This window comes from Neofelis nebulosa, chromosome X (assembly GCF_028018385.1).
Source record: "Neofelis nebulosa isolate mNeoNeb1 chromosome X, mNeoNeb1.pri, whole genome shotgun sequence".
In the NCBI taxonomy this organism is placed as follows: domain Eukaryota; kingdom Metazoa; phylum Chordata; class Mammalia; order Carnivora; family Felidae; genus Neofelis; species Neofelis nebulosa.
Genome location: NC_080800.1, coordinates 47,102,487 through 47,246,665, shown reverse-complemented (window position 1 = coordinate 47,246,665; position 144,179 = coordinate 47,102,487). Strand labels below are relative to the sequence as shown.

Here is a 144,179-nt window from a genome sequence, read left to right as displayed (position 1 = left end):
CTGTGCTGACATCTCAGAGCCTGGAGCCTGCTTGGGATTCTCTGTCTCCCTCTCTCTCTGCCCCTCCCTACGCGCGCTCTCTCTCTCTCGCTTTCAAAATAAATAAATAAACATTAAAAATGTTTTAAAAACAAAAAAAGACCTGTACCCAGTGGTGGTAAGCACATCTAAATGATTGCAAGTTGTTTATCTTTTTCACATAATTCCTTTTCATCTCCTGGTAAGAGTGGGTGTTTTGCAGAGGGATGTTCTCACTCCTCACCATGGATTGTTCTTCTGATTCAGGAGTGAGGGATTGACCCCACATCTGAAAAGGTGACTGTCCAAATGTATAGTCACAAAGAGGAAAAGAGACGGGTGAGAGACATGACAGTTTATGACAGTGGACCCACAGTGAAATATGAATTGCTCAGATGTTCTCCAGGGCAAAAAATCACTTGTACTTTTACCATGTTGCTTTCCTGGGGGAAGCTGGTGTTGGGGCTGTCCCAAGGATCTCCACCCCTTTCAGCTGGGCCAATAACCTAGTGGGCTTCACTTGCAGAAGCTTGGGCCATTAATTTAGGATTAGAAACAAATGTTTCCTTTTGATAAAAACCGGTTCTTCTTTGGGGGCCTATACTGGGCAGGATGTTTAAATTTGGAGATTTGTCAGAGATGCAGCTTGTGTGGCAGGCAATGTGTCTCAGGTGGCAGCAGTAATGGGGCAGAGGTTTCTGTTGTAGTAGGGAATAGGGGTTGGTAAAAAGTCATTGGGACCGACAGGAAAAGTGAGCATAGCCAATAGGTGACATTAGCTTCATAAGGCTGAGCAAGAAAATGATGGATATTTAGGGCATTGTGAAAGGGCACAGGAGAAAGGGGGCAAGAAAGGGAAGAAGGACTAGAAACAATAGAGGGAGGATAGAAGATGGTGAGGATAGGGTAACAAAGTTTCTTAACTACAGACCCAGTGAAATGAGCACTTCTATCACTATGAAGGTAAGTAGGGATTCCTTGGGTAGGAAAGACAGATTCCAACTTTCCTTTCTTTCCTTTCTTCCTTCCTTCCCTTCTTCCTTTCTCTCTTTCTTTCTTTCTTTCTTTCTCTTTTTCTCTCTTTCTTTTTCTTTTTGAAGTCACAGTAAAAACTGTTGCTTTTGAGCAAGGAAAAGCTTCTAAGCATGCAATGAAGAGGGCAGAAATGGTATATATATATTTATTCATTGTTATGCAAGAGGTTGTATAAAGTCCATCTGTAAATCTTCAAAGGTCTCTTGAAGCTGTGGTTCCTATCCATGTCCCACTTTACAGTGTTTTTAGGGTTATAAAGTGTTGCAAGTGGAACATAACCCAGTGACATCCTCTGCTATTCAATTAAAAATGCCCCACTAGGGGCACCTGAGTGGCTCAGTTGGTTAAGCATGGACTCTTGATTTTGGCTCAAGTCAGGATCTCACAGTTCCTGTGTTAGAGACCCATGTTGGGCTCTGCACTGGCAGCATGGAACCTGCTTGGGATCCTCTCCCTCTTCCTCTCTCTCTGCCTGTCCCCTGCTTGTACTCTCTGTCTTTCACAAAATAAATAAACTTAAAAAAAATTTTCCCACCAGTACTTACCTAGCAGAGGAGATACCATTATCATGAAAGTTTTCCAGGAGGAGGCTTATTACCCATTGTAGTCTGCATGTGCTGATCCCAGCGATTCTCTGCCCCCACTCCCCCCAATTCTCACCAATGTTGTCTGAGAATAGTTTTCAAGTTGTTTTTTGTTTTTTGTTTTTTTTTACCGTGATGAGTCACAGCCTGCAAATTTTTCATCAAACTCCATTTCAGAGACTGGAGAGACCAACAGCAAGCAGTCTTGGTGTCTCTACAACCCATCTGATTGAATGGGACACTCATATTTCTTCCATTTTTTTTATTGTGGCCAAACATACATGACACATTTAGCATTTTAACCATTTTAAAGTATAGAGTTTGTGGGTATTAAGTACATTCACATTATTGTACAACCATTACGACCATCCATCTCCAGAACTTTTTTTTTCAGATTTTATTTTTTATTTTATTATTTTTTAATAATTTATTGTCAAGTTAGCTAACATACAGTGTATACGGTGTAGTCTTGGCTTCAGGAGCAGATTCCCGTGATTCATTGCTTACATACAACACACAGTGCTCATCCCAACAAGTGCCCTCCTTAATGCCTATCACCCATTTTCCTGGCCCCCCCAACCCCCCACTCCCATCAACCCTCAGTTCTCTGTATTTAAGAGTCTCTTATGGTTTGCCTCCCTCTCTGTTTGTAACTTTTAAGTAATCTCTACATCCAACGCGGGTCTCAAACTCATAACCCGAGATCAATAGTCCACCAACTGAACCAGCCAGGCACCTCCAAAACTCTTTTTATCTTGCAAAACTAAAACTCTACCAGCTAAATAAAAACTCCCCCATTTCTCCCTCCCTCCAGCCCCTGGCACCCACCATCCTACTTTCTGTCTCTATGAACTGGACTACTTTAGTTATCTCATGTTAAGTAGGATCATACTGTATTTGTCCATTTGTGACTGGCTTATTTCACTTAGCATAACATCTGTAAAATTCATCCATGCCGTAGCATGTGTCAGAATTTCCTTTCTTCTTAAGGCTGAATAATATTCCATTGTCTATACATACTACATTTTATCCGTTCGTCCATCTATGGACACCTGGGTTCCTTCCATCTTCACCTAGCTATTATGAATCGTGCTACTCTGAATATAGGAGCACAATACCTATTCAACTCCCTGCTGTCAATTCTTCTGGATATGTACCTAGAAGTGGAATGGCTGGATCATATAGTAATTTGATGTTTAATCATTTTTTGAGGAATCGCCATAGCCCTAATATCTTTTTAACAGAATCTCATGCTTATGACTGTGGTTGTCTGAAGTTTTGATAGAAACGATCTGGAGTAACCAGACCATTTTTTTTAATGTTTATTTATTTTGAGGGAGAGAGAGCATGAACCTGCGCATGAGCTGTGGTGGGGCAGAGAGAGAGGGAGAGAGAGAGAGAATCCCAAGCAGGCGCCATGCTGTCAGCACAGAGCCTGATGCAGGGCTCGAACTCACGAATCATGAGATTATGACCTGAGCTGAAATCAAGAGTCAGATGCTTAACCAACTGAGCCACCCAGGTGCCCCCAGACCATGTTTAATTTGATGAACCTGGATGAGAGCCAACTGTTTAGCATACTGGTCAGCCAAGGAATTTCCTTTTGTCTCATGGGTTTATTCCCTAGTATGAGCTTCAACTAGGATTACAGCCAATTCCTATGGGAGGAGGGAGGCTTCTAGCAAAGCTTGACCTTGCTCACCATGCTTAATGTGAATACCAATAGCACTTAGGGAACCCCATTGTTTCCACAGCATTCTGAAATCATAAAGCACACCAAAGGTACATACGTTGTCTATCTGTGTTGTCTTTGTGGAGGGCCTTTTGTTTCCTTCCAGTCGTTGAAGTTGTGGTTTCTTAAGTGTGTGTCTGTAGTTTTCTTTTTATCAAACTATTCACAAAATGCTGCGCTTATTATAACTCATGGATGGCAAGGTTTGCCAGCCTATTTTCTGCTACTGAGCAGCAGCTGATATTTCAGGAGTAAGGCCATTAGCAAAAAAAGGGAGTCACCTCTTGTGATGGTACTAGCATTAATGCCCAACCCCCAGCATTCCTGAAAGTGATCTCTAATCAATCTCTATAGTTTAGATGGATTCATCCCACCATCAACAGGATTGGATTGTTCCCCAGGAAATACTGGGGGATGGGGAGGGAGCTTCAAGGATCCTATTTAGAAGACATTCTCTTTTCTCTAGGGCTATAGCAAGTGCAGAGGGGGTGTAATTTCTATCAGGATTAGTTCAGTTCTCCTTTATGGTTACCCAAGTGGCTTTGTCAAAGAAGGCTCTGGCACCTCCTGGTCCTACTAAAAGTTGTACTGGGGGTGTCTGGGTGGCTCAGTTGGTTGAGGAACCAACTTCAGTTCAGGTCATGATCTCACCATTCAAGCCCTGCATTGGGCTTGCTGCTGTCAGCTCAGAGTCTGCTTCTGATCCTCTGTCTGCCCCCGCCCCCCACGCCCGTCCCCCACTTGTATGCACTCTCTCTCTCAAAAATAAATAAACCTTTATAAAAACTTCAAAAAAAAATAAAAGTTGTGCTGAGATGGATCAGAGAGTCATTTCAGTCAGCCTTCTAGTAAGTGGGAAATCTCAGATGGTGCCACATAGTTAGGGGTTAAATCCTAACTCTCTGTAGTTACTCTGAATGTTCATTTGTTTTGCATCTTCAAGGCATTTTAGTGGGGAGTTTACTAGTCAGGTGACTGGACTCATAACGAGGAGTGGGGATGAATAATTAACAGGACAGGTGGATTAGGAAGGACTTTTTCCAGCCTTGTACCAAAGGGTACAGCTATGCATGAAAGATGGATGGAGTTAGCTACATAAAAATAAAATTATCTGTGCATCTGAAAACCACAAACAATTAAAAAGCAAAATCCAAGAAAAGTATTTGCACTGGATGTGTCAAAATGTGGGCCAAGATCTTCTCATATAATTGTTAAAATCAAAAAGTTAATTAAAAAAAAAACATGATTACATACCAGTGAGAGCATGAAAAACCAAGATTTCTCACAGAATGTTGGTGGCAACACAAATGGGGATTCTTTTCGTGCAAGGTACACTGAGTGTGTTAAAAACATTGACGTCTTTTCATTTCAATAAACCTACTATTGGAAAATGATTTTAAAAATCAGAGATGGTGCAAGTATGCATGTACAAGAATATTCTTTTCGTCTTATGTAAGTGTAATCTTTGAGGAATGTATCACTGTGTTCCTTCTTTGCATTTACTTGACTGAATTTCCCAAAAAAATTATGAGTGTGCTGTAAATAAATTTAGAGGACATTTTATCACACTCTTGTGGCTTGAAGATCTGTACCTACTACACATTATAGAGAATATTAGAGATAATACAACAATAATAACGTGATCTCTATAAGTGCCAGGCTCAAGCTAAGAACCTGTTGGGTTATTGGGACACCTGGATGGCTCAGTCTGTTGAGCTTCCGACTTCGACTTAGGTCATGATCTTGAGCCTCACGTCGGGCTCTTTGCTGACAGCTTGGAGCATGGAGGCTGCTTCGGATTCTGTGTCTTCATCTCTCTCTGACCCTCCCCCCGTTCATGCTCTATCTCAAAAATAAATAAACATTAAGAACCTGTTGGATTATTTATGCAGGCCACCACTCCATAAACCAGATGCTATTACTTCCCTCATTTTATACCTACAGAAATTGTGGCATACAGAGAAGAAGTCAATTTTCAAGAGTCTCAAGCCTCCTCAGACAGGGCCCCAACAATCAGGCCTGAGGTCTGTCAGAATTACATTGCACATTGGTTTGCAGGATGTGTTCTTGCCCCCATTACAAGAATGAAACAAAAGACTCACTGGGGAAGAGGGTAAAACAGCCAGCAAAACTTAAAAAAAATGTAATAACATAGTTATTGCCCACAATAAAGTGCTTAATGAAAGGGGGGAGGGGAAGCAATTTTGAAACTGTTCATACAGTACCATTTCAGTATCATAAAAAAATATATTTACCAAAAAAAAAAAAAGCCTCAAAAGGAAATGAGGCATGTGTTCCAATTTTTCAACAAATATATACTGAAAATGCACTGCTAGGCACCATTTTGTTGGTGTGCTGAAAATACACTGGTTGGCAAAAACAGCAAAACAAACAACCCCTACCTTACAAAGGTTCGTTCCATTATGATAATCGCCTTTGAGATGGGAGTCACAAGTTATTTCTGCTTTCCATCTCAGATGCTGGGTGATGTGACTGTGGATACAATTAGCTTCCTAATAACTTCGCCTTCCAAATTTTTTATACTGAGGTTGAGTGGCTTCGATAGTGAAAGAATTTATTTTACCATATGGAAGACCAAGGTCCAGAAAACTCAGGACACGGTGGGTAAAGACCACAAAAAGAAACCTCAAAAACCGAGAAAACACGTTGCTGAGAAACCTAAGCAGCCCGAGATAACCCAACGGAAAAGGCAAAAAGGTGTGCTCTTCAGCCAGGTGTTTCAGAAACGATTTCCTCGAACAAAGAAAATCCAGTTCCAACCAGCCATACCCACCCTGGACTGCAAAAAGCCACCACTTTACCAAAAAAAAAAAAAAAAAGAAAAAAAAAAAAAAAAGAAACAGCTTTTTCAAGCACAAACGGTGGGGGAAAGAAAGAGGGGAGAACGGCGACACGGCGCAACACCGCCACCTACTGGCCAAAGAAACTGAACGCCACACATCCCAAAAGAAAATACATCTTTTTCGCTGCCCTACCTTGCAGAGCTATGGAGATTATGGCTAAGGGAGTCAAGTGTAATGCCTCTGAGGGGGGCAGAAAAAGAAGAACGCCCGAAATCACCCTGCCGAACCATCCTTGGCACAAAAATTTATGCCGCCCCGCCCCGGAACTGTGCCACCGCGGTACGAAGTTCCGCCCCCGGAAGTCCAAAACCCAGAAGGGAGAACGCGCCGGAGTCGGGACTGCACTGCGATTGGAGGGTTCTCGGCGGCGCGAGGGCCTGAGTGAAGTCGGTGCCAGTCTGTGTGCCCCGGTCTTGGTAGGCTTCCGGATCCGTTCTAGGGTGATATCTGGGTCTTGTCTCCGGATTCCCGGGCGTCCTCGGTGTCCTGCAGGCGTCGCGTGTAAGAATCCCCTGGTCATTGTCCTTCTGCCCACCCCAACCTGTGAACATGCTTGTCCGCTTTTCCCTCGCTGTCCTCAGCCCTCCGTCCTCTGCTGCCTCCCAGTCATCTCAAGGTTCAGGAAGGGACCCTGCCGCCCCGGGCTTATCCGTCCTCAGTGACGAGGTTTTTCGGGTGATGGTGGGGGGGTTCGTTGGGTCCGGAGACCAATGACCAAGAAAAGAATTTTCGAAGACGCTTTTGGTGCAAATAGATGATTTTATTAATTCACGGGGACAGGACGGGGCCGTGAGGAAAGACAGATTATATATTAGGGAGTTGGAAGAGGTAAAGTCCAGGGGAAGGTTCCAGTGAGATTTTCATATACTGAAGAAGATCACAGGATTTGGGAGGCCTAGCTATTGTCAAGCTAAGGTTGTTTTTCCCTCTAGCAAAGCATTAGCATTAAGACAGTAGGGAGTTGCTGGAGAAATGTTTGGCTATGCCAGCCTCAAGTAATTGTCAACAGGCTGCAGGTTATAAGGAAATTTAATCCTATGCCCCATTTCCTGCCTTTGTTTCACATATCTCTTATAGATGTCCTCCTACCCAATGCCCTGGGCATCAGGAAACCCCGCTCCACTCCCTAGGGTTGCTGTGGAGCATTCCTCTCTCTCATCACCCCAGACACAATGCCCTTGTTCTCCCCTTCCCTCTAATGCCTCTACATCCGCAACATTCAGCCCTTTGGGGGCCTCCATCCAGGGGCCCCACACTCCCTTCGTTCCATCAGGACCCTCCTTCCCCAGTTTACCCGGGACTATAAATTCTCCCCCACAACAACACTGGTCTTTTTCGCCTTCCTTCCTCCTCCCTCCTTTCTTGGTACACCCAAATAAGGAACAAGCTTTGGGCGCCTGGGTGTCTCAGTAGGTGGAGCGTCCTACTCTTGATTTCTCTCAGGTCTTGGTGCCATAGTCCTAAGATTGAACTCCACCTCTGCCTGTCAGCATAGAGCCTGCAAGGATTCTATCCCTCTTTCTGTCCCTCCTTTGTTCACCCACTTGTGCTCTCTCTTTCAAAAACAAAAAAAACTAACTGCACGTTCCACAACTGTATCTTCTGTACCTGCACTAGCTTTCCAGAACTCCAGCACCCATGCTTCTCAAGATGTTCATTGCTAATACATTAAGAGAGAAAAAGAGAGAGCAGCTATCAAACAGGAACTCTCACCACTTCCAGCAACATGGGATCTGCACCTATATCTCTTCTGCCTCTGTGGAATAAGGGACCTGATCTCACTTGAGGCCAGGCCCATCACCTGGATCCTGTGCCCATCTTCTGGAGGAGAGGTAAGCCTTTGCAATGATCCCCAATTGTCACCTGTCCATTTGTATCTCGATCATCTGTTATCTGTGAGCATCCTCCTATTTGTCAACCCTATTATACGATGAACTAAAGCATAAAGCCATCCCTTATCCCATATCTTTCTGAGACACTGCCTGCCACATTTCCCTTGCTGCAAACAGCAAGTCCCCCTTGTTCTGTAACCATTTTCCTTGCCACCCACCTCAATCCTATTTTGTCAGCCTGACTCCCAAAAGAAAATATTGGTCAAGGCCAGTGATCTTCATATCGCTAAACTCTATGATAATGTCCTCTCCTCAAATAAGTGTATCTCTCACATACCTTTGGTACATGTCATAATTGCCTCGTTTTTTATCTATCCCTCCCTCCCTTCAATTTTTTATTTTTGTGTATTTGACAATTTACTATCTTGGCGTTGCTTCTCCAACCCCATTGGCCACTGTGCTCCTTGTCAGTGTTTATTGCTCACTCCCTATTCCACAGGGCTTTTAACAGGGCCCTTCCCATCTACACTCTCTCTGTGGGTTGTTTCATCCTTGGTCCAGCACAGAGCATGGACACAATCAGACCTCCCACATTCGTACCTCATGCATCAACCTGTCCCCTGAGATTCACATTTGTCTGTGTCTTTGCTGGATGACCAGAAGGGAGCAGACACGTAACATGTCCCAAGCACGCCTCTTCATGTGACGTGTTCCTTTGGTCTCCACTGCAACCCAGCACCACGTCCTCTGGATTCGATCTTCTGAAAACATCCTGTATCCATCCCGTTCTGTGCTCATCTACTGCTACTGTTTTCGTATCCAAATAATCTGCTCATCTCTTGTCTTCACGGCAGTAACTCTGGCCTACTCCTGTTCCTTGCACACGCTTCTTTCCCTCCTTAGGACATTGGTGATCACAGTTGTCTCTGCCTGGAAGAGTCTCTCCCTGGATCCTTACATGGTGGGTTCCTTCTAACCTTCTGGTTTCTGCTCCATTATTGCCTCCTCAGAGAGGCTCTCCCTGACCCCCTTGTGTAAAGTAGGTTGTTCCTGGCCTAGGACCTGGGTTATTTTCTTCCTAACACTTAGCTCACTAACTTCTTTGTTCATTGGTTGGTTGGTTGGTATTCTCTCACTCCCCAGATAAGTGCTACGTGACCAGCTTGTACAAGAGCACCACACACCTATTAAGAGAGGCTCTCATTAATGTTATGGAATGCCTAATAAAAGGTCACCTGACACCTGTTGTTGCTTTGTTGTGGGTTACTGAAAGGGTATCACTGGAGTGGGGGAGGGTTCCTGGATAATCTCCCTTTAAACCCACAGGAACACGTGTGTGCCCCCATGGTAGCTCCTGCAGGTTTTGAGGAGTTTGTGTTAAAGACAAGGTATACCTTCCTTTAAAGTGGCTAAATTAGTTCACTGCTAGGTAAAATGACATGTGCATGATAAATGAGAGGGAAAACGAGAAGATGTTAGCTCATGGTAAGGTCACGTAGGGTGGGCAGCAGTGCTATCTGGACTTCATCTAGTAAGTTCTCTGGCTGCATGGCAACAGAAATGTTCCTTAGTCTCTGTGTGACTTGGTTTCTCCCATCTGCACTAAGGGCAGTGAAGGCATGTGCCCATACTGTGACTGAGACTGTCTATTCTCAGAAAAGGGCTGGCACCAGGAGCTCTCAAAAGGAGTTTGACGCATCATTGCTGTGCCTGTGTGAGCGACTGCCTGTGGGAGAATCAGGAGCCTGAGAAGAGCTGCTGGAGGCCAGAGTGCTCCCACCTGTATTGTCTTGTTGGAACCCACAGCCATGAACTAGCTAGGGAGAAACTGCCCTGGTTAGGACTGAGTCAGGAACCTGTACTGTAACTTCAGCAGGAAGGCTCCTGAAGGCATTTTGCCCAGAATGGGAAATTCTCAAGGAAACATTTTCATTACGGGGATTTTATGATGAGGACTGGTATGGTTTCATTCTGTTTTCCAGTCATGTAGACTGTGCTCCCCCCGTAATGAGAGAAGGTATTTCCTTTGAAAGATTAAAGTATTGAGCCAATCACAGGACTGATCTTTTCATTGATTATGTGGTAAATATGAGACTAGACAAAAGGTTGCCTATCCCAAGATATTCCAGCACTAGTCAGAAACAGGCAACTCAGCTTGCCCCCGAACTCCTGGAAGACATCACAAGCTTTGAGTAAGTTCATCTCTGCTTCCTGAGTATCCTTCACAGTTACCAGGCACTGGTGGGTGCAGAGGACTTGGGAGAGAAGCTCTCTGGGCTCCGACATTACAATTGCTGACAAACATCTCCTAGGAACCTTAAAACATGTTGTCTGTGGCACTTGTTGGGTAGAACACTGGGCGTTTTAGGAAACCGATTTGACAATAAATTATATTATACTAAAAAAAATAAATAAATAAAACATGGTGTCTGTCTTTGAACTATGAGTTTACTTTTAGAGATTTTCTCTGCTGATATTGGCACAAGGGTTCATGATTGGTAAGCCAGTATCTTTAAAAAAAAAAAAATCCTAAAGCTTTCCCTTTGGGATCTGGATATACTATATAGGAGTCTTGTCAGCATGAAGGTCAAGCAAAGATGAATGTTGTCTCCCAGTATTGGAGGAGTACGTGACACAAAGAGGTGGCAGATGGAGGTAAGGCTCTCAGGTCAGACTCCCCTGATTGGGAGGGGACAAGCGAGATGTATCAGACAAGTGGAGGAAAGGATTTTGCACCTATTTGCGTTTGGGACTCAGAGGAGTTCACTTTGCAGGCTGACCCAGCAGTCTCTTTGGGCAGAGGGATGGCTGAAGTTTAGGAACTTAGCTTACTGGAGCTGATCCTGGCTCCCGCTGTGCTGTCTCACCTCAGGGGCTGCATTCCCAGTAGAGGAAATGTGGAAAGTGACTGAGACCACATGAAAGGGTCCATGAAGGAGGTCTAAATAGGCAAAGGACTAGACCCTGCAGCTGAGGCTGTGAAGCAAAGGCCCTGTCAAGGGTGGTGATGGAGGTTGAGACCAAGAATCCGAGAGGTCTACAGATGCCGGTACAGGTGAGCTGAGGCTAAGTGAGCCAGGGGGCATCCTGTGCCCATCAAAAGGAAGACAGGGACATGTAAGTTTCACTAGTGAAATGCACAGATGGTGCAGGTAACTTCACCAGGTGGACCAGGGAGACAAGAATCCTCCTTCCCTAGAAACCACCCAGAACACTGTGAGCAACTTAAGAATTTCAAAAACCCCCCTTCCAACATCACCCAGGAGACTTGTAAACCACAATACACCTTCCCCACCTTGGAGGCAAGTAGGGAGGCTTGGTGGAAATCTGAGAGAGTGAGCATCCTCAACTAGACCAGTCACATGATTGATATCGAACACGCTTACCAGCTGAGCAATGAAATCTGTGTGCTTTTTGTTCCTTTTCTATGCAGTCCTAAGAGAGGACAGTCACGATAAAGATCACATCAGCCAGAGAGAATAAATTAACCACAGTGCCCTTGTGGTCCAAGAAGCACTAGTGAATATGTGATCCCAGCTCACCATCCCAACAGGTCCTGTCTGTCCACCCTCCAATCAGTCCATGTTAGGGGAGAATGGGGCATCCTTGCCTTTTCCTCTCACTTAACTAGGACAACGTTTCACGTCCATAAATGGATCCCAACAGTGGGGCACAGAAGGAAGAGCAGACCAGACAGACACACAGAGCGGAGTAACTCATGAGAGCTGTCACTGAGCTGAGCAGGTCCGACTCGACTCTGGTATTGTTCTCTCCACGAGCAATGCCAGGTTCCATTTTCCTTTAACAACACAGGCCCTGTTGTCCAGGGCCTGAGCGGTAGAGCTTGTCCTCAGAAAATGGTGTAGCCTCCTGTAGAGCTGGAGAAAATCATAAAAACACATTGGAGCCACTCTGCTTTCATAGCCTCCTGAGACCTCAGTGCTTTCTAGGATGGTTTCTTTGGGGCTGTGGTTCCTCCCCCAGTCCCTTCTGAGGGCATCCCAAGTTTACACCTCTCTCTTTGAATCCTCTACTGTACATCTATCCCTTCCCATCTAGCCCAAGCACATTTCCATTCTCACAGGAGATCTAGCAGGCTGGGAGAGGGAGGGAAAAGGGCCTGTATGCTGGAAGGGAGTGAAGGATTCTTTTGTCTTGGCAACATTCTTCTGCTCAACCTCAGGCATCAGCCCCTCTGAAGGTCCGGTCAGATGAGAAAGCACTTGTCTCCATCCCCCTCTCTTTCTGTGATCAGACATTGAGATGATTAACAAAAACCAAAACCAAAAACAAAACCAGGGTAACTGAAGCTTCATCAATCTGAAGAAAAAAAAACCCAAACCAGAAAAAGAAGTAGAAAGGAAACCATAGGATGTATTGTCTGAGGCCGCCCCCAGACACCGGGTCCTGACTCCAATAAATGCGCTTGTTCCAAGTGTCCTGTGCACCGACAGACATGTGCGCATGTGGATACAGAGGAGCACTGCTTCCAGCCCAGTGCAGCACAGTGACTGAGACAAAAGGTACCTACAGGGGATGAGACAATGAGGAGGGAATGCAGGCCGACCCAGATCAAGCAAGATCAAGCAAGGGGTAATGTACCTTTTCAGTAGTTATCTACAGGTTCTTTCACGGCTTATTTGAAATCTGCATTTCATTTCCACCCATTTGTGCAACTACTTATTTAGACCTAAGTCTATGATTATCACCTTCACCTGAAAGATGTTTTTTCTCGCTTTTGTGGTGGCAAAATATCCGTCACAAAATTTACCATGTTAAGCATGTTTAAATGAACATCGATCGTTTCCACCAGGAAGTTCACGCTGTTGTGTAACTTTGATATCGCCAGTATCATCCATCTTCAGAGTTTTCATCACCCGACCTATATTTTTGTACCCTTTAAATAAAACCCCCCAGTACCGCTTCCCCTGGGTCCCTGTAATCACTACGTGGGAGGAGGGGGCGGGGGGGGGGGTGGTGAGGCAAAAGCCAGACGACTTAGAGTCGCAGATCCAAGTTGGCGAGGAACCTAGGCAGCAATTTAAGAAAGGCAACTTGAAAGGTAAAAAGATATCCCAGTGCTGCGCATTTTCTGTGGGTCCCTAACACCTACAAGGAAGCAATTTTAGCAAGGGTAGCCAAACGCGCGCATGCGTAAAGGAAAGGCCTTCCCCCCCCCCCCCCAAAGGAAATCATTCCGCGTTTTTTCAAACTCGAAGGGCGGGGGTGGAGGCAGTACTAACGCGTACAACGTGCAACACTGCCACCTACTGGTTAGAGAAACAGAGTGACACACATGGCGAAGGAAAATCGATCTTTTCCGTTGTTCGACTGTAAAGAGCCCTGCAGATCGGAGCCTAGGGAACGAGGAGGAATGCAGCTGAGGGGCAGAGAAAGCTGTAGCACGGTCGATGTGGCTAGGCCTAAGCGTCTTTGGCACAATAGCTTTCCGTGGTTCCGCCCCGGAATTAAGGCAACAGAAGCAGGAAGTCCCGCCTCCGGAAATTCCGGAGTCCGGTAAGGGAAAGGCCGGTCTCAGGGGTTCCTTCCATTTGTAGGGTTTGAGCAGGCTTGTGGTGGCTGAGTGAGGTGTCCAGCAGTCTGTGTGTTGAGTACTGAGGACTCCTTCCATACTGGTCCAAAGCCCCGAACACCTGTTATGCGGGTGCTATTCGTCGATTCCCGGGAGCTCCGACTGTCCCTTGGGCGACCGAGTCCGGATTCCCTGGTCATTGTTCTGTCCACTCCGGCCTGCGTACACGTTCTTCCCGTGGCACAGTTGCTGTAGTCCTGTCAGCCTCCAGGAGACAAACCGGCCACCCCGGTCATCTCCGTCTTTAGTGTAGTTCTTCCCAACCCGGGCATCCCGCTGTCCTCGGACCTCCCCTGTGCCCTGGACTTCTGGAGACCCTGCTCCCCTTGCTGGTGTGACTATCTAGCATTCTCCTCTCTCATCACCACAAACAGGATGCCCTGTTCTCCAGCTCCCTCCCTGGGATGCCTGTACATCCACAGCTGTCAGCCCTTTTGAGAGCCACCAGTTTGAGGGCCACAGGGTTACTTCAGTGTAGATTGTCCTCCCCTCATCCCCACGTAATGAGAAAAGTTTTGTTTTTGAAAGATTAAAGTATTGAGCCAATCTCAAGTGCTTTTAAAAAAATGTTTATTTATTTTTGAGAGAGAGAGCGCCAGCAGGGGAGGAGCAGAGAGAGGGAGAAAAGGATTCCGAAGCAGTCTCCAGGCTCTGAGCTGTCAGCACAGAGCCCTAAAGCCCCATGCAGGACTCAAACACACAAACCTGAGATCATGACCTCAGCCAAAGTCAGAAGCTTAACTAAATGAGCCACCTAGGCGCCCCAAGTGCTGCTCTTTTAATTGATTATGTGGTAAATAGGAGACTGGAAAAAAGGTTGCCAAACCTCCAAGAAACTCCTGGACTGGTCACCTAGGAAGACACACCCAGATTTGCCCCAGAACTCCTGGAAGACATCACAAGCTTTGGGTAAGTTCATCTCTGCTGCCCGAGTATCCGTAATAGTTACCAGGCGCTGGTGGGAGCAGAAGACTTAGGATTGAAGCTTTCTGGGTACGGACGTTACAATTGCTGACAAGCAATTGTTTAAACAATTGTTTAAACACTATGTTTAAAACATAGTGTCTGTCTTCGAACTCTGAGTTTATTTTTATGGATCATCCCTGCTGACGAGGCACAAGGGTTCATGATTGGTAATCTTCTCTTTTATGTTTCTTTCTCAGCTAGCCAATCTCTTTTTGCTTAATAAAAAAAAAAAAAAAAGCAAATCCTAAAGCTTTCCCTTTGGGATCTGGATATACTATGGGAGTCTTGTCAGCATGAAGGTCAAGCAAAGATGAATGTTGTCTCCCAGTATTGGAGGAGTACGTGACACAAAGAGGTGGCAGATGGAGGTAAGGCTCTCAGGTCAGACTCCCCTGATTGGGAGGGGACAAGCGAGATGTATCAGACAAGTGGAGGAAAGGATTTTGCACCTATTTGCGTTTGGGACTCAGAGGAGTTCACTTTGCAGGCTGACCCAGCAGTCTCTTTGGGCAGAGGGATGGCTGAAGTTTAGGAACTTAGCTTACTGGAGCTGATCTTGGCTCCTGCTGTGCTGTGACACCCCAGAGGCTGCATCCCTGGATAAGGAAATGTGGAAAGTGAGTGACTCCCCATCAGGGGTGAATGATGGGGATCATCAGCAGCATGCAGCAGACTAGGTGACCCTGCAGCCGAGGCTGTGGAGCAACAGCCCTTCCCACAGAAGTGATGGACGTTGAGACCAAGAATCCAAGAGGTCTCCACATGCCAACACAGGTGAGCTGAGGCTGGGTCAGCCAGGAAGCAGCAGGTACTGGCCAAGAGGAGAGAGAGGAAAAAGCTGGTTTCACCAGCCACATGCAAGGTGGTGTAGGTCACTTCACCAGGTGGACCAGGGACACAAGAGTCCTCCTTCCCTCAGAAACCACCCAGGAGACTGTGAGCAACATAAGGATTTCATACACCCCATTCCAGCACTACCCGGGGAGACTTGTAAAGCACACATACACCTTCCCCACTTGGAGGCAAGAAGGAAGGTGTGGTGGAAATCTGAGAGACAGAGCACTTCCTCAGCTAGACCAGTCACATGATTGATATCAACGATGCTTGGCAGATCATCAATGAATTCAGTGGGGTTTTTGCTCCTTTTCTGTGTAGTCCTGAGAGTGAATAATCATGAAGATCACATCAGCCAGAGAGAATCAATTACCCACCGTGCCCTTGTGGTCTGAGGAGCACCGGTGAATCTGTGATCCCAGCTCACCATCCCCACAGGCCCCTGCTCTGTCCACCCTCCAATCAGTCCATGTTAGAGGAGGATGGGGCATCCTTGCCTTATCCTCTCCTTTAACTAGGACAACGTTTCATGTCCCATAAATGGACCCCCCAAAGCAGAGCACAGAAGGAAGAGCAGACCAGACAGACACAGCGGAGTAACTCATGAGAGCTGTCACTGAGGTGAGCAGGTCCTTCTCAAGTCTGTCATGCCCTCCACGAGTGATGCCAGGCTCCATTCTCCTCTAACAACACAGGCCCCTTTTCCCAGGGCCTGAGCCATGCATAAAATGCTGTAGCATCCTTTAGGGCTGGAGAAAATCACAAACACATTAGAGCTACTCTGCTTTCATTGCCTCCGTAGCCTTCTGCGACCTCATTGTTGTGCAGGATGGTTTTTTGGGGGGTTGTGGTTCCTCCCCCAGTTCCTTCTGAAGGCATCTCAGGATCATACCTCTCTCCTTCCATCCTCTACGATACACCTATCCCTTCAGTCCTAGCCAAAGCACATTCCCATTCTGAAGTGAGATCTATCAGGCAGTGAGAGGGAGGGAGAAAGGGCTGTGTGCTGGAAGGGGGTGAGCCATTCTGTTGTCATGGCAACATTCTTCTGCAGCTCCTCACTGGGTCACTCAGTCTCAGGCATCAGCTTGCCTGAAGGTCCAGGATAGATGGGAAAGCACTTGTCTCCCTCTCCTTGTCTTTTTGTGATGAGACGTTGAGATGATGTAAAAAGAGAAAAATGGTTACCAGGGTACCTGAAGCTTCACCCATCTGACTCAAGAGGAAAAAAACCCAAGCCACAAAAGGGAGTAGAAACTAAACCACAGGATGTATTATGGGAGGCCACCCATAGAGAAAGGGTCCTGACTGTCAATAAATGTGCTTGTTACACACGCACACGTAGATACAGAGGAGCACTGCTTCCAGCCCAGAGCAGCACACTGACTGAGGCAATAGGTACCAAGGGGGAGACCTGATGAGACAATGAGGAGGGAATGCAGGCCAACCCAGATCAAGCAAGGCAAGAGGGGCAATGTACCTTTTCAGTAGTTATCTACCGGTTCTTTCACGGCTTATTTGAAATCTGCATTTCATTTCCACCTATTTGTGTAACTACTTATTTAGGACAAACTCTATCCTATGTCACCTGTGTTTTCTCCCTTTTTTGGTACTAAAACCGATCACATAAAATGTACCATGTTAAGCATGTTTAAATGAACATCGATTGGTTCCATCAGGAAGTTCACACTGTTGTGCAACTATCGCCAGTATCATCCATTTCCAAAATTTTCATCATCCGACCTGTATCTTTGTACTCTTTAATTAAGAACCCCCCCCCCCCCCAGTACCGCTTCGCCTCCGCGCCTGGTAATCACTACGTGTGGGGAAAAGCCAAAAAGCAGGCGACTTAGAGACGCAGACATCCAAGTTGGTGAAGAACCTAGGCAGCAGTTCAAGAAAGGCAAGTTGAAAGGTAGAAAGATTTTATCCCAGGGCTGCGTGTTTTATTGGGTCCCTAACACGTAGAAAAAACCTATTTCCAGCCAGGGCAGCCAAAAGCGCGCATGCGTAAAAAGAAGGTCCTGTTGTTGTTGTTGTTGTTGTTGTTGTTGTTGTTGTTGTTTTTAAAAGACGGCAGCTCTGAGTTTTTTCAAACTCGGAAGGCGGGGGAAGAGGTGGTCCGAGCTGGTACAGTGCGCAACACTGCCACCTACTGGCCAGAGAAACGGAACGACACGCATCACAAAGGAAAATCCATCGTTTCCTCTGTTCGCCTGTAAAGAGCCCTGCAGATCATAGCTGAGGTGGCAAAGAGGAATGCTGCTGAGGGGGAGCGAAGGCTGTGGTACAATCGAACTGGCCCGGCCGAACGGTCTTTGGCACAATAGCCTTCTATGGTCCTGCCCCGGAACTAAGCCAACAGAAGCAGGAAGGCCCGCGTCCGGAAGTTCCGGCGCCCGGTAGAGGAAAAGTCAGGGCTTCGGGATGCGTTCCAGTTGTGAGGTTCTGAGCCTGGTTCCGGCGACTGTGGCAAGGAGTGAGGTCCTTGCCAGTCTGTGTGCCCAGTTCTGAAGACGGTTTCCATACTCGTCCAAGGCCCCAAACCCCTGTTATCCGGCTGCTATTCCTCGATCCCCGGACTCTCAGACCGTCCTTTGGGCGACGCGTGTCCGAATCCCCTGGTCATTGTTCTGCCCACTCTAGCCTGTGAACGCTGGTCCCAAGGCACAGTTGCTATCCTCCTCTCAGCCTTCCCTCCCCTGCTGCCTGCAGGTCTATCAAGGCCCTAGAAGACAAACCGGCCACGCCCGGTCCTCTCCGTCCTCAGGGTTGTTCTCCCCAACACGAATATCCAGCTGCCCATGGACCTGCCTTGGACCCCGGACATCAGGAACCCCGCTCCCCTCCCTGGAGTCGCTGTCTAGCATTCCTCTCTCTCATCACCCCCAAAAGGCCTGTTCTCCAGCCCCCTCCCTCTACTGCGTCTACAGCCTAGGCATTAAGCCCTTTAGGGAGCCCCCGGTTCTGTGGCCACTTAGGTCATGTCACATCCTACTAGGCCAGCTTAAGGGGCTATAAATTGTCCCGCGCAAAACAGGTCTTTGCTCCTTCCTCTCTCCTCTCCTGGTACACCCTAATAAAGACGAAATCCTGCAACCTCCTGACCTGTATCTTTTCTCTATCTGCAGTAACCTTCTAGTGCTCCATGACCCACGCTTCTCAAGAAGTTCAATGGTAATACATTAAGAAGAAGAAGAAGAAGAAGAAGAAGAAGAAGAAGAAGAAGAAGAAGAAGAAGAAGAAGAAGAAAAGAAAAAAGAGCAGTTATCAGACAGGAACTCTCACCACTTCACAGCAACACCTGATCTGCACCTGTATCTCTGCTATCCCTGTGGAATAAGGGACCTTATCCTACCTGAGGCCAGGCCCTTCACCTGGATCCCATGCCCATCTTCTGGAGGAGGAGTAGGACTTTGCAATGATTCCAATTATCACCTATCCATTTATTTTTTTCTCCATCATTCTGTTATCTATGATACAAGAAGCAGTAAAACGTAAAGCCATCCCTTATCCCATATCTTTCTGAGACACTGCCACATTTCGCTTGCTGTAAACAGCAAGTCTTCCCTTGTTCTGTAACCATTTTTTTTTTTTTGCTAACTTCTCCAGTCCAGCTTCTATCAGCCTGCCCCCCCAGATGAAAACAGCTGTCAAGGGCACCAGTGAATCCCTTTGATGATGTCCTCTCCTCAACCTACTGTACCTGTCAGATAGCTCTGGTACACTTAACAATTGCCTGGTTCTTGAAAATGTCCCTCCCTCCCTTTCTTCTAATTTGTATTTTGGCCTCTTTGAAAATTTACTCTTTGGGTGATGTTCTCCCAACCCCAGTGGCCACTGTGCTCCTTGTTAGTGTTTATTGCTAACTCCCTATTCCACAGGGCTTTTAACAGGGCCCTTCCCATCTACACTCTCTCTGTGGGTTGTTTCATCCTTGGTGCCAGCACAGAGCATGGACACGATGGGACCTCCCACGTTCGTACCTCATGCATCAACCTGTCCCCTGAGATCCACATTTGTCTGTGTCTTTGCTGGATGACCAGAAGGGAGCAGACACTTAACATGTCCCAAGCACGCCTCTTCATGTGACGTGTTCCTTTGGTCTCCACTGCAACCCAGCACCACGTCCTCTGGATTCGATCTTCTGAAAACATCCTGTATCCATCCCGTTCTGTGCTCATCTACTGCTACTGTTTTCGTATCCAAATAATCTGCTCATCTCTTGTCTTCACGGCAGTAACTCTGGCCTACTCCTGTTCCTTGCACACGCTTCTTCCCTCCTTAGGACATTGGTGATCACAGTTGTCTCTGCCTGGGAGAGTCTCTCCCTGGATCCTTACATGGTGGGTTCCTTCTAACCTTCTGGTTTCTGCTCCATTATTGCCTCCTCAGAGAGGCTCTCCCTGACCCCCTTGTGTAAAGTAGGTTGTTCCTGGCCTAGGACCTGGGTTATTTTCTTCCTAACACTTAGCCCACTAATTTGCTTATTCCTTGGTTGGTTGGTTGGTTGGTATTCTCTCACTCCCCAGATAAGTGCTACGTGACCAGCTTGTACAAGAGCACCACACACCTATTAAGAGAGGCTCTCATTAATGTTATGGAATGCCAAATAAAAGGTCACCTGACACCTGTTGTTGCTTTGTTGTGGGTTACTGAAAGGGTATCACTGGGGTGGGGGAGGGTTCCTGGATAATCTCCCTTTAAACCCACAGGAACACGTGTGCCCCATGGTAACTCCTGCAGGTTTTGAGATGTTTGTACTAATGACACACAAAAAAACTTTCTTCTCAGTCGTTAAATTACTTCACTTGCTGCTTAAAATGAGATACCCATGATGAATGAGAGAAAGAAAGAGAAGAGGTTGGCCCATCATAAGGACACCTAGGGTGGGCAGCAGTGCTCTCAAGACTTCATCTAGTGAACTCTCAGGCTGCATAGCAGCAGGCGCATTCCTCAGTGTCCCTGTGACTTGGTTTCTCCATCTGCACTTAGGACAGTCAGGGCATGTGCCCGTAAGGTGAATGAAACTATTTTCAGAACAAAGCTGGCACCAGGAGTTCTCAAGATGTTTGATAAATCATTGCTTCGCATTGTGAGTGACTGCCTGTGGGAGAATCAGGAGCCTGAGAAGAGCTGCTGGAGGCCAGAGTGTTCCCACGTGTACTGTCTGTATGGGACCCACACCCATGGAACTAGCTAGGGAGAAACTGTCCTGGTTAGGACCGAGCCAGGAACCTGTATTGTAACTCCAGCAGGAAGGCCACTAAAGGCATTGTGCCCAGAATGGGAAGTTCTCAAGCAAACACTTTCATTTTGGGGATTTTACCTTTAGGGCAGTTGTTCTTTAATTCTGTTTTCCAGTCATGTAGACTGTGCTTCCCCCGGTAATGAGAAAAGTAGTTACTTTGAACGATTAAACTATGGAGCCAGTCTCCGTGCTGCTGTTTTAATTCATTATGTGGTAAATAGGAGACTGGAAAAAAGGTTGCCAAACCTCCAAATACTCCTGGACTAGTCACCTAGGAAGACACACCCAGATTTGCCCCAGAACTCCTGGAAAACATCACAAGCTTTGGGTAAGTTCATCTCTGCTGCCGAGTATCCAGGTGCTGGTGGGAGCAGAGGACTTAGGATTGAAGCTCTCTGGGTACTGATGTTACAATTGCTGACAAGCATCTCCTAGGACCCTTTTAAAACATGGTGTCTGTCTTTGAACTCTGAGTTTACTTTTATAGATCGTCCCTACTGACAATGGCACAAGGGTTCATGACTGACTGGTAATCCTCTCTCTTTTATGTTTCTTTCTCAGCTAGCCAGTCTCTTTTTGCTTAATAATAATAATAATAATAAAAAGCAAATCCTAAAGCTTTCCCTTTGGGATCTGGATATACTATGGGAGTCTTGTCAGCATGAAGGTCAAGCAAAGATGAATGTTGTCTCCCAGTATTGGAGGAGTACGTGACACAAAGAGGTGGCAGATGGAGGTAAGGCTCTCAGGTCAGACTCCCCTGATTGGGAGGGGACAAGCGAGATGTATCAGACAAGTGGAGGAAAGGATTTTGCACCTATTTGTGTTTGGGACTCAGAGGAGTTCACTTTGCAGGCTGACCCAGCAGTCTCTTTGGGCAGAGGGATGGCTGAAGTTTAGGAACTTAGCTTACTGGAGCTGATCCTGGCTCCCGCTGTGCTGTCTCACCTCAGGGGCTGCATTCCCAGTAGAGGAAATGTGGAAAGTGACTGAGACCACATGAAAGGGTCCATGAAGGAGGTCTAAATAGGCAAAGGACTAGACCCTGCAGCTGAGGCTGTGAAGCAAAGGCCCTGTCAAGGGTGGTGATGGAGGTTGAGACCAAGAATCCGAGAGGTCTACAGATGCCGGTACAGGTGAGCTGAGGCTAAGTGAGCCAGGGGGCATCCTGTGCCCATCAAAAGGAAGACAGGGACATGTAAGTTTCACTAGTGAAATGCACAGATGGTGCAGGTAACTTCACCAGGTGGACCAGGGAGACAAGAATCCTCCTTCCCTAGAAACCACCCAGAACACTGTGAGCAACTTAAGAATTTCAAAAACCCCCCTTCCAACATCACCCAGGAGACTTGTAAACCACAATACACCTTCCCCACCTTGGAGGCAAGTAGGGAGGCTTGGTGGAAATCTGAGAGAGTGAGCATCCTCAACTAGACCAGTCACATGATTGATATCGAACACGCTTACCAGCTGAGCAATGAAATCTGTGTGCTTTTTGTTCCTTTTCTATGCAGTCCTAAGAGAGGACAGTCACGATAAAGATCACATCAGCCAGAGAGAATAAATTAACCACAGTGCCCTTGTGGTCCAAGAAGCACTAGTGAATATGTGATCCCAGCTCACCATCCCAACAGGTCCTGTCTGTCCACCCTCCAATCAGTCCATGTTAGGGGAGAATGGGGCATCCTTGCCTTTTCCTCTCACTTAACTAGGACAACGTTTCACGTCCATAAATGGATCCCAACAGTGGGGCACAGAAGGAAGAGCAGACCAGACAGACACACAGAGCGGAGTAACTCATGAGAGCTGTCACTGAGCTGAGCAGGTCCGACTCGACTCTGGTATTGTTCTCTCCACGAGCAATGCCAGGTTCCATTTTCCTTTAACAACACAGGCCCTGTTGTCCAGGGCCTGAGCGGTAGAGCTTGTCCTCAGAAAATGGTGTAGCCTCCTGTAGAGCTGGAGAAAATCATAAAAACACATTGGAGCCACTCTGCTTTCATAGCCTCCTGAGACCTCAGTGCTTTCTAGGATGGTTTCTTTGGGGCTGTGGTTCCTCCCCCAGTCCCTTCTGAGGGCATCCCAAGTTTACACCTCTCTCTTTGAATCCTCTACTGTACATCTATCCCTTCCCATCTAGCCCAAGCACATTTCCATTCTCACAGGAGATCTAGCAGGCTGGGAGAGGGAGGGAAAAGGGCCTGTATGCTGGAAGGGAGTGAAGGATTCTTTTGTCTTGGCAACATTCTTCTGCTCAACCTCAGGCATCAGCCCCTCTGAAGGTCCGGTCAGATGAGAAAGCACTTGTCTCCATCCCCCTCTCTTTCTGTGATCAGACATTGAGATGATTAACAAAAACCAAAACCAAAAACAAAACCAGGGTAACTGAAGCTTCATCAATCTGAAGAAAAAAAAACCCAAACCAGAAAAAGAAGTAGAAAGGAAACCATAGGATGTATTGTCTGAGGCCGCCCCCAGACACCGGGTCCTGACTCCAATAAATGCGCTTGTTCCAAGTGTCCTGTGCACCGACAGACATGTGCGCATGTGGATACAGAGGAGCACTGCTTCCAGCCCAGTGCAGCACAGTGACTGAGACAAAAGGTACCTACAGGGGATGAGACAATGAGGAGGGAATGCAGGCCGACCCAGATCAAGCAAGATCAAGCAAGGGGTAATGTACCTTTTCAGTAGTTATCTACAGGTTCTTTCACGGCTTATTTGAAATCTGCATTTCATTTCCACCCATTTGTGCAACTACTTATTTAGACCTAAGTCTATGATTATCACCTTCACCTGAAAGATGTTTTTTCTCGCTTTTGTGGTGGCAAAATATCCGTCACAAAATTTACCATGTTAAGCATGTTTAAATGAACATCGATCGTTTCCACCAGGAAGTTCACGCTGTTGTGTAACTTTGATATCGCCAGTATCATCCATCTTCAGAGTTTTCATCACCCGACCTATATTTTTGTACCCTTTAAATAAAACCCCCCAGTACCGCTTCCCCTGGGTCCCTGTAATCACTACGTGGGAGGAGGGGGCGGGGGGGGGGGTGGTGAGGCAAAAGCCAGACGACTTAGAGTCGCAGATCCAAGTTGGCGAGGAACCTAGGCAGCAATTTAAGAAAGGCAACTTGAAAGGTAAAAAGATATCCCAGTGCTGCGCATTTTCTGTGGGTCCCTAACACCTACAAGGAAGCAATTTTAGCAAGGGTAGCCAAACGCGCGCATGCGTAAAGGAAAGGCCTTCCCCCCCCCCCCCCCCAAAGGAAATCATTCCGCGTTTTTTCAAACTCGAAGGGCGGGGGTGGAGGCAGTACTAACGCGTACAACGTGCAACACTGCCACCTACTGGTTAGAGAAACAGAGTGACACACATGGCGAAGGAAAATCGATCTTTTCCGTTGTTCGACTGTAAAGAGCCCTGCAGATCGGAGCCTAGGGAACGAGGAGGAATGCAGCTGAGGGGCAGAGAAAGCTGTAGCACGGTCGATGTGGCTAGGCCTAAGCGTCTTTGGCACAATAGCTTTCCGTGGTTCCGCCCCGGAATTAAGGCAACAGAAGCAGGAAGTCCCGCCTCCGGAAATTCCGGAGTCCGGTAAGGGAAAGGCCGGTCTCAGGGGTTCCTTCCATTTGTAGGGTTTGAGCAGGCTTGTGGTGGCTGAGTGAGGTGTCCAGCAGTCTGTGTGTTGAGTACTGAGGACTCCTTCCATACTGGTCCAAAGCCCCGAACACCTGTTATGCGGGTGCTATTCGTCGATTCCCGGGAGCTCCGACTGTCCCTTGGGCGACCGAGTCCGGATTCCCTGGTCATTGTTCTGTCCACTCCGGCCTGCGTACACGTTCTTCCCGTGGCACAGTTGCTGTAGTCCTGTCAGCCTCCAGGAGACAAACCGGCCACCCCGGTCATCTCCGTCTTTAGTGTAGTTCTTCCCAACCCGGGCATCCCGCTGTCCTCGGACCTCCCCTGTGCCCTGGACTTCTGGAGACCCTGCTCCCCTTGCTGGTGTGACTATCTAGCATTCTCCTCTCTCATCACCACAAACAGGATGCCCTGTTCTCCAGCTCCCTCCCTGGGATGCCTGTACATCCACAGCTGTCAGCCCTTTTGAGAGCCACCAGTTTGAGGGCCACAGGGTTACTTCAGTGTAGATTGTCCTCCCCTCATCCCCACGTAATGAGAAAAGTTTTGTTTTTGAAAGATTAAAGTATTGAGCCAATCTCAAGTGCTTTTAAAAAAATGTTTATTTATTTTTGAGAGAGAGAGCGCCAGCAGGGGAGGAGCAGAGAGAGGGAGAAAAGGATTCCGAAGCAGTCTCCAGGCTCTGAGCTGTCAGCACAGAGCCCTAAAGCCCCATGCAGGACTCAAACACACAAACCTGAGATCATGACCTCAGCCAAAGTCAGAAGCTTAACTAAATGAGCCACCTAGGCGCCCCAAGTGCTGCTCTTTTAATTGATTATGTGGTAAATAGGAGACTGGAAAAAAGGTTGCCAAACCTCCAAGAAACTCCTGGACTGGTCACCTAGGAAGACACACCCAGATTTGCCCCAGAACTCCTGGAAGACATCACAAGCTTTGGGTAAGTTCATCTCTGCTGCCCGAGTATCCGTAATAGTTACCAGGCGCTGGTGGGAGCAGAAGACTTAGGATTGAAGCTTTCTGGGTACGGACGTTACAATTGCTGACAAGCAATTGTTTAAACAATTGTTTAAACACTATGTTTAAAACATAGTGTCTGTCTTCGAACTCTGAGTTTATTTTTATGGATCATCCCTGCTGACGAGGCACAAGGGTTCATGATTGGTAATCTTCTCTTTTATGTTTCTTTCTCAGCTAGCCAATCTCTTTTTGCTTAATAAAAAAAAAAAAAAAAGCAAATCCTAAAGCTTTCCCTTTGGGATCTGGATATACTATGGGAGTCTTGTCAGCATGAAGGTCAAGCAAAGATGAATGTTGTCTCCCAGTATTGGAGGAGTACGTGACACAAAGAGGTGGCAGATGGAGGTAAGGCTCTCAGGTCAGACTCCCCTGATTGGGAGGGGACAAGCGAGATGTATCAGACAAGTGGAGGAAAGGATTTTGCACCTATTTGCGTTTGGGACTCAGAGGAGTTCACTTTGCAGGCTGACCCAGCAGTCTCTTTGGGCAGAGGGATGGCTGAAGTTTAGGAACTTAGCTTACTGGAGCTGATCTTGGCTCCTGCTGTGCTGTGACACCCCAGAGGCTGCATCCCTGGATAAGGAAATGTGGAAAGTGAGTGACTCCCCATCAGGGGTGAATGATGGGGATCATCAGCAGCATGCAGCAGACTAGGTGACCCTGCAGCCGAGGCTGTGGAGCAACAGCCCTTCCCACAGAAGTGATGGACGTTGAGACCAAGAATCCAAGAGGTCTCCACATGCCAACACAGGTGAGCTGAGGCTGGGTCAGCCAGGAAGCAGCAGGTACTGGCCAAGAGGAGAGAGAGGAAAAAGCTGGTTTCACCAGCCACATGCAAGGTGGTGTAGGTCACTTCACCAGGTGGACCAGGGACACAAGAGTCCTCCTTCCCTCAGAAACCACCCAGGAGACTGTGAGCAACATAAGGATTTCATACACCCCATTCCAGCACTACCCGGGGAGACTTGTAAAGCACACATACACCTTCCCCACTTGGAGGCAAGAAGGAAGGTGTGGTGGAAATCTGAGAGACAGAGCACTTCCTCAGCTAGACCAGTCACATGATTGATATCAACGATGCTTGGCAGATCATCAATGAATTCAGTGGGGTTTTTGCTCCTTTTCTGTGTAGTCCTGAGAGTGAATAATCATGAAGATCACATCAGCCAGAGAGAATCAATTACCCACCGTGCCCTTGTGGTCTGAGGAGCACCGGTGAATCTGTGATCCCAGCTCACCATCCCCACAGGCCCCTGCTCTGTCCACCCTCCAATCAGTCCATGTTAGAGGAGGATGGGGCATCCTTGCCTTATCCTCTCCTTTAACTAGGACAACGTTTCATGTCCCATAAATGGACCCCCCAAAGCAGAGCACAGAAGGAAGAGCAGACCAGACAGACACAGCGGAGTAACTCATGAGAGCTGTCACTGAGGTGAGCAGGTCCTTCTCAAGTCTGTCATGCCCTCCACGAGTGATGCCAGGCTCCATTCTCCTCTAACAACACAGGCCCCTTTTCCCAGGGCCTGAGCCATGCATAAAATGCTGTAGCATCCTTTAGGGCTGGAGAAAATCACAAACACATTAGAGCTACTCTGCTTTCATTGCCTCCGTAGCCTTCTGCGACCTCATTGTTGTGCAGGATGGTTTTTTGGGGGGTTGTGGTTCCTCCCCCAGTTCCTTCTGAAGGCATCTCAGGATCATACCTCTCTCCTTCCATCCTCTACGATACACCTATCCCTTCAGTCCTAGCCAAAGCACATTCCCATTCTGAAGTGAGATCTATCAGGCAGTGAGAGGGAGGGAGAAAGGGCTGTGTGCTGGAAGGGGGTGAGCCATTCTGTTGTCATGGCAACATTCTTCTGCAGCTCCTCACTGGGTCACTCAGTCTCAGGCATCAGCTTGCCTGAAGGTCCAGGATAGATGGGAAAGCACTTGTCTCCCTCTCCTTGTCTTTTTGTGATGAGACGTTGAGATGATGTAAAAAGAGAAAAATGGTTACCAGGGTACCTGAAGCTTCACCCATCTGACTCAAGAGGAAAAAAACCCAAGCCACAAAAGGGAGTAGAAACTAAACCACAGGATGTATTATGGGAGGCCACCCATAGAGAAAGGGTCCTGACTGTCAATAAATGTGCTTGTTACACACGCACACGTAGATACAGAGGAGCACTGCTTCCAGCCCAGAGCAGCACACTGACTGAGGCAATAGGTACCAAGGGGGAGACCTGATGAGACAATGAGGAGGGAATGCAGGCCAACCCAGATCAAGCAAGGCAAGAGGGGCAATGTACCTTTTCAGTAGTTATCTACCGGTTCTTTCACGGCTTATTTGAAATCTGCATTTCATTTCCACCTATTTGTGTAACTACTTATTTAGGACAAACTCTATCCTATGTCACCTGTGTTTTCTCCCTTTTTTGGTACTAAAACCGATCACATAAAATGTACCATGTTAAGCATGTTTAAATGAACATCGATTGGTTCCATCAGGAAGTTCACACTGTTGTGCAACTATCGCCAGTATCATCCATTTCCAAAATTTTCATCATCCGACCTGTATCTTTGTACTCTTTAATTAAGAACCCCCCCCCCCCAGTACCGCTTCGCCTCCGCGCCTGGTAATCACTACGTGTGGGGAAAAGCCAAAAAGCAGGCGACTTAGAGACGCAGACATCCAAGTTGGTGAAGAACCTAGGCAGCAGTTCAAGAAAGGCAAGTTGAAAGGTAGAAAGATTTTATCCCAGGGCTGCGTGTTTTATTGGGTCCCTAACACGTAGAAAAAACCTATTTCCAGCCAGGGCAGCCAAAAGCGCGCATGCGTAAAAAGAAGGTCCTGTTGTTGTTGTTGTTGTTGTTGTTGTTGTTTTTAAAAGACGGCAGCTCTGAGTTTTTTCAAACTCGGAAGGCGGGGGAAGAGGTGGTCCGAGCTGGTACAGTGCGCAACACTGCCACCTACTGGCCAGAGAAACGGAACGACACGCATCACAAAGGAAAATCCATCGTTTCCTCTGTTCGCCTGTAAAGAGCCCTGCAGATCATAGCTGAGGTGGCAAAGAGGAATGCTGCTGAGGGGGAGCGAAGGCTGTGGTACAATCGAACTGGCCCGGCCGAACGGTCTTTGGCACAATAGCCTTCTATGGTCCTGCCCCGGAACTAAGCCAACAGAAGCAGGAAGGCCCGCGTCCGGAAGTTCCGGCGCCCGGTAGAGGAAAAGTCAGGGCTTCGGGATGCGTTCCAGTTGTGAGGTTCTGAGCCTGGTTCCGGCGACTGTGGCAAGGAGTGAGGTCCTTGCCAGTCTGTGTGCCCAGTTCTGAAGACGGTTTCCATACTCGTCCAAGGCCCCAAACCCCTGTTATCCGGCTGCTATTCCTCGATCCCCGGACTCTCAGACCGTCCTTTGGGCGACGCGTGTCCGAATCCCCTGGTCATTGTTCTGCCCACTCTAGCCTGTGAACGCTGGTCCCAAGGCACAGTTGCTATCCTCCTCTCAGCCTTCCCTCCCCTGCTGCCTGCAGGTCTATCAAGGCCCTAGAAGACAAACCGGCCACGCCCGGTCCTCTCCGTCCTCAGGGTTGTTCTCCCCAACACGAATATCCAGCTGCCCATGGACCTGCCTTGGACCCCGGACATCAGGAACCCCGCTCCCCTCCCTGGAGTCGCTGTCTAGCATTCCTCTCTCTCATCACCCCCAAAAGGCCTGTTCTCCAGCCCCCTCCCTCTACTGCGTCTACAGCCTAGGCATTAAGCCCTTTAGGGAGCCCCCGGTTCTGTGGCCACTTAGGTCATGTCACATCCTACTAGGCCAGCTTAAGGGGCTATAAATTGTCCCGCGCAAAACAGGTCTTTGCTCCTTCCTCTCTCCTCTCCTGGTACACCCTAATAAAGACGAAATCCTGCAACCTCCTGACCTGTATCTTTTCTCTATCTGCAGTAACCTTCTAGTGCTCCATGACCCACGCTTCTCAAGAAGTTCAATGGTAATACATTAAGAAGAAGAAGAAGAAGAAGAAGAAGAAGAAGAAGAAAAGAAAAAAGAGCAGTTATCAGACAGGAACTCTCACCACTTCACAGCAACACCTGATCTGCACCTGTATCTCTGCTATCCCTGTGGAATAAGGGACCTTATCCTACCTGAGGCCAGGCCCTTCACCTGGATCCCATGCCCATCTTCTGGAGGAGGAGTAGGACTTTGCAATGATTCCAATTATCACCTATCCATTTATTTTTTTCTCCATCATTCTGTTATCTATGATACAAGAAGCAGTAAAACGTAAAGCCATCCCTTATCCCATATCTTTCTGAGACACTGCCACATTTCGCTTGCTGTAAACAGCAAGTCTTCCCTTGTTCTGTAACCATTTTTTTTTTTTTTTGCTAACTTCTCCAGTCCAGCTTCTATCAGCCTGCCCCCCCAGATGAAAACAGCTGTCAAGGGCACCAGTGAATCCCTTTGATGATGTCCTCTCCTCAACCTACTGTACCTGTCAGATAGCTCTGGTACACTTAACAATTGCCTGGTTCTTGAAAATGTCCCTCCCTCCCTTTCTTCTAATTTGTATTTTGGCCTCTTTGAAAATTTACTCTTTGGGTGATGTTCTCCCAACCCCAGTGGCCACTGTGCTCCTTGTTAGTGTTTATTGCTAACTCCCTATTCCACAGGGCTTTTAACAGGGCCCTTCCCATCTACACTCTCTCTGTGGGTTGTTTCATCCTTGGTGCCAGCACAGAGCATGGACACGATGGGACCTCCCACGTTCGTACCTCATGCATCAACCTGTCCCCTGAGATCCACATTTGTCTGTGTCTTTGCTGGATGACCAGAAGGGAGCAGACACTTAACATGTCCCAAGCACGCCTCTTCATGTGACGTGTTCCTTTGGTCTCCACTGCAACCCAGCACCACGTCCTCTGGATTCGATCTTCTGAAAACATCCTGTATCCATCCCGTTCTGTGCTCATCTACTGCTACTGTTTTCGTATCCAAATAATCTGCTCATCTCTTGTCTTCACGGCAGTAACTCTGGCCTACTCCTGTTCCTTGCACACGCTTCTTCCCTCCTTAGGACATTGGTGATCACAGTTGTCTCTGCCTGGGAGAGTCTCTCCCTGGATCCTTACATGGTGGGTTCCTTCTAACCTTCTGGTTTCTGCTCCATTATTGCCTCCTCAGAGAGGCTCTCCCTGACCCCCTTGTGTAAAGTAGGTTGTTCCTGGCCTAGGACCTGGGTTATTTTCTTCCTAACACTTAGCCCACTAATTTGCTTATTCCTTGGTTGGTTGGTTGGTTGGTATTCTCTCACTCCCCAGATAAGTGCTACGTGACCAGCTTGTACAAGAGCACCACACACCTATTAAGAGAGGCTCTCATTAATGTTATGGAATGCCAAATAAAAGGTCACCTGACACCTGTTGTTGCTTTGTTGTGGGTTACTGAAAGGGTATCACTGGGGTGGGGGAGGGTTCCTGGATAATCTCCCTTTAAACCCACAGGAACACGTGTGCCCCATGGTAACTCCTGCAGGTTTTGAGATGTTTGTACTAATGACACACAAAAAAACTTTCTTCTCAGTCGTTAAATTACTTCACTTGCTGCTTAAAATGAGATACCCATGATGAATGAGAGAAAGAAAGAGAAGAGGTTGGCCCATCATAAGGACACCTAGGGTGGGCAGCAGTGCTCTCAAGACTTCATCTAGTGAACTCTCAGGCTGCATAGCAGCAGGCGCATTCCTCAGTGTCCCTGTGACTTGGTTTCTCCATCTGCACTTAGGACAGTCAGGGCATGTGCCCGTAAGGTGAATGAAACTATTTTCAGAACAAAGCTGGCACCAGGAGTTCTCAAGATGTTTGATAAATCATTGCTTCGCATTGTGAGTGACTGCCTGTGGGAGAATCAGGAGCCTGAGAAGAGCTGCTGGAGGCCAGAGTGTTCCCACGTGTACTGTCTGTATGGGACCCACACCCATGGAACTAGCTAGGGAGAAACTGTCCTGGTTAGGACCGAGCCAGGAACCTGTATTGTAACTCCAGCAGGAAGGCCACTAAAGGCATTGTGCCCAGAATGGGAAGTTCTCAAGCAAACACTTTCATTTTGGGGATTTTACCTTTAGGGCAGTTGTTCTTTAATTCTGTTTTCCAGTCATGTAGACTGTGCTTCCCCCGGTAATGAGAAAAGTAGTTACTTTGAACGATTAAACTATGGAGCCAGTCTCCGTGCTGCTGTTTTAATTCATTATGTGGTAAATAGGAGACTGGAAAAAAGGTTGCCAAACCTCCAAATACTCCTGGACTAGTCACCTAGGAAGACACACCCAGATTTGCCCCAGAACTCCTGGAAAACATCACAAGCTTTGGGTAAGTTCATCTCTGCTGCCGAGTATCCAGGTGCTGGTGGGAGCAGAGGACTTAGGATTGAAGCTCTCTGGGTACTGATGTTACAATTGCTGACAAGCATCTCCTAGGACCCTTTTAAAACATGGTGTCTGTCTTTGAACTCTGAGTTTACTTTTATAGATCGTCCCTACTGACAATGGCACAAGGGTTCATGACTGACTGGTAATCCTCTCTCTTTTATGTTTCTTTCTCAGCTAGCCAGTCTCTTTTTGCTTAATAATAATAATAATAATAAAAAGCAAATCCTAAAGCTTTCCCTTTGGGATCTGGATATACTATGGGAGTCTTGTCAGCATGAAGGTCAAGCAAAGATGAATGTTGTCTCCCAGTATTGGAGGAGTACGTGACACAAAGAGGTGGCAGATGGAGGTAAGGCTCTCAGGTCAGACTCCCCTGATTGGGAGGGGACAAGCGAGATGTATCAGACAAGTGGAGGAAAGGATTTTGCACCTATTTGCGTTTGGGACTCAGAGGAGTTCACTTTGCAGGCTGACCCAGCAGTCTCTTTGGGCAGAGGGATGGCTGAAGTTTAGGAACTTAGCTTACTGGAGCTGATCCTGGCTCCCGCTGTGCTGTCTCACCTCAGGGGCTGCATTCCCAGTAGAGGAAATGTGGAAAGTGACTGAGACCACATGAAAGGGTCCATGAAGGAGGTCTAAATAGGCAAAGGACTAGACCCTGCAGCTGAGGCTGTGAAGCAAAGGCCCTGTCAAGGGTGGTGATGGAGGTTGAGACCAAGAATCCGAGAGGTCTACAGATGCCGGTACAGGTGAGCTGAGGCTAAGTGAGCCAGGGGGCATCCTGTGCCCATCAAAAGGAAGACAGGGACATGTAAGTTTCACTAGTGAAATGCACAGATGGTGCAGGTAACTTCACCAGGTGGACCAGGGAGACAAGAATCCTCCTTCCCTAGAAACCACCCAGAACACTGTGAGCAACTTAAGAATTTCAAAAACCCCCCTTCCAACATCACCCAGGAGACTTGTAAACCACAATACACCTTCCCCACCTTGGAGGCAAGTAGGGAGGTTTGGTGGAAATTTGAGTGAGTGGGCAGTTCCTCACCTGGACCAGTCACAGTGTTATGGAACCAGGCTAGAATGCTGGTCGAAAAACCAAGAGGCACTCGGAGATCTTGGTGGATCAGAGATTTATTTAACAGTTGCAGGCCCAGGGGCGCCTGGGTGGCGCAGTCGGTTAAGCGTCCGACTTCAGCCAGGTCACGATCTCGCGGTCCGTGAGTTCGAGCCCCGCGTCAGGCTCTGGGCTGATGGCTCGGAGCCTGGAGCCTGTTTCCGATTCTGTGTCTCCCTCTCTCTCTGCCCCTCCCCCGTTCATGCTCTGTCTCTCTCTGTCCCAAAAATAAATAAAGCGTTGAAAAAAAAAATTAAAAAAAAAAAAAAAACAGTTGCAGGCCCAGAGGAGATGATTTGTCCAAAGATCTGAGTCCCTAATGTGAGCGGGAAGTGTAATTTATAGTTGTAAGCGTCCATATTTGTGTGCGTGTGTGTGGGAGGTTTCGCGAGTGCAGCAAAGAAGAACCCGGGGGAGGGGTCTCTAAGCTAGAGACCAGAGTTTGTTTTAGTCCCATCAGCCATCTTTGGTGTACTCTATTCACTTCTCCAACATTTCCCCCCTTGATGTCTTTTAAAAAACTTTTAGTCGGCATCACCTTTCAGTTTTACAGGTTGGTACTCTAGGAAGGCTAAGATACGTGCAGTAGTTTGGCAAGCATCAGTGTTTTCAATAAAACCTACCACAGCATTCAGTATATGGGGGCGGATGGATATAAGTAAAATTCTGGAGATGAGGGGCCCCGCCAGGGCAGGAAGCCAGGATGCCCAATCCGAGAGATCCCATCCTTTCCATTTTTTAAAATATTTTCCTGTTGTCTGTGTGGAATTGTTTCCTTGAGTTCCTTAACCTTAGTTGTAACTATTCCTGACTGGTTTACGAAATAGCAACATTACTCTCCCAGAAAGATGCAAGTTCCTCCTTTTTCTGCAATGAGGATGTCGAGGGCTCGCTTATTTTGGAGGGTCACTGCCACCAGAGAGTTTATTTGGCTTTGTAAGGTTACCAGAGAATCTGCCACCTCTTCCATTTCTTTATTTAGCTCTTGAGATAGTCTATGGTATAGCCCCATGGATGAACCTATGCCCCCATTCCAGTTCCTATTCCTGTCGCAATTCCTGCTCCTATCAGAACGGGTAGCAGGATTACCCGTTTAGCCCGGGACTTGGGGCTAAAGGCTGTTAGGAGCTGATCTTCAGTGTACACGGATATCTCTGGGGTTAGGAAGATGGAATAACATATCTAGGTCCAGTTGGCCTCTAAGCATTGGTAGACCAAATTAGAACACAGATAGAACACCCCAGGGGTTGAACATAGGGTTGTATTTCTCTTTAACATTGTATTTCTTCTGCATAGAGAGGTACCATTCATACATTCAGGGACTACAGATTAGATTGTCAGCATTTGTGAAATGGATCCCAGTGGCCAAGGGTCCAATTAAGACAGAGGTGTTGGTTTTGAGATTTTAAGGAGCTTCCCAGGTCAAAGGGATAGGAGTGGCTAAATAAGCCCTTCAGCTGAGGGGCAAACACATCCAGCAGGTTTGGGTGTGATTACCTATTTTATGGAGGAGTTGTAGAGTAGTGTTGGCCCAACACTGGAGTGGAGAATTGGTAAGCATCTGATCGAGGGCTGAAAGGCTCAAACCCTGGTAGGCTGCTGGGAGAGTGGTCACCTTTATGGCTTATATTACCCTGTCCTGGGTATTCTTTATAACCTTTTGAAGGGCCCTGTCTTGTACCCCTCCCCTGTCTGAGATCTCCCATTGAGAAAGGTAAGTGTAGTAAGCTCACTTCCCTCTCTGGAGGCCTTGTTGTGACATGGGTTCCTGACATTTTGGGTTATCTCTATGATCCAACACTTAGTTCTTGGGGCATGGGGTGACTGACAGAGAGCGGATGTTTTTCCCTTGTAGCAATCTTTGTGGGGGGAGGTGAAGGCGCTGAACGCCCTTGACCCCCTTATGGTCATATAACAATCCTGGGGGCAAAGTTGGTAAGTGGCAGTTGTGAGGGTGAGAGAGGTTATCATAATATACAGGCAATACTTAATAATCCTCCCATCCAGAGGAGGTATGTGAGACCTGGCATGCACCTTTTGTCCCATGTCCAGCTTCTTGGTGCAGTCTCTATGGGCCCAACAGTAAGAAGATCAGGGCTATGACACCAGTAAGGGGCAAGGGCTGGCAGAGTTGCATCTAAACCCCTGGTTTCAGTCCACACGTTGATTCCTCAAGCTTCTGCCATGCGCAGGCCAGCCAGCTTCCGGGGTGTGGCTGGAGCAGGGCTGGAGATCTCAGGGGCCAATGTCTTTTTGAGGGTCAGTTTAAGCGGGTTGACTGGATCTGGATCACTTCACCAGGTTGAGGGTTCCTTTGAGTTGGCCTTCTTAGCTCTGGAGTGATGGACCCATGGGATGATACCTGAAACTGAATCCTCTATTTGGTTGTATGTCTGTAAGTCCACCTCCAAGTCTTTGAAAGGGGTGTGTTTCTGATAACTGTCAGATCAGGTTTAGGGAAGATATGGTTTGCATATTTAGAGATACATCCTGTTTTCCAGTTTAAATAATCATATACCCATCGGGTCTTATTATTATCCCCATACTATAACAAGCACAGAAGATTGCCTATATATGAAATACTGTGACAATTTTCTGAAGGTTATCTCAAGTTGTCTAGTTTAGGCAAACAACAAACATTTAAAGGCAATTATAACTAGAATTTAACATCCATAACGGTGCACTGTTGAAACATAGTTGTTCTCTCTAACTTCCCCCCCCCCCTTTCCAGAGATAGCCAAATTGAGACCAATGCATTTGTAGGATAAATCCAGTCTTAACAAATCTGGCCTAATTATTTACATAAGCTCAGCAAGAATAGCGATTGATCATGAGGATCTTTTAAAGTTTGCTTTGTTGGAACCTTTTATAAGGAAGCTCTGAGTTGAAATTTTAGTAACCTCTCCAGGCCAGAAGCTAAGCCAAATACTTGCCATCAGACAGGCCTGCAATACCTGTAGAATTGGGCGAATTCCTCTTCATGAGGTCCCCAAGATATCCTGAGGTTCCTGCACCTTCCAGGAAGTGACCTTTTTTACTTACCTGGTGAGGCTGTTGGGAACTCTGTAAGCAAGGCACCAGGCCAACATTTTCAAGGGGTTTCATGGGTCTATGTTTTATAAAGCCAACCCTAATTCCTTAAAGCTGTCTGGTCATATCTGTTTCTATGAATGTCACTCTCAACTATGACATTCCAGTCAAAGACTTGGTAAAATAACCAGTATTTCCAAATGGTGACCTGTTACAAGATGAACAGATTCTTATTGAACTTATGCAAACAATTGCAATTGCCATGAAAGAAAGAATACTTGTTGAGACTTTTGAATTTCAGGGGTCTTATGTCGAGAGAAAAGATAAATGCTTTAGTTTACAAATGCATACTTTATGAAATTTTTGTGTATCATATATATCTTAAGAGAAAGTTTCCTTAATCTGGAAGAGGAAACATTAGGGAACCAGCAATATTTTTAACAAGAATCAGAAAACTATAATCTTCCTCAGTTTATTTAATCCCTTGTTCCTAATTCTTGTTTAATTTGAATGCAGCTTTTAGTTCTGGAAATTCTTACCCATTTTAGTATTAATCTCAAAGATGCCAAATACCTGCATTTGTCCCCAAAGTCCTTTTTATAAATCTCCTTGAAGAAACACGTTTTGTGAGAGAATAAGAACAATTATAAATGACAAAATCTCAGAAATAGACATTGTTAAAGATCTGATGGGAGTTCATTATGATGTAATTGACAAAGAAATTCGGTTATTTCTGTGACACATAACATTTCAAGTAATCAGAATATTAAGTGATGACCTTATATCAAAACATTAAAACTTTAGGAATTGTATATATTTGGGCACTTACAGTATTTACCTGTGCAATAGAACCTAAGGTTTACCATTGTATGACAGTGCTTTTCTAAGTAACTTAGCATCCTAAATAAAAGGGCCTAATTGGTCAAAAAGACTTCATTTACTATTCAAATCCTGGGAAGTTTGTTAAAACCCCAGGAAGTCATAAGTGCGTCCTAAATAGGATTACAGACCATTACAAATTTTTAAATTTTATTAATTTAACCAAAGTGGCAATAAAAGATTCCAAAGGTGAAAGTATAGCATTATACAGTTGTTATCAAAACCTAGCTCCTTTAACATTGAGAAGTTTTAACTAAGTATTCAAAGACCTGATAAAGATGAAACATAAAACTTTGATTTTCCTGGAGGATAAACCTTTGTTTACATTGTCTTATAAGAGCAGATCAACAGTTCAAGAAAACTTTGTCATTTGAGTAGAGAGAAAAGCAGAATTTTAACCTTATACCAGCGTACTTTAAAAATTTTTATTTATCTCAACCTTCTACAACATTTTTTTTGCTTTTAAATTTTGTTTCAAAGCCATTTCTTTCCAAATAACCAGTCTCATTTAGGACAAAATTACTTTTTTTTACCCTTACCAAAACTGTATTTTTATTTCTTATATCTTTTTTATATACCTCTTATTTTCCTATATACAGGGTTGCTTTCTTTATTTTCATCAGTCTTAAGTAAATTTAGCAGAATTTTAACTCTTAGGATATTTGGTCTCCAATTGAGGACTTAGTAACCAATCGAGAGGTGTTTACATCAGAAGTTTTGTAAATTCATGAACCAATTAAGATGGTAAATTCATGAACCAATTAAGTACAAAGCATGTTTTCCAGTAGGTCTGAATAGCCTTAATTTCTCAGCAATAAGAAGTTAAAAACACAAACCTATGTTCAATAATTAAAGCTTTAGCATTACACCATATTTGGAAAGTTTCAGGTTACCAAGGACCTTGAAAGTTATCTTAACAATTATCCATGAAAACTTTGAGACAGACAAAATTAATTATCATTAACAAATTGCAACAGAGATAACATGAGCTTATTTGACCTTTACTCATAACTTTAAAGACAGGTCCAATAAACTTAAATTAGTTTAAACAACGAATATGTTTCACCTGCATCCACCTAAAAGTCAATTTTTCCCCATTGTCAATTTTCATTTGGGGCACCAGTGGAGATATCTGAAATGGGTGGTCCAAGGTGGGGGTGCACTTTGCTCCTTGACTTGGAGGGTGGGAGGAGGAACCAATGGTGCCTGAGACACTGGGGATGGTATAGGGCCACACCCAAGTTGGTGCAGAAACATGAGGGGGAGGCGGAGGCAGAAGTAGCAACTGCTTGGGAATATTCCTTAAAGTCCCTGTCCCGAGGTAGACTAACCAAAGTTGGCTCCAATTATAGCTGTTAACCTGGGAAATGAAGAAGAATCCCTCACATCTATTAGGCAGAGGAACAGGGAGAGAGAGTCAGTGTCCCCTTTTAGTCTGATTCTATCTTGGCTAGACCGGTAAGGTCCCCTTCTCGAGGTTCCTCCTGATATTGGCTGGGTTTTTGGGACTTTCCCTGGTTGAGATACTTATTCTTTTTAATGTCCTTTCCCCTTGCAGTAGTTTCATTGACCCATTGCTAAGGAGGTTCTGGGCCTCCCTGCTTTTGGAGGCTAGACCTTTCCCCGTCCGTTTGTTGTGGCTCTCTTGTGCCTCTGGAGCAAACAGGGTATAAGCTTTGCATCGACTCTCATAATAATCCCCATGAGAATCCCCTTGCTGCTGGGCATATTAATGGCCTTCTCAGCCCCCAGCTCTGATCCTCCGGAGTAGAGCCTCTTGATACTGGAGGATGTAAATGGGCATCCAGAGAGAGCCTGTGCCTGGCTGAGGGCAAGGGCGCAATCTGGCCACTGGTCTTTGTGGGGGAGGGTTCTCTGGCCAGGAAGGGGAGGAGAAATGGGTGCCAGCAGAGGCAGCAGCAAGACAAGGGAGGAGTTTCAAGCTTAGGGGAGGGGGAGGGAGCCTAATGAGTCATGAAAAGGCTGAACACTGGGGAGCAGTGGGTCTCTTCTTTGGATCCCTGGGTGAGTCTCCGGATAAAGCAGCTAAAACCTTTGCCTGGCTCTCCTTGCTCCATCCCAACCCCACAATGCCACAACCCCACAATGCTCCCATGAGGCGGAGTTGCAAAGACAGACAGAGGGACAGGGGAACCCCCTCCAATGAGGAGACCAGCCAGATGCCTGCTTGGCCGTGTCCCAAAGGAACCCAGGCAACGCTCAGCCCCACAGGTCCCAGCCCTGCTACCCATGATCAGAAACCACTCTGATATCACCACAGACTAAGTGCCATCCATCATGGAATCGCAGATGGGCCCACTCAGACTCCGTGGGCCCCTGGGGACCCCAAGGGTGCCCGCCCGTGGAGCCACAGAATCGAACTCGGCAGGCAAGCTAGACCGAGTCGCACATTCACACTCACATACACACCAGAGGTTATTACATTCCCTCCCACAGAATTCCTACCTGTGAGACCTCTGAGGTCTCCGGGAAGCGATCAGGTCCCCCTTCCACTCTTGCGAATGGGACTGACTAGTTTGGGTCCCAGCCTTACGGTTCCGACGTCAGGTCCAGGCCCTCACCTGCCAAGTCTCCTCGAGTCCAGCCAGAACTGCGGAGCGGGTGCCGGCCTGTGGCAACTGAGAAGGAGACTGCCCAAATTCAGGCAGGGCGCGCCTTCTCCCTTGTGATCCTTTATTCCGTCACCGCCTCCCAAACCCGTGGCAACAATGGGCCAGCGCGGTTGGGTTTCCTGGTCAGCGAACCAAATATGTTAAGGAACCAGCTGGTACATTGGCGGAAAAACCAAGCAGCACTCGGAGATCTTGGTGGATCAGAGATTTATTTAACACCGGCAGGCTCAGAGGAGACCATTTCTCCGAAGATCTGAGCCCTGAATGCGAGCGGGAAGGGTAATTTATAGTTGTAAGCCTCCATATTTGTGGGGGGAGAGGGTTTCGCGCGCGCAGCAAAGGAAGAAGAACCAGGAGGAGGGGTCTCTAAGCTAGAGACCAGAGTTTGTTTTAGTCCAATCAGCCATCTTTGGTGTACTTTATCCACTTCTCCAACAACATTATAGATATTGAACACGCTTACCAGCTCAGCAATGAATTCAGTGCGGGTTTTTTTGCTCCCCTTCTATCCAGTCCTGAGAGTGGACAATCATGAAAATCACATCAGCCAGAGAGAATCACTTAACCACCGTGCCCTTGTTGTCTGAGGAGCACTGGTGAATCTGTGATCCCAGCTCACCATCCCCACAAGTCCTGCTCTGTCCACCCTCCAGTCCGTCCATGTTAGAGGAGGATGGGGTATCCTTGCCTTGTCCTCTCCTTTAACTAGGACGTTTCATGTCCCATAAATGGACCCCCAAAGCGGAGCACAGAAGGAAGAGCAGACCAGACAGACACACAGAGCAGAGTAACTCATGAGAGCTGTCACTGAGGTGAGCAGGTCCTTCTCAAGTCTGTCATTGTCCTCTCCAAGTGACGCCAGGCTCCATTCTCCTTTAACAACACAGACCCCATTTTCCAGGGCCTGAGCTGTGGGGCTTGGCTTCAGAAAATGCTGTAGCATCCTGTAAAGCTGGAGAAAATCACAGAAACACATTAGATCTACTGTGCTTTCATAGCCTTTGTAGCCTCCTGGGACTTCAGTGCTGTACCTGATGCTTTCTTTGGGGCTGTGGTCCCTCCCCCAGGTCCTTCTGAGGGCATCCCAAGATTACACCTCTCTCCTTGCATCCTCTGCTATACATCTATCCCTTTCCTCCTAGCCAAAGCACATTGCCATTCTCAGGTGAGATCAGGCCTTGAGAGGGAGGTAGAAGGGCCTGTGTGCTGGATGGGGGTGAGCTAATCTGTTGTCCTGGCAACATTCTTCTGCTCAACCTCACTGGGTCACTCACTCAAAGGCATCAGCGGGGCTAAAGGTCCAGGACAGATGAGAAAGCACTTGTCTCCATCTCCCTCCCTTTCTGTGTTCAGATGTTTGATGAGGTTTTGGAGTGATGTTGGGCTTCCTGGGGTCTGGAGCTGCCCACCAGGAAGTCTTTTGTGCAAAAAGGTGATCTTATTAAAGCAGGGGACAGGACCCTTGGGCAGAATGAGTTAAGAGTGCCTCCTTATATACCTTGAAGTTGGGGAGGTAAAGTCAAATGAGAGGCCTCCAGAGGGATTTTGATACTTAAAGAGGACTCCTAAGATACCTGAGGCCTTGCTATCGTCTAGGGAAGGTTGCTTTTCTGTTTAGCAAAGCATTAGCATTAAGACTGCAGGGAGTTCCTGGAGAAATGTTTTACTCTGCCTCAACTATCTGTCAATGGGCTGCATTTTATAACGAAATTTAATTTTACCTGCCATTTCCTTCTTGCCTTTGTTTCCCATATCACTGTGGAGGGGAGGGTGATGTTGGGGCTCCAGGGAACTGAGTCTATTGGTTTCTGGAGATTAGGCTATCCATAAGATTGCCATTTTCTTGTAATTTACTAAGATATTTGTAAACTGATGGAGACCCAGGTCCTGTAGGACTGTGATCTCTCTCAGTTGGCCATTTGTTTTCTTTCCTTCCCTTTGTCCTTGGACTGCCACTAGTGCTTGAGGAATATCACACACATCCCCCCTGGCGGTGGGTGGGGGGTGCTGTTAGTTTGCACTCTGTCCTCAGCCTGCCCCAAGTGCCCTCATCACTTTGAGATGATTTAAAAAATAAAAAAAAAAGGTTACCAGGGTAACTGAAGCTTCATCCTTCTGACTCAAGAGGTAAAAACAAAAAAACAAAAAACCAAAACAAAACACAACACAACACACACACACACACACACACACACACACAGGAGTAGAAACTAAACCACAGGATGTATTGTGGGAGGCCACCCACAGAGACCAGGGCCTGACTGTCAATGTGCTTGTGTCAAGGGTCCTGTGCATGCAGTCACGTGGATTCTGCAGCGCACACCTTCCAGCCCAGAGCAGCACAGTGACTGCTACATAAGGTACGGGGAGACAGGGGATGAGACAAGGAGGAAAGAATGCAGGCTGACCCAGATCAAGCAAGGTTAGAGGGGCAATTTACCCTTTCAATATTGTTATCTACGGGTTCTCCAAAGGCTTATTTGAAATATTTATTTCATTTCGACCCATCTGTGCAACTGCTTATTTAGAGCAAACTCTATGATAAGTCACCTGCACCTGAAACATGTTTTTCCTCGCTTTTGTGGTGGTAAAATTCCCACATAATATTTACCATGTTAATTATTTTTAAATGAACAGTAGCATCAGGAAGTTCACACTGTTGTGCAACTGATGAGGTTTTTTGGGTGATGGGAAGGGTTCGTGGGGTTCGGAGCCCAAGGCCAAAAAACAATTCTGGAGACGTCTTTGGTGCAAAAATGATTTTGTTAAATCAGGGGGACAGGGCCCATGACCAGAAGCACCGCCCAGCACCTAGGGTAGAGACTGGTTGTATATTTGAGATTTGGGGGAGGTAAAGTCAAAGGGAAGTTTCTAATGAGATTTTCATATGCTAAGGAAAACTCAGAATACTGGAGGCCCAGGTGTGGTCAAGCTATGGTAGTTTTTCCCTCTAGCAAAGTATTAGCATTAAGACTGTAGGGAGTTCCCAGGAGAAATATTTTACTCTTCCGGCTTCCAGTATTTGTCAATGGGCTGCAGGTTATAAAATTTAATTTTATCTGCTATTTCCTTCTTCCTTTGTTTCCCACACCACAACCATCGCCTAATCATCTATGTCCAGAATTTTCATCACCCCAACTGTATCTTTATACCTTTTAGTTAAGAACTCCCCACCAGCAGTTCCCATCCGCACCTGGTAACCACTAGGTGTGTGGGGAAAGCCAATAAACAGAGGACTTAAAGCCAATAAACAAAGATGCAGGAATAAAGTAGCTGAGGAACCCAGTCAGCAATTTAAGAAAAGCAACATGAAAGGCAGAACTTTTCGTACCAGGGTGCCCATTGCTATTGGAGCCCTCACAGAACCTAGAGGAATATCTAGGCCAGGCAGCCTAAACCACACAGGCGTAAAAAGAAGGCCCTGTTTTTTGAGAAGTCGGCTGCGAATTTTTTTAAGTGCGAAAGGCGGGGTAGGAGGCCGGCCAAATGCCAACATGGCACAGCACTGCCACCTACTGGCCATAGAAACTACGTGTCACACACTGTGATGGAAAATCCATCTTTTCTGCTATTCTCCAGTTAACATCCCTGCAGATTATAGCTGAGGGAGCAAAGAGGAATGCCGCTGAGTGGCAGAAAAAGCTGTAGTACCACCGAAGTGGTCAATTATGAACTGCCTCCCTTGGTACAGAAGTCTTCCTCTGCCCCGCCCTGAACTATGCCGGCAGAAGCAGGAAGTTCTGCTCCCGGAAGTTCCGGCACCGCGGAGGGTTAAAGCCGGGACTCGGCACTGCGTTCCGATTGGCGGGTTCTAGGCCTGCAGTCGGGGACTGAAGTGTCTGGTAATCTGTGTTCCTGGATCGGCCCAGGGTTTTTAGACTGTTCCGAAGGGACGTAACCCCTGATATCGGGGTCCTGTGCCCCAATTCCCGGGCATTCCGACCACCTCTCTGGCGACGCGTGAATGTATACCCTGGTCATTGTCCTTCTGCCTAGTCCAGCCTGTGAACACGCTCTTTCCTTGGCACCGCGCGCTGTCTTCTCAGCCCTGACTCCGCTCCCTCTGGGCCTCCTCGTGACTCCAGTAGGCCACTCTGGTCCTCTCTGTCCTCGGGTTTGTTCTCCCCAACCCGAGCATCCCGCTGCCAGCGGCCTGCCCTGGTCATCAGAAAACCCTGTTCCCATCCCTGGTGTCGCATTCTAGCTTTCCCCTCTTTCATCATCTCCAACAGGGAAGGTACCTCTCTAATGCCTCTATATACACAGTATTCAGCCTCTTGGGAACCTCTAGTCCCCGCAACTCACAGCCACTTCATGTTCCACCAGGACGCTTACCCAGGGATATACTTTTCCCCCAGCAAACACAGGTCTTTTGCTCCTTCCTCCCTCCTCGCCTGGTACACCCCAATAAAGAACAAACTCTGCACGCTTCACACCTGTATCTTCTCCCCCCACTACCTGCAGTAGTCTTCCAGAGCTCCAGGACCCAAGCTTCTCAAGAAGTTCAGTGGTAATACATTAAGAGGAAAAGAAAAAAGAAAAAAAGAGAAGCTGTCAGGAACTCTCACCACTTCCAAGCAACACATGATCTGCACCTGTATCTCTGCTATCCCTGTGGGAAAAATGACCCACTTGAGGCCAGGCCCTTTACCTGGATCCCATGCCCATCTGCAAAGAGTAGGCCTTTGCAATGATCCCGAATTACCACCTGTACATTTATTTCTCCATCATTCTGTTATCTATGAGCACGCTTTTATTTCTTTTTTTTTTCCAACGTTTTTATTTATTTATTTATTTTTTATTTATTTTTGGGACAGAGAGAGACAGAGCATGAACGGGGGAGGGGCAGAGAGAGAGGGAGACACAGAATCGGAAACAGGCTCCAGGCTCCGAGCCATCAGCCCAGAGCCTGACGCGGGGCTCGAACTCACGGACCGCGAGATCATGACCTGGCTGAAGTCGGACGCTTAACCGACTGCGCCACCCAGGCGCCCCAGCACGCTTTTATTTCTCATCCCTGATACAAGATGAAGTAAACGCAAAGCCATCCATTATCCCATATCTTTCTGAGATGCTGCCATATTTCCCTGATGCTGCAAACAGCAAGTCCCCCCTTGCTTGCTCCCTTACTCCCCAGTGTAATTGTGCTTCTATCAGCCTGCCCCCCAAGAGTAAACTTGATTTGTCAAGGGCACCAGTGACCTTTAGATAACCAACACCTTTGATGATGTCTTCTCATTCACTGTACTTCTCAGATGTCTCTGGTACACTGAACAATTGCCTCATTTTTGAAAATGTCCCTCCCTCCCTTTCTTCTAATTTATATTGTTCCCTATTTGACAATTTACTCTTTGGGTGATGTTCTCCCAACCCCAGTGGCCACTGTGCTCAGTGTTTATTGCTCACTCCTCCTATTCCACAGGGCTTTTAACAGGGCCCTTCCCATCTACACTCTCTCTGTGGGTTGTTTCATCCTTGGTGCCAGCACAGAGCATGGACACGATGGGACCTCCCACGTTCGTACCTCATGCATCAACCTGTCCCCTGAGATCCACATTTGTCTGTGTCTTTGCTGGATGACCAGAAGGGAGCAGACACTTAACATGTCCCAAGCACGCCTCTTCATGTGACGTGTTCCTTTGGTCTCCACTGCAACCCAGCACCACGTCCTCTGGATTCGATCTTCTGAAAACATCCTGTATCCATCCCGTTCTGTGCTCATCTACTGCTACTGTTTTCGTATCCAAATAATCTGCTCATCTCTTGTCTTCACGGCAGTAACTCTGGCCTACTCCTGTTCCTTGCACACGCTTCTTCCCTCCTTAGGACATTGGTGATCACAGTTGTCTCTGCCTGGGAGAGTCTCTCCCTGGATCCTTACATGGTGGGTTCCTTCTAACCTTCTGGTTTCTGCTCCATTATTGCCTCCTCAGAGAGGCTCTCCCTGACCACCCTGTGTAAAGTAGGTTGTTCCTGGCCTAGGACCTGGGTTATTTTCTTCATAACACTCAACCCACTAACTTCTTTATTTGTTGGTTGTTTGGTTGATGTTCTCTGACTCCCCAGATAAGTGCTACGTGACCAGCTTGTACAAGAGCACCACGCACCTCTTAAGAGAGGCTTTCATTAATGTTATGTTGGATAAAAGGCCACCTGACACCTGTTGTTGCTTTCTTGCCAGTTACTGAAGGGGCAGTAAGGAGGTGGAAGAGGGTTCCTGGAAAATCCCCTTTAAACCCACAGGAGCATGTGTGTGCCCCATGGTAACTCCTGCAGGTTTTGAGGTGTTTGTGTTTAAGACACAAGGAAAAACTTCCTTCTCAGTGTTTAAATTAGTTCATTGCTACTTAAACTGACATACATATGATAAAGGAGTCACGGCAACATTCTTCTGCTCACCTTCACTGGGTCACTCGTCCTAAGGCATCAACCTGGCTGAAGGTCCAGGGCAGAGGAGAAAGTACTTATCTCCATCTCCCTCTCTGTGATCACACACTGAGATGATTACACACACACACACACACACACACACACACACACACGGTTACCAGGGTAACTGAAGCTTCATCCGACTCAAGAGGAAAAAAACCCCAAACCATACACGGAGTAGAAACTAAACTACAGGATGTTTTGTGGGAGGCCACCCACAGACACAGTGTCCTGTTAATAAGTGTGCCTGTCCCAAGGATCCTGTGCGTGCACAGAAAGTGCACACGTGGATAATGCAGTGCATTCTTTCCAACCTGCCTCTCTCCCTCTCCCTGCCTGCTAGATCTCACTTGAGAATGGGAATGTGCTCTGGCTAGGAGGGAAGGGATAGATGTATAGTAGAGGATGCAAGGAAAGAGGTGTAATCTTGGGATGCCCTCAGAAAGGTCTGGTGGAGGGACCACAGCCCCAGCAGCACAGTCACTGAGGGAAAAGTACTGAGGGGGAGAGAGGGGATGAGACAATGAGGAGGGAATGCAGGACGATTCAGATCAAACAAGGCAAGAGGGGCAATGTACGTTTTCAGTAGTTATCTACAGGTTCTTTAAAGGCTAATTTGAAATATGCATTTCATTTCGACCCATTTGTGTAATTTATTTAGGACAAACTATGGTAAGTCACTTTCACCTAAAAGACGTTTTTTCTCGCTTTTGTGGTGGTAAAATATCCATCACATAAAATTTACCATTTAAGCATGCTTAATTGAACATCGGTTCCATCAGGAAGTTCACACTGTTGTTTAACCATCACCAGTATCATCTATCTCCAGAATTTCCATCACCCGGACTGTATTTTTTTTTTTTTTAATTTATTTTTGGGACAGAGAGAGACAGAGCATGAACGGGGGAGGGGCAGAGAGAGAGGGAGACACAGAATTGGAAACAGGCTCCAGGCTCCGAGCCATCAGCCCAGAGCCTGACGCGGGGTTCGAACTCACGGACCGGGAGATCGTGACCTGGCTGAAGTCGGACGCTTAACCGACTGCGCCACCCAGGCGCCCCTCGGACTGTATCTTTGTACCTTTTAATTAGGAACCCATCAGTACCGCTTCCCCTCCATGCATGGTAATAACTACCTGCTAATGGCGGGGAGAAGCAAAAAAGCGGACTGAGAGCCGCAGAAATCCAAATTGCCAAGGAACCTAGGCAACAATTTAAGAAAGGCAACTTGAAAAGTAGAATGGTTTCATTCCAGTGCTGCGCGTTTTCTGTGGGTCCCTAACACGCAGAAAAAAGGCTAATCTAGCCAGGGCAGCCTAAAGCACGCATGCGTAAAACGAAGGTCCTGATTTTTGAAGGGAAGGCGGCTCTGCGTTTTTTCAAACTCGGAGGGCGGGGGTGGAGGAGGTCAGATCGGTACAACACTGCCACCTACTGGCCAGAGAAACGGAGTGACACACATCGCGAAGGAAAATCCATCTTTTGCACTGCTCTCCTGTGAAGAGCCTTCTAGATCTTAACTGTGGGAGTGAAGAGGAATGCCCCTGAGGGGCAGAGAAAGCAGAAGTACAATCGAATCATTTTAGGCACTAAAGCCTTCCGCTATCCACCCCCTCGGAACTCCGCCATCGGAGGGAGAAAGTCCCTCTTCTGGGAGGGGAAAAGCCTGGGCTGGGAGTGGCGTTCCTATTGGCGGGCTCTGAGCCTGCGCTTGGGGGCTGAGTGAGGCCGTTGCCAGCGTGCGTGGCCATCTGCGGAAGGTTTCCAGATCGTCCTTGGTCCCAAACCGCTGCTATTTGGGTTCTGTTCCCGATCCGGGCGCCCCGACTGTCCTTCGTGTGACATGTATATGGAACAACTGGTCATTGTCCTGCCAAGAGCAGCCTGTGAACACGCAAATCCCGTGGCACATTGGCTGTCCGCCTCTTAGCACTCTCTCTCTAGTCTTGGGACCCCTCATTGCTCGGGAAGGTGACTCAGCCATCCCTGATCCTCTCCGTCTCCAGGGAATTTCTCCTTTTCCCCAACCCGAACATTCTGCTGCCCGAGGAGCTTCCCTGGGCATCAGGAAATCCCGCTTCCCTCCCTGGTGTTGCTGATGAGGTAGCGTGGGTCAAACTGAGGGCAAAGTACAGGCTAACAGCACCGCCCTCCGCCCCACAACAGATGGGATATATGTCATATTCCTCGGACACTCTTGGCTATCCAAATACAATGGAAAAGGATTTAAATGCTTGGCATAGTAATGTGAGAAACTATGGCAAATGAAAAATTACATTTCCTTACTGCCTACAACCCATTGACAAATCCTTGAAACAAGCGGAGTGACCTCCCTCTAGGAGCTCAGCTGCCTTGATGATGATGATTTGCTAGGGGCAAAAGGGAATCTTGGCTTAACATTATCCCAACCTCGAGGATCCTGTAAGTCTAACATGTAAAAATTCCTTTGGAAACTTCCTTTATCTCAACGGCCTCAAGATATATGCTGGAGATTATACTCCAAGCTTATGGTGTCCCGATACACATCTAAGGGTCTCATGACTGAGGTTTTAAAAAACGGTAATAAATGGCGTTTTTTTTCTAATAACAGCTAGTCTCTCAAGGTCCTGGAAACCTTGCTTCCAAAATTCCTTAGAGACATACACTGTCCCTAACTCCTTCCCAGCCTGAGAGTATATAATCAGTTACCCTTCACAACCTCTGTGCACCTCTTTCTTCCCACGGGTCCTGTCCCCATACTTTCATAAAATCACCTTTTTGCACCAAAGACGTCTTCAAAAATTCTTTCTTGGAGGTTAGCTCCAAAACCCTCACCAGCACCCCCAAAACCCCATCATTGCTGCCCAGCATTCCTTACTCTCATCACCCTGAATTTGTTGCCCTGGTGCTCCAGCTCCCTCCTTTTAATGCCTCTACACCCACAGCATTCGGCCTTTTGGGGGCCACCAGTTCCCGGGGATCCAGGGCCACTTCATGTTCCACCAGGCCACTCCTTCCCTAGCTTACCCAGGGCTATAAACTTCCCCCCACCCCGCAAACACATATCTTCTGCTCCTTGCTCCTTCCCTCCTCTCCTGGTACATCCCAATAAAGAACAAACTCTGCACCCTCCACCCCTGTATCTTCTCTCCCCACTACCTGCAGTAGCCTTCTAGAGCTCCAGCACCCATGCTTCTCAAGATGTTCAATGCTAATACATTAAAAGAAAAAGAGAGAGAGAGAGAGAGAGAGAGAGAGAGAGAGAGAGAGAGTATCAGACAGGAACTGTTGCCACTTCCCAGCGACACCTGATCTGCACCTGTGTCTCTGCTATCCCTTTGGGAAAAAGGACCCACTTGAGGCCAGACCCTTCACCTGGAACCTATGACCATCTTCTGGAGGGGGAGTAGGCCTTTGCAATGATCCCCAATTGTCACCTGTCCATTTATTTCTGGATCATTCTGTTATCTATGAGTATGCTATTTCTCACCCTTGATACAAGGTGAAGTAAACCTAAAGCCATCCCTTATCCCGTATCTTTCTGAGATGCTGCCATATTTCCCTGATGCTGCAAACAGCAAGTCCCCCCTTGTTCTGTAACCATTTCCCTTGCTCCCCACTTCACTCCTGCTTCTATCAGCCTGCCTCCCCCAAAGGAAAACTGATTTGTCAAGGGCACCAGTGACCTTTCTATCGCCAACCCCTTTGATGATGTCCTCTCCTCAACTTACTGTACCTCTCAGATGCCCCTGATATGTGTCACAATTGCCTGGTTCTTGAAAATGTCCCTCCCTCCCTTTCTTCTAATTTGTATTTTGGCCTCTTTGAAAATTTACTCTTTGGGTGATGTTCTCCCAACCCCAGTGGCCACTGTGCTCCTTGTTAGTGTTTATTGCTAACTCCCTATTCCACAGGGCTTTTAACAGGGCCCTTCCCATCTACACTTTCTCTGTGGGTTGTTTCATTCTTGGTGCCAGCACAGAGCATGGACACAATGGGACCTCCCACATTCGTACTTCATGCATCAACCTGTCCCCTGAGATCCACATTTGTCTGTGTCTTTGCTGGATGACCAGAAGGGAGCAGACACGTAACATGTCCCAAGCACGCCTCTTCATGTGACGTGTTCCTTTGGTCTCCACTGCAACCCAGCACCACGTCCTCTGGATTCGATCTTCTGAAAACATCCTGTATCCATCCTGTTCTGTGCTCATCTACTGCTACTGTTTTCATATCCAAACAATCTGCTCATCTCATGACTTCACAGCGGTAACTCTGGCCTACTCCTATTCCTCGAACACACCAGGCTTCTTCCCTCCTTAGGACATTGGTGATCACAGTTGTCTCTGCCTGGAAGTCTCACCCTGAATCCTTACATGGTTGGTTCCTTCTAACCATCTGGTTTCAACTCCATTTTTGCCTTCTCAGAAGGTTTTGAGGTGTTTGTGTTAAAGACACAATGAATACTTTGCCCTGTCTTGTTTACTTCTAAATGATTAAATTAGTTCACTGCTACTTAAACTGACATAAGCACGAAAAATGAGAGGGAGAAAGAGAAGAGGTGGGCCCATCATAAGGTCACCTAGGGTGGGCAGCAGTGCTGTCTCAACTTCATCCAGTAAGCTCTCTGGCTGCACGGTGGCAGGCCATGTCTCCCTGTGCCTTGGTTTCTCCATCTGCACTTAGAACAGTCAGGACACGTGCCCACAGCGTGACTTGAGATTGTCCATTCTCAGAACAGGGCTGGCACCAGGAATTCTCAAAATGAGTTTGATAGATCATTGCTTTGCATGTGTGAGCGACTGTCTGCGGGAGAATCAGGAGCCTGAGAAGAGTTGCTGGAGGCCAGAGTGCTCCCACCTGTCTTGTCTTGATGGGACCCACAGCCATGAACTAGCTAGGGAGAAACTGCCCTGGTTAGGACTGAGCAAGGAACCTGTAATGTAACTTCAGCAGGAAGGCCACTGAAGTCATTGTGCTCATAATTGGAAGTTCTCAACCAAACATTTTCATTTCAGGGATTTTATCTTTTAGACAGTTGTGCTTTCATTCTGTTTTCCACTCATGTAGACTGTGCTCCCCGCCCCCCCCCCCATGGTAATGAGAAAAGTATTTACTTTGAAACATTAAACTATGGAGCCAGTCTCTGTGCTGATCTTTTAATTGATTATGTGGTAAATATGAGACTGGAAAAAGGGTTGCCAAACCTCAAGGATATTTCTGGACTAGTCAGATATGAAGATGCACCCAGGGTTTCCTCGTAACTCCTGGAAGACATCACAAGCTTTGGGTAAGTTCATCTCTGCTGCCAGAGTATCCTTAATAGTTACGAGATGCAGGTGGGAGCAGAGGATTTAGGACTGAAGCTCTCTGGGTACCGACATTACAACTGCTGACAAGCATCTCCCAGTGATGAAGTTTTCGGGTGATGGTGGGGTGGTCTGGAGCTGACAGCCAAGAAAGAATTACTGAAGACGTCTTTGGTGCAAAACAGTGATTTCATTAAGGTATAGGGACAGGACCCATGGGCAGGAAGAGCTGCCTGTGACCCTTTGGAGAGACTGTTTATATATTTGGGAGTTGGGGGAGGTAAAGTCAAGTGGAAGTTTCCAGTGGGATTTTCATATGCTAAAGAAGACTCACAGGATACTGGAGGCCTATCTATTGTCCCTGAGTCAGAACCCCACCCCCCAGCTTCCTCCCCTGCCCCCCCACCTCAGGCTCTGTGCTGACAGCTCAGAGCCTGTAGCCTGCTTCTGATTCTGTGTCTCCCTCTTTCTCTGCACCACCCCACCCTGCCCCTCTCACACTGTCTCTCTCAAAAATAAATAAACATTAACAAAAATGGTGTAGCATCCTGTACTGCTGGAGAAAATTACAGAACCACATTCGATCTACTGTGCTTTCATACCCTTCGTAGCCTCCTGGGACCTCAGTGCTGTACAGGATGCTTTTTGGGGGCTGTGGTCCCTCCCCCAGGTCCTTCTGAGGGAATCCCAAGATTACACATCTCTCTTTGCATCCTCTGCTATACATCTATCCCTTCCCTCCTAGGTAAAGTACATTCCCATTCTCAGAAGAGATCTAGCAGGCAGGGAGAGGGAGGGAAAGGGGCCTGTGTGCTGGAAAGGGGTGAGCTATTCTGTTGTCATGGCAACATGAGCTCTGCTTGACCTCACTGAGTCCTGGCATCAGGCTAACTGAAGGTCGGGGCAGATAAGAAAGCACTTGTCTCCATGTCTCTTTCTTTCTGTGATCACACTTTGAGATGATTAAAAAAAATGGTTACTAGTGTAACTGAAGCTTCATCCTTTTTACTCAGGAAAAAAACAGAAACCACACGAAGGAGGAGAAACTAAACCACAGGATGTATTGTGTGAGGCCACCCACAGACACGAGGTCCTGTCAATAAATAAGCTTGTATCAAGGGTCCTGTGCACGCACAGACATATGCACATGTGGATACTGCTGCGCACTCCTTCCAGCCCAGAACAGCACAGTGACTGCTGAATAAAGTATGGGAGGGGGAGACAGGGGATGAGACAAAGAGGAGGGAATGCAGGCTAACCCAGATCAAGCAAGGGAAGAGGGACAATTTACCTTTTCAATATTGCTAGTATTCGTTTTTTTTTTTTTCATGCATTATTTGACATCTGTAATTTATTTGGATCCATTTGTACAACTACTTATTTAGAAAAAACTCTATGCCAAGTCACCTTCACCTGAAACATGTTTTTTCTCGTTTTGGTGGTGCTAAAATATCCATCACATAAAATTTACCATGTTAAGCATGTTTAAAATGAACACTCTGTAGCACTGATGAGATTTTTGGGGTGATGGTAGCGGGTCCAGAGCTGACAACTGACAAAGAATTCTTGAAGATGTATTTGGTGCAAAAAGGTGATTATATTAATGCATGGGGACAGGACCTGTGCGCCCTAAGAGCTGCTCTGGGGTTGTGAAGAATGACTGGTTTTATACTTTGGTGTTGGGGAGGTGAAGTCAAATGGGAGGCCTCCACAGGGACTTTGATATACTAAAGAGGACTCCTACCTTACCTGAGGCCTTGGTATTATCAAGCTATGGTTGTTTTCCCTCTAGTAAGTCACTAACATTATGACGGGGAGAAATGTTATACTCTGTATTTGCCTTAAGTATTTGTCAATGGGCTGCAGGTTATAAGGAAATTTAATTTTACCTGTCATTTCCTTCTTGCCTTTGTTTCCCATATCACTATGGAGGGGTGATGTGGGGGCTCCAGGAAACAGCCTACAGGCTTCTAGAGATTAGGCTGTTGATAAGATTGCCTTTTTCTTGTAATTTACTAAATACTTATAAACTGATGGAGATCCAAGTCCAGTAGGACTATGATCTCTTATCAGTTGGCCATTTGTTTTCTTTCCTTTCCTATGTCCTTGGGCAGCCACAAGTGCCTGAGGAATATCACACACATCCCACCTGGGGGGCGGGGGAGGGCAGGGGTGCACTAGCTTGCACTTCGTTCTCAGACCGCCCCATACCCCCTCATCAGAACCATGAAGTTCACACTGTTGTGCAATCAGCACCACAATCATCCAACTCCAAAAGTTTCATCACCCCTAACTGTATCTTTCTTTGTACGCTTTAATTAAGAACCCCCCCCCCCCAAGTACCTCTTCCCCTCAATGCCTGGTAACCACTAGGTGTGGCAGAAAGTCAATTAGACCACTCAGAGACGCGCAAATACTATTTGCAGAGGAACCTGGCAACTATTTTACAAAGCATTAGAGTTTTGTCCCAGGGCGCCTGGGTGGCCCAGTTGGTTAAGCCTCCACTTTGGCTCAGGTCATGAGTTAGTTCAAGCCCCCTGTCTGGCTCCTTGCTGACAGCTCCAGGCTTGGAGCCTGCTTCAGACTGCCTCCTTTTCTCTGCTTCTCCCCCGCTCGCACTCTCTCTCTCTCTCTCTCTCTCTCTCTCTCTCTCTCTCTCTCTCTCTCAAATATAAACATTTTAAAAAAGATGTTCTACAGCTGTGCATCTTCACTGGTGTGCTCACCTACTGAGAGGTGACAGAACCAGGCTAGACTGCCTAACCGCCCAGGCGCAAAACAAAACAAAACAAAACAAAACAAAACAAAACAAAACAAAACAAAACAAAAACAAGTCCTGGTTTTTGAATAGAAGGCAGCTACTCTTTTTTCAAGCACAAAGGGCAGGGTGGAAGCCCACCGATCGGGGCAACACTGTCACCTACTGGCTAGAGAAACTGAATACCGCACAACTCGAAGTAAAATTTGTCTTTTTCGTTAGTGTCATAGGAAGAGCCCTGGAGACCATAGCTGAGGGAAAAAAGAGGAAGGCCATTGAGGGGGAGAGAAAGCTGGAGCCAGGCATAACTGGCCCGGCCACACCTCCTTTGGCACAAACGCCTTCCATCATCCCTCCCCGGAACTATGCCTGCAGAGGCAGGAAGTCCCTTCACCCAGGAGGTAGAATGCCCGGGCTTGGGGCTGCGCTCCAATTGGTGGGTTCTGTGAGTGCCTATGTTGGCTGAGTGAGGTCGTGGACTGTGTGCTTGCCTGAGTCTGATGAGGTTTCCCGACGCGTCCAAAGGCCGGAATCGCTGACGTCCCAGTCCTGTGCTATTCCTGGGAGCCCCGACCATCCCTCTGGCGATGCGTGTATGGATCCCCTGGTCATTGTCCTCCTGTTCACCCCAGCTTGTGAAAACGCTCCTCCCTTGGCACACTGGCTGCCCTCTCAACCCTCCTCCCTCTACTACCTCCTGGCCTCCTCAGGGTTCGAGTAGAGCACCTGGCCACCCCCGGTCCTCTCCACCCTCAGGGTTGTTCTTCTCCTGAACCGAACATCCCGCTGCCCGGGGACCTGCCCTGGGGTGTGGGCATCAGGAACCCCGCTCCCCTCCTTGCTGTCGCTGCCAAGCATTCCCCTTTCTCCTCACCCCCAACAGGATGCCCTCCTTCTCCAGCTCCCTCCCTCTAATGACTCTACATCCACAGTATTCAGCCTCTTGGGGGCTTCCAGTCCATGGACCCCTGGGCCACCTCGTGGCTCACTGGTTCACGCCCAATACCAAACACTCCCTGCTTGTATCTGAGCACCAGAGCATTCATGACAAAATTTAAAATCCTACTGAATTCTTTCATCTTAATCCCATGGTCAGGAGAGAATGGCTTCTCACTCCCACTCATCCTGCCCACACTACTAACTACATCACTCACTTGCAATCCTCTTCCATTCCAGTGCACCTCCCTAATAATTCACGGAGAAGACAGTAGCAAACAGGTGGGGCTTCTCAGAGCTTCCCAAACCCAACCTACCTGATTCTGTCCTGGCATTCTCTGCTGCCCCTCTGCATACCAGCCCCTCACTGCTGCTCGGGATCCCAGGCCTCCCACCTTCTCAGAGACTCTGCTCCTGCAATTGTCTCTCCTCTATCCTGAACCATCACCTGCTCTCTCTACATTGGAGCATTCCACACCCAAGGGGGGGAAAACCCATCTTCTTCCCACATGTCATCTTGCAGCTACTGGCACATCATCTGTGCCTTTCAAAGCAAAACTGCTTCAACTTCTCCTGAGACCATTAGCTCCTCCACCCCCTTCAACAGAGATTCTGTCCCTGTCACTCCACTGCAAGTATTCTTGTCAAGGCCACCATTAATATCCATGTTGCCTGACCCCACTCACACCCTAAGCACATCGTAGGCCACCTCGGAGGAGCCTTTGGCATTGTGCCCATTCATTTCTCCATCTCTCTTTTTTTTTTTCAATATATGAAATTTATTGTCAAATTGGTTTCCATACGACACCCAGTGCTCATCCCAAAAGGTGCCCTCCTCAATACCCATCACCCACCCTCCCCTCCCTCCCACCCCCCATCAACCCTCAGTTCTCAGTTTTTAACAGTCTCTTATGCTTTGGCTCTCTCCCACTCTAACCTCTTTTTTTTTTTTTTTCCTTCCCCTCCCCCATGGGTTCCTGTTAAGTTTCTCAGGATCCACATAAGACTGAAACCATATGGTATCTGTCTTTCTCTGTATGGCTTATTTCACTTAGCATCACACTCTCCAGTTCCATCCACGTTGCTACAAAAGGCCATATTTCATTCTTTCTCATTGCCACGTAGTATTCCATTGTGTATATAAACCACAATTTCTTTATCCATTCATCAGTTGATGGACATTTAGGCTCTTTCCACAATTTGGCTATTGTTGAGAGTGCTGCTATAAACATTGGGGTACAAGTGCCCCTATGCATCAGTACTCCTGTATCCCTTGGGTAAATTCCTAGCAGTGCTATTGCTGGGTCATAGGGTAGGTCTATTTTTAATTTTCTGAGGAACCTCCACACTGCTTTCCAAAGCGGCTGCACCAATTTGCATTCCCACCAACAGTGCAAGAGGGTTCCCGTTTCTCCACATCCTCTCCAGCATCTATAGTCTCCTGATGTGTTCATTTTGGCCACTCTGACTGGCGTGAGGTGATATCTGAGTGTGGTTTTGATTTGTATTTCCCTGATAAGGAGCGACGTTGAACATCTTTTCATGTGCCTGTTGGCCATCCGGATGTCTTCTTTAGAGAAGTGTCTATTCATGTTTTCTGCCCATTTCTTCACTGGGTTCTTTGTTTTTCGGGTGTGGAGTTTGGTGAGCTCTTTATAGATTTTGGATACTAGCCCTTTGTCCGATGTGTCATTTGCAAATATCTCTTCCCATTCCGTTGGTTGCCTTTTAGTTTTGTTGGTTGTTTCCTTTGCTGTGCAGAAGCTTTTTATCTTCATAAGGTCCCAGTAATTCATTTTTGCTTTTAATTCCCTTGCCTTTGGGGATGTGTCGAGTAAGAGATTGCTACGGCTGAGGTCAGAGAGGTCTTTTCCTGCTTTCTCCTCTAGGGTTTTGATGGTTTCCCGTCTCACATTCAGGTCCTTTATCCATTTTGAATTTATTTTTGTGAGTGGTGTGAGAAAGTGGTCTAGTTTCAACCTTCTGCATGTTGCTGTCCAGTTCTCCCAGCACCATTTGTTAAAGAGACTTTTTTCCATTGGGTGTTCTTTCCTGCTTTGTCAAAGATCAGTTGGCCATACGTTTGTGGGTCTAGTTCTGGGGTTTCTATTCTATTCCATTGGTCCATGTGTCTGTTTTTGTGCCAATCCCATGCTGTCTTGATGATTACAGCCTCTTTAGTAGAGGCTAAAGTCTGGGATTCTGATGCCTCCTGCTTTGGTCTTCTTCAAAATTACTTCGGCTATTCGGGGCCTTTTGTGGTTCCATATGAATTTTAGGATTGCTTGTTCTAGTTTCGAGAAGAATGCTGGTGCAATTTTGATTGGGATTGCATTGAATGTGTAGATAGCTTTGGGTAGTATTGACATTTTGACTCCATCTCTTTCTTTATACATATTTTTTGAGTGGGAGGGATAGGTCACCACAATTTCCATTGTTTTTGACAATGTGCCAATTTCTCATTATGCTCCTTTTCACCTGGATATAGCATGGGAGGTTGGGTCAATAAGAAAGAAGAGCCAAAGAAAGAGTGTCCGTTTCAGTCCAGGGCAGCAAGGCCCACAGAGCAAGTGGTGGCAGAGGCAACACAGCTCAGACAAGGGATGGGTGTCAAGAAGCGAGGAGGAGCACCAAGGAAAGGAGGGTTTCACCTCATTCACACTTGGGATGCACAGGTACCCTCTGCCCAATGGCCGTCCTCTCTCTTTGGGTAGAAGGGCAGCTGGAATGTGGATATGTAGCTTTCTGGAGCTGAAATTAGTTCTTGCTGTGGTGTAGGTGAGACCTGGGGGTGGGGGTGGGGTGGGTGGGTGAGGGAAGCTGTACTCCACCCTGGGGGATGTAGAATGTGGCTGAGGTCCTAGCCAGAGGTTCATGAAGGAGGCTTTAACCTGGCTGGAGACTTAGATGCCTCTGCAGCTGAGCCTGTGGACTGGAAGCTCTTGGCCAGGGGTGGGGTGGAGGATGCAACCCAGATTCAGAGGCACTGGCAGATGCCAGCAGAGTGAGGTAAATCTGAGTCAGTCAGAGACTACCAGGACCCGACCAAGAAGAGAGGGACAAAAGTGCAAGTTACACCAGCCCCATGCATGGCATCACCAGCTGGACCTGGGAGACAAGTGTTGTCCTTCCCTCAGAGACCACGAGGGCACTGTGAGCCACATAAGTGTGTCATAGACCCGCTACCCACATCATCGCACAGATTTGTAGCCACACATACCTCTTCCTCATCTTGGGAGGAGGATGCAGGGGGTGGAAATGTGAGAACACTTTCACTTAAAGAGACTGAGCATTTGTATATTTGGACAATTCACTGATTACATCTGACCACACGTAGCTATCATAGTGGATGTAAATTAATGGCTCTTCCTCCCCCCTCCCCTTGCATTCCATAGTCCAGAGGGTCAGCTCTCATGGTGTAGATCAGATCAGTCAGGGACTAAATAAGCCAACGTGCCCATGGGGTCTGAGGAGCATGAGTGGCTCTGTGATCTCAGCTCACCATCCCCACCTGCTCTTCCTCTGCCCACTGGCCAAGCCGTCCATGTGAGAGATCAGCGGTCCTTGTCTTGTCCTGTCCTTTAACTCAGGAAGCTTCAAACATCCACAAACAGACCCCCAGAACAGATGAGGGAAGGGAGCCCCCCCCCCTCCCCAGACACGCAGAGTGGACTCAGTGACAAGGGCTGTCACCGAGGTGAGCAGGGCCTCCTGATGGCCTCCTTGCCCTCCACGGGCAATTTCTTCTTTGCTACACAGACACTCACTTCAGTGCCAGTGTTGTGTTGTTGGGTTTCATAAATGTTCCCAGAACCAGAGGAGAAAGCCTGGAGGACCGTGTACAAGGCCACCAGTTTTTATTAGAAGAGGTAGAGGTTTTCCTTTCCTGTGTCCTTGGACGGTAAATCATGTGAGTTTCCTCCTGAGAGTTGAGAGGCAGGGGTGACAATCCCAGTGGTTGCTGTCAGACCTGGCAATATCTCCCAAGTTCTTTTCCCCCTCTGTTGGGTCCTCAGCATATCTAATCTCCAAGGTAGATCCTCCCCATGTCCACTATACCTGACATGGCCTCAGGTAGGACACTGGCTTTTGTTCTGAGAGACCAACAATCAAACTTCCCCTAAAGGACATGTCTCACGTCTACAGTTGCTGTCATTGGCCCCCTGAGTGTGCTTTCCATGAAGGAGAGCCCATTAGGTAACAATAACACAATTATGCAGCAGGAACAGTACTCCATTCAACAGGCTTTCTTTACAGGAGGCTGTAGGACTTGGAACACATTGATATACCCATTGTCCCACTTGGTTCTTGGAATTCAAAAAGTCATGCTTTCTCCCACCCTTCATCTTCATGGGACAGTGGTGCCCTGAGGCCCTAGAGTCTCTCAAATGGAAGCCAGGGACTAGTCCTGAAGAAGCCTACACCTTCTTGTGTCACTCGGGATGGAAAGACCTGGAGCAAGGCCTTGGTCTCTTCTTCCAGCCATGGTCCACCTGGCCTTCATTCCTCATCGGGGCTCCTCTCAGATAATGGCCTGTCCCTCCCTCCCCCATCAAGCAGTGAGAAGGAGCTTTGGAAAGATGGGGTTTCCATCCCAAAGACCTTGAGCTCTGACAGTGCCTGGGCTGTGGCCATGTAGCAATGGCAGAATTTGCTTTGGGATTGGACCTTGGTCCTTCGCCTGAGAGCATTCGCCTGAGTTACTTCACGGTGGCTTGCCAGGTGGCCCTGGTGTGTGATCTTAGAGCTGGGCCACTCCCTGTACTTCCAAAAACCCACTGCAACCTGCACCCTGCACCCCCTTCATGGGGATCCGAGGATACACTTTGTGGTGGCGGGAATCACATGGGAGTTCTGTTCTGCTGCTCTACGGCCCAGCCTCTCTGTTCCTCATCGGAAGGGCCCCCAAAACACCTTCACCATCAGATAGGACATGTTGAGGCCAATCTCTTGAAGAGGCCTTAGTTTTACAGAAGACTCAAGTCTATCCAGGCACAGGCCACAGACAAGGTTGCACCAAACCAAGAAACATCTTTTTCGCAGATACTGGGTCTGAATGTGGTGGCCTAATGCCCACATCCCCAGCCCTGCTATCACCCCAAACCCAAGCCCCTTACATCCACTGCTCTCAACGGCATCAGTGCTCTGAGCACCCCCAACAGGACTCCTGTCCTCTGATGTCACCTCTGCCAGAACTTCCCAATCTCTCCCCCTCCGTTCCTCTCTAGTCTGACAACTCAATGTTGGACTCTCCCCGGACACCATCCACTGAGGCTTTTACCTGGAAGATGTTGAGTCTCTGTAGCCACATCTGCATGGGTCACAGGGGTAAGGATGGCGTGGGAGATGATGGAAGACTTCCTGTAACCCCACTGCTGCCCAATCCCACTGCTCTGCCCTGAAAGAAACACCTGTGAGACTCATTCAACTCTCAACTCGGTCATCTGTTCAACAGTGCTCACCATCCAGAGGAGGTTCCAGAACCTGCATCTTGTTTTCTGTCTTGCTTTTGGGGACAGAAAAGAACATCCCCTGAAAGCACACAGCCAATTGTCTCTACCACCCTGGCCTTGATTCTCTTCAAGCCAGGCTTCTTCAAAGTGTAGACTGAGGAGAGTACTTTTTACCTCTGGATTTCCCTCTACCGTGTCCCCCACCCGTGGAACATTCCTTTGCTAAATTCTCCAAAGAGCTCCACGTTGCAAAACCAAAGTACCCGATGCTGTCTTGGCAGCCTGAACATTCTTTTTTCAAAATGCTGTCTTTCCTCCGCATCTGTGACAGCAGCCCACCCAAGCTTTCCTCCTACTTCTCAGTCGTTAATTGTAAGTCTCCTTGTTTGATCCCCTCCTAAATCTTTTTCTTTTTTCTCCCAGGGTTCCAACTTCTTCCCTGTGCTCTCCTCATCCTAATACATGATCCGTGGGTGACCACATGGCCATCCAGAGCTCCACGCATCTAACTTGATTTCATCTATTTCCCCTTGTATGCTGATGGCTTTTCCCATCAACAAGTCTACCTAAGAAATGTCTGCTGGGCCCCAGGACCCCATGGGCTGAACCTATAGGACACCTCTACTCAGGTGCAAATCCCACAAGCCCTACAAATCTGCACAGGACCCCAGACCTCTATTCCCTGTCTCATGGCTGGACACTGCCATCCACCCAATTCCCAAAGGCAAAATCCTAGAGATACTGCTAGGTGTGTTCTCCATTGTCCAATGACTCTCTGGGACCTGCTCTGGAAAAGGCTAAGCCATGATCCTCACCTTGCCACAGATGTGTGTAAAGTCCCCCAGGAGGGATCCTCCTCGGCAGATGCACTCTGATCGCATCCTGAGCAGAGATTTCCCCTGGTTTGGGTGGTTCCACACAGGAATTCCGAGCAGAAGACCTGGGCCCTGTAATATATCTGGGAGACTGCACTCCTCATCTTCTGTAAGAACTCACAATGTCTAACCTCAATGGATTAGGCATAGCAGTAAGCCCATGATTTGGAATATGGACTTGAATATCCAGAAGGAATCGCTAAAAGAGAAAGTTTGGGGAGGCACGTGTCCATGCATGAGCATGAAACAAGGGACTGCTCAATTTTATTTTTCATCGTAAATACCTGGACCTAGTAAATACCTAACCACATGCTTATCTGAGCATGTGAATTCATTTAAACATAAATTATAATAAAAAGTTAAAAAACGAAACTCCGTAACTTGGCAGATAAGCCTGACCGCTGATCCATCTACATCAACTGATACAAATCTCAGCCAATCCATCTTCAAAGAATGATTGTGATCTGTCTGGAGAAGTTATCTATGCAATGCAAAGTTTAAAGTAAGTAAGCACAGGGGATCTTGACGAGCAATAACAAGTCACACGCTTCAACAGCAAATCCAGGGTTTTAACTTCAAACTTTGGTTTTCGCCAACATTGAGAACAGCAGATACAATGTCAGTTTTAAAACCCGCATTTACATGGCATGTTTTTCCTCTCCTCAAGCCTGTGAGATCTGCCAACCACAGCAGGTAATGATGGAAACCTGCTTTCCTTGCAAAGGAGTCTCATATTTCTGATTTTAGGCTTTCTCCTTAAGGATGGTTCTATTTGCACAGCTGCAATCTAAGTTTTCATAGGAGACATTTCCAAATACTGCTTATGTGGGGGCCACATTCCAGACTCGCTAAATCAGGCTCTCCAGGGATGGAGCACTAGCATCTGACCCTGGGGTTTTTTGTTTTTTTTTTTTTAGTACAAAGTTTATTTTAAATCCAGTATAGTTAACATACAATGTTAGTTTCAGGTGTACAATACAGTGATTCAACACTTCCATACAACACCCAGTGCTCATCAGGACAAGTGCACTCCTTAATCCCCATCCCCTATTTTACCCATCCCGCACCCCCCCCCCCCGCCCACCACTTCATGCCCCCTCTGGTAACCATCCCTTTGTTTTCTTGTTTAATTAAAAATTTTTTTTATTTTTATTTTTGAGAGAGAGAGAGAGAGAGAGGGACAGAGGATCTTGAAGCAGGCTCCATGCTGTCAGCACACAGCACCACGTGGGGCTTGAACTCCTGAACCTTGAGATCATGACCTGAGACAAAGTCCGATGCTTAACCGACTGAGCCACTCAGGATCCCCTTCATCCCTTTGCTTTCTATAGTTAAGAGTATGTTTCCTGGTTTGTCTCTTTTTTCCTTTGCTCATTCTTTGTGGTTGTTTGTTAAATTCTGCTTATGAGTGAAATCATATGCTATTTGTCTTTTTCTGACTGACTTATTTCTAATACTCTCCAGCTCCTTGCATGTCGTTGCAAATGGAAAGAGTTCATTCTCTTTATAGCTGAATAATATTCCATTGTATATATATATATATACATCTTGTTTACCCATTCATCCTTCGATGGACATTTGGGTTGCCTCTGTAATTTGGTTATAACAAATGATGCTGCTAAAACATAGGAGTTAATGCATCCCATTTGAAGTAGTGTTTTGCATTAATTTTTTATTTTTATTTTTAAGGTTATTTATTTATTCTGAGAGAGAGATAGCGAGCGGTTTAGGGGCAGAGAGAGAATCCCAAGCAGGCTCCACACTGTCAGCACAGAGCCTGATGTGGGGCTTGAACTAACAAACTGCAAGTTCATGACCTGAGCCAAAACCAAGAGTTGGACAGTTAACCGACTGAGCCACCCAGGTGCTGCTAACAATTTTTAAATGTTTATTTTTGAGAGAGAGGGAGGGAAGTGGGAGGGAAAGAGAGAGAGCATGAACAGGGGAGGGGCAGAGAGGGAGACAGAATCCGAAGCAGGCTCCAGGTTCTGAGCTGTCAGCACAGAGCCCCACACTGGGCTCGAACTCACAAACTGCGAGATCATGACCTGAGCCGAAGTTGGACACCTAACCAACTGAGCCACCCAGGCGCCTCAATGCTTTTATATTTTGGGGGGTAAATGCCCAGTAGGCGATAGCTGGATCTTAGGGTAGTTCTATTTTTAACTTTTTCAGGAACCTCCATACTTTTCCACAGTAGACGCACCAGTTTGCATTCCCAGCAACAGTGCAGGAGGGGTCCTTTCTCCAGATACTCGCTGACACCTGTTGTCTCTTGTGTGTTTGAATTTAGCCATTCTGACAGGTGTGAGGTGATAGCTCATTGTGGTTTTGATTTGCATTTCCCTATGATGATCGGTACCTATTATCTATTCATATGCCCATTAACCGTCAGTATGTCTTCTTTGCAGAAATGTGTGTTCATGACTTCTGCCCATATTTATTGGATTGTCTGTTTTTTAGGTGTTGAGTCATTCTAAACTGCTCCAGGAAAGATCTGATGCACAGATGATGTTGAGAAGCATCTCTGAGCTTCACCTGTCCTGGTTTAAATAGAATCTTGAACTTTAGAGCCATGTGTGTTACTACTGAAATTTAAAAACAAAAATTCCTTATGTGTCTTCTTTCAAGAGCTATTTTTTTTTTTACATGAGTAAAGTTGACACACAATGTTACATTAGTCACAGGTGTATATCACAGGGACTTAACATGTCTAGTGTTATGCTCTGCTCACAAGTGTAGCCACTATCTGTCACCATACAATGCTACGACAGCAATTGACGACATTCCCTGTGCTATGCCTCTGATGCAATGACTTATTCATTCCTCCTTCTCTGAAGGCCTGTATCTCCCACTCCCCTTCACCCATTTGTCCCATCCACCCACCCCCTTCCCTGCAGCAGCCATCAGTTTGCTTTCTGTATTTATTAGTCAGGAGCTGTTTGTGACATATTTATTTTACAGCCACACTTAGAACAATTATAGGACGGAGGAGTGTGTTTATGCATCTGCGTCCCCTTCTTTACATGACAGGCAGGCAGAGGGGAGAGGGAAGGGCCTTGAGGCAGTGGGATTTCCATTGTCTTGGTTACCTCTCTGCTGTGTCTCCACACTGGGTTGCTGAGTGCGGCAGGGGGCCCAGTGGGGGGCGGACAACACCCCTCCCCACTCTACACATCTTCCTGTGGCCAGAAGTTAAAGCTAAGGATGAGGCTGGTTACCAGGGAAACTGCAGCCAGGTCCAGGGAAACTGCAGCCAGGTCCATGGGATTCCTGAAGAAAGGAAAACTCCTAAGTGGGTTTTCAGATGCAGGATGGACCCTAGGAGCCTGACCCCAGCCACGGATTTCTGAGCCAACCATTAAGTTCACCCAGCGGGTGCCTGCGCATGAGCGCACACACACACAGACACAGACACACACACACACGCAGACGTGTGCACGCAGCAGCATTCCTTTGTGATGTGCACAGTGACTCATTCTGGTGGGAGCACCTCACCCACAGGGAGGAGGCAGGTGATGATGGGTCGTGCAGGCAGGACCCAGAACATGGAAAGGGAGACGGGACAGTTCCTTAGTGTTATAAAATCAATGGCATACCTTTTCCACCATGACTTACTTAGACATTTGCATTACATTTTCCAAAGGGCTTTATTGGGCTCTAATTACACACCAGTGTCACCCAGTTAGAGAGTCCAATGCAGTGACTTGTAGTAAATGTACAGAGTCGTGCAGCCATTGCCACAGTTCAGTTTTAGAACATTTCCTTCTCTCCAGAAAGACCCTGTGTACCCGTCAGCGCTCACTTCCCACTACTACCTCCAGGCCGAGGCAGAGTCTAATGTAATTTCTATCTCTGTAGGTTTGCACTTTCTGGGCATTTCCTAGAAACTGACTCCTGCTTTAAGTGGACTCTCGTGTCTGTGTCTTTCATGTAGCTGAACACTCTGGGGGCTCATCCATGTTATAGCAGAAATCAGAAGTTCATCCCTTTTCATAGATCAGTGGCATCTTACTGCATGGGTTGCCACATTTCGATTATCTATTGACCAGCTGACAGACTTTTTTACACTGTTTTGCTCTCTGGCGATTATGAATAATGTTGCTGTGAACATCTGAGTACAAGTTTTTGCTTGGACACAGTTTTCGTGTCCAGTTTCTCCATGTTTTCGTTTCTTTGCCTTGCATGATTGCGCTGGCTGAAACTTTCAGTCAATGTTGGGCAGAAGTGGTGGGAACCGCCATCCTTGCCTTGGTCTGGATCTCAGCGGGAAAGCATTCATTCACTAATAAATATGTGACAGGAGACATATTTTTCTTGTAGACAGCCCTATCAGAATGAGGACGTCCCCTTCTGTCCCTAGTTGGACGAGCATTTTTATCACGAATGGGCCTCGAATTTTGTCAACTGTCTTTGTCTATCAACATGATCACATGGTTTCTGTCCTCATTATATTACTATGCTGGTTGACCCGAATTGTATTTTGAATGTTAAAGCGATATTGCAACCCTGGGATAAATCTCACTTGGTTAGTTGGTTTTCCCCTTGCAAATGTTGTTGGATTTGATATGCTATTCTGCTGAGGATTTATGTATGGATGTTAATGATAGATATTGGTGTATAGTTTCTTGTGTTGTCATGTGTGGCTTTGGTGCAGGGTAATATTGTCCTCATGGATGAGTTAGGAAATGTTCCTTCCTCCTCTCTATCTGGAACAGCCTATGAGGGATGGATATTATCTCTTCCTATAGTTTAACAGAACTTAGCAATGAGGCCAGCAGGCCCCGGGCTTTTCTCTGTGGGAAGGTTTTTAAATCAATTTTTAAAATTTATTCATTTTGAGAGAGAGAGACAGAGACAGAGACAGAGAGAGAATGTGGAGCAGGGTCAGAGAGAGGGAAAGAGAGAATCCCAAGCAGGCTCTGCACTGACAGTAGGGCTCGATCCCATGAGTCAGACACTCAACTGACTGAGCCACCCAGGTGCCCCAGTGGGAAGGTTGTTAAATAACAAATTCAATTTCTTTACTTGTGATAGGTACATTGAGATTTCTGATTTGAGCATTCCACTCTACCCCCATGCTCTCCCTGTATTTCTTGCCTCCTGGTGGTTCTCCCTCTGCCTCTTGCCTAGAATTTGACATGCTGATGCTTCAGATTCTGTGTCTTCCTCTCTCTCTGCCCCTCCCCCACTCCCACTTTGTATCCTCTCTCTCTCTCTCTCTCTCTCTCTCTCTCTCTCTCTCTCTCTCTCAAAAATAAACATTTAAAAAATGCAGAATTTGACATGCTGAACATCTCTGGACATTAGTGGATTCCATCTCCTAGTCTATAACTTGGGACCGTGTGCTGACTCAGATGGGACCCCCAGATACCCACATACACTTGGTATGTGGGCAAGGGGACAATGACTTTGAGGCAGGGGTGGGATGGTACCACTGGGTCTGTCAGTCACACCTGCCCACCCATTCCCCATGTGCCCCAGTGCAGGCCATGAGTAAGTGTGGTCAGGAGCACCTTCAGCAAGCCCCACATCCACACTGCCCCACCCCGTTCCTTCCCACCCCTCTCGTCTCCTGGCCACAGAGCCACAGAGGGGCTCCATGATGGCTCTTTGCCACATGTATGGGCGTTACAGGTCTCCCTGATTAAAGGCTCAATCCCGAGGGCCAGGATTGTCTTGTGATTACTCCAAACTTCCCCACCCCAGCAGCCAGCCTTGCGTGGAGTGGGGGAGGCAAGGGTGAGACGATGAAACCTTAACGAGTAGCTAAACATCTGTCTGTGGTTGGTGTGGCTGCTGCGGTAAAGCCATCTCTTTATGACTTCCTTGAACTCTGCCAGGTGGGTAGGAGTGCCCCTGCCCTAGTGCATTATGGGGAGGATTCAAGGAGGTATCTTACCAGACCTGAGGCTTCCAGCTGCGAAACGTCCACCAAAGTCACTGGTTCTCCGCACTTCACCCCCGGCCTCTATAGAGGTTAACGTTGGTGAGCTGGTTAGGAGTCATGTTCTGAATTCAGTCCGCCTAGGTTTGCCTGTCACCCTCTCCTTCAGTGCCTCTGCGACACTGAGCAGCTCACCTGACCTCTCTGTACTCTGCTTTTCACACACAAAGTGAGATAGAAGTCTTGCTCAATGATGGGTTCTGGGAGTGGATTCCATAAGCTGATATATGGAGACATGTAGAATACTGTCTGATACCTAGGACAAGATCAATAAAGTGAAATGCGCATGTTATCCTGCTAACCACACCCCAAACGACCAGTGTAAATTTAGGCCTCAGAGTTTCAAGGAAGAACATCCCTGCTTTGTTTACCTTCTCCTGTCAAGTGGGACACGAGCCTGGCAGGGTCACCTGAGCACCAAGCTCTCTGGAGAGATCACACGTTCAGAACATAATAAACACACCTGCTCTGAAGCCACTTCTGTCTGCAGAAGACTCACAGATGTCTGCAGCAACACAGCTCTGGACATTACCTAATTACGGAGACTGAGCGCAAGCAGACTTTCTCTGTAGTTCAGAGGGACTGCACGGGCACTTCCTGGGTTACACAGCACTGCATCTGTGGGGAGGAAGAAGGATGATGCCTCATTAATGCCTCCTGAAATGAAAAGGCACACATGTTAAGTCCCAAAACGACTCTGAAATGACTCCGTGATGCAGGCATGAAACTGCTGTTCGCATTCCCCAACCCAGGGACACCGGGCAAGAAGGTACAGCCCCTGGAGATGCTACGCCAGGGGGGTCGGCACCATCCCCCAGGACCTCATACCGTGGGCGGTGGGCTGTGCTTCCAGCTCTCTGTGGGCAGGAAGACTCTCTTCCATTTGCTCTGCCCGGATGATCCGAAGGCTGCTCGTGCTGCAGGGCTGCAAACGGTGACTCGATGGTGTTCCCTGGTGCCCTCCAGGCCTGGCTCCAAACCTCCTGATAAACTGTGATCTGCTGCTCTAGAATTTAAATGCGGTGACCTCACACCTGACAAAGAACAACCCAATATGGATAAAGAACCTGAATGCAAAAGTTAGGTTTTTTTTATATGTATATTTATTTGGCAAGGATGATGAAGTAACGGGTCAGAAATTCCTTCGAGGGGAATACCATCCGTGTTACAAAGCAGGGAAACAATGTTCTACATTTAGCTCAGCATACTCATAACGGCTTACACAGACAACACAATAGTGAACCACCAAGTTCCAGTTCCATGTCCCTTTCTGCACCTCCTTTAGCATCAGTCTCTTGAAAGTGGATCTCCGTTCAGCACACGTCCATTCCAGCAGACTAGTGCTGCTGCTGGGAGGCAGTCCGTGAAATGGCACAAAAGCACATGGCCATCATCAATGGGGCATTCATGCTACAGAGAAGCTCTCTACTGTACTGACAACAAGGCAGGGAGGAGAGGCAGAGTTCGGGGTGGGAAAGTGACAACATGCATCACGGGAGCCATAATAAGGAAGTTGTGGACCCCTGGGGTATGCGGTGTCCCATAGAAAGCCCCACAGGGATCCACAAATTCAAGGTAGGAAAGACAGGACCTTCCTGGGATTGGATGAGGGCTCACGCCGATCGAATTTTCAGTCATCAACGCTGCTCTTGTCACTTCTCTGACGACTGCTTACTGGTTGGTCCCCAAAAGAAATCCACGCTCAGGATCATGTCTGTAGCCATTCAGACCTGTGTCACGTGAGGATGAGAGCCTCAGTTTTCTTTCAACCACTGCTTTAGGAGCCTCTGAAACATCCTTTTGCTTTCCTGCTGCATCTCCAGTTGGAGCTTCTCGTCTCTTTCCTGCTGCTGGAGCACCCCTTCGGGCAGCAGGCCAGGTCGGCTGGTGCTCAGGCTGAGGGTCAAGCCGCTGAGGCCCTGTACCAGTGTCTCCCAGGAGGAAGCATGGGGGGCCCCTTTCCTCTCTGCAGACATCCCAGAGACATTTGGCCTATGGCTCTGGCAGTATCGACATTCACATCTGAATCTGTTCTGATCTCTATCACCTGAGGAGGAGATCCTGGCTTTCCTCTCCACCCGATAAGGTGCCACCTGATCGAGGTGCCGCCGTCTCATGTGCCCCAGAAGGGTTTTCTTCCTCTGAGGGGACGCTGACCTTTCCCACCGCCTCTCTTGTAGGGTTTTCTCATCTCTGTAGCGCTGCTGGAGCAGCCCCTCTGGAAGAGGGGCAGGGTATTTGGTGCCAGGACTGGTTTTGAGGTCACCCAGGCCCATCATAAGCAGTTCCGAGAAGGAAGGAGAGGAGGCTGCCGTGACTTCCCGGGAGGTCTCTTCAGAGATCATTGGGGAAGACTCAGAAATCAGTGTTGAGCTGCATTTCCGGAGTGGATCCATGGAGGTGTGGTCCATGCTCACAGCTCCACCTGGCCCTTGGTCTAGACAGGAAGCTGAAGACAAAGGTTATCAAAGAGCTGGAAGCTAGCAAGGGAGGTGTGTGGCCAGAAGGACCCAGACTACATCAAATGGTGATAAAAGAAGAAAGAAAACTCTGCTATTATTCATCTGACTTAACGTTTCTGAGCCTCAGCTTCCTATCTGTTAAATGGGGATAATAATGAGCCCTACTCCCTACGATGGTTCTGGGCTTTAAATAAGAGTATACATTTCCAAGCTCAGAATTTGGATGGCATATAATCAGGATCTCAGGCATGAGATTAATCATCAAAACCACATCACAGGTAATGAAAAATGGTGCCCTGCAGTCAACCATGTGAATCCCCTGCCCACTTTTTGTTGTTGTTGTTGTTGTTGTTGTTGTTGTTGAAAGAGAGAGACAGAGGGCGCGAGTGAGCAAAGTGGGGGGGGGAGACAGAGAGAGACAGAGACAGAGAGACAGAGAGAGACGACAGAGAGAGAATGAATGAATAGGGAGCCTGAAGCGTGGCGCAAGCTCAGTCAACCCTGCCGACTTTTTATAACCATTCAAGCATAATTTTAAGAACGCTCCATGTGTGACCAGCATCTGCTATACTCATAAGTGTCCATGTACTTTCCAAAAGGAGACAATGGCTAAAATTTCCACCATGGTGACACATTCTTTTGAATTTTCACTGGCTTTTATCTAGGTAAAAAGGATGTTCAAACCTATGGAAGTCATTTCGTAATCCTCAGTAAGCAGCAATAAGAATTTTACTAAAATACAAGAACAGAGATCAATGAAATTTCTAACAAGACAGATTAGAGAAACTCAAATTAAAAGTTGCTTCTTTGGGGCGCCTGGGTGGTTCAGTCGGTTAGGCGTCCGACTTCGGCTCAGGTCATGATCCCGCGGTCCGTGAGTTTGAGCCCCCCGTCGGGCTCTGTGCTGACAGCTCGGAGCCTGGAGCCTGTTTCAGATTCTGTGTCTCCCTCTCTCTCTGACCCTCCCCCGTTCATGCTCTGTCTCTCTCTGTCTCAGAAATAAATAAACGTTAAAAAAAAAAAAGTTGCTTCTTTGATGGGGTGCCTGGCGGGCTCAGTCAGGCGTCTGACACTTGATTTCAGCTCAGGTCATGATCTCGAGGTTCGTGGGATTGAGCCACATGTCAGGCTCTGGGCTGACATTGTACAGCTTGCTTAGGATTCTCTCTCTCCCTCTCTCTCTGCCCCTTCCCCGCTCACATGCTCTTTATCTCCCAAAATAAATAAGTAAACGTTTTTTTAAAGAGTTGCTTCTTTGAAATAATCAATAAAATTGATAAACCTCTACAGGACTGAAGAAGAAAAAAAAAGAGAAGAGCAAAGAAGACACATCACACTTCTGACTTCTAGCCATACTACACAGCTAGAGTAATAAGAACAGTGTGTTACTGGCATAAGAACTGACACGTGGGCTAACGGAACAGAATCGAGAGCCTAGAAGTAACCCCATGCATGTATGGCCAACTAATATTTGATAACAGAGTCAAGAATACTCAATGGATAAAGAGACAGTCTCTTCAATAAATGCTGCTGGGAGAATGGACTATTCACGTGTAAAAGAATAAAGCTGGATTCCTATCTTACACTCACAAAAGTTAACTTGAAATGGATTAAAGGCTTAAATGTAAGACTGGAAACTAAAACTGCTAGAAGAATACATAACGACAAAGCTCCCTGACACGGGTCTTGGCAATGGATTTTTAGATATACCACCCAAGGCACAAACAACAAAATCAAAAACAAGTGGGGCTACATCTAACTAAAAAGCTACACACTAAGGAAACCACCAAGGTGAAAAGACAATATAACAACCGTATATCTGACAAGGATTTAATATCCAAAATATAAAGAACTCATACATCTCCACAGCAAAAACAAAACAAAATAAACTGAAAAAAAACAACAACAACTAATCATCGAATTTAAAAATGGGTAAAGGTGGGGCGCCTGGGTGGCTCAGTCGGTTGAGCATCCAACTTCAGCTCAGGTCATGATCTCGCGGTGAGTTCGAGCCCCGCGTCGGGCTCTGTGCTGACAGCGCAGAGCTTGGGGCCTGCTTCTGATTCTGGCTCCCTCTCCCTCTCTGTCCTCGCCCCTGCTCATGCTCTGTCTCTCTCTGTGTGTCGAAAATAAATAAACATTAAAAAAATAAAATAAGATAAAATAAAATAAAATAAAATAAAATAAAATAAAATAAAAAAGTAAAAATGGGTAAAGGCTATGAACAGACATTTTTCTAAAGATGACGTACAAATGGCCAATGGGTACAGGAAAAGCTGCTGCAAACCACCAATCATCAGGGAAATGCAAATAAAAAGCACAATGAGGTATCACCTCACACCTGTTAGAATGGCTAGCATCAAAAATACAAGAGATAAAAATGCCAGCTTCCATGTGCAGAATAAAGAATACTTGTGTACTGTTGGTGGGAATGTAAATTGGTGCAGCCACTATGGAAAACAGTATGGAGGTTTCTCAAAAAATTAAAAATAGAACTACCATATGATACAGACATTCCACTTCTGATAGTATATCTGAAGGAAATGAAACCACAATGTCAAAGATGTATCTTTATCCCCATGTCCATAGCAGTATTATTTACAATAGCCAAGATAGCGACACAGCCTAAGCATCTTTGATGGATAAATGGATCAAGTAAATACACAGACACGCAGACACACACACACACACACACACACACACACACACACACACACTATTATCTGGCCATAAAAAGGAGGAAATCCTGCTATTTGTGACAACATAGTTGGACCTTGAGGGCATTATCTCACTTATGTATGGAATTGAAAAGGAAACTTCCAAATATACAGAAAAAGCTATCAGATTTGTGGTTGTCAGAGGTGGTGATTTGGGGAGGGAGAAGAAAATTGGAGGATGGTGGCCAAAAGAAACAAACTTCCAGGTATAAGAAAAATAAGATAAATAACGAAATATAATGTACAGCATGATGACTATAGTTAACACTGCTATGTGATATAAATGAAACTGTTAAGAGAGTAAATCCTAAGAGTTCTCTTCACAAGGAAAACATTGGTTTCTTTTTCTTCTTTTTGTGTCTCTGAGATGGTGGATGTCAACTAACCTTACTATGGTAACCATTTCATGATATATGTGAGTCTGATTATTATCCTTTATACCTTATCCAGTGCTGTCAATTATATCTCAATAAAACTGGAAAGAGAGAGAGACAGAGAGAGAGAGAAAGAGAAGAAATTAGTTACTAACAAGAGGAATGAAAGAGGAGATTTCACTAGAGACCCAGGAAATATGAGAGAAACGATATTATTAATATTACATGAAAATCTCCATACATAAATGCAACAATGTGCAAATGGATTGATTACTCAAAAACCATAAACCACCAAAACTTACCCAAGGTGAAAGAACATGCATATTTCAGTACCATTTACAGAAATTGAATCAGTTGTTAAAAGCCTATGATGAAAATCCCACATGGTATCTATCACCAGTGAATTCTACCAAATATCGACAGGAATAAAAACACTCAGACACAAATTCTACACAATGTCCTCCAGGAAACAGAAGTGGGGGAAATACTTGCAAGTGATTTTATGAGGCTAGCATTTCACTGATACCAAGAAAAGTACTGACCAATATTCTTCCTTAGCACAAGAACAAAATTCCTCAACAAAATACTAGCAGATGGAATCCAGCAATATATTCAAAGGAAAAACAGCATGATCAAGTGGGTTAGCTCAGGAAAGCAAAGGTGGTTCAATAATTGAAAACCAACAAATGCAATCCTCAGATTTAGAATATAACTGATTAATCAATCAATGTAATCTATAGTTGAAGATGAAAGATTAAAAAGAAAAATGATAGCCTCAATGCTATTCCTCTCAAAACCAAATGGCATTTTTCAGTAAACAATTTTAGAAAAACAAGTTTAGAAAAACAATCCTAAAATGCATATGAAATAACAGAAGACCCAGAACAGCCAAGGCAACCTGCAGGAAGAACAAAGTTGGAGGTACCCACCCTCCTCATTTCAAAACATATTTCAAGGCTACAGTAAGTAAATCAGTATGGTAGTGACAGAAAGACAGACACTGGCCAATGGGACAGAAGAGAACCCAGAAATAGACCCACGCATGTACAGTCAGCTGATCTTGACAAGGGTGCCAATAATACGCAATGGGGAAAGGACAGTCTCTTGGACAAATGGTGTCGGGAAACCTGGACACCCACGTGCAAAAAGGACGATATTGGACCCTATGTTACACCACACACAAAAATCAACCCCAAAGGGATTGAAGATTAAGTATAAGACGTGACACTGTAAAACTCCTGGAAGAAAACATAAAGGAACATCTGTGTGACACAGGTCTTGGCAAGTGATTTCATGGAAACGACACCAAAAGCACAGTCATGAAAAAGCAAAAACGGCCAAGTGGGACTACATCAAACTTAAAAGCTTCTGCACAGCAAAGGAAAACATCAACAAACTGAAAAAAGCAATCTACAAAATGGGCAGAGATGTGCAAACCATGTATCTGATAAGGGTTAATTTTCAATACTTATAATAAACTTTTCTAACTCAATAGTAAGAAAACAAACAAACCAATTTAAAAATATGCAAAGGATTTGAATAGACGTTTCTCCAAAGAAGACATACAAATGGCCAAAAGGTATATGAAATGATGCTCCCCTTCACTAAGCATTAGGGAAAGGCAAATCAAAACCACAATGAGATGTCATGTCACACATGTGACACGTGAGGATGGTTATTGTCAAACAAACTAACAAAGAGCAGATCACAAGTGTTGGAGAGTATGCAGAAAACTGGAACCCTCGTACACTGTCGGTGGGAACGCAACTGGTGCAGCCACAATGGAAAACAGTATGGAGGTTCCTCAAAAAATTAAAACTATCATATGATCTTGTTCGTATCCAGATGTCCCCTCCAAAACAACTAAAAACAAACAAACAAACAAACCCCCAAAAAACCCATCATCGGATCCAGCATTCCACTCCTGGGCATATATCCAAAAGAACTCAAGCCAGCCTCTCACAGAGATGTCTGCATTCCCATATTTACTGCAGCATTAATCGCAGTAGCCAGGATAATGGAAACAACAATCCTTTCAATCAACAGTGGAATGGATAAAGGAAGTGTGACACATCTATACAATGGGATATTATTCAGCCGTATAAAAGGAGGAAATCTTACCCTTTGCATTCCAGGTGCTGTGGATTAAAGAAGCGAAACAGATAATGCTGTTTATTATCCAGTGCCTTCCATGTGCCAGCTAACGTCAGCTAGGTGTTTTACATTTGTTGTCTCCTGGAGGTCTCCCAACAAACCTTGAGTAGGCAGGATTATTGCCTTTAACCAGGAGGAATTTGAGGCTGAAGGAGAGAGACTGAAGTGGCAGGGTCTGCCCTGGAATCCAGTGTGAGTGTAATCCGAATTTTAGGGCGGAGGGAGGTGAGTCTGGAAAGAAAGGCAGGCACTAGGATGCAGACAGCTTCCGATGCCGTGTGGGTGTAAGGGAACATCGTGTGCTCCGTTACCTGCCCTGGGGTACCCCCCACCCCCACCCCGGCACCAGGACCAGGGCAGGCTATCTGAGGACATAACTGGAGCGTACTGGATTGATGCACACAGTGTAAGACGGTGTGTATTTGTGGTCCGCAGGTGGGAGAGTCAGCCCTCTGGTGACGGATCGTCCGTGCATGACGCAAAGGATGAGAATGTGTGGCAGAGGAGGAGAGTTTCTAGGGCTGAACACAGACGTGTAATGTGATCTTTATGTTCTTTGCTCTAGCTCACGTGGTGTAAAGCCTGACCTGCCACCTCTCCCATGGCAGCATCAGTAGGTGTAAAGATAGGGAATGTGGCAGATGCAATTCTGTGAACCATCCTTGCATTACCTCATTATGTATTCACAAATGCAACCCTCTCTGCTTGGTATTGTCACTATTAAGAATAATAAGCCCATTTCACAGGTGAGGATAGTAAGGCACAGGGCCAGGTACACTTCTCAAAATGGCAGGACTGCAAGTGGCAGAACTGAGTTGGAAGGAAGGTTGTTTAGGAACAGAGCTTGTGCCCTTACCCACGACACGACATGGCTCCCACAGAAAAGAAAACCAAACCCCACGATGCTCCCCATATCCAGAAGTCTGCTTTGTGCTGTGAGTAAAGAGGAAACCCCTCCTCAAACAGGTCTAATCACAAAGGCAATTCACAATCACACAGAATGAAATCAGAAGTAAGGGTGGGTGCAGGCGGGGCATATTCTGGGGTCTGGTGACGCCATCAAGGACCTAGGTTCTTTCCAGTTCTCTGATCTTTGTGTGTGTGTGTGTGTGTGTGTGTGTGTGTGTGTGCGCGCGCGCTTTCCATCCTGTGTTTGTCAGAAGAGCCCTGGAAGCAAGGAAGGCAGGTACTGCCATCCCCATCTTAGAACAACAGAAGCTGCATGGCCAGGTCTGGACATAGTGGCCCCAAAGACAACAGGCACTCAGCTATTGCAGGCAGGGCCTTATCCTCTGAGTTTCTGGTCAGACTATGGCTACTGGAGAGCAGGGATCTTCCCTCAGCATTCAGGGCCCATGGTTCAGGCTACAAGTGATGCATGAACACAATTCCACTCATTTGAGGAGCTGCTCAGGGGCTGGCCTGCCTTCGGTGATAATTTGACCTCCCGTTTTCTTGGGTGCCCCTCTGCCTTTTAGTCAGAATACCAGGACATTCTCCAGGTTCTTCTCTTTGGTTCTAGACAAACTCTTTGGCTCTTAGACCCAGGCGCCCGCACGTTTGCTGGCAATGCCTCTCCAGATGATCTGTCAGCCCCAAAAGCAGAACCTAGAAAGTATCCCCAAGGGTGTGAATTCAGGGTTCACGAAGAGGTGACCTTTCAACAAACATTGTGAACAGGGAGAGGAATCTGACAAGCACATTTCTGGGGTCAGGACTTTCCTGTCAAGAGGGAACAGTTGGGAAGAAGTGTCTGAGGCAGAGGCTTCCAGAAACAGTGCAGATACTGCCAGAAGGCTGGAGCAGCTGGGGGGTAGGGGAAGGGAGTGAGAGCCTAACAGAAAGCAGGGGAGAACAACGGGTGACAGGCACTAGATCCTGCTGTGCTGAGCCAGCTTCTGTTCAGTCAGCTGGACTGCAAAGGACACCCAAGGATCACAGATGCCGAATGACAGCCTGTATCGGGCTGTAAGTTAGGCAGAGAAGGGACATGGAGAGGACCACTTAGAGAAGAGGCAGGTTTGGACAAAGAGCTGGAAGGACAGTGAGGAGGAGCGCCTTCTTGTGAGGCTGACAGCAGTCACCTGGATTGACACAGCCTTCACCCGTGTGTTCATGTCCCGTCCCCCAAGGCGATTTGTGCTCTTGCCAGAGCATCCCATATTTAACTAGCAGCCTTAATTCACTCAACAATCCATCTACTGGACAGATCACTGTGGGCACCTACTCTGTGCACCAGTCGCTCGGGGCTTGGAAAACATTCTCTGAGTTGCCTGGAGCTCCAAGGATCTTGACCCAAGTTCCACTGTGAGACCAGAACTGTGGCCGATGGGGCAACAGTGACCCACACATTGAAAATCCCTTTATAGCCTCTTTAAGTTTCTGGAATTAGAGATGGTACAAAAGATCCAATCTTCCTCCTCCTCACAGAGAATCTGAGTACAGAGATGTCCCGTTTACTCCATCCTCCTGTGTCATAACCGGTACACGAGCTGCCCTTTGGGATGAAGGACCCTGGGTGAAGGTCCCTCCTTCGCTGAAGAAACATGTTCTAAGCACCACCCGAATTCATGTGTCAGTTCACTGGACTCAGTGGGGACACAGGGATCACACAGGGTGTAGTCTGCAAGCAGATGACCACCGCACGTTGTGTGAGAAGAGCGGTGGCAGAATTGAAATCACAGTACCTTAGGGACACAGAGCAGGGCCTCTTACCCCTACTTAAGTGTATGTGTGTGTGTTTGGTCAGGACACACCTCTCAAGGCTGGGGAGGCTGATGACACAGGCACTTTGCTCACCCACAGTGTACAGACATGCACGCCGAAGAACAGAGAGACACCTAGTTAGAGTCGGACTGCAGTCCCTGGGCTACTGGGCTTCAAATCACCAGTGGGGTCTGGTCAGTGCTACGGCTGTGATGCAGCTACTAAAAGCACTTCCTCTGCTTGCCTCTCAATTCGTAATACCTGGTCACCAGTGAGACAGGTAGAGACCTAATTTGGGTGGTGGGGTTGCTTGCAAAGGCTCTCTAACATGGCAAAGTACCGCTCCACGGGGGGAGCCCTGGACACTGAAGTCCTGCTTGGCTGTTGGTTCTGAGGCAAGCCTTCCATGCCAAGGGACTCCAGGTCTGTTGGCTTCAGGGCAGCTCATCAGAGGACAGACACAAAATCTTAGAACCCTCCAAGGTTGCTGAGTACCTCCATTTCAAGGTGGACAGGTGTTGGGACCATGATGACTATACAATACTGGAACAATATATGCATTTCAGCAGCTGAAACACAATCCAGGAATATCACTGTGAGTGCAAAGTCGGGCTTTGGAGTCAGGCGAAACGGAGGTGTGATGCCCAGATCCACCCTTTCCTGCACCAGTGACCTAAACCTTTCCGTTTGTTTCCTTGTCTACAGACAGTGGGCTTTGACACTTACCTGAGTGTTTGGGTAATAAAACTGTATATACCAGCACAGCTGAGCTCCTCAACAGCCAGGCTGCAGAAGAGACAGTCACACCGTGCCCTGTGTTAGGGACATGTCAGCATGGAGCAAGTATGCCAGGACCTTGGGACTCTAGTCCACGCCTCTGGCTGAGGTTCGGGTTTGGGGGTTGTGGTGGTGGCTGGGCTGGTGGTTCCATCTTTTCTCTTGTCCAAGGGACACACTTCATTTCATGCCTAGGCAGAGGAGTTATAGTGAATGAGGTTAATGCTCACAGTTGAGTCTATGACAAGACAGAACCAGCAGGGGGTGCTGCTGCCCCCTGGACCCCACAGGAACTGACAAACTTTCCTCCAGGGGTTTCTGGCACCTGGTAGGGACCCCTAAGGAGTTCTATGAAGGCACTGTCAGGATCCCTTAGAGGGCTCCAATAGTGAGCAGCAGCTGATCTTTGCCTCCTTGATGGCCACAGGGACTAACAGACCAAACCCCTTGTAAACGGAAGATTAGTTAGTACACTTTCTCTTGTCCCAACAGAAACTCAGACTGCAACTCAGAGTGAAACATTATCAAAACAAAGTCCAAGGGAAGTAGTGGAAGGCATTTAATTTCTTGGGTCAAAGGTGCCATAAAGTGACATATTCTTTCCACGTTTCTGCTTATCCCTCCTCACTGGAAGGCAGGGCCCCTTCACATTGGGAAAGTTTGTGACACATTCCAAACTCCGCGTCCAAGTGCATCAAAGGATCCATATGAAAGGAGATGAGATCTTTGCTGTGTGTCATCCTATTCCTAGCAAGGAAGCCTTTTCCAGAACAACTGTGCTGTCAGATTGCATCTCCAATTAACTCACTGTGAACCAGGGTAAAACATCTATTTGGGAGAATTTATAATGAAATCTCCATCACTTTTCAGTAAAAAGTTTTATTAACAGTGCCGTTTCATCCAGGGATTCCTAGGGTTAAATGGAAATCGCTCTCTACTTAACCTGATAGCTTGCTTGAACATCAGTAGGAATCAGGCAAATGAAGGCTGGGGACAGGAGACGCAGGGAGGAGAGAGAGTGCCCCAGCCCAGTGGCCATCTACTGAACAGAAAGAGGTTTAAGTTGGCTGGAATATGAAGTGGGGGTGGAGGAGGCCATCTGCTGAAGATGAGGCATTTGAGGGTAGGCAAGGCCTGCTGTGCCTGGTCCAGGAGGCTGGACGTTACCCCAAGAACAGCAGGAAGACCCTGCAGAGTTTTGAGCAGGGTACACAAGACCAGATTAGGATTTAAGAATGGTCCCTCAGGTAGCGGGATGAAGAAATTTGTGGCCAAGGGTTAATATTGGTGGCAGTTATCAAGCAGAGAGGAGGGTCATGTGGCCTAGGGAACTAACTGTAGTGATGGAAGTAAGCGTCAAAATCTTATTTTGAAGGACGTAGGAGGTTGGACTGGACGGACTTGGTGTTTGAGGGGGTGGTGAGAGAGGCAGCAAGGAAGGACGGCTCTAAGAGTCGCTGGCCGAAGAAGCTGGGTAGAAGGCTGCTTTTCACTGGGTTAGGCAACACTGGAGGAGATGCCGATGCATGGGGAGTGGGGGTGGGTGCAGGTGCGTTCACTTTTGGACATGTTGTGTATCGTTGCCTGTGGGGCTCAACCACTTAGTACCTCAGTGACTTGGGGGAGCTGACCTAGCCTCTCTGTGCCTAAGATGCATCCTCTGTAATAGGAGAATGATGCTAATAATTAGAAAACACAGCTAATTTCTGATTCATTTAGTCCAGGATAACGTTCTCTACTTGTACAGCAGAATGCTGTTTTCAAGTTAGGCAGTCCCTAGGCAAAACGGGAGTCTCTCTGCTTATCCATGTATTGGTTGGCTTTACTTATCTGCCGTGTGTATTTTCAACATGCAGTGTGTTTTGGCAGTGCTAAAAGAAAAACAATTAATTCAAAGAAATGTGTTTAGGGGCACCTGGGTGGGTCAGTTAAGGTTAAACGTCTGACCTCGGCTCAGGTGATGATCTTGTGGCTTGTGGGTTCGGGGCCCACGTTGGACTCTGTGCTGACAGCTCAGAGCCTGGAGCCTGCTTGGGATTCTGTGTCTCCCTGACTCTCTGCCCTTCCCCTGCTAGTGCTCTGTCTCTCAAAAATAAATAAATAAACATTAAAACAAACAATCAAAAGAAATGTGTTTATCACGTGTGATAGTTAGCCTGTCAGTTTGTCCCTCAAAGAAACAGCCCCCCTTCAGACCCTCCAGTCTTCTTCTTGTAGCCTCACTCCCTCAGAGGGCGGCGGGTGAGCCTTTGGGACCTACTTTCTCCAACAGTTCTCTTCTCTGTAAAGTCATCTTTACAGAGTCCCAGAGAGTGCCTAGCACCTGTTGAGTGCAATCTGTCTGTGAGCCTGTCAGTTGTCTCAGGTGTGAAGTTAGGGGACAGGAGAGAGCCGGATGTGTAGATCTGGAAACCAACAGTGTGTGCCTGTATTGCAGGCAGGTGGTGAAGCCATATGTACCAAGATTTGAATCAGGGCCCCATCACTTACTCCTTGTGTGACTTTGGGCAGGTTACTTCACCTCCCTGTGGTCAGTTTCCTCATTTGTAAGATGAGGATGATGATCCTATTCTAGGATAATGACTCATGGTTGCCTCCTTCTTTTAGATCAAGAAAATACTACCTTTTAAAACTATAAAGTGCTCTTCAAGTGTAGATTACTTCCAGGGTTAAAAAGAGAATCTCTGCTTATCTAGCTATCTGCTTGGACAGGCACGAAACATGCCATGCTCATTTTTACCCTGCAGACAATGTTGAACTTCACTCGAGCCCTGAAGAGAGCCACAGTCAAGAAATCTCGACAGGCTTTCGTGTTTCAGAAATGGCTTATGGCAAAAGACCACTCTTCCCCCTTTAACCTAGAAAAGGCTTGCTCCTCACGCTTTGTCACGCCCTACCATATGTCTGTCGGGTGGCTCCTGGGTTTACATGCGACAAGGCCAAACACAGACCTTTCTCCTTTTGCTGACTGGGCCAGACACACAATCCCTCCAGCTCCCTGATGTAACGGAGATCAGAAGTCAGCCCTCCTGAAACTAGCTAGACACAGAGAGAAACATTTCTTGTTCGTGGAGACTAATCCTGAATGCAGAAACATCCTACCTTAAATCTCCCCCACTATAATGGGTCTACTCAATCCTTAGGGGAAAAAAGGCAAAACCACCCTGCGCAGACCGTGTGATGTTCAGATCTGGGCTGCTCTCAGCATTGCAACAGCCTGAATAGTGAGGTGCTGTACTAGTTTGGTTTTTGTCTTTCCTAGTATGCACGCATGCAAAAACGACCGGTAAGAACACAAAGATCTGAAAGTGGTACTTCCTGCCACACGTGCGCCCTACAAAGGAAGTAACCCAACGTCACTCGTCACTCGCAGCGCCTGGAAACTCTCCCTACCACCTCGGGAAATACGTATCCTGTGCAGTCACTCAGGTGCGCCACAGTCACTCTGGGGTGGGTTCAACCTTCTCTACTCCCTGCGTGGTTACAAGTCCCGGATTCCAAGTACCCACGCCACGGCCCACGGAGAGGAAGCCACTTCGCCCCGGGGCACCCCCGTTGTCCCTCCCTGCCCCGTGCAGCCCGAGGAAGGTTAAGGAGCACCCGGCTTCTCCATAGTGTCCCATGTCTGTGATGTCACACGCAGTCCCGCAGCCCCTCCTCCTGTGGCTGGTCTCTCTAGGAAGTCGGGAGGACTTCCCCTCTTGGTGGTCTTAGCCCTTCTCTTCTGGGGAGGTGGGGGTTCAGACCGGGGGGCTGAGGCTAGGAGGGGGTGCGCTGGCGCAGGGATGGAAGGAACAGGATCCCGGGAAAGAACATGCATGAGAGCAAAAGCAGGAACCTAAGAATAAAAGAGGGAGAATCTCCCTAGAACAAGCCGGGTGTGCATTCGTGTCACAGGACCACCGTTCTTTCTGCGCCACACAAGAGCAGTGCTCTCTGAAAGAGCAGCTGTTTTTCTCAGAAGCCTGCCTCTGCAGTGTCAGAACTGAGGTTTGACAACCTGTGTGTGGCATATTTCTCTTTCTCTAATTGAGGATGCCATATTTAGTGGAGACGAGATTGACACTTCCCATGGGCATTGCTAGACCCCCCCCCCCCCGCCCCCAGGCCATAACTGGGCTCCAGTCCGTGTTCCACGGGTTCAGAAACAGTCTGTTTCCTTGGCATCACCTCCTGTATTAAACCATCTGAGGAATTCTGTCTAGGAGGTGACATACAAAAAATAGGCTCTGTCATTCCTACACTGGTATACAATTATTTAGAGTGTTGTAATCAGATTACAAGCTCCAATATATAATATTTACAAAAAGAAGGCATGTTTGGTTGTCCAGTTTGCTGAAAAACAGCCAATCCTGGGCAGCAGACATATAAGTGTGATGAGAAACTTGGCTTTATAATTAATCACAGAATTCCATTTAAATTTCCAATACAATTTCCTTATATTGACTACTAATGTATGTATTGGGTGGGTCGTGTGTGTGTGTGTGTGTGTGTGTGTGTCTACGTGCACACGCGTGTGAGTGTTAGGGTGTTTTGTCAAAAACCTAAAAGTGAATGGCCTGTCTTGCCCGAGCCTCTCAAGGTACCAGTAACAGAGAGAAAAGATTTTTTAAAATTCCATATTGTAAGGAGCAGATTGTGAACAACTTCCTATTGGAGTGTCTTACCTGGAACCTCCTGGGATTCAGCAAAATGTTTTGTGAATAGTTTTTTTTAGGGAAGCACTGGTTCTACTGTTTTTAGTTGAATATGGACTACATTTAAAACTGTACTTGAGATTGTATGAAATAGGTAAGCTAAAGCTCGAGATTGGCAGAACCCAACCCTAGGGAAGGGTCTCAGGGAAGCTAACCACACAGAGTCAATGGTCTAGACAAGGAAGACAGGCTGTTAGGAGCTGGAACAGACGAGTTCAGTCAGTCAACTCAGATCAAATTCCGTCTTTCTGGACAGTTGTCAGACTGAAACATCAGGAAGAGGCCACAAATACCTCAAGTATGAACTTCAGTGTGTGACAAAGGCTCTCTAATCAGGGTATAAACACTTATGTGGCTCAGAAGTGTCAATCCCTGGAAGAAAGCACTGAAGACAGAGGCGAGTTTCCTCACCCTGGGACCCGGATCTCTGAAGCATCATACCCTAGACACAGACTCCCAGATACTTCATGGGCCTCCCACTATGGCTCTCAAAACCCAAAATATCCCATTGACACACTGAGGGAAGCCAACCACATTGACTCAATGGCCTAGACTAAGAAGCCAGGTTGTTCGAAGCTGGAGTGGATGAGATACAGACCCAAGAGAAGGCAGCTAGGAAACCTCAATGCATTGGACACACAATATCAAACCACCCACAGAATTCAAACTCCTATGGAACTCGAGATATGAGGAGAGACACAAAACAGCTCAGAGGCGATAAATTCTATAATACAGATCCACATGCATTTTAGCAACCTGACAACCTGCAACATAGAAACTTAATAGCTCATAGACCTTACACCTTGCACACAGATGCCATACAATCACAGAGCTGACAACCTTGCATGTAGACACACAAACAGCACAAAACACCTGTACCGTGAACACAAGCTTGCTCAGATACCTCCTGTCCCATGACAAATAACCTTTGCAATCTCACAACCTAGAATATGGGCCCCCAGGAGCTCAAATATGCCAACCTCAACAGAGACCCTCAGGAGAGCTCAAACCCTAATTCCTGAAATACATAATGGGAACAGCCCCAGACAACTTACATTCTGCACGCTGCACCTAAAACAGATCACATACCTCACTCACCAGGAGAGACCCCTAATGGCCCAGACAACTCTCACTTGGACACACAACCCTCCACAGCTCAGTGATCTCCCATACTGGACACAGACCCTCTCACAGCTCATACATCTCAAATCCTGGACCCCAAAATGGCTCGTAAAACGACATCTTGTTTTTGAACACAAAAAGTCACTCCATACAGGACACATGTCAATTAGAGACACAATGAGGTCTCACCCAGCCCCATGAGTGAATAGCACAGAGAGACTGAAATACAGAATTACAGACAGCCTTTCTGGGAAACCGCTGTCTCCACAGTATTAGCCCCCATCCCAGTGCACCCATCCAGGCACGTGAGGAACCTCTTTTCCCAGGGATAAATGACCCCAGGTTTTGCCATCATTGGCTGTTTCTGGACAATGACTCAGCTGCACTGGTCCCAGGCCACAACTAGGAGGGAAGCCCCCGCTCACACGTCTGACAGACAGTAGAGCCCTCCACCCATCAAAATGGGGAGACCTTCTAGGTTGGAAGGGTTCATGCCATCTTCAGGAGACTCCCACTGTCCTTAAGGCCCCAGAGCCCTCCTGCTGAGGAGCCATTGCCCCATTGTGGGGATCGGAACCTGTGGGGAAGGCAGAACAGGACAGTCCCATGCTGCTCAGGGTAGATCCACGCCCTCTCAGTCTTGTGGAAGGCCTGGCCCTCATCCCATTCACCCTGAACACACTGCTCGCTTCAGCCTTCTCAGCTCCTAACCCTTGGAGGCACTGCAGCCACCCAATTTTCCCAGTGTCCATGTGAGCCCCAAACACAAGGACACCTTCAGTCAGCAGGTCTGTTGCAAGCCAGTGAACACCAGTGGGGGAAGGAGATGGTGAAGGGGTTCACACTGCCGTGCCAGGATGACCTGCCACAGACCACTTACCTGACCACTGAGGGTGCCCCTGTTCCACCCACTTCTCTACCTTATCATCTCCCCATCCACCCAAAGGAAACCTGTCCCCTTCTCTCAATGCCTAATTCTGCTTTAAAGGGGAAGGTGGCATGAGGGTGTCCACAGTTCCTGTGGGGCTTTGTGCAAACTGTGAGGCGCATACGTTCCCCCCACCCCCACCCCCCGATCTCCCACCATGAAGCCAACACCAGAGCAGGCCTATTTGCTCACGTGGCAGAATCCACGGCGAGGCTGACTTGGGCCTGCCTGGTGCGTGCACCTTGTCCTCCTCAGGGGACACACACACTGGCCCATCTCTCATGCCATTGTGAATTTCCCTCCCCCAGGAACACAGTCTTGCATCTGCAGCCTTTCAGGCACAGGTGTGAATACAGTCAGGGCTTAAGGAACGACTGGGGAGAAGTTCACGGACATGAGAACCCACCTATCTCTTACTTGCCTGCCCTCACTCAAACATCTCTCCTGTCTCATGCTTAAAATCCTATCCTCTAAGTGTTCACTTCTCTGGGTTGAGTAGGGCACCTTGTTTCCCTCGAGAAACTGGCTTGGAGTAGGTCATGAGCCCCTCTTTGAAATATCTCTGCCCATCCAAGACTTATAGTCTGGTGAACACATAACAGGACACTGGAGAAAGATTTAGTGATTTGTTATTGGGCTCATTTCACTATAGTGGGATCCTGGAAGCACTGTTAAAAAAAAAGTTGCAGGAAGACTGACTAAAGGACAGACTAAGAGAAGCCAGTGATCCCACTGACCTGGGTAGCATCTTCAGCCTCTTTTGCTGGTGAGCAGCCTGAGGTTCCACGGCATGATTCCAAACCCTCCACTTCCACCTCCACTCTTCAAAGCCCCACCTGTGCACCCATAAACTCTCTGAGAAGGACACCCCACCTCCAGCCAATGGGATTCTTTTCCTTGGAAGATCCTGGCAGGCAATCCCATCTAGACTAACCAGTCTACTGTGGTCCTTAATCTCTGCTCTGCTCACCCATGAGGAAACCATTCATGTGCTCCTCTTCCATGTTCCCTGGTCCCTACTTGGTTAGAATCTGTACAGCTGACGGGCTGGGGCCAGAAGTGGGACGATGGTGACCTCCGGAGAGGTGGAGGTCCTTGCATGGTGGTGAGCTCCCCTGCACCCTGCCTGCAATGGTTTCTTTGGGAACACAAGACTCCCTCACTCCAGCTGTACCTCCCAGAGGAGACTGCTTCATCTGGGACTTCAGTGGTACATCCTATTACAGGAAAGTACAACCTGCTGCTCCTCTAGCAACCTTTCACCCTTTCCTGCCACCCCACACCCTGGTAATTTGCCCAGATGGGGTCACATCACCTCCAGCTCCACTCCTCCCCAGGAATAAAACTAATGGGCGCTGCATCCTTCCATCATAGTCTCACTACTCTTAAACTCCCCACAGGGATCATTCCACTTGCATATGCCAAGATCTTGCAGAGAGCCTGAGATAAAGTGTCCAGCCTCCTGTCTACATCTCCCACGTCATGAATGGGGTGCTTAGGGTGCCAGCAAAGGGGCATTTGTTACTCCAGTCACACCGAGGGTAGTGTGACTTGGTAAAAGAACTTTGCAGGGCTCTCTGACGGCGTCTATCAAAATTTGATTCTACTGTGTCCCTACCCTCAGTAGAATTTCAGCTTCATGAAAAGAGGAACATATGTGGGTCTTCTCTAATGTCTCCCCAGCACATACAGTGGTATCAGGCACACAGGAAGGTACTTCAGAGATGTTTCCTTAGCAAAAGGTTTCCTTGATCCAGCAATTGCCATTGCTATTAACTTGTCTTAAAGAAATATTTACACAGCCACAGAAGTATGTGTACAATGAGAATAGCAAATTTCGGGGAGTGGGGGTGGGCTCTAAATGGCCATTGGTAGTCAATGACCTTTGGGAGGGTAAATGAAAGATGAAGTGTTCCTATCCTACAATGGAGTACCCACTGGCCTTGAAACAGAATAAGAGGAGCAAATTTGTACTGACCAGAGATTTTTATTTTATTATTATTATTATTTTTTCAAATGGGGAGTAGCAGATCAGTGGTAATCCTAACTCAACCAGTGTCTGTAAGTGTATATGTATGTGCAGGTGCAATTTGTAAATACTGATAACAGGGACAAGACGGAAACACCTATCAGACTACAGTGGTCACCTCTGATGATCAAACTGGTGAAGGCAAGACCTGGACAGCATATTACATCTTTTGGGGTAGGCAACTGTACTTCTAAAATGGCCAAATCATATTCAAAAGCAAATGCTTTCCTTTACAATTTTTTTTCATTTTGTTAAGCTGTAAGTCACATTCCATAAAATTCACCCTTTTTTGTTGGCTTTTACTATGTACATATGGTTGTGCCAACCATCACCAACATCTAATTCCAGAAGAAACCCTATGCCATTAGCAGTCCCTGCCCAATCCCCCCTCCCAGGAGCCCTGGACATTTACTAGCAGCTTTATGTCTCTACAGATTTGTCCATTCTGGACATATCCACTAAATAGGATCCTACATTATGTGGCCTTTGAGTCTGGCTTCTTTCACTTAGCAGAACGTGTTCAGTTTTCGTCCATGTTGCAGCAAGTATCACTACTCCATTCTTTTTATGGCTGGATAATATTCTACTATATGGATACATCACCACAGGTGATATATTCATTATTTGGTTGGCACTGGGTTGTTGGCACTTTGTTGTGATTAATGCTGCTAGGAACATTCGTATACAAGTTTTTGTGGGGGCTTATTCTTTATTTGTCTTGGATATATATACCTACGATGGCATAACTGTGTCATACAGCAGCTCTGTTTAACTTTTTGAGGAGCTGCCAAACTGTTTTCCACAGCAGCTGTGCCATTTTGAATTCTCACCAGCAATGTATGAGGATTTCAATTATTCCACACCTTCCCCAACACTTGTTATTTTCACTTTTTAAATTATATCCATATTAGAGGGTGGAAAGTTGTAATTCATAGTGCTTTCAATTTTTGTTTTCCTAACGACTAATATTTTTGAGCATCTTTTCATGTGCTTATTTGGCATCTGCAGATCTTTTTTAATAGAAATGTCTATTCAAATGCTTAGCCCATTTTTTTAATTGAGAGAGACAGAGAGAGAGAGAGAGAGAGAGAGAGAGCGCGCGCACACGCACATGCTCAAACAGGGGGAGGGGTCGAGAAAGAGAATCCCAAGCAGGCTCCATGCTGTTGGCCCAGAGACTGATTTGGGGCTTACTCTCATGAACCGTGAGATCATGACCTAAGCCAGAATCAAGAGTTGGTCACTTCACTGACTGAGCCCCCAGGTGCCTCCCTTATCCCATTATTAATTGGGTTGTCTTTTTACTCTTAGCTTGCAAGAGTTCTTTTTACATTCTGACTACTGGGCCCTTATCAGATATACAAATACTTTTTCCCATTCTTTTGGTTTTTTCACTTTCTTATGGTGTCCTTTAAAGCAAAAACTTTTTCTCATTTTGATGAAGCCATTTTTACCTAACTTTTCATTTATTATCTGTGCTTTTGATGTCCTAGCTAAGAATCCATCACCTAACCCAATGTCACAAAGATTTACTCCTACACGCTCTTACAGAAGAAGTTTTATAGTGTTAGTTCTTACATATGGACTTGGATCCATTTTGACTTAATTTTTATCTGTGGTACGAGGTTTGGATTCAAACTGATTCTTTTAAATGCTGACTATCCAGTTGTCCCAGCACCATTTACTAAAATGACTGCTCCTTCCCTATTTAATTGTCTTGGCACTGTTGTCAACAATTAACTCACCATAGACAGACGGGTTATTTCCAGACTCTCAATTCCATTCTGTTTATCTCTGAGTGTATCCTTAAATCAGTACTACATTGTATTCATTACTGGAGTTTTGAAATAATGTTTGAAATGGGAATGCACGAGTCTTCCACTTTTGGCCGTCTTCTGCAAGGTTGTTTAAATTAATTCTGGGTCCATGAAATTTCCACATAAATTTCAGGAGCAGTCTCTCAATTTCTAAAAAGCTGCAGTTAGAATATCAATAAGGATTACACTGAATGCTTGGATCAATTTGGGGAATGTTGCCATCTTAACAATATCAAGTCTCCCAATCGATGAACACACACAGTCTTTCCATTTTTTAAAATTTGCTTTAATCTCTTTCAACTGTGTTTTGTAATTTTCAGTGTGTAACTCTCACACCTGCTTGGTTAAATTAATTCCTAAATATGTTATTCTTCTTACTCTATCGTAACTGAAGTTGTTTTCTTACTTACTTATTTGGATTATTCACTGCTAATGTACAGAAATACAATTGATTTTTGTATACTGATCTATCTTGCACCCCAAACCTGAAGTCTATTTTATATTTATTTTTATTTATTTTTAAATGTTTATTTAATTTTTGAGGGAGAGAGAGAGAGAGAGAGAGAGAGAGAGCACGCGCGACAGCGAGCACAAGCAGGGGAGTGGCAGAGAGAGAAGGGTACAAAGGATCTGAAGTGGGTTCTGTGCTGACAGCAGGGAGCCCAATGCAGGACTCAAACTCAGGAACCAGGAGATCATGACCTGAGCAGAAGTCAGACGCTCAACTGACTGAGCCACCCAGGTTCCCAAGTCTATTTTATATTTAAAGTGATTATAGCAACACAGGACTCAAGCCCAATCAACTAATGGAAAGACTGATTCAAACACCAACACTGACATCCTGTGACAGAAAAGGAAAAGAAGAGACACATTACATACAAGGGAACAAACAGGACAGAATGGGCAGACGACTGATCAGAATCCATGCAAGCCAGAATTTTCTGATTAATGCAAATGTTTCTTGAAAATGAAGGTGAAACAAAAACTTTCAAAGAAATAAAAAAGCTAAGAAAATTCATTGCCAGAAGATCTTCCCTACACAACACGTTAAAGGAAGTTCCTCAGGAAGAAAGCAAACGAAATCCAAAGAAAATCTGGATCTATACAAAGAACTGAATAGTGCTGGATGTGGTAAAGTTGCGGGCGTATATGAATTTTTTCCTTATATTTAATCTCAGTAAAAGAGAACCATCTAAATAATAGTAACAATGTGTTGTGGGGTTTACGACCTTGGTAGAAATAAAATGCAAGAAAGCAATAGCACTAAGGCTGGGAGAAAGGACATGGAGGTACATAGTCCTACGATTCTGACAGTGTACAGGAAGTGGTATAATATCATTTGAAGGCACAGTGTGAAAAGCAACAATATATATTAGAACCCTAGAGCAACCGTTTCGAAAAAATGTTTAAAGATATATAACTAGTAAGCCAATTGTGGAGATAAAATGGAATAACACCAAATGTTCAACTGATCCAAAATTATAGAGGGAATAGGAAAGGAAAATGTGAATAAAATATCCATAGGATAAAATATACAGCCAGATGGAAGACTTAAATGTAAACTGTTAACACACTAATTGTACACTGCCTACACATCAATTAAAAGACCTAATTTGTCACTTTAGATAAAAATAGAAAGACCCAACTATGTACTGTCAAAAGGAATCTCACTTTAAATATGAATACATAAATTGAGTTAAAAGTAACTGAAAGGAAAATTTATCGATAATGCTATGGTTTGAAGATGTCTCCTCCAAAATTCCTATGTTAAATCCTAACCCCCATACCTCCTAACCTAGGAGGTGTGGCCTTTGGAAGGTGATGAGGCCCTCGGGCAGAGCCCTCATGAACAGGATTAGGGCCCTTATGAAAGAGGTTCCAGAGATCCTTTGTCCTTCCACTATGTGAGGACACAACCACAAATCTGTGACTTTGAAGAGGGTCCTCACTAGAACCCAACTATGCCGGCACCCTGATCTTGGACTTCCAGCCTCCAAAACCGTGAGATACCAAGTTTGTTTATAAGCCTCCCAGTCTGTGGTATTTTGTTCCTGCATCCCGAACACACTAAGACACATACACCCAGCAAACGTGAATCACAGGAAAAGCTGGAAGGGCTAAATTAATATTACAGAGAATATACTTCAGAATGAGGATTATCACAAGGGGAAAAGACAGATGTTACTGAATAAAAGAGGTCCAGTCATCGAGAAGATCCAAAAATCATGAATGTGCATGCATTAGTAAAAACTGATACAAGAGCTAAAAACTGATAAAACTAAAAGGAAAAACAGAGAAATCAGTTAGCTGAAGCCTTCAACATTCCCCCATCCACAACTGACAGTACAAGTGGACAACACAATCAGAAACTATATGGAGCAGTGGAGCAACACTATCAACAGCCATGACCTAACGGATGCTTACAGAAGGACAGCACAAGACACCATCTTCTGAAGTGCACACACAAGGTTCACAAGACAGGCCATATTCTGTGCCATAAAGTAAATCTCAACAACTTCTAAAGGGCTGAAATCATACAAACTGGGTTCTCTGACCGCAAAGAATTAAACAGAAATTAATTGCAGCAAGGTATCTGGAAAACCACAGAATATTTTGAAATTAAATGGCCTTTCTCAATAATGCAGGGATCAAAGAAGAACCTGCAAGAAGTAGAAAACCAAAACACAGTATGTCAAAATCTGTAAGGTGAATCTACAACAATGCATTGAGGGGAATTTTTATCATTAAATATTTACATTAGAAAAGAAGAACTGTCTGAAATCAACTGTCTAAACTGTCGCCTTAAGAAATTAGAAAAGCAAAATCAATTTAAACCTAAGGGAAGCAGAAAAAGTATAATGAAGGTTTGAACAGAAATCGACCTACTAGAAATCATAAAATCGATACAAAGGAATCAGTGAAACTAAGAGCTGGTTCTGTGACAGGACCAGTAAATCTAATAGGTTTAGCCAGACTGATAATAAGGAATGAGGGCAGAGTGACATGGATTACTAGTATCACTGCTGCCAGCGGAGACATCAATACAGATCTTTCAGACATGAAGTGGATGAGAAAATATTATTGAAAATATTATCCAAAAAAAAAGATGAAATGGGAAAACTCCTTGAAAGGCCCTAGCTCGCAGGCCCCAGTCAAGAAAATAACACCACTAGCCTTATATCTGTCAGAGATTGAATTCACTAAATCAAACAGAAAACAAAAACCCTTCCCTCACATAAAACTCAAGGCTTGAATGGTTTCACTGTTTAAATTCTATCAAACACATATGAAAGAAATAATGCAGGTTTGAACAAAAAGTCTTCCAGGCAACTGAAGATGAGGTCACACTTCCTAACACATGTTATAGAGCCAGCAATATCCTGATATGAAAGCAAGACAAAAAATTAAGAAAATAAATTACAGACTCTGGAAAAAAAAAAAAGAGAAACCTCACTAGAGTCCAGAGCCTAGAAGGGAGAACCATACCACTTCAACATCAATTACAGGAAGAACTGTCAGTTATAGACCCAACAGAAGAATAATCAACATGAAAGAATCATGTAGGCCCCAACAGGAAAAGATGTACATTGCATGTCCTGTAAGATACTGACTACGCCTCCAACTCAGCCAATGAGAAACTGTCATTACCCTGAACTCTTGCTTTTCTTCAATGGGCTTTCATTCAAAACAACCCTTCCAACTTCCTCCTTCTTCTCCATAAAATAACGTTCCTCTACTTTGCTTATTGGACTTGCCTAGGATTTTGCCTTAGGTTGCTTGTTCCAAACTGTAATTCTCTGCTATTCCTGAATAAACTCATTTTGCTGGTAAAATAACTGGCTGTTCTACTTTTGAGGCTAACAAGAGCAATAGCACTCATGACCACAGATGCAATAATCCAAAATAAAATATCAGCTGTTTGAAACCAGCAATATAGAAAAAAGACAAAATACCATAGTGAAATGGTTCCACAGCTTTGAGAGTGGTTCAATGTTTCAGAATCACTCACGCTAACTGACCATAATAACAGACTAAAAATATATAAGCATCTCAATAGATGCATAAAGAGTATTTATTTGATAAATTTACTTGATAAAAACTCCTAGCAAACTAGGAATAAAGAAGGATTTCTAGCTTAGTCTCCTAGGGCTGCTGCAACAAAACTACCACAGACTGGATGACTTCTAAAAACAAGAGAAATCTATTTCTCATATTTCCAGATGCCAGGAAGCCCAAGATCAAGGTGCCAGCAGATTTGGGATGTGAGGCCCTGCTTGCTGCTTCACGGACTGCTGACTTCTTGTCCTCACATGGCGGGAGGGCTGAGGGAGCTCTCAGGGGTGGGTCTCTTTTATAAGGGCACTAATGCCATTCATGTGGGCTTCACCTGAATGACCTGATCACCTCCCAAAGGCCCTACCTCCAATCACCATCATACTGGAGAAAGGTTTCAACATGAATGTTGGGGAGATGGCAAGATTCATTCAGTTTATTGGCAACATCCTTAAACCGATAACTGGCATCTACAAAAATATCTAAAGCTACTGTAATCGTTAATCCTGAAGGTCTGAATGTTTCCCTCCTGAGACAGGGAACAAGGTAAGTATGCATACTTTCACCACTTCTAGTCAATATTTTCCTAGCTGTTCTAGCCAATAAAAAAGTCAAGCAGAAATAAAGAAGTAAAGAAATAAAGAAGTAAAACAGTCATTATTTACTGGCAACACCTGAATCTGTAAGAAAAACCCATAAAACATTACTTGAATTAAGAAGCGAGTTTAGCAACGTGAAGAGACACAGAGTCAGTATGTAAAAGTAAATTCTGCTTCCATATACCAGCCATAAACAATTAAAGATGGAAATTTTCAAAAGCAACGCTACATAGTGTAATGCTGAAAAACAGGAGAAAGAATGTGCTGCCATTGTCCCCACTCCCCAACTACAGAGTTGTGGCTCAGAGGTTTTGAAGCAGATAGCTCCTCTCAGAGGAACAAAGTTCATTTGCAAAGGGGTGTTGAGGAGAAGGTCAAGCAAGTCTAAGGGCACTTGCAAAACAGTGGAGGTTGTGGTACAAGGCAAACGGTAGGAGACTGGTAGAAGTCTTGGACATAGAGGATCAACTGTAGGCTGGCCGGGTTACCTGAGACAATCAGGGAGAAGAGACAGCTGCAAGGAGCCTGCCTAGGGTCAGAAAAACTCTGAAACAGTAACTTCAGCAGCTAGCCCTTCAAAGGAGCACGGATTTCACTGGTTTATATTATGAAGCAATATATCCAGGGTATCGCTGAAAACGGTTGAACAAGTAGCCCACACTCAGCGAACCGGAACAGCTGGGTGTGGTCAGGCAAAGAGACAATCAGAGAGAACCTGACGCAACCAGACATCCCAAGGGGACAGTAGGCATCCCCAAGTCGTCTCTCCCTGAGGACTAAAATCTGAAGCCTAACACAAGGGTGGGGGTGGGGGAGAGTAAGGAGAGAAAACAGACTCCACTAAAATAAACCAGCTAGACACTAAACAACTAGACAAGGAAATAGAAGTAACAAACCCAGGAAGGGGTGGGATGGATCAGTACCCAGTACTGCTCCAATATTTTAGATAGTTAGACAAGAAAAAAATTATGATAATTCAAAAAACAGGAAAGCATGAATAAGCAACAGAAACTGCCGGTGCTTGCAACCAGATGTCAGATTTGATAAAGAATTCAAAGTAGCTGCTATAATCAGGTCCAAAGAACAAAGAAAACCACAATCAAAAAAGTAAAGGAAGGTATGATGAAAATGTCACATCAAAGACAGAATAACAATAAAGTGAGAAAAATTATTTAAAAAAGAACCAAATACAAGTTCTGCAGTTGAAAAGTGCAGTAACTAAAGTGAAAAATTCACTCGAGGAGATCGACACTAGTTGAACTACCAGAGAAAGATTTAGCAATCTTGAAGACAGATGGACAGCGATTATACAGTCTGAAGAAAGTGAGGAAAACAAATGAGGGCAATAAACTGAGCTGCACAAACATATGGAACACTCTTAACACCAACACGGATGCAGGAGAGTACCAGAACAGAGACAGAAAGGAGCAGAAAAAAATATTCAAAGAAACAGTGCCTGAAAGCAACTCAATGAACTCCAAGTAGGATAAATGAGAGATTCATAGACACATCACAGTAAACATGCTGAAAGCCAAAGGCAAGGAGAAAATCCTGAAAACAACAAGAGAAAATGACCAGTCACTTATGAGGGAAATACAATTAATAGCAGTTTACTCAGAAGAAAATATGGAGGCCAGAAGGAACTGGGTAATTAAAAAATTAAAAAATGCTCAACAACCAAGAATCTCATATCCAGTAAGCTATTTTTAAAAATGAAAGTAATGTTACTGAATTGGTTCCTTAGGTATAACAATTTCTTTTTGTCAGAATCTTCAGGGTTTTACACAGATAAGAGCATGTCATCTGGACGTGGAGGACTTGATGGCTACTAAAATAAACCAGACACAGAAAGACAAATACTGGGCCATCTCCCTTCTACGTGCAATCTAAAATAGTCAGACTCCTAGAAGCTGAGGGTAGAACAATGGCTGCCAGGGGTAAGGGGGAGGGGTAAATGGTGAGGTGATGGTCAAAGGTACAAAGTTACAACTATGAAAGAGAAGTATGTTCTGGAGACCTACAGAGCGTAGTGCCTTTACCTAACAATACTGTGTTATATACTTAAAATTGCTAAGAGATTATCTTATGTTAAAAGTGTTCTTACCGCTAATGATAATCACATAATAACAACCACACCAACAAGAAGAAAGGGTTGTACATGTGAATACCTTTACCTATAGCTTTACCTATCAATCAGACCTCAATAAAACACACCTCTTTGGTACCACTAGTCACGGTAGTAATTTTTACATTGACTTATATGATTGTTAGATTATTCTCGAATGATTTGGCTTAAACTCACTCCACGAAGGCAGTGATGTGTCTTTGTTTACTGTATCTCCCAGGCACCCAACACAGTGTCTACAGTGTCTAGGTAAGAGCTGAAGCTTATTTAGTGAATCATAGTTAAATGAATAGAGTCTCTCACCCTATATTTGCCACACACACACACACACGGTTACCATCATACTTATGCAGCTCAGGGAGCAGTGCCTGGGCAGCCACCCCCAGCTGGATCAGGAGATGGAGGAGCACCAGTGGTGTTGCCAGATGGCGGCTTCGAGCTTCTGTAAGGTGAGGCAGCGTTACTCTCAGCAAGGCTAAGAAACTTTATGAATCTGTCTATGGTAAAGGCTGAGACCTTCGTGCCTTCACACACTCAGTGTCCCCTCGTTACTGTTCATGGCGGGTCATCAGAATGCTCATCCCTAAGTGCAGCGATTCCCTCCCGGACCTCGGACCAGGGTAACCTCTCCCCACAATACTAGAGCACTCTATTTTCATAGCAGAAAAGCAAGGCCAGAAAACGGGATTTTCACTGTTTGTCCCCTCTTAATGTGTTTTCTCACCTTGTACTCACTTCCATGCTTCTTCTTTGAGTCACCCACCCAACCCTGCTACTTCCCAACCAATGACTACAACACCTGTGCCTGCATCTCACTTGCTATGTAGGGCTCTACTGGAGGTGGCTGGATCTAACTATTGTACTATGTATTTGCTTTCTGTTTTCTCTTATGAATCTGCAGGCCTCCAGACTTCAAGTAACGTGCTCCAGGTGGCCCACAAACGGAGAATGCTTCAGGTGAGGCTGCCACTCTCACCCACAGCGTGACCAAAGCAGTGCTACCTTATAAGAACCACACACTGCACCCCGGGGGCCAAAAGAGAGCAAAAGTCTAAGAAATTTTAATAGAGATGCTTATCTCAATAGCACAACTGTCTCTTCTTAGGGACAAGCAAGTTGCTGTCTGATTTGGTTTGGTTTTGGCCTGCATCGTCTGTGGCATTTTCATAGCCCTTGCAGACTTAGCTAACCTTCCATCCAAACCTCTCTGCTTCCCTCACTGCTCCGCTCTACTGTCCCACATAGCTCTCCTCCGCTTTAAATGCACTGATCGGGTTTTCAGCTGGCAAGGATATCAAAGCAATTCATTATCTTGAAATGTCAAGATACCAAAGAGATCGAGTCTTTAGAAAAACGACTTTAAAATCTATAGGATTTTATCTGTTGTTCTGTTTCCAAATATTATATATACCATAAACTACTGTCCATAATGATCATGATGAGGATACCAACGCTGAAATCTGCCGCAGCAAACGCGTGTATAGACCTTGATATGAACCAGATCCCGACTTAGTGATGTGCCTGTATTGACTCGTCACCTCACAGTCTCTCGTGCACCTGAGACATCATGTTCTATCCAAGCACTGATCCAGTGTAATCAGGATAAGCTGTCTTACATGTTCACCTGTCTTTTGAACCAAAGGACACTGGACACTGAGGTGCACTGCAGTTTATGGCCAAATTCCATGTCTCTGTTATGTTTTTCTCTGACCTGGATTTAACCCTGACCTTGACCTTGCCCTTGCTGAGTAGGTGGCTCTGGGTAAGTTACTTCACCCCTTAACCTCTACGGGTCTCAGTTTCCTCATCTGGATGGAACAAGGGACGATACCCTTAAAAACACTTACCTCACAGTGCTGCAGTGGATACTCCATGAATTTTAAAATCATTGCTGTGAGCTAAAACACACAGCAAGAAAGAGCTGTGTGGGAAAGAGCTAAAAACAAATCCAGGCCTGTAGTAAGCCTCCTGAAGTGTGAGCTTGTATTCCTGTCTCTTTCCTTCTGCTTGTATCCATTATCCTTCCCACCTGTTTGCTACTCCTTCTCTCTGCCTGCCCCCTGCACACTTTCACCTCATCCTCCACTCCCATTCTCTCCTCACTGCACCTTTCCTAAGACTCTCCAAACACACTGTTTACCACCTCCTCATGACTCAGTTCAGAAAATACTAATACACCAGCCTTTTGTTAAATGAATAATGAATATGAGTGGAAGAAAAACAAATGTTACTGATGAAAACTGGACTGTTAACGGTTTCGTATCTTTACCAGATTCACATCTTCCCAACAGACTGAACTCCCAATAGGAGTTCAATACAACTAACGGCTGTAGAAGCCACCACATGATGAGGTCCTTGGCCTTTACATTTCACTCTTTGAAATGTTTACGCAAATTTATACACTCGTGTTCTATCATCATCCAGTGACCACTTCATTTTCCAAACACTGTACAAAATGTGCAAACAGGTCATTCGTTCTAATTTCCTAGAGAAGTTTCCATTCAAGTTTTCCATAGGAACCCACGATGATGCAACCAAGCATTGCATTTAGGCTTCCCAATGGCCCATAAGGAGAGCTGAATACTCGTTATGCTAATAAAAACATGCCCTCCACCGTGCCCCACAGACTCAATTCCTGAGTCCCCAAGGAGCCGAAGTGATAGTGCTAAGTCCTTCCAGTGAGTCAAAGGGTAGTCTTGACACCATCTTTCCAGAACATGCTTCCCGGAAATGTGGGAACAACAACAGTAACAACAACGGCTAGAATTGATCGGCAATTTGCCACATGCCGGGCACTGTCCTGATGACTTTTCTTGTCTTAACACAGTCAGTACTCTAAACTGCCCCCAAGAAGTAGCTACACTTACTACTAACTAGTGTTTCCACGTTGCTAATGGAAACGAGGCACACAGATGTTAAGTAACTTGCTCAGTGGCATCGGGCCGTAAGTGGTGCAGGCACAGGTTGCAGAAAATTCACTGTACTGTGTACTTGTTCAGTCAATATTAGGATCCAAGGGCCACTGCAAAATATTTAGAGTTACACCTAACATATAACACAAACTGATTTTATAGCACGGAACTGCATGGTATACAGAAATTTGATTTCAACAGCAATCACTTAGATGGAAGCTTGACAGGGACTGGATTCAGGATACTCTGTGGAAACAATAACTCTCCGAGCCTTGTTAGTACAGCAGACAGCACATCAGTCTCCTAGCTGAAGTTCTTGGGTTTGTGCATCAGAGAAGGCACCAAACTGTTGTCACTTCTGCACCCTCACAACAATGGAGAGAGAAGCCAGGCAGCAGAAAAACGGGACCACTGCCCTGCTCCAGTAGTTCCCAGACAAGGAGTCCTCCTAAGTCAGAACCCAAGAACTTTTTAAAAATGCACATGCTATGATCCATACCCAGTGAATCTCATTTAGCGTGGTCACAATGTTAAGAATCTGTGATTTTTAAAAAAATGTTTACTTATCGAGAGAGAGAGAGAGAGAGCGCACGCAAGAGAGCGAACATGCACGTGAGTCGGGTAGCAGCAGAGACAGAGGAAGAGAGAGAATCCCAAGTAGGCTCTGCACTGTTAGCATGGAGCCCAATGCGGAGCTCATTCTCACGAACTGTGAGATCACGTCCTGAGCCGAAATCAAGAGTCGGATACTTAACCAACTGAGCCACCCACGTGCCCTAGAATCTGTGATTTTTAACTCTGCCTAGGAGACTCTCAAGAACTTTATTAAATCCCTGTGGTAGCAAGCCTGACTTTAACGTACTGACTCTTTCCAGACAAACACACACGAGAGACCAATCTGAAAGCACACAGAAAGCAGAACATAATGAGCACAGCCTGAGACTCAAACCAAGGGCAGGGCAGATTTTCTGAGAGGACATCACGACCCCACTGGACTTTCTCCATGAAAGCTTCGGTCTATCTCAAATCCATTCTCTTCGTGGCCAGTGGGTAGGGTTGGTGACAGAAGATGACATTAAGTTCTCATGATGGCATGGGCTTTTTCTGAGGACCACGTAAACCATATGATGTGAGGTTATGCAATCTATTCTCCCCATGTCCTCTCAGCCTTTGGTTCATTCTTACACCCACACTCCACTCCACGTCAGCCTGGAGCAACCAGAACTTGGGTGCATGTCTTCCCTTCACCTATCAAAAACCTGCCTTTGACCTTAGGAGATCATCTCCCTCTTGTCCTTTCAGCTGTCCTGTGATATCATCTGCTGTCCCGAACAGGACAGAAGCTTAAAGCCCTTGCCCAGGCCCTTACTATGGTGTCCATACCTAGAAAGGCTTGTCATCAATGAGGAGGAGAACCCCAGTCCCAGGAGCTAAGAGCCAAGACGAGCACAAAACCATCCGGGCGTGGACATTCCACAGCAGTGGTGACCTCTGAAATGAAGCTTTACCTCACATCTCAGCTGTCCCTGAAACACGTTCTTATCACAGAAAGCAGGCAGAGGATGAGGGTGCCCGGAATCCTTCCTAGGGAGTACTTCCTGGGAGTACCATGCTGCCATGGTATTTCCTCTCACCAAATCCAGGCAAGGACCAGCATATTATGTGGGTTATAACCACAATGGCACATTTTGAAAATTTCAGAGGGAGACTGTGATTGTTGAAACGATTAAAGGGAAGTATCAGTATTTAAAAAGGGAAAGTTTCAGGGAGGCAAATCTTTTTGACAGAGACTTACATAAGGTGGATTTTCCATAAATGTTAACTTCCCTGTAAATTGAGGGATACTTGCATGTTGTTTTACCTGGGAAGGTACCAATAATCCTTGACTGTTTTGGAAAATACATCAATGAAAGCAATTCTGTTCATGGCTTTGCGTCTCATACAACATGCCAGTATCACTTGGTATCTGTGGCTGTGCGTGCAGGAAATAGAATGAGGGGAACCCAAGTGTACTGACCGGATGGGTCTTCTCCAGGTTATGCTGTGAAAGGACCGGAGGAATTAAGTGGGAGATGTTCACAATGTGATCTGCCAGCGGTCACTGAACATTGCCACTTTGTTTCCATATCTGTCTCCCTCGTGTCTGCCTCGTGGAAGGCTGGAAACACACCTCTTGGTGTCTTCAGGCCAGAGGACCTGACACTCGGCAGAAGGCCAGTCCACACTTGTGGAATTGAAGTCAAATGGGAATGAATGGACCTAGTGTCATGATGATGAACCACACAGATGCCGGTCTGCAGAGGGCAGGAGGGACGTGCCACAGGTCTCAGTCTTAGGACCAATGTGGTAGGGTAAGACCAGCCTGCAGGACTGATCTCCATCACATCCCTCAGGGGTCCTAGATTTAACCAGTTAAAACAATTTGCACTAACCACAAAGGTCTAATGTAGAAAAACAGGTAACTTACTGCTTAGTTTTTCTGTACAAACCTTCTTTTTAGCTGGCCTGATGCACAAATTCAGGCACAGCACACACCGGTCGAGAAGCAGAACCTGACCTGAAAGTCTTCCAGGCTGAGGCAGTGTCGGGCTGGTCAGGGCACACACACAGGAAGGGTAATCCTAGCGGGCACACGTGATTCTCCTGAAACAGAGTTTACAATCGTTAGGGAGCCCAGAGCTGGACATACACCGAATCCGGCAACACGGCTCACCGGGGCCTCAATGTGGCCTCCCGCCACGGGCCTTCCCCTCTAGGACTCCCTGTCCACTTGGAATATTCATTTGAGCCCTTGGTTTTAGAGGGATGCCTGGAGGCAGTTATTTCCCAAAGTTGTGTCTGTCCACGACACCAGTTCATCCTCTCTCTGAGGGTGGAGGTCACGTGGAGGTGCCATGCGTGCAATGCCCAGGAGCTGGGGCCACCCCTGCTGTCCCACAGTCAGAGCTCTGGCAGGTATGGCTCGAGGCTCAGGAGTCAATTTGCATTCGCAGTGCTCACAAAGGCTTGCAAAGGCTGCACTGAGAGTGTTTCCTTAACAAATAATAGAAAATTTCCAAGAATAGTCTGGACAGACACAGGCCATTAATGTCCTCGCCTCTTCCCTCTGCTTCTCCCCAGGTGCCAGGTTTGTTTTCTCCACTGTTACAAGATCAGTGCGTACAATTCTGAAACTGAACCTTTCCCTGACTTTATTTATCCCCTGCTCTCCTCCAAACCTTTTGTAAGGAGGGCCTGTTAGCAAAAGGGACCCAAATATTTTCATAGAAAACTCTATTACATAATGAGAAAGACTCATGATCATTAGGAATTGTTCAGGATGAAATTCTGAATTTTCAAAATTTTCAAAATGGGTTTACATCACCTCCTGTCCCTTTTGTCTCTCTCCTTTATCCAGCAACCAGGCTAGAACAGGTCATACCCTTGCTGGGGGCAGCTGCTTTGAACAGTGGCCCTGCCTAACATCTTACATCAGTTTTCTCAGACACCCAGGCACCAACAGCCACAAAGTACAAAGCCACTTTTAAATCCTCCCTTTTCGCTCTCACTGCAAGTTTACTGAAACTCCTAGCAGTAAGTGGACACTTACCGGGTGACCATACAGGGGACATCCTGGTTGGAATGCCGGGAGGCACAGCCACAGCAGCAGTAAGCCAGCTGAAGAAAAGGCTGGAATGCCTTCCCCTCCGTCTTTGCCTCTAGTTTATGTAAAGCTTTTTCTAGCCCAGGCAACAAATTAAATTTGTCTTCTCCCACGTGCAGGAGACAGCAAGTTAAACTTTCAACATTTTTGTTCACCTTTGGGAAGGTCTGGATCCTTTTCCCTGGCCTCCAGAGAATAAAGACCCAAGTCATAAGTTGGCTACACTTGTTCACCTCATATCATCCAGCATGGCTAAAGCAGCCAAGGCATGCAGTGAGCCAACGCTCTTGGACTTGGACCTTTTATTTTTGCATTCCGTGTGTAACATTTACCTTTCAGAACAGCTCAGCTGCTCTTTCTTTTTTTTTTTTTAATTTTTTTTTCAACGTTTTTTATTTATTTTTGGGACAGAGAGAGACAGAGCATGAACGGGGGAGGGGCAGAGAGAGAGGGAGACACAGAATCGGAAACAGGCTCCAGGCTCCAAGCCATCAGCCCAGAGCCTGACGCGGGGCTCGAACTCATGGACCACGAGATCGTGACCTGGCTGAAGTCGGACGCTTAACCGACTGCGCCACCCAGGCGCCCCTCAGCTGCTCTTTCATATCGTGGGCACATCCATAGTCACTGAGGCACAAGCAGCTTATCATCTCTACCGTGCCATCCTTTCTTTACGCAAAGTCTTCCACCATATTTTAGTGAGTCAGGGTTTTCCTGCTAGTGAGTCCCATGGCTGCCACCATGGTTTCGGAGGTCCCAAGACCACCCTTGCTTTTGCTGCATCCCCAGGAGGACGTGAAGGTCATCCTCAGGGCTAAGATTTATTACAGCAAAAGGATAGAAAGCAAAATTGCCCAGGGGAAATGGTGCCCTGGGTAACATCTGGAGGAAACCAGTGCAAGCTTCCAAGAGTCCTTTCCCAGGAGAGTCACACAATTTGTGCCTTCAGCAACAAATCATGATAACTCATGTGAAGTGCTGTCTACCAAGGGCACCTCGTGAGTAACACAGCGTCAGAGGTTTGGGATGGATGCCTGCCCAGCACAGACCAAGATTTCAGATTCCCAGAAGGAAAGGTATTTTCATAGATGTCTATGTGTTGAGATGTTTCATAGATGTTTAACATGAAACATATTGTTTGGACAGTTTAGGAAGAATAAAGCACCCTGCTCAGGTAGGGAATGGTGGGAAACCTTCTGAAATTCAAGTTCCCGGATGCAAGATAAGGGCCAACATGCTGATGTTTGTAAGCACAGTAGTTTCAGGCCTACTACGTTAACTCTTCTCTGCACAACACCCAATAACAAGGCTTCGAAATATATAACCAAGTCAGACAGAACTGAAGGATAAATGAACAAATCTACAAGTAACAGTTATAGAGGTCAACACTCTCTCAGTCATATGCAGAAGGAATAGAAGGAAAATTAGCAATATGCGGATGAACTGAACAACACCGTGAACTACCTGGATGAAACTGACAAGTATAGAACCCTTCACATATGGAAGTTTCACCAAGGTGGACTGCATCCTGGGTCACGAAACACATATCAGAAGTTATAAAATAGTTGAAATCATACAGAGAATGTTGCCTGAGCAAAAGAAAAAAAAAACCCAATATGTAAGAAAATGTGAAGAGGAAAATCTCCAAACACAAGGAAATTACACGATACATGTCTAAATAATCCCATGGTGCAAATGGCAAGGCTCAAGGGAAATTAGAAAATATTTTGGATACTAACCGTTTATCAGATGAACTGAATGCAAATGAAAATACAACATATCCAAATTTGCAGGATGCAGCTACAGCAGTACTTAGTGTTAAATGTACCGCATCAAATGTTTGTATTAGAAAGAAGAAAGGACCCACGTTAATAATGAAAGCTTCCACCTTAAGAAACTAGAAACAGGAAATAAAAATAAACTTAAAGCAAGCAAATAAGAAAAACAGGGTTTAGAGCAAATATCAGGAAAAGAATAGAGATAGTCAATGAAACCAAAAGCTGGTTCTTCGAAAAGGTCAATAAAATTCATAAATTTCTATCCAGACTGACACAAAAAGAAAGATAAGTAAAATAAAGACACAACTTACCAATATCCAGAATGAAATAGGTTACAGAATCCAGAGAATTTGAATGGATTCTAACAAATAATCTATGCACTTACATTTGGTAATTGAGATGGAACAGAAAAATTGCTTGAAAGACACAAACTATTAAAGCTCAACCCAAACAAAACAAAACCCAACAAAACCAAAAAAAGAAAAAACCACCACCCAGGTAATCTGAAAAACATACATATATTTCTAAAATATCATTGTTAAAAACTTTCAGGAAAGAAATCTCCAGGCCCAGACGGTTTCTCTGGAAAACTGTACCACACACTTAAGAACAAGTAACAGTGTGCTATCAACAACAGCCAAATTATGGGAAAAGCTCATATGTCCATTGACTGATGAATGGATAAAGAAGAAGTGGTACATATATATACAATGGAATACTACTCGGGGATTAAAAAGAATAAAATCTTGCCATTTGCAACACTGTGGATGGAAGTAGATCGTATTATGCTAAGCAAAATAAGTCAGTCAGAGAAAGACAAATACCATACGATTTCACCCATATGTCAAATTTAAAAAACATAACAGATGAACACAGAGGAAGGGAAGCAAAGATAAGATAAAAACAGAGAGGGAGGCAAACCATAAGAGATTCTTAAATACAGAGAACAAACGGAAGATTGCTGGAGAGGTGTTGTGTGTGTGTGTGGGGGGGGGAGTGAGCTTAAATGCATCATGGGCATTAAGGAGGACACTTGTTGGGATGAGCACTGGATGTTATATGTAAGTGATGAATCACTAAATTCTACTCCTGAAACCATTACTACACTATACGCTAACTTGAATCTAAATTTTAAAAAATTCTACAAAAGTAGTAGAAATATAATAAGAAATAACAGCAATTCTACAACCTCTTCAAAGAAATAGAAGAGAGGGACCACTTCTTGAATCATTTCATCAGACTGGCATTACCCTGATATCAAAATCAGACAAAGACACTACTAGCAAATCATTCAATAATATATAAAAAGAATAATACAACATGAGCAAGTTGGGTTTATCCTGGAAATACAAAGCTGGTGTAGAATTCAAAAATCAGTTAAGAAATTATATTAGTGTATCAAAAAAAAAGACCCACATGATCATATCAATTGATGCAGAGAAAGCATCTGACCAAATTCAACAGCCATTCATGATAAAAACATTCAGCAAACTATAACCAGAAGGGAACTTTCCTAACCTGGATATAGTGTGGCCACGCACTGAAGAAGTTCTCAGACACTAGACCGAGCGGGTGTGCAGGGCTGCCTCTGTGAGAGAGCAGCAGACTGCATATAGCCCTTATTTCATATTTCATTAGATAGAGGATCAAAGAATATCAAAGCATGGATAGAGAGCACAATGGACCTTTAGACATTAACCAGACATACATTTGGTGGCTACGTGAAGGCATGCAGGGAGTACGTGAAGTTTTAAGGAGTGTCAGGGAATTACAGCGGGTTTTGTATCTTAACTGTCCTCTGGGGGATCGTGGGGCTCTGTAGCTCATAATGCTACCATGTTCGACAGCCTTGAGACCAGAACATTGCTGACGTTTCAGCTATTGCCCCGTTCACCCTCCAGGACTTACAATACTTTCTCTAGAAACAACTCCACAATACAGAGCATCTTACAAAGATACCTACACCCTCCATCCTGCTTAATGAGGAAAGACTACATGTTTTCTCCTTAAGACCAGGAATGAGGCTACGATATCCACTCTCCCCTCTGTTTACTCAGTATTTTGCTAGAAGTCCTAGTCACTCCAGTAAGGAAAGAAAAAAGAAAGGTCAGGAAGGAGGAAATAAACTTCCAATTCACAATGACGTGATTATGTATGTAGAAAATCCCATGAAATTACAGAAAAAAACCTCCTAGAACCAATACGTGAATTCAATGTTGTCACAGCATAGAAGCTGAACACAAAAAAATCAAGCAACTTTCTGCATGCTAGCAATGAACAATTACATAACAAGACAAAATACAGAAACCACCCGCAGGTACCATTTACAATCGCTTCCCCCATTCCAGTCTATCGAAACATACACAGGATGTATATGCTCAAAACCACAAAAAGCTGAGGAAAGAAATATAAGACCTAAATGAATGGAGACACATACTGTGTTCTTGGGTTGATCAAATCAAAATAATGTAGGCGTCAATAGGCCTCAAAGGAATGCAACATTTTAATACAATTCCAATAAAAAATCCCAGTAGGACTTTTTGGACATATAGACTGATTATGAAGTTTATGTGGAAAGGTAAAGGAACTAGAATAGTCAAATAATTTTGAAAATGAAAAACAAAATTGGAGGAGTAACACCGATTTTATGATTTACTGTGCAGCAACAGCCAAGATATGGAAACAATGTAAGTGTCCATGGAGGGATGAATGGATCAAGAAAATGTGCTATAAATACACAATGGAATATTAATTGGCCATAAAAAGAAAATCCTGACTTTTGCAACTAAATGGATGGGCCCTGAATGCTTTACACTGAAAGAAGACAAAGAAAGACAAATACTGTATGTTCTCACATATGTGGAAATTTAAAAAGCCAAACTCATAGAAATAGAGATTAGAATGGTGTTTGCCAGCGGTTGGGGAAAATGGTGGTCTTGGGTACAAATTTCCGGCCATAAGAAGAGTAAGTTATGGGGATCATACATACACACACACACACACACACATTTTATATATATATATATATATATATATATATATATATATATATGTATATATATATATATATATATATATCATCACCGTGTATATCTTAAGCTTACTTATGTTATATATCAATAGTATCTCATTAAAGCTGAAAAAATAAAATCATCTCCAGAATGTCCAGTGGGAGCCCCTTCAGGCTATTTTCTGTGTCCTTCTGACATCACCAAATCAGTCTTTGAACTGTCCCTTATTGTTGGTACCACAAGTTTCCTTGAACTGTCCCTTATGATTGGTACCACAAGTTGAGCCAGGCTCATTTGTCCTTTCGCTCTCCCAGCCTGGGAACCCATCACTGAATGCAGAATAATATTTAGAAGCCAGGACGGTCGGGGCTAGGTGTACTTATTACTATTGGGATGTTGCTGTTTCCAGAAAGTTTGGAATACATGTATGTACACATTCAAACACACACGCATACATATGTACATCTGTATCTATCAACATATGCACATACGCACGCATACATATCATAAAGCATGAGTTCACATGGAGACCTCCAATCCCAATAGAACACCTCAGAATTTGTTTTCTTCCTTTCTGTATTTGAAATTTCCCCTTCCAAAAGTGAGAGTCGGGTCTTCCACATTTAGTGAGTTGACGAATCCTAAAGTATATAAGGCATCCCAGTTGCACACAGAGGCCCACCCTCACATGCTCTGCTGAACCAATCCCTGACCTTGACCTCCACACTCCACTGAAGTTTGAACCCTTGAGCCAGTTAGCCTTCTCCCCATCCAACCCCCAGGGACATCCTCCTTACTACCTTGGGCTCTGTCCCCAGTGCAGTCTGCCCCTATGTATGGGTGCCCTTCTCACTGTGCCTGGGCTCTGACTCCAAGTGTGGGATGCCCCTACATGCACACACTTGCCTTGCTCTGTAGCACCTAATGGCTTTAGAGCTGAACTGCTCAGGCACAGGAGGGAAGGGAAGGGAAGGGAAAGAAAAGGGAGGGGGATAGGTGAATATATCTCAATACAATCAATTAATTAAAGTGAATTGGGGCAAATCCAGGCAATATCATGAAGCCTGTGTGTTGGGTTTTTTTTTTTTTCTCATTGCTCTCCAGCTTCCCCTTCCTGCCTCTCTTCTCTGCCCCATTTCTTTCTCAGTCCGGACCTCCATCAAGTGTAGAAATGTAACGAGGGGCATGATTCCCATATTATCGCTTATATCTGCTGGCTGGCTGACATCCAAACTGGATGGTGTGGGCCCTGCAGCTCTGACACTCAAGCCTCTCATGTCTCAAGTCTTTCATGATGGAGCACAAGGTTTCACCCCTCTTAGCAATTTCAGGTGTAAACAGGAGAGAAGATTCTGGGCACTTCTTGGAGCCTCGGGTCCTTTATAAAATGGGGATGAAGACCACCTCCCTCACAGGTTGTGGGAAAAATAGAGACAGCAACACCAGACACCTTTCACTGCGCTCTATGTGTCAAACCAGTTTTGAGGGCTTTTGCCAGCATTACAGGACTCCTTGATATCCAGGAACACACTCAGTGGATTTCCCCTCAGTACTGTTGCACCTGCTGTACCTTCTGCCTGTAATGTTCTAACAATTGCAGGTAGTTCCACGGCCTGTTCCTTCACTTCCTCAGGAATCTGCTCAGTCATTACCTTCTGAGGGAGTCATTCCCTCATCACCCTGCATAAATACCAACATGATCCCCACATACTCCTTCCTCCAACCCGCCTTCTCTTTCTATGTAGCACTTGACATCCTCTGACAGTCAATACATTTACTGGCTAACTCTAGGGAATAAGACACTTTGTCAGTTTTATCCTGTGTTGTACTTCCGACTTCCAAGGAAAGTACTCAGGCACACAGCTGGTGATCAGAAAATTCTTGTGGAAGGATGGCTGGGAGTCAGGACCTTTACACACACTTCTAAGTTGCACAGGTACCCTCCAAGACACGCACTGGCCCCATTTTATTGATGCTGACACATATTTAATCCTCAGGAAACAAGTGACTTTCCCGATGACACACAACCAGGATTTGGGGGTCCGGGCTTTGGAATCATATCTGCCAGCTTCCAAACCCCTCAGTTCCTGGAAAGAGACCTCACAACCACAAAGATAAAAGATTTTACTTCTCAGACACAGACGCCAAACAGCTCAGATACCCAGGGACACCAAAAACAGATCCCTGAACACACCCTAAAAAAGATTCCAAAAATCTCTGCACAAAGAGCTCGCAACTTGAGTCACAGAATACAAAAAAACAACAGAGACCATACACACTGAAACAACTCCTGCCCCCCCCCCGCCCCGCAACAGATCAACGTGTTCACTCCAGGAAACAAATTAAATCTGCTCAGAGACCTCACATCCTAGAGAAGACTCCCAAACCCTGCAGACACCTCCCAAGCTATTACAAGGACCTCAAAATAAAAAGGGAAAGACAGAAGCTCAAATAACTCAGAAACATCACATAACCTTTATCTTTAAAGTCCCCAGACATTTCAGAGAACCCACACCTTGGACTCGCGAACAGCACAGATCCTTTACACCTTAAGATAATGCCCCCCACCCCACGCAGCTCAGAGATATCACAACCTGAAACAGAATCACAAACAGCTCAGAGACCTCATACCCTGGGGTGCAGACGCCCACACAGATCTCAACCCCACGGACATAAATGCGCAAAAAGCTCAGAAAATGCACCCCCAGATATACAGACACGCACGGCCTAAAGTCCTTATCCCGTGGCGTACAAAATCCACTCAGATAAAATACCCCATTCACTCACAATCTCCTAAAAGGCTCAGAGAGATCAAATATACTCAAACTGTGCCTGTGATGTCCTCTCTAGCCATACACATCCCCAAACTGCTTGACACACTCTACTTCCCAGGCAGGGATGCCAAACAAGCGCACAGACCTCGCCCTGGACTTAATTGATTGCATCTGTAGGATGGATGGCGCCGTGCCAAATGCGCCCGACTAGGCTTGTGACCGAGTTAGGGCTGAACAAGACTGAAAGAGCTCACGTGAAGACAGTTGCACAGTCACGGCGCGCGTCCAGCGCCAGACTCTGGCTACAAGCGAGCTGTTGCGCCGAACCTCGCCACCGACTGGGGCAGCATCCTCAGCCCCTCGGGGCAGTCAGTCGGAGAGTAGTTCAACTCGGAGAAAAACTGCGCCCTCTGAAAAGCCACACACACACACAAACAAACACACCCACACCCACACCCACCCACACCCACACCCACACACACACCCCTCGCCCAGAGCTCCTGCCCTCGTTGTGCCTGACCCCGCTAGATAGCCAATGGGAACGGGGTAGACGAAGACAGGGGCGGGGAGTAGGGAGTTTTTCCGGAGCCATTTTGCGCCCCGGAAGGGCTTACTCTGGCACACTCTCTCCCGGACCAATCATCACCTAGAAAGTCTCTGACCTCGCCCCCTATATATCGGAGAGCCAATCTCTCACCTCGTTGCTGCCCAGCTGGACGTAACCATGTAGAAACGGAGGGGTGGAGTCGGCGAAGTGCAAATGAATAAAGCGGCCTGAGACCCGGTGTTCACATAGGTTCACATGGGCAGGAAGAATGGAGTGGAGCGAGTGGGGAAGGACCTGGCGGCGCCATTAGCGCCTCCGCTGCGACCTGTGGCTGATGCCACACGCTGTATAAGCAGACCCTCAGTACTGTCACATACACAATGGATTATTCCAAAATCGGAGTCCCCTCTCTAGTGGTACCTCCCGGAGTGGACGGTCCTGCCTCTGTGGCCCTGAGAGGTGTGTCCAGTGACGCTTACCGTTCCAGCTCGCGCGCCCCTTAGTGGCGCATACCTGGAATGGCTGGTCGATGCAGATGCCCACGGACCGTTCCAGGCTGGTCCCAAAGGGAGGGAGGGCAAAGCCAGGCTGTAAACCCCAGCTCGCTGCAGTGGTGGACTCGGGAGAAAGTCTTCCTGAGCTGAAATTTACCTGTCTCCGGTGGCCGCCAGTGTAATAGGGAGCGTTAAAAGTGATTTTTTTTTTTTTTTTTTTAATGTGGTAGGCGTTGTGCTGGCTTGTGCCTCCGTGGGCAATGCAAACTAGGTCTAGTGGGGGAACAGGGGCAGGAGGGGTAGAGCACGGGGATGGTGTTAGAGGTCTGCTGTGTGTCAGGCCTTTGTGATTGACTGTCAGTAATAAGTCATTTGTTTCTGTTAGGGAAAGGGCCATCTTCCAGGGGCCCCAGGGACACTGAGAAAGTGATATAAAGACTGCGGACTTTGTCAGCATCCTGCCACCCGTGAACATGTTCCCTAGGAGAATCCTTTGGCCTGTGTAGCTATGCGTCTCACCACAGCCTTGTACTTACTTATTCATTCTCTCATTCATTCATTAATTCCCTCCAAATTATGTGTCAGGCACTATTATGGGTGTTAGGAATACAACCGCGTGGAAACAACAACAACCCCCCCCCCCTTGCTCTCATGGAGCTTACATTCTATTGGGATCATACAGCACAAAAATGTAAGTAATTTGTCAAGTAATTTGGCAATTGCGATTAAAATTAAATCGGAATAATGAAATAGAGGGGGACAATTTTTAGAATCAGGTCAAGGAAGGTCTTTCAAAGAATGTGACCCTTGAGCAGACACCTGGAGATGAATATCTGCTAGAAAACAATCCCAGACAGAGGTAGGAGCCAGTAGAAAAACGCAGGAGTGGAACTCAGTGCAGGGTGTATGAGGTACAGTGAGGAGGCCACTGTGGCTGGCTAAGTATGGTTGAGGGAGAGAGGTAGGAGACAAGGTGAGAGAGGTAATGGGGGCCAGATAGTGAAGCACCTTCAGGGCCATGGTGAGGAGTTTGACTATCGTGTTTGAGCCATGGAGGCTTTTTGTTGGTTGGTTGGTTGGTTGGTCGGTTGGTTGGTCGGTCGGTTAGTTTTTTAGCAGAGAAGCCCCTATTTCAGAAGCCCCCTTTCAGAGGCCAGAGGCCCAGGCCACCCAATACATGGGGATCAGCTCCTTGCTTGCCCTAAGGGAGAAGCTTTTTTCTACCCATCTGCAGCTGAACATGGCTTCTTGGACAGTTCCATAGACTCGTGAGCAACCCCCTAACAGTTCCCCATGAGTATCCATGTCAAAGGATGATAGCCTCAGGAGAGGCCAAGCAAGGGTCCTCTTGGGTGAGTGAGGTCCCACGCACGTGGGTGGGCAACAGAGACAAAGTTTCAGGCACAGAGAAGACAGAAAGGAAGATAGCATTAGAGAGACTGAGACAGAGAGACCATCTGGCAGCATCACTGTCCCCACTGAATTAGTACCCACCTATGGGCTCCCAGGTCTGCTACTGGATGATGTGCCTGTCTCTCCAGAGGAAAAGACGCCCCTCCCCAGGGGTATCTAGGAAATACCTCAGCAGCCTGTGGTCTTGGTCTCAGTCCCACTGCTTTGACATACATCAGGACCCTCTGCCTATAAGGACAAGGACACATTTCAGGTATGGGGAGGCTTATGCTGTACACAGGGTTGCCCACACCCCCTCATGACCTTGACTGCCCTCCTTCCGATCTCAGTGCCCAAAAATGCTGCAAGGAGGGAAGTGGGGGCAGGAATCTCTAGGTTTGCTTGAGGCTTTGTGAAAATTGGTGCATTTGAGGTGCTTCCCTCACCTGTCTACCTTCTACCACCACCTCTACGTTTGTGCATCAAGTATTGTGCCCAGGAACGGGGCATGTGAGCGAGCGCCAGAGAGGGACAGACATCCTGAAAGTGAGTCAGTTACAGGGTCCTTGTGGCCATGCACTAACCTCAGCTTTCCCCCTTCCTGGTCACCTCCTACCTGGCCTTGCTGTGCTGACGTCTCCCTGCCTGCTTCAAAAAGCTTAAGTTACATCCAGTTCCTCCCTCCTCAGGAGCTTAGATTGGCCTCCCTTGCTGGGCCTCAGGCTCCTCACCTGCAAATAGCGACCTTCTCCGTGAGGATTGGGCAGATCAGCTGAGTTAGTACATGTCCATAGGTTTGTCACAGTGGTTGGCCCCTAGCAAGGATGGGAGTAATGCTAACAGATATTCCTTTGATCTGTATTGTTACCATGGGCGCCTAGGGACTGTGTATGGCTGAGGAAAGGCCCTCCCTGAGGATGGGGGCCCTAAGCCCTCATCCCTAGCAGGGCAGGCATGGGGGAAAGCACAGCAAATGTGAAATCCCAGGCCTAGTGCTAAGCCCTGTGAGAGTAAGGTGCATCCTGCCTTCCTCTCAAAATCATTCTCAGATGCAGATACATGAACATTTCAGAGACCCACCCCTCTGGACAAAGACTCCCCCAAATAGTTCAGAGACCTCATACCCTGAGATAGAGGCTCACAAATCATTCAGAGGCCTCTCATCCTAGACCCCAACCACAAACAGCTCAAAGATGTCACATGTGACAACTAGACTCCAGCCAGCTGAGAGGATTCCTAGTTGAGGTAATAGCTCCTTTTCAGCTCAGAGGCCTCACACACCCACTCACAGAGACTACAGGCTGCACCCTGTGACACAGAGCCACAAATCTTCAGCTCAGGGCTGCTGTGTGGGCCGTGACAGTGAGTCTCTGTTCAGTCCACCCTATGAGGGAGAGGCCTGGGCTCTTGCAGCCCTCGCTGTCTGCAGTCACCACCACGTCATCAGGAAGGCAGGTTCACCCCAGGGATGCGGAGGTCTCTTAGACTGAAGGATTCTGAGAGACATCTCAGGTCTGGATCCTGAGAATGACCATCGTCTGACCCACCCTGGTCACCTCTGATCATAGCGACTTCTGCATCCTGCCCCACGGGGTGTTAAGGTGAATCCCAGATCCACAAATGGAGGTCGTGGATCCTGTCATCTCTGCCATCTCTCTGCGCCCACTGTGTGATACTGTATCCCGGAGAGAGGGATACTGTATCACTGCCTCTGGCAACCCCCTTAAATCCCTCTGATCATCCCTGTCCTTTCCCTAAACCCCCTCTCCTGGTGGCAGCTGCTTCACCTCTTCCCTCTGCTGAAATCTCCCTGCTCCCCTTGCCAACCACCAGGTGTCCCCTTCTCCCCCAGGAGCCTCTTTAGCCCCCTCCTCCAGCCCTAGTCTTGGGCCTCAGTTACACCCTGTCCCTCCTGTTTTTGTCCTGTCAACCAGCACCCCAGTTCTACCTCAGAGGACCCACCCAGAGCCTTTCCTGCTCCCTGCAAATGCACAACATTGTGCAGGACAGAGGTCTTCCTGCCACCATGTAGGGGTCTGTAATAATGTCCCTGTTAGGGAGGAACAGAAAATTCTCCAGGATTCAGGTGAAACTCCAGCCCTGGACTGGGGATCCAGGGCAGTCCCCCAGGGCTGGAGGTAAAGGGAAGGTTTTCTGAGAAGAGGAGCTGGGATGAGTGTCCCATCAGGAGGTGGGATGACACTGTGCAGGTCTGGGTCTGTGAGCACAGAGAAGGGACCCTCGGGGGGACTGGGGGAGCATGATCGCAGGAGTGCTCCAGTGGCTGTCCTCATGGGCTTTGGCCTCTGGCCAGCTGTGCCCCAAGGCTGCTGGACAGCCCAAGCAGAGGCCAAAGCCCATAAGGACAGCCACTGGAGCACTTCTTAGGAGTTTTTGATTCCCACCATCTGGAGGGCATCATCACTTGCCTTCCTTCTGACCCCTTTGCCCTCTTCGTGTGTGTTCCCAGTATTCACTGCCCACAGCAGCCCTCTCTGATTCCTTCTCTGAGTTTTCAGCCCCAGCCGAGGCCCCTCTGGAATGGAACACTCCATGCCATACCCCATCCCCAGCAGTGGTCAGGAATTTGGGTTCTGGTGTTTTCCTGAGTGCCAATCTCAGCTTGTTCTCTTCATATCAGCTGTGTGACTGGGGATTTTCCCTTACTGTCTCTGTGCCTCAGTCTTCTCCACCGTGAAATAGTGTCAATCCTCATAGGTTGTAGTGAAAAGCAAATGAGATGACCCTAGCAGGAGTTTTCATAGCGCCTGATGCAGAATAAATTTGTGATAAACATTAACCAGGATCATTATTGTTTTTGTCAGTATTGTTTCCATGGATGCCCTGTTTTAACCATCAGTTAACTCCGTTAATAGCCATAACATCTTTGGGAGGTGGTTATTATTATTAATCACTGTTTTACAGATGAGTAACTTATACTATGTATGAGCTAACTATCTTACTGAAGCTCACCAGAGCCAGGAGGGGAGATACCAGCACCCACTCCCAGGTATGTCTGGCCCCAGAGCTCCTGCCCATAACCCCTGGCTGTGCCTTATTCCACAGCAGTGTCAGTGACAGCAGTAGCTGCTGGCATTATAAAAGTAGCCAAAGCTGAGCAAAGACCCTGAAACAAATATGGTCCCCACAGCATGAAGTGGAAAGACTAGATATCCAGAGTACTCTCAATCTCAGTGAGTCACTCCTCCCTATACATGTCCCGTGGGCTTGTTTTCCAGGGACTTCTTAGCCACTTGCAGGATATGTCCAGGGATGATGCAAGCAACATGCACCTCTCCCTGCACTGCTGAGTGGGACATGCTGAGGCCCCGTGTTCTATGGACTCTCTGCCTCTGGACCCAGCTGAACATTCACAGCCTCCTTCCTGGCACTCTCCCCTTTGAGTGGGTGCAGTAGCCCACATTCACCCCGATTCTGTTAGTAGACCAGTTGATGAGGAAACTTAAGTACCAAGGGGTTAGATCCCCTTGCTATACCAACGGGTTAGATCCCCTTGCTAGTCCACAGCAAAGCCTGCACCTTGTGACTCTAGGTGTATTGACCTAAAACAGTATTCCTTTCTCCCTCTAGTAGCAGATGTTCTTTAATGGTGCCCACATGCCACATGCTTTACACACAATTCTGTAACATCCTCATTATCATAAATAGTGGTAATTGTTAGGATAGCAACAACTGTTACACCCTTACACTGACAGAACTCTGGGAGTTTCCTTGAACCTCTTCATCACAGGACACACACATGTCACATGAGAAAGACAGCCAATCCTATTAACACAGCATTCAAGGATTAGTTCAAGACTGACAGGATTTGGGGGCACCTGGGTGGCTCAGTCGGTTAGGCGTCTGACTCTTAATTTTGGCTCAGGTCATGATCTCAGCATTTGTGCATTTGAGCCCCACGTTGGGCTCTGTGCTGATAGCACAAAGCCTGCTTGGCATTCTCTGTCTCCCTCTCTCTCTGCCCCCCCCCCACCTCTGTCTCAAGAATAAATAAGTAAATTTTTTTTTAAACTTGATTTTTTTTAACGTTTATTTATTTTTGAGACAGAGAGAGACAGAGCATGAACGGGGGAGGGTCAGAGAGAGGGAGATACAGAATCCGAAACAGGCCCCAGGCTCTGAGCTGTCAGCGCAGAGCCCGACGCGGGGCTCGAACTCACAGACCGCGAGATCATGACCTGAGCCGAATTCGGCCGCCCAACCGACTGAGCCACCCAGGCGCCCCATAAGTAAGTAAATTTTTTTTAAAAAGACTGACTTAGGATTTGGATCTGGCCATGATGGAGAAACAGGCCTGGATTTATCCTCCCACTTAAAATAACTAAAAAAACTGGAACAGACAATTCTTGGATCTGGTACAACAGGCAGTTCAGGTCACTGATACCTGACAGAAGGGGGGAAATGAGGTGAGTAGTATAATTTCCCCCATCTTACTGCCTGGAGAGGGTTTTCAGGCATCAGTGCAGGGAGAGGAAACCCAAAACAGAGGCCCATGGTCTCCCCAGAGTTGAGGAAGCAGTTGAGAATTCAGGGAGGCCAAGACAAGGAAAATTCCAAGATTCGAGGACCAGAGAAAAGAGAGCTGCATGGAGGGGGAGAGAACTGCAGAGAGAGAGAGAGAGAGAGAGAGAGAGAGAGAGAGAGAACGCTCTGGAGATCTGCATAGGGCTCCCCTAGAGTCTCCAGCTGAATTCTGATCAGTGCATATGTGTGAGGAAATTACCCAAGCAAGGGAAAAAGTACCACCAAAAAAGAATGTGTGGAGCAACCCCAGAGTTCACAGAGGGACGGAAATAGTTCATCTTCTCACCTGCCAGAAGTGAGAAAACCTCAAAATATGCAGGGGGTTGGGTATATCTCACAGCTAGTTATTACCTCAGTAGTTGGGAAAATTTACCGTGGACTAAAGGCTGTTCTGGTCACATATAATAATGCTTAAAAGCAAGCCTTAAAAGGATAAAACGGTTTCCAGGTAACTTATCTGCATCCCAGCACAAAGCTCAAAATCACTTAAAGGAATTATTACTGTTATTATAAAAACCAGAACCCCACAGGTAAAATTCACAATGTCTGGCATCCAATAAAAAACTATTGGGGGGGGGCGCCTGGGCAGCTCAGTCGGTTAAGCCTTCTACTTCAGCTCAGGTCATGGTATCACTGTCCGTGAGTTTGAGCCTCGTGTTGGGCTCTGTGCTGACAGCTCAGAGCCTGGAGCGAGCTTTAGAGTCTGTGTCTTCCTCTTTCTCTCTGCCTCTCCCCTTCTCACACTCTGTCTCTCCCTGTCTCACAGAAATAAATAAACATCAAAAAAATTTTTTTTAAAGAAGAGTTAATACCAAGACTTCAATTGTGCCGAACAATAGAAATGGAAGGAAAACTTCCAAACTCCTTATGAGGCCAGCATTTGGTTTGATCCCAAAATCAGAGTAAGACCCCACTAAAAAAAAAAATTACAGGTAAATATCCCTAATAAGCATGGATACACAATTTCTCAATGAGAGGCTAGCATATCGAATCCAACAGTACATTAAAAGAATTATTCACCACAATCAAGTGGGATTAATTCCTGGGCTGTAGGGGTGGTTCCATATTTGCAAATTAAACAACGTGATACACCACATTAATAAAAGAAAGGATAAGAATCACATGATCCTCTCAATAGATGCAGAAAAAGCATTTGACAGAATACAGTATCCTTTCTTGATAAAAACCCTTAACAAAGTAGGGATTGATGGAACATACCTCAACATCATAAAGGCCATATACAAAAGACCCACAGCTAATATCATCCTCAATGCGACAAGCTGAGACGTTTTCCTCTATGGTCAGGAACAACACAGGGATATCTACTCTCAGCATTATTATTTAATATAGTATAAGAAGACTTAGCTTCAGCAATCAGACAACAAAAAGAAATAAAAGGCATCCAAATCAGCAAGGAAGAAGTCAAACCTCCACTATTTGCAGCCAACATGATATTCTATTAAGAAAACCCAAAATACTCCACCAAGAATTACTAGAACTGATACAGGGATTCAGCAAATTTTCAGGATATAAAATCAGCATGCAGTAATCTGTTGCATTGCTATATGCCAATAATGAAGCAGCAGAAAAATAAATCAAGGAATTGATCCCATTTACAATTGCGCCAAGACCCATAAGATACCTAGGAATAAACCTAATCAAAGAGATAAAATATCTGTACTCTGAAAACTATGGAACACTTATGAAAAAAATAAAATAGGACACAAAGAAATGGAAAGACATTTGATGCTTATGGATTGGAAGAGCAAACATTGTTAAAATATCTATACTACCCAAAGCAATGTACACATTTAATGCAATCTGTATCAAAATACCACCCACAGTTTCACAGAGTTAGAACAATCCAAAATTTTGTATGGAACCACAAAAGACCCAGGAAAGCCAAAGCAATCCTGAAAAGCAAAACAAAGTTGGAGGCATCATGATTCCAGATTTCAAGCCATATTACAAAGCTGTAGTCATCAAGGCAGTATGGTACTGGCACAAAAACAGACAAATAGATCAACGGAACAGGATAGAAAACTCAGAAATAGACTCACAACTATATGGTAAACTAATCTTTGACAAAGCAGGAAAGAATATCCAATGGAAAAAGGACAGGATCTTCAACAAATGGTGTTGGGAAAACTGGACAGCAACATGCAGAAGAATGAAACTGGACCACTTATTTTTTTAATGTTTATTTCTGAGAGAGAGACAGAGGGGGAGAGAGAGAGAGAGAGAGAGAGAGAGAGAGAGAGAGAAAATGAGCGGGGGAGGGGCAGAGAGAGAGGGAGACACAGAATCCCAAGGAGGCTCCAGGCTCTGAGCTGTCAGCACAGAGCCCGACACGGGGCTTGAACTCACGAACTGTGAGATCATGACCTGAACCAAAGTCGGATGCTTAACCGACTGATCCACCCAGGTGCCCCAAAACTGGACCACTTCTTGCACCATACAGGAAAATAAATTCAAAATGGATGAAAGACCTAAATGTTTGACAAGAAGCCATCAAAATCCCAGAGGAGAACACAGGCAGCAACCTCCTTGACCTTGGCTGCAGCAACTTCTTACGTTGCCAGAGGCAAGGGTAATAAAAGCAAAAATGGACTATTGGGACTTCATCAAGATAAAAAGCTTCTGAACAGTGAGGGAAATGATCAATGAAACTAAAAGGCAGCCTATGGAATGGGAGAAAATATGTGCAAATGGCACATGTGATTAAGGGTTAATATCTAAAATCTATAAAGAACTTACAAAACTCAATACTCAAAAAACATATAGTTAAAAAATGGGGTGAAGATATGAATAGACACTTTTCCAAAGAATGCATCCAGATGGCTAATAGACACATGAAATGATGCTCAACATCACTCATCATCAGGGAAATACAAATCAAAACCACAATGAGATACCACCTCACACCTGTCAGAATGGCTAAAATTAACAACAGAGAAAACAAGAGGTGTTGGTGAGGATGCAGAGAAAGGGGGACCCTCTTGCACTGTTGGTGGGAATGCAAATTGGTGCAGCCACTCCGGAGAACAGAATGGAGTTTCCTCAAAAAGTTAAAAATAGACCTACCCTACAACCCAGCAATTGCACTACTAGGTATTTACCCAAAGAATACAAAAATACAGATTCAAAGGGGTACATGCACTCCGATGTTTAAAGCAACATTATCAACAATAGCGAAACTATTGAAAGAGCTCAAATGTCCATCAACTGATGAATGGATAAAGAAGATGTTGTGTATATACAATGGACTATTACTCAGAGTAGCCATCAAAAGAATGAAATCTTGCCATTTGCAATGATGTGGATGGAGCTAGAGGGTATTATGCTACATGAAGTAAGTCAGTCAGGGAAAGACAAATAACATATGATTTCACTCATATGTGGAATTTAAGAAACAAAACAGATGAACACATGGGAAGGGGAAAGAAAGAGAGAGGGAAACAAACCATAAGAGACTCTTAATGATAGAGAACAAACTGAGGGTGATGGAGGGAGGTGGGTGGGGGATGGGTTAGATGAGTGATGGGTATTAAGGAGGGCACTTGTTATGAGGAGCATGAGGTATTGTATGTATAGGAAGAATCACTTAATTCTATTCCTGAAATCAATATTGTATTGTTTGTTACGTAAGTAGAATTTAAATAAAAATTAAAAATAATAAACGTGTAACAAAAGTCAAAGAAGGGCACTATATCATAATAAAAAGGACAATCCAACAGGAAGATCTAACAATTGTAAATATTTATGCACCCAACATGAAGGCGCCCACATATTTAGTAACAAACATAAAGGAAGTAATCGATAATAATGCAATAATAGTAGAGGACTTTAATATCCTACTTACTTCAATGGACAGATCATCTAAACAGAAATAAGGAAGGAAACAATGGCTTTGATGGACACACTAGAACAGATGGAGTTAACAGACATATTCAGAACATTCCATCCTAAAATAGCAGAATACACATTCTTTTCAAGTGCACACAGGACATTCTCCAGAGTAAATCACATATGAGTTCACAGATCAGGTGTCAACAAATATAAAAACACTGAAGTCACACCATGCAACTTTTCTGACCACAATGCTATGAAACTAGAAGTGAATCATAAGAAAAAATGTGGAAAGAACACAAATAAATGGAGGTTAAACAACATGGTCCCAAGCAAGTAATGGGCCAACCAGGAAATCAAAGAAGAAATAAAAAATACATGGAAACAAATAAAAATGAAAACACAACAGTTCAAAACTGTTAAAGTGAAGTAAAAGTGGTCCAAAGAGGAAGTATATAGCAATTCTGGCCTACCTAAAAAAGCAAGAAAAATCTCAAATAAACTACCTAATCTTACACCTAAAGGAGCTAGAAAAAGAACAACAAAAAAGCTTAAAACAGCAGAAAGAGGGAAACGATGAAGATTAGAGTAGAAAGAAATGATGTAGAAACTAAAAAACAATAGAACAGATCAACGATCAGGAGATGGTTCTTTGAAAAATTAATAAAACTGATAAACCTCTAGCCAGACATATCAAAAAGAAAAGAGAGAGGAACCAAAAAAATAAAATCATAAATGAGAGAGGAGAAATAACAACTAACACCACAGAAATACAAACAATTAGAATATTATGATAAACGATATGCCAGCAAATTGGACAACCTGTAGGAATGAAAAAATTCCTTGAAACATATAAACCACCAAAAGTGAAACAAGAAGAAATAGAAAAAAATTTAAAAAACTCCCAACAAACTAGATAACTAGAAAAAAATTTTTAAAAAGTCCCAACAAACAAAAGTCCAGGGACAGATGGCTTCATGGGGGAATTCCACCAGACATTTAAAGAAGAGTCAATATCTAGTCTTCTCAAACTATTCCAAAAAATTGAAAAGGAAGGGAAACTTCCAAATTCATTTTAGGAGGCCAGCATTACCCTGATACCAAAGCCAGATAAAGACACCATAAAAAAGGAAACAATAGATAGAGGGGAGAAGATGGTGGCATAGGAGGACGCTGGGCTCACCAAGTCCTGCTGACCACTTAGATTCCACCCACATCTGCCTAAATAACCCAGAAAACTGCCAGAAGACTAGCAGAGTGGACTCTCTGGAGCCAAGTGTAGACAAGATGTAGGGTAGCAAGAGGGTAGGAAGGGTGGAGAGGCGGTGTGCACTACACAGACTGGCTTGAGGGAGCCAGGGCAGTGGAGGGGCAGCCCGCCCAACAAGGCAGAGCCCCCGAGTCTGGCTTGCAAAAGTGGAGGGGCTGGACTGCATGAGTTCTGACAGCCAGCAGGACTTAACATCTGGAATGTTATAAGTCAACAGCTCTGCTCAGAGAGCGGGAGGGCGAGAGGACAATGGGAGGGAGAGGTGTTGAGCCCCAGAAGACAGAGCTCAGCTCGGAGGGGAACAAAGGCGCTGGCAAGCGCCATCTCCCTCATCCATCCCCCAGCCGAAATCCCAAAGGGAACCAGTTCCTGTCACCAAACTTGCTTGCACTGCGCAAACACCCAACATTGTGCTTCTGTGGATCCAACCCTTTGACGGATCTGCCTCCCTCCTGGTGCTGCAGGGCCCCTCCCACAGGGGACCACCGACAGCAAAGCAAGCTAAGCCTGCCCCTCCCACCCCCGTGCACCTTGAGGATCCACCCCAGCTAATACGCCAGATACCAATGAAGCAGCACCACAGCCTGGCAGTGTGCAAGTAGCCCAGACAGGGGCCACACCACTCCACAGTGAGCACTGCCCCTGGGAGAGAGGGAGATAAGGTACACACCAGTCTGACTGTGGCCCCAGTGGTGGGCTGGGGACAGATATCAGGTCTGACTGCAGCCCCACCCACCAACACAAGTTACTCCAGACAACAAAGGGGAAGTGCCCCGCAGTTCCGCGCCACTCCAGGGACGATCCAAAATGACAAAACGGAAGAATTCTCCTCAAAAGACACTCCAGGAAGTAGCAACAGCTAACGAATTTAAGCAATATAACAGACCATGAATATAGAATAATAGTCATAAAATTAATCGCTGGGCTTGAAAAAAGTATAGAGGACAGCAGAGAATCTATCACTACAGAGATCAAGGGACTAAGAAACAGTCAGGAGGAGTTAAAAAATGCTATAAATGAGGTGCAAAATAAAATGGAGGTGACCACAGCTCAGATTTAAGACGCAGAGGAGAGAATAGGTGAATTAGAAGATAAAATTATGGAAAAAGAGGAAGCTGAGAAAAAGAGAGATAAAAAAATCCAGGAGTATGAGGGGAGAATTAGAGAACTAAGTGATGCAATCAAGCACAACAATATCCGTATAATTGGGATTGAGAAAAGGAAGAGAGAGAGAAAGGGGCTGAAGGTGTACTTGAAAAAATCATAGCTGAGAACTTCCCTGATCTGGGGAAGACAACAGGCATTGAAATCCAAGAGGCACAGAGAACTCCTTTCAGACGTTACTTGAATCAATCTTCTGCAGGACATATCATAGTGAAACTGGCAAAATACAAGGATAAAGAGGAAATTCTGAAAGCAGCTAGGGATAAACATGCTCTAACATTTAAAGGGAGACCCATAAGACTAGTGACAGACCTATCTACTGAAACTTGGCAGGCCAGAAAGGAATGGCAGGAAATCTTCAGTGTGATGAACAGAAAAAATATGCAGCTGAGAATCCTTTATCTAGCAAATCTGTCATTCAGAATAGAAGGACAGATAAAGGTCTTCCCAAAGAAACAAAAACTGAAGGGATTCATCACCACTAACCCAGCCCTACAAGAGATCCTAAGGGGAATCCTGTGAGTGAAATGTTGCAAGGAACACAAAGTACCAGAGACATCACTACAAGTATGAAAATTACAGACATCACAATGACTCTAAACCCATATCTTTCTATAACAACACTGATATTAAATGGACAAAGTGCTCCAAACAAAAGACATAGGGTATTAGAATGGATAAAAAACAAGACCCATCTATTTGCTGTCTACAAGAGATTAATTTTAGACCTGAGGACACCTTCAGATTGAAAGTGAGGGGATGGAGAACTATCTATCATGCTACTGGAAGTCAAAAGAAAGCTGGAGTAGCCATACTTATATCAGACAAACTAGACTTTAAATTAAAGGCTGTAATGAGAGATGAAGAAGGGCATTATATAATAATTACAGGGTCTATCCATCAGGAAGAGCTAACAATTATGAATGTCTATGCGCCGAATATGGGAGCCCCCAAATATATAAAACAAGTGATCACAAACATAAGCAACCTTATTGATAAGAATGTGGTAATTGCAGGGGACTTTAACACTCCACTTACAGAAATGGATAGATCATCTAGACACAGGATCAATAAAGAAACAAGGGCCCTGAATCATACATTGAATCAGATGGACTTGACAGATCTATTTAGAACTCTGCATCCCAAAGCAACAGAATATAGTTTCTTCTCAAGTGCACATGGAACATTCTTCAAGATAGATCACATACTGGGTCACAAAACAGCCCTTCATACGTATACAAGAATTGAGATCATACCATGCATACTTTCAGACCACAATGCTATGAAGCTTGAAATCAACCACAGGAAAAAGTCTGGAAAACCTCCAAAAGCATGGAAGTTAAAGAACACCCTACTAAAGAATGAATGGGTCAACCAGGCAATTAGAGAAGAAATTAAGAAATATATGGAAACAAATGAAGATGAAAATACAACAATCCAAACGCTTTGGGATGCAGCGAAGGCAGTCCTGAGAGGAAAATACATTGCAATCCAGGCCTATCTCAAGAAACAAGAAAAATCCCAAATACAAAATCTAACAGCACACCTAAAGGAAATAGAAGCAGAACAGCAAAGGCAGCCGAAACCCAGCAGAAGAAGAGAAATAATAAAGATCAGAGCAGAAATAAACAATAGAGAATCTAAAAAAAACTGTAGAGCAGATCAACGAAACCAAGAGTTGGTTTTTTGAAAAAATAAACAAAATTGATAAACCTCTAGCCAGGCTTCTCAAAAAGAAAAGGGAGATGACCCAAATAGATACAATCATGAATGAAAATGGAATTATTACAAACAACCCCTCAAAATACAAGCAATTATCAGGGAATACTATGAAACAGTATATGCCAACAAACTGGACAACCTGGAAGAAATGGACAAATTCCTAACCATCCACACACTTCCAAAACTCAAACAGGAAGAAATAGAAAACTTGAACAGACCCATAACCAGGGAGGAAATTGAATCAGTTATCAAAAATCTCCCAACAAATAAGAGTCCAGGACCACATGGCTTCCCAGGGGAATTCTTCCAGACATTTAAAGCAGAGATAATACCTATCCTTCTCAAGCTGTTCCAAAAAATAGAAAGTGAAGGAAAACTTCCAGACTCATTTTATGAAGCCAGCATTACTTTGATTCCTAAAGCAGACAGAGACCCAGCAAAAAAAGAAAACTACAGGCCAATATCCCTGATGAATGTGGATGCAAAAATTCTCAATAAGATACTGGCAAATCAAATTCAACAGCATATAAAAAAATTATACACCATGATCAAGTGGGATTCATTCCTGGGCTGCAGGCTGGTTCCACATTCTCAAATCAATCAATGTGATACATCACATTAATAAAAGAAAAGAACCATATGATCCTATCAATCGATGCAGAAAAAGCAATTGCAAAATTCAGCAATTCTTTCTTCATAAAAACCCTGGAGAAAGTCGGGATAGAAGGAACATACTTAAACATCATAAAAGCCATTTATGAAAAGCCCACAGCTAATGTCATCTTCAATGGGGAAAAACAGAGCTTTCCCCCTGAGATCAGGAACACAACAGGGATGTCCACTCTCACCGTTGTTTTTTCACATAGTGTTGGAAGTGCTAGCATCAGCAATCAGACATCAAAATCAAATCAAAGGCATCAAAATTGACAAAGATGAAGTGAAGCTTTCACTTTTTGCAGATGACATGATATTATACATGGAAAATCTAATAGACTCCACCAAAAGTCTTCTAGAACTGATACATGAATTCAGCAAAGTTGCAGGATACAAATCAATGTACAGAAATCACTTGCATTCTTATACACTAATAATGAAGCAACAGAAAGACAAATAAAGAAACTGATCCCATTCACAGTTGCACCAGGAAGCATAAAATATCTAGGAATAAACCTAACCAAAGATGTAAAAGATATGTATGCTGGAAACTATAGAAAGCTTATGAAGGAAATTGAAGATACAAACAAATGGAAAAACATTCTGTGCTCATGGATTGGAAGAATAAATATTGTTAAAATGTCAATACTACCCAAAGCTATCTACACATTCAATGCAATCCCAATCAAAATTGCACCAGCATTCTTCTCGAAGCTAGAACAAGCAATCCTAAAATTTGTGTGGAACCACAAAAGGCCCTGAATAGCCAAAGTAATTTTGAAGAAGACCAAAGCAGGAGGCATCACAATCCCAGACTTTAGCCTCTACTACAAAGCTATAATCCTCGAGACAGCATGGTATTGGCACAAAAACAGACACATAGACTAGTGCAATAGAATAGAAACCCCAGAACTAGACCCACAAAAGTATGGCCAACTAATCTTTGACAAATCAGGAAAGAATATCCAATGGAAAAAAGTCTCTTTAACAAATGGTGCTGGGAGAACTGGGCAGCAACATGCAGAAGATTGAAACTAGACCACTTTCTCACACCATTCACAAAAATAAACTCAAAATGGATAGAGGACCTGAATGTCAGACAGGAAACCATCAAAATCCTAGAGGAGAAAGCAGGAAAAAACCTCTCTGACCTCAGCTGCAGCAATTTCTTACTTGACATATCCCCAAAGGTAAGGGAATTAAAAGCAAAAATGAACTATTGGGGCCTCATGAAGATAAAAAGCATTGCCAAGGAAACAATCAACAAAAGTAAAAGGCAACAAATGGATTGGGAAAAGATATTTGCAAATGACATATTGGACAAAGGGCGAGTATCTGAAATCTATAAAGAGCTCACCAATCTCCACACCCAAAAAACAAATAATCCAGTGAAGAAATGGGTAGAAAACATGAATAGACACTTCTCTAAAGAAGACATCCAGATGGCCAACAGGCACATGAAAAGATGCTCAACGTCGCTCCTCATCAGGGAAATACAAATCAAAACCACATTCAGATACCACCTCACGCCAGTCAGAGTGGCTAAAATGAACGAATCAGGAGACTATACATGCTGGCGAGGATGTGGAGAAACGGAAACCCTCTTGCACTGTTGGTGGGAATGCAAACTGGTGCAGCCTCTCTGGAAAATAGTGTGGAGGTTCCTCAAAAAATTAAAAATAGATCTACCCTATGACCCAGCAATAGCACTGCTAGGAATTTACCCAAGGGATTCAGGAGTGCTGATGCATAGGGGCACTTGGAGCCCAATGTTTGTAGCAGCACTTTCAACAATAGCCAAATTATGGAAAGAGCCTAAATGTCCATCAACTGATGAATGGATAAAGAAACTGTGGTTTATATACACAATGCAATGCTACATGGCAATTAGAAAGAATGAAATCTGCCCTTTTGTAGCAATGTGGATGGAACTGGAGAGTGTTATGCTAAGTGAATTAAGTCATAGAGAGAAAGATACCATATGTTTTCACTCTTATGTGGATCCTGAGAAACTTAACAGAAGACCCTGGGGGAGGGGAAGGGGAAAAAAGTTAGAGAGGGAGAGAGCCAAAGCATAAGAGACTCTTAAAAACTGAGAACAAACTGAGGGTTGATGGGGGGTGGGAGGGAGGAGAGGGTGGGTGATGGGTATTGAGGAGGGCACCTGTTGGAATGAGCACTGGGTGTTGTATGGAAACCAATTTGACAATAAATTTCATATTTAAAAAAAATAAAAAATGAAACAATAGGCCAGTATTCTTGATGAAAATGGATGCAAAAATTCTCAATAAAATCCTAGCAAATCAAATCCAACAGTATATTAGAAGAATCACTTACCACAATCAAGTGGGATTTATTCCTGGATTGAAAGGGTGGTTCAATATTCAATAAGTCAGTCAAAATGATGCACCATATTGGGGTCCCTCAATCGGTTAAGCATCTGACTTCAGCTCAGCTCGTGATCTCACAGCTTGTGAGTTCCAGCCCTGTGTCATGCTCTGTGCTGACAGCTCAGAGCCTGGAGCCTGCTTCAGATTCTGTGTCTCCCTGTTTCTCTGCTCCTCCCCAACTCACACTCTGTCTCTCCTTCAAAAATAAATAAACATTAAAAAAATTTAAAAAAATGATCCATCATGTTAGTAAAGGATAAGAACCATATGATCTTTTCAATAGATGCATGGAAAGCATTTGACAAAGTACAACATCCATTCATGATAAAAACCCTCAACAAAGTAGGTTTAGAGGGAACATACCTCAACATAATAGAGGCCATATGTGAAAAACTCAGGACTAATATCCTCATTTGGGAAAAACTGAGAGCATTTTTCTTTATTGTCAAGAACAAGACAGGGATGTCCATTGTTACCAGTGCTATTTAACATAGTACAGGAAGCCCTAGCCACAGAAATCAGACAAAAATATAAATAAAACTTCCAAATCAGCAAGGAAGAAGTCAAGCTTTCAGTATATGCTAATAATATGATACTGTATGTGGAAACCCTGAAAGAGTCCACCAAAAATCTCCTAGCACTGATAAATGAATTCAGTAACATTGCAGAATACAAAATCAATGCACAAAAATCTGTTGTATTTCTATACACCAATAACGGAGCAATAGAAACAGAAATTAAGGAATCAATTCCATTTAGAATTGCACCAAGAACAATAATATAATTAGGAATAAACCTATCCAAAGAGGTGAAAGACCTGTACTCTGAAAACTATTAAATGCTGATTAAAGAAATCGAAGAGGACATAAAGAAATAGACATTCCATGATCATGGATTGGAAGAACAAATATTGTTAAAATGTCTATATTACCTAAATCAATCTACACATTCAGTGTAATCCCTATCAAAATACAAACAGCATTTTTCAGAGTTAGTACAAACAGTCCTAAAATTTGTATGGAACCACAAAAGGCCATGAACAGCCAAACCAATCTTGAAAAAGAAACGCAAACCTGGAGGCATCACAATTCTGGACTTCAAGTTACATTACAAAGCTGTAATAATCAAAAGAGTGTTGTACTGGCACAAAAATATACACATGGGTCAATAGAACAGAAGTCCCAGCAATGAACCCACAATTATATGGTGAATTAATCTTCGAAAAAGCAGGAAAGAATATCTGATGGGAAAAAGACAGTCTTTTCAACAAATGGCGTTGAGAAAACTGGACAACTACATGCAAAAGGATGAAACTATTCCGCTTTCTTACACCATACACAAAAACAAACTCAAAGTGGATTGAAGACTTAAATGTGAGACCTGAAACCATAAAAATCCTAGAAGGGAACACAGGCAGTAACCTCTTTGAAATTGGTCATAGCAATGTATTTCTAGATGTTTCCTTAGGGAAACAAATGGAAAAATAAACTTTTGGGACTAAATTAAAACAAAAAAATTCTGCACAGTCAAGGAAACAATCAATAAAACTCAAAGGCAACCTATGGAATGTGAGAACATATTTGCAAATGACATAACTGATAAAGGTTTAATATCCACAATATATAAAAATTACTTTTAAAACTCAACACCCAAAAAAGGAATAATCCAATGAAAAATAGGCAGAAGACATGAATAGATATTTTTTCCGAAGAAGATCAGAGAGCCAACAAACACATGAAAAGATGCTCAACATTACTCATTATAAGGGAAATGCAAATCAAAAGCACAATGAGGTATCACCTCACACCTGTCAGAATGGCTAAAAGCAACAACACAAGAAACAGCAGGTGTTGGTGCGGATTTGGGGAAAGGGCAACCCTGTTGGTGGGAATGCAAACTGGTGCAGCCACTCTGGAGAATGGTATGGAGGTTCCTAAAGAAACTAAAAATAGAACTACCCTATGATCCAGCAATCACACTACTAGGTATTTACCCCAAGAATATAAAAATACTAACTGAAATGTGTACATGCACTTTGATGTTTATAGCAGCATTATCTACACTAGCCAAATAATAGAAACAGGTGTAATGTCTATCAACTGATAAGTGCATAAAGAACGTGTGGTATATATAGAGAGAATGGAATATTGCACTGCTGTAAAAAGGAATGAAATCTTGCCATTTGCAGTTACGTGGATGGAAGTAGAGAGTATCATGCTAAGTGAAATAAGTCTGTCAGAGAAACAAATACCATATGATTTCATTCATATGTGGAATTAAGAAAGAAAGAAATGAGGACAGAGAAGAAAATTGAGAGACAAATCAAGAAACAGACTGTTAATTATACAGGACAATGGGATGGTTTCTAGAGGGGAGAAGGGTGGGGGGGGATAGGTTAAATAGGTGATGGGGATTAAGGAGTTCACTTGTGATGAACATTGGGTGTTGTATGGAATTGTTGAATGAATATATTGTATACCTGAAAGTAATATTACACTGTGTGTTACCTAACTGGAATTCAAATACTTTAAAAAAGAAGTGTTTCTGGACTTTTAATTCTGTTGCACTGTCCTATTTGTTTATTCCTATGTTGATAGACAACTATCTGAATTACTACAGAATTATACTAATGCTTGATAACTGATATTATAATATAAACAACTTTGTTCTTCAAAATTTGGTTTAATATTCTTTGCATTTACATAAAATTTTAGCAGAAGTAAAGATTGAATTAAATTTAGAAACTAGAGAGGAGACATTATAATGGATGACACAGAAATACAAAGGACCAAAAGAGAAACTATGAACATTTATATTCCAAGAAATTGGATAACCTAGAATGAATAAAAAAATTTCTCAAAACATACTATCTACCAAGAATGAATCATGAAGAATTAGAAATTATGAACACACCAATAAATGAATTAGGAGGTTGAATTAGAAATCAAAAACATTCCCCAAGGAAAGCCCACGACCAGATGCTTCACTGGTGAATTCTACCAAGTATTTATTTATTAATTTTTTCAAATGTTTATTTATTTTTGAGAGAGAGAGAAAGAAATAAAGTGCAAGTACGGTAGGGGCAGAGAAAGAGGGAGACACAGAATCCGAAGCAGGCTCCAAGCTCTGAGCTGTCAGCACAGAGCTCAAGGTGGGGCTTGAACTCACGAACTTGTGAGATCATGACCTGAGCTGAAGTTGGATGCTTAACCGACCGAGCCACCCAGGCGCCCCTATTTTACCAAATATTTAAAGAAGAATTAATGCTAATCCTTCTCAAATTCTGCCAAATATTTGAAGAAGAGGGTCCACTTCCAAACTCATTTTTCATGGCAGAATTATCCTGTATCAAAGCCAAATAAAGACACTACATGAGAAAAAAACCCCAAACTGTAGACCAATATTTTTGATGAATATAAATGTAAAATTTCTCAACAAAATATTATCCCTCTGAATTGAAGAACACATTAAAAGGATTATATACCATGACCAATGGAATTTATTCCTGGCATCCCAGGATGGTTCAACACACACTAATCAATTTATGTATTATTAACCAATTTATATATATTAACCAATGTAATATTGGCATTAATAGAATGAAAAATAAAAATTATGTTATTATTGTAATAGATGCGGAAAAGAAGATTAGAAAAATTCAACATCCTTTCACAATAAAAAGCCTTTACCACACTGGGAATAGAAGGAATATAACTCAACAATCAATAACATCAATCCAGGCCATCTACAACAGACCCACACAGCTAATATTATCCTCAACAGAGACAAGTTGAAAACTTTTCTACCAAGATCAGCAACAAGTATGCCCACTCCTACCAATGTTATTCAGTGTATTACTGGAAATCGCTGTTAGGGCAATGAAGCAAGACAAAGTAATACAAGGTATCAACATCAGGAAGAAGTAAAACTGTTCCTATTTGGAGATGATATGATTTTATATAGAGAGAACCCCAAAGACTGAAACAAACACTGTTGTAACTAATCAATGATTTCAGTAAAGTTGCGGGATGTAAAAAAACATATAGAAATCAGTTTTATTTCTACACACTAATGATGAAACATTTGATAGGGAATAAAAGTATATCATTGAAAGTAGCATCAAAAGAATAAAATACTGTAAAAATAAAATAAAATAAATTTAACCAAGGAGGCAAAATACTATACAGTGAAAATCATAGCACTGGTTAAGGAATTAAAAAGACTAATGTGTTGGTCTTGAATAAGATCCTATCTTCTTTTATCTTCAGTTATATCCTTAATAAAAGGGAACTAACTGAATAGATAGATATATTTTTTAACGAAAATGAGCCATTATGATTACAGCTGACTCTTGACCAGCATGGATTTGAACTGTCTGGGTCCATTTATATAGCATTTTTTTTTCAATAATACTGTATTTTTAAAAAATACAGTAAATGTATTTTTTCTTCCTTATGATTTCCTTAATAACATTTTTTCTATAGATTATTTTATTCTAAGAATATTGTATATAGTACATAAGAAAACAAAATATGTATTGACTGTTTATGTTAAAGACTGTTGATAAAGATTCTGGTCAAAAGTAGTCTATTAATAGCTAAATTTTGGTAGAGTCAAAAGTTATATTCAGATCTTTGACTATGCATGGTGTCAGTACCCCTAACCTTTGCATGGTTCAAGGGTCAATTTTATTTTGTTTTTATGCTGAGGTCAATCTGGTTATTTTAGTTTTAAGTGTGAAGCACAGATGTCACCCAGCTATAGTTATAGTTATTACTATAGTTATAACCTCATATCAGCAGGATCATGTATGTAAACCCAGTGACAAGCCGATGTGTTTTACCCTGACAATGACTCTCCTTTCCTGGTTTTCCTCTTGCTTCCTGGCCACCCCACTCGATGTTTTTTCTGGGTCCTTTCCCTGTGTTTCCATTTTGCATTTCAACCACTTTTCTATTTATGTGTCTTTCTGCCTCATTAGTGTGATATCCCCTATAATAAGTACTGCAGGTCATTAGTCCTTTCAGTTCTAGCATCCAAATATTTCCTGAAACATGCTGGGAATCAATGTATATGTATTGAATTAGTTAACCATTTGTAATGATCCTTATGGGAAAAGCATCTCCTCCATTTGGGAGTCAATATGATAGATGTTATTTTTTAGGGACCATGCATATGGCCATTTGTCTTGTGCCAGACACTGCAGAGGACCAGCTCTGCCTTGGTGCTCTGGTGACTTTGCATGTCCCCACTTAGGCTGTGTAGGCAAAGCTACAGTGCAGGCTGGTCTGATCCTTGGCAGAGCACCCTGTGATTCCTCTTGGAGGAGTTGATAGGAAGCCTGATGAGGAGCTGCCACCAGGTAGTTTCTCACCTGCCTTCATATTTAGCTGGCAGCTGACAGAAGATCAATACTCATCCATTGCTGGTTTCATTTGAGTAGAGAATGCTCCTCCCAGCTATTGACTACAGAACTGCTCACTGCGTTAGGGTACTGCTCTTGACTTCTCACTGGCAGAGACCCACCACCTGTGGTGTGTGCCCTTCAGCATCTCCAATTCATATCAAACTGTGGATTACATATGCAAGGAAGTGTCACCATACTCATCTTGTTTTTGCTGTCTTTAAGTTATAAACTATTTGAAACCATTTGATCTCATTGTCCCCTGACAGGCCAAATCTATGTTAAGTGTAATAAGCAAAAAGAACACCTTCTGTAGTTAATGATATGGTCCTACTATCATTTGCAGTGTTACTTAAGGCTTGCCTGACTGCTTGACAGACAGACTCTGGTGTCGAGTTGTGCGGATTGCATGACCAGGATATTGACTTGTTTTCTTTGGCATCACACACAGCAAGAAATATTCAGCACATACTATGACTTAGATCAGCCTAGACAGACCTCAGTTATTAACAAACCCAATTTATAACAGGCGCCATGAATGACACCAGCTACACTGCTATTTCATCAACCTATTTATTTTAATCAGGTAAGTTTCTAAACTCAAATCATTAAAGTTAGCTTTACATTCATACTTGAGATTCAAGATCAGTATCACTTGTTAGAGTTAAAATTGTAATAGTAAATGAAATAAAAATTACTTGAAAGATGAAATTAAAAAAGGAAAAAGTCAAATCCATTTGTAATGTAATGCCTACTTTATACTGTTATTTATTCTTCATAGCAATCATTTAGTGTAAATATTATAATTCCTATTTTAGAAATGCAGAGGCAGTCCCAAAGGATGCAAATACCTTTTCCCACCATCAGAGTCAGTGTGGGTCACAGGCAGGATTGAAACCCATGGCTATTTCATGCAATTGTCTATAAGGAGACAAAGTAGGACCCAGCTCATTTTGCTTCAGTCAGCCCCCCTTGTTCCTTTCCTGTTTTTGTTTTTAAAATTTTTTTCATGTTTATTTTTGAGAGAGAGAGAGGGAAAGAGAGAGAGCAAGCATGAGCGAGGGAGGGACAGAGAGAGAGAGGGAGACATAGTATTCAAGGCAGGCTCCAGGCTCTGGGCTGTCAGCACAGAGCTGGATGTGGGGGTTGAACCCATGAACTGCAAGATTATGGCCCCAGCTGAAGTCAGACGCTCAACTGATTGAGCCACACAGGTGGCCCTTCTTTCCTGTTTTTTTAAAAAATGTTTATTTTGAGAGAGAGAGAGAGAGCGAGAGTGAGAGCGCACACGCGCACTGGCAACAGAGCAGGGGAGGAGCAAAGAGGTAGAGAGAGAATCCCAAGCAGGCTCCTTGCTCTCAGCAGAGTCTGATGTGGGGCATGATCTTACAGATAGTGAGATCGTGACCTGAGCTGAAATCAAGAATCAGACACTTAACTGACTAAAGCCACCCAAGTGCCTGTTCTGTTTTTTTTTTTTTAAACCTAGACCCTAATATTTTCATCTGGCTGTACACCTAGGGACTGCTCACATATTTGTGACACCTCCCTTTAGTCTCACTCTTAATTTGAACCTTAGATTTTCAATCTTTTTGACCAGGAAGTATTTTAAATTTCCTGTAAGGGAGCAAACAGCTGTTGCTTGCAATCCTCTGCCATTCCCTAGGCAGGGTAGATTCTGAGTAGGGCCCTTCGTTGTAGAAGTACTTTTTGGGGTGTGAGGATGCAGATGTGATCTTAAGAGATGTAATTCTTGTATAGAGTAATAGGGGTATAAGGTTAGAGCCAGGCCTCTGGACGCACATCTGAGATGTGGTGGTTGTCAGGCTGATGGAAGTGTATGTAGAGGGAAAGAGATTTGTGGCTTTTCCCTCCCGGTTTTTAAGTACATTTTGAAGAAAGGCCAGCAGCTTTACAGATGGTGTGGCTTTTTGCCATGGGGCGTGTGACATCAGTTTCTTTTTCTTTTCCCCTACAAATTATTCCAAATGGCTTCAACTAGTTATACTTATCTGTAGCACAGTAAAATAAATATATTATTTTAAAAATATAAATGTTTATTTCTGTACCAATTATTTCATCAGGGGCACTATGTGATGTCTGTGTCACAATTTGGGAAACCTCTCCTTAAAGACAAGAACAAAGTGTTTTAGGTCAAACATTGAAAAAAATTAGTTAAGTTTTTATGAAAACATCAGATTGCTGCAATAGTCATCATGTACACTATGTTTTCCTGGATTCAACATTTTCACAAGTATGTACTTTGAGAAAAAGCAAGGGCTTCTAACTTAAAACTTGTGTCCCCAAATCTGCAGCTCACTGGAGTTAGATGTAAGTTTTGGGTACACTCTGACCCACCTTTTTTGGTGAGGATTAAATGAGGTCATAAATGTGTAGATCCTAGGACAAAAAAGTAGCTAACAGTTAATACACACCCTACAAATATGAATTTTTATAATAACTCATTATTATTAAAGAATTCAACAAATGGAACTATTGTCATAACTACACAGCTCTGGAATGATCAGCCATTGATGACCATACAGTACAGATCAAATTTATCTAGACAAGTTAACAGAACTATAACTTTTAATTTTCCATGTAATGAAGATTAATATCAGCAAAGAAACATCAACTGGTAGCTCTCAGAATGACAGCATCATTAATGGGATCTCACAGGGAAGATTGGTGCCTTACAAAGTTTAAAGTGATGGGAACCTGGATCTGCTCTTCTGTTACTGCCCTTTAGGTACTATCCAAAGGTACTACCCTTTAGGTAGTCTTTGTGAAAAGAGATACAACCCCAAAACAGCTGAATATGGGAAAGTCTAGCCCTACATTACTCACAGCCTTTCAGGGGCTTCAGTTCCAGAGAAAAGAAGTTTTACATAACAACTAATTTTGTAAAGCTAGCATAACCTTGATACCCATATTGAATAAAGAGAGTACATGAAATAAAAAGTATAGGCTAATGTCACTCATATGGAAAGAGCCTAAATGTCCAGCAACTGATGAATGGATAAAGAAATTGTGGTTTATATACACAATGGAATACTACGTGGCAATGAGAATGAAATCTGGCCTTTTGTAGCAATGTGGATGGAACTGGAGAGTGTTATGCTAAGTGAAATAAGTCATACAGAGAAAGACAGATACCATATGGTTTCACTGTTATGTTGATCCTGAGAAACTTAACAGAACACCATGGGGGAGGGGAAGGAAAAAAATTTAGAGAGGGAGGGAACCAAAGCATAAGAGACTCTTAAAAACTGAGAACAAACTGAGGGTTGACGGGGGGTGGGAGGGCGGGGAGGGTGGGTGATGGGTATTGAGGAGGGCACCTGCGGGGCGCCTGGGTGGTGCAGTCGGTTAAGCGTCCGACTTCAGCCAGGTCACGTTCTCGCGGTCCGTGAGTTCGAGCCCCGCGTCAGGCTCTGGGCTGATGGCTCGGAGCCTGGAGCCTGTTTCCGATTCTGTGTCTCCCTCTCTCTCTGCCCCTCACCCGTTCATGCTCTGTCTCTCTCTGTCCCAAAAAAAAAAAAACAAAAAACGTTGAGGAGGGCACCTGCTGGGATGAGCACTGGGTGTTGTATGGAAACCAATTTGACAATAAATTTCATATTAAAAATAAAAAAAATGAGGACACATAAAAATCCTAAACAAATTATTAAGAGGTAGATTATTCAGAAGGATCATATATCATGACCATTTTTTGTCTCTAGTAATGCAAGGTTGGTTTAGACATAGCAACTTACTATGTAATTCACCACATTAACAGATTAACAGAGGAAAAATCCTATAATCATCTCAATAAATGCACTACAAGTATTTAATGAAACTCAAAGTATACTGAAGATATAAACACTTAGCAAACTAGAATTAGAATGGAACTACTTTACTTCACATTCAACAATGGGAAATGTGAAATATTTTCCAATTCCTATCAGGAATTTCACAAAGATGTCCATTATTACACATTCTATTCAACATTGTCCTGGGTGGGTCTGTTCAATGATGTAAAATGAGAAAAAAAGGTATAATGTTTAAAATAGCAGAAATAGAGAGTTCCGGAAGATGGCGGCGTAGGAGGACGCTGGGCTCACCGCGCGTCCTGCTATCACTTAGATTCCACCTACACCTGCCTAAAGAACCCAGAAAACCACCAGAGGATTAGCAGAACGGAGTCTCCGGAGCCAAGCGCAGACGAGAGGCCCACGGAAGAGGGTAGGAAGGGCGGCGAGGCGGTGCGCGCTCCACGGACTGGCGGGAAGGAGCCGGGGCGGAGGGGCGGCTCGCCAGCCAAGCAGAGCCCCCGAGTCTGGCTGGCAAAAGCGGAGGGGCCGGATGGACTGTGTTCCGACAGCAAGCGCGACTTAGCGTCTGGGAGGTCATAAGTTAACAGCTCTGCTCAGAAAGCGGGAAGGCTGGAGGACAAAGGGAGGGAGAGCTGCTGAGCCCCCGGACGGCAGAGCTCAGCTTGGCGGGGAACAAAGGCGCTTGCCAGCGCCATCTCCCCCGCCCATCCCCCAGCCAAAATCCCAAAGAGAACCAGTTCCTGCCAGGGAATTGCTCCCTCCGCGCAAACACCCAACTCTGTGCTTCTGCGGAGCCAAACCTCCGGCAGCGGATCTGACTCCCTCCCGCTGCCACAGGGCCCCTCCTGAAGTGGATCACCTAAGGAGAAGCGAGCTAAGCCTGCCCCTCCTGCCCCCGTGCACCTTGCCTACCCACCCCAGCTAATACGCCAGCTCCCCAGCACCACAAGCCTGGCAGTGTGCAAGTAGCCCAGATGGGCCACGCCACCCCACAGTGAATCCCACCCCTAGGAGAGGGGAAGAGAAGGCACACACCAGTCTGACTGTGGCCCCAGCGGTGGGCTGGGGGCAGACATCAGGTCGGACTGCGGCCCCGCCCACCAACTCCAGTTATACACCACAGCACGGGGGAAGTGCCCTGCAGGTCCTCACCACTCCAGGGACTATCCAAAATGACCAAACGGAAGAATTCCCCTCAGAAGAATCTCCAGGAAATAACAACAGCTAATGAACTGATCAAAAAGGATTTAAATAATATAACAGAAAGTGAATTTAGAATAATAGTCATAAAATTAATCGCTGGGCTTGAAAACAGTATACAGGACAGCAGAGAATCTCTTGCCTCAGAGATCAAGGGACTAAGGAACAGTCACGAGGAGCTGAAAAACGCTTTAAACGAAATGCAAAACAAAATGGAAACCACGACGGCTCGGATTGAAGAGGCAGAGGAGAGAATAGGTGACCTAGAAGATAAAGTTATGGAGAAAGAGGAAGCTGAAAGAAAGAGAGATAAAAAAAATCCAGGAGTATGAGGGGAAAATTAGAGAACTAAGTGATACACTAAAAAGAAATAATATACGCATAATTGGTATCCCAGAGGAGGAAGAGAGAGGGAAAGGTGCTGAAGGGGTACTTGAAGAAATTATAGCTGAGAACTTCCCTGAACTGGGGAAGGAAAAAGGCATTGAAATCCAAGAGGCACAGAGAACTCCCTTCAGACGTAACTTGAATCGATCTTCTGCACGACATATCATAGTGAAACTGGCAAAATACAAGGATAAAGAGAAAATTCTGAAAGCAGCAAGGGATAAACGTGCCCTCACATATAAAGGGAGACCTATAAGACTCGTGACTGATCTCTCTTTTGAAACTTGGCAGGCCAGAAAGCTTTGGCACGATATCTTCAGTGTGCTAAACAGAAAAAATATGCAGCCGAGAATCCTTTATCCAGCAAGTCTGTCATTTAGAATAGAAGGAGAGATAAAGGTCTTCCCAAACAAACAAAAACTGAAGGAATTTGTCACCACGAAACCAGCCCTACAAGAGATCCTAAGGGGGATCCTGTGAGACAAAGTACCAGAGACATCACTACAAGCATAAAACATACAGACATCACAATGACTCTAAACTCGTATCTTTCTATAATAACACTGAATGTAAATGGATTAAATGTGCCAACCAAAAGACAAAGGGTATCAGAATGGATAAAAAAACAAGACCCATCTATTTGCTGTCTACAAGAGACCCATTTTAGATCTGAGGACACCTTTAGATTGAGAGTGAGGGGATGGAGAACTATTTATCATGCTACTGGAAGCCAAAAGAAAGCTGGAGTAGCCGTACTTATATCAGACAAACTAGACTTTCAATTAAAGGCTGTAACAAGAGATGAAGAAGGGCATTATATAATAATTACAGGGTCTATCCATCAGGAAGAGGTAACAATTATAAATGTCTATGTGCCAAATACCGGAGCCCCCAGATATATAAAACAATTACTCATAAACATAAGCAACCTTATTGATAAGAATGTGGTCATTGCAGGGGACTTTAACACCCCACTTACAGAAATGGATAGATCATCTAGACACACAGTCAGTAAAGAAACAAGGGCCCTGAATGATACATTGGATCAGATGGACTTGACAGATCTATTTAGAACTCTGCATCCCAAAGCAACAGAATATACTTTCTTCTCGAGTGCACATGGAACATTCTCCAAGATAGATCATATACTGTGTCACAAAACAGCCCTTCATAAGTTTACAAGAATTGAAATTATACCATGCATACTTTCAGACCACAATGCTATGAAGCTTGAAATCAACCACAGGAAAAAGTCTGGAAAACCTCCAAAAGCATGGAGGTTAAAGAACACCCTACTAACGAATGAGTGGGTCAACCAGGCAATTAGAGAAGAAATTAAAAAATATATGGAAACAAACGAAAATGAAAATACAACAATCCAAACGCTTTGGGACGCAGCAAAGGCAGTCCTGAGAGGAAAATACATCGCAATCCAGGCCTATCTCAAGAAACAAGAAAAATCCCAAATACAAAATCTAACAGCACACCTAAAGGAAATAGAAGCAGAACAGCAAAGGCAGCCTAAACCCAGCAGAAGAAGAGAAATAATAAAGATCAGAGCAGAAATAAACAATATAGAATCTAAAAACACTGTAGAGCAGATCAACGAAACCAAGAGTTTGTTTTTAGAAAAAATAAACAAAATTGACAAATCTCTAGCCAGGCTTCTCAAAAAGAAAAGGGAGATGACCCAAATAGATAAAATCATGAATGAAAATGGGATTATTACAACCAATCCCTCAGAGATACAAACAATTATCAGGGAATACTATGAAAAATTATATGCCAACAAATTGGACAACCTGGAAGAAATGGACAAATTCCTAAACACCCACACTCTTCCAAAACTCAATCAGGAGGAAAGAGAAAGCTTGAACAGACCCATAACCAGCGAAGAAATTGAATCGGTTATCAAAAATCTCCCAACAAATAAGAGTCCAGGACCAGATGGCTTCCCAGGGGAGTTCTACCAGACGTTTAAAGCAGAGATAATACCTATCCTTCTCAAGCTATTCCAAGAAATAGAAAGGGAAGGAAAACTTCCAGACTCATTCTATGAAGCCAGTATTACTTTGATTCCTAAACCAGACAGAGACCCAGTAAAAAAAGAGAACTACAGGCCAATATCTCTGATGAATATGGATGCAAAAATTCTCAATAAGATACTAGCAAATCGAATTCAACAGCATATAAAAAGAATTATTCACCATGATCAAGTGGGATTCATTCCTGGGATGCAGGGCTGGTTCAACATCCGCAAATCGATCAACGTGATACATCACATTAACAAAAAAAAAGAGAAGAACCATATGATCCTGTCAATCGATGCAGAAAAGGCCTTTGACAAAATCCAGCACCCTTTCTTAATAAAAACCCTGGAGAAAGTCGGGATAGAAGGAACATATTTAAAGATCATAAAAGCCATTTATGAAAAGCCCACAGCTAACATCCTCAACGGGGAAAAACTGAGAGCTTTTTCCCTGAGATCAGGAACACGACAGGGATGCCCACTCTCACCGCTGTTGTTTAACATAGTGCTGGAAGTTCTAGCATCAGCAATCAGACAACAAAAGGAAATCAAAGGCATCCAAATTGGCAAAGATGAAGTCAAGCTTTCGCTTTTTGCAGATGACGTGATATTATACATGGAAAATCCGATAGACTCCACCAAAAGTCTGCTAGAACTGATACATGAATTCAGCAAAGTTGCAGGATACAAAATCAATGTACAGAAATCAGTTGCATTCTTATACACTAACAATGAAGCAACAGAAAGACAAATAAAGAAACTGATCCCATTCACAATTGCACCAAGAAGCATAAAATACCTAGGAATAAATCTAACCAAAGATGTAAAAGATCTGTATGCTGAAAACTATAGAAAGCTTATGAAGGTAATCGAAGAAGATATAAAGAAATGGAAAGACATTCCCTGCTCATGGATTGGAAGAATAAATATTGTCAAAATGTCAATACTACCCAAAGCTATCTACACATTCAATGCAATCCCAATCAAAATTGCACCAGCATTCTTCTCGAAGCTAGAACAAGCAATTCTAAATTCATATGGAACCACAAAAGGCCCCGAATAGCCAAAGTAATTTTGAAGAAGAAGACCAAAGCAGGAGGCATCACAATCCCAGACTTTAGCCTCTACTACAAAGCTGTCATCATCAAGACAGCATGGGATTGGCATAAAAACAGACACATAGACCAATGGAATAGAATAGAAACCCCAGAACTAGACCCACAAACGTATGGCCAACTGGTCTTTGACAAAGCAGGAAAGAACATCCAATGGAAAAAAGACAGTCTCTTTAACAAATGGTGCTGGGAGAACTGGACAGCAACATGCAGACGGTTGAAACTAGACCACTTTCTCACACCATTCACAAAAATAAACTCAAAATGGATAAAGGACCTGAATGTGAGACAGGAAACCATCAAAACCTTAGAGGAGAAAGCAGGAAAAGACCTCTCTGACCTCAGCCGTAGCAATCTCTTACTCGGCACATCCCCAAAGGCAAGGGAATTAAAAGCAAAAGTGAATTACTGGGACCTTATGAAGATAAAAAGCTTCTGCACAGCAAAGGAAACAACCAACAAAACTAAAAGGCAACCAACGGAATGGGAAAAGATATTTGCAAATGACACATCGGACAAAGGGCTAGTATCCAAAATTTATAAAGAGCTCATCAAACTCCACACCCGAAAAACAAAGAACCCAGTGAAGAAATGGGCAGAAAACATGAATAGACACTTCTCTAAAGAAGACATCCGGATGGCCAACAGGCACATGAAAAGATGTTCAACGTCGCTCCTCATCAGGGAAATACAAATCAAAACCACACTCAGATACCACCTCACGCCAGTCAGAGTGGCCAAAATGAACAAATCAGGAGACTATAGATGCTGGAGAGGATGTGGAGAAACGGGAACCCTCTTGCACTGTTGGTGGGAATGCAAACTGGTGCAGCCGCTCTGGAAAGCAGTGTGGAGGTTCCTCAGAAAATTAAAAATAGACCTACCCTATGACCCAGCAATAGCACTGCCAGGAATTTATCCAAGGGATACAGGAGTACTGATGCATAGGGGCACTTGTACCCCAATGTTTATAGCAGCACTCTCAACAATAGCCAAATTGTGGAAAGAGCCTAAATGTCCATCAACTGATGAATGGATAAAGAAATTGTGGTTTATATACACAATGGAATACTACGTGGCAATGAGAAAGAATGTAATATGGCCTTTTGTAGCAACGTGGAATTCCTGAAATAATCCATGGCCTGAATGATGTCAATAATTCCATACAAGTATTTGATGAAAATACTTTCTTTGGAAGCTGGTAATTTCCGTTTCATGATCCTTTTAAGATACTTTTGATTTTCCTAATCATAAGTTGTTAAACACCTCCTAAAGCCACTTAAAAATCACACTAATATAGTTTACCTATATGCCAGTCTCCCAAATTATACAGCGTTTCCCAAATGTACCATATCAAATGATTAAGCAAAGGAAATGGTGGCTGTCATTCCTCGAGCCTTTTTCTGGAGTCTATCTCTTGCTCCACTGAACTTCATTTATTCCTGTGCCTGTACTATGCTATTTTACAGTACAGACACATTTGAGTCTTAATGCATTTTATACAAAAGCACTCACATTTTGGTATAACAACACAGATGGTAGGAAGTACAAAAACCGTGTAATGAAATCTGAGTTATGTCTCCATGTGTCAAGCAGTCTTTGGCAAGCCACAATCCCTGAACCTTAGTTTTCTTATTTATAAAATGAGGCTACCATCCCTATGCAAATCTTCTTTATTCCTGGTGTTATAAGATATGCTGACTCGGCACTCTGCACACACTGTTAAAACCAGCTTACACTTTTGATGCAGGGAAGGAAAAGGCCACGCAAAAATGTTCTAAGAAGAACACATTCAACTAGTGAAAAAATGTATACTTTTGTAGTAAACAGTTTCCTCTGATTTAGAACAGACTGCATGTTCAAGCAGATTAAATCTTGAAGAAAAAGGGGAAATTCGTTAGAGTGAATACAGCTGTAAACTATACTCTATTCACATTTTGAAACAATTTTCAGGAAATGGCTGAGATTCTCTTCTAAGGTTTTGTTTTGTCCTGTTACGTCATAATGCGTGATGCAAAAATATACCCTGTGCCCCCATAAGCATTCTTTTTCCCTTTCCCTTCACCTTCATCCAGAGGTGCTTCTTCAACTGCTTTCTCTCGCTCCGGCATAATATCCTGACACTCAGTGGGTGCCTCCCTTTGTTGAGGCTGCTCATCACTGGGCTGCTGGGCCTAGGGTGTGCGTGTGTGTGTGAACAAAAAGTTGCATTAATGCATGCCAATAATATAAACCTATGTTACGCATTTTATATCAAATAATAAATAAGTATAAAAACACTTATAAAATATAATTCTATATTGTATTCCTAAAAGTTATATGGCCATTTATATACACATACATATAATGGAATATTAGTCATCAAAAGGTATTAAAATCTTGCCATTTGCAACAAT

General features: G+C 45.0%; 1 protein-coding gene and 5 long non-coding RNA genes across 33 annotated transcripts in view; 3 read left to right on the top strand and 3 right to left on the bottom strand.

The window, feature by feature from the left end:
• The first annotated feature begins 6,547 nt into the window (after positions 1-6,547).
• LOC131502734 (uncharacterized) lies at positions 6,548-9,306 on the top strand. Its single transcript, XR_009257146.1, has 3 exons — positions 6,548-6,734; positions 7,851-8,065; positions 8,969-9,306. It is a non-coding gene; the product is annotated as an uncharacterized LOC131502734 (long non-coding RNA).
• A 7,960-nt stretch (positions 9,307-17,266) lies between these two features.
• On the top strand, positions 17,267-20,088 carry LOC131502736 (uncharacterized). Its single transcript, XR_009257148.1, has 2 exons — positions 17,267-17,373; positions 17,532-20,088. It is a non-coding gene; the product is annotated as an uncharacterized LOC131502736 (long non-coding RNA).
• A 5,354-nt stretch (positions 20,089-25,442) lies between these two features.
• On the top strand, positions 25,443-30,779 carry LOC131502735 (uncharacterized). Its single transcript, XR_009257147.1, has 2 exons — positions 25,443-28,098; positions 28,248-30,779. It is a non-coding gene; the product is annotated as an uncharacterized LOC131502735 (long non-coding RNA).
• Positions 30,780-62,346: 31,567 nt separating this feature from the next.
• Positions 62,347-64,422, bottom strand: LOC131502737 (uncharacterized). Its single transcript, XR_009257149.1, has 2 exons — positions 64,274-64,422; positions 62,347-63,769 (listed from the first exon to the last, which is right to left on the bottom strand). It is a non-coding gene; the product is annotated as an uncharacterized LOC131502737 (long non-coding RNA).
• Positions 64,423-64,812: 390 nt separating this feature from the next.
• FAM156B (family with sequence similarity 156 member B) lies at positions 64,813-110,386 on the bottom strand. 27 transcript variants are annotated; one of them, XR_009257145.1, is made up of 6 exons: positions 110,061-110,386; positions 102,190-102,429; positions 101,158-101,243; positions 67,957-68,162; positions 67,661-67,746; positions 64,813-67,384 (listed from the first exon to the last, which is right to left on the bottom strand). XR_009257145.1 is itself a non-coding variant. In XM_058713699.1 (5 exons), the coding sequence occupies exon 5, from the start codon at positions 69,537-69,539 to the stop codon at positions 68,883-68,885; it is 657 nt and encodes a 218-aa protein (XP_058569682.1). In that variant the 5' UTR covers positions 69,540-69,643; positions 74,803-75,066; positions 101,158-101,243; positions 102,190-102,429; positions 110,061-110,296; the 3' UTR covers positions 68,209-68,882. The 27 variants fall into 27 exon arrangements, 20 of the variants coding, with proteins under 20 accessions (XP_058569682.1, XP_058569675.1, XP_058569674.1 ...); XR_009257139.1 differs by lacking the exon at positions 102,190-102,429 and adding an exon at positions 74,803-75,066 and having other exon boundaries at positions 101,090-101,243; positions 110,061-110,308; XR_009257142.1 differs by lacking the exon at positions 102,190-102,429 and having other exon boundaries at positions 110,061-110,306.
• Positions 110,387-143,828: 33,442 nt separating this feature from the next.
• Positions 143,829-144,179, bottom strand: part of LOC131501824 (uncharacterized) — a 181,528-nt gene continuing 181,177 nt past the window's right edge. For both annotated transcript variants that reach the window (XR_009256900.1, XR_009256899.1), the window contains one exon: positions 143,829-143,957. This is a non-coding gene — a long non-coding RNA (uncharacterized LOC131501824). The remainder of the gene's footprint in view (positions 143,958-144,179) is intronic.

Coding starts and splice junctions, on each gene's coding strand:
- FAM156B (XM_058713691.1), bottom strand. CDS start 69,539: ATGGACCACACCTCCATGGATCCACTCCGGAAATGCAGCTCAACACTG.